This window comes from Phyllobates terribilis, unplaced genomic scaffold (assembly GCF_046119375.1).
Source record: "Phyllobates terribilis strain yellow unplaced genomic scaffold, ASM4611937v1 Scaffold_1__5_contigs__length_1240528914, whole genome shotgun sequence".
Classification (NCBI taxonomy): domain Eukaryota; kingdom Metazoa; phylum Chordata; class Amphibia; order Anura; family Dendrobatidae; genus Phyllobates; species Phyllobates terribilis.
In genome coordinates this window covers 1,230,811,487-1,230,955,665 of record NW_027362761.1, presented here as the reverse complement: position 1 = coordinate 1,230,955,665, position 144,179 = coordinate 1,230,811,487, and the positions used below count along the sequence as shown (strand labels likewise).

Genomic DNA, 144,179 nt, shown 5'->3' with positions numbered 1-144,179 from the left:
CGGTGTAGAGGATAAAGGGCTGGCTATAATCCGGGTACGCCAGGATTTCGTCCCCCGTGAGGGCCATCTTCAGCTGGCGGAAGGACTCTTCTTCCAGCTCTTCCCATTTGAAGGGCGGCTTCTGGTTCTTGGCCTTCCGGGACTGGCCTATCAGGAGGTCCTGCATAGGTGCTGCCTTTTTGGTGAAACCGGGAATAAACCTTCGGTAGTAGCCTACCAACCCGAGGAACTGCCGCACTTCTTTTACGCTGGAGGGGCTTGGCCATTCCTTAATTGCGGTGATCTTATCAGGGTCGGGAGCCACTCCGTCAGCGCTCACCACGTGTCCCAGGTACTGCACCTTTGGTTTCAGGAGGTGACACTTGGAGGGTTTCACCTTTAGGCCGTAACTTGCCAGAGCTTCGAACACTTCCGCCAGGTGTTTCAGGTGGTCCTCATACATCTTGGAATATACGATGACATCGTCCAGGTACAACAGGACCGTCTCGAAGTTTCTGTGGCCCAGACAACACTCCATTAGTCGTTGGAAGGTTCCCGGTGCGTTGCAGAGTCCGAACGTCATGCAGGTGAACTCGCTAAGTCCCATCGGGGTGGTGAATGCGGTCTTCTCCCGGTCCGCCTCTGCTACAGGAACCTGCCAGTACCCGCTAGTGAGATCCAAGGTAGAGAAGAAGTTAGCAGATCTTAAAGCAGCCAATGACTCCTCTATCCTTGGTAAGGGGTACGCATCCTTGTGTGTGATACGATTGATTTTCCGGTAATCTACACACATCCTCATGGTGTTGTCTTTCTTTCGGACTAAGACTAGTGGAGCTGCCCAGGGGCTACAGCTATCCCTGATCACCCCAGCCTCCTTCATGTCTCTAAGCATCCCCTTGGCGTGTTGGTAGTGGGCAGGGGGTACGGGTCGATACCTCTCTTTTATAGGAGGATGGTCTCCCGTGGGGATGTGGTGTTCTACCCCCTTGACTCGCCCGAAGTCTAACGGGTGTTTACTGAACACTCTCTCGTACTCCTGAACCACCCGATAGACTCCTTGTTTCTGGTGTGCGGGAGTGGAGTCAGTACCCAGATGTAGTTGCTGACACCAGTCCTCCATGTTTTTCTTAGAGCCGTTATCTTCCTCCGGGTGAGATGGAGGCAAGGGTTCCACAGATTGTATAGAATTTTGGTTAATGGTATATAATTTGGCTAGCGTGGCATACCGGGGCAGGTACACTTCCCTCTCCCCGATATTTATTATGCGAACGGGCACCCTCCCATGGCGTACATCAACCACCCCCCGTGCTGTCAAAATGGTGGGCCTACTGTCCGAGTAAACTGGTTCTACCATTGCCTGGTAATCTCTACCTCTCAGACCAATAGCTGCCCGGCACCAAATCATCATTTCACTTTTTGGGGGCATAGCAATAGGAAAAGGGTCACACATTCTTACGCTACCAATCTCACCGCCGGAGAGTTCCACCTGTTGCCGTCGCATCAGTGCCCGGATCTCTTTCTGGAGCACCCGCTGCTCGCCGGAGCTGGCGTTCTTGGCAACCTGCTGTAAAAGGAAAATCACCTCTGCAAGACAATTTTCAATTACATTAGTTCCTAGAGTTATTTTTGGGTGACTCTCATGTTTGTCAATATCTACAATGATCAGTCCCTGTGCTGCCAGTTCGACTCTACCGATTTTGATGGTCACCTCTTTAAATCCGATCTGTGGCACGGGCTGGCCATTGCTGGCGATGATACTCAAGTCGTCGTCAGGGTAGCGGGTAATATCCGAGTCATTCCAGTACTGCTTAAAGAGCACGTACGGGATGGTGGTGACCTGTGACCCGGTGTCCAGTAGGGCACTCATGGGAATGCCATCCAGTACCACAGGCAAGACTGGACGTCCTCCCACATATCTGTCGCGCCAGTTCGATGGGCCTGGTGATCTTTTTCCTGGGGGTTGGCCCTCTACCCCAGGTTGTGCCCGTTTAAAGAACAGCACCTTACCATATGTCCGGGTTGATTGCAGCGGCGGCAGATGGGTCGTCCGTCCTCGCTGTATCGGTCACTGGGTCTTCCTCTGGCCGGTGGGGTCCTCCTTGGTCGACGCCACGGGATGTCCTCCGGTCCGGATGCCAGCTGGATCTTCCCTGGGATGGAAGCCTGTAAAGACTGCACAGTTCGGGTTAACGCAGCAACGCTCTTAGCTAGCTCTTGGACCTGATGGTGTAGGTCTGGAGCCGGGTCATTGTCCAAAGCCTGCGCATCAGCTCCCACAGGACCTGCCGACAAGGGCGCCGCCTCCTGGTGGTAAGTGATAGCAGGGCGCCTGTGGGTCACAACGCCACCCGGTGCCGGTTCTCGGAGCACCCGGATGGCTCTGTCCTTGAACTGTGCAAAGCCCAGATGGGGATCCTGTAAGGCCATTGCCCGCAACTGGGTTCGGTGGGTATTACAATACAGTCCCTCTATAAACTGTTCGGTCAACAGCCTGTCCTCGTTTCCCACTCCCTGCTTGCACCCGTAGAATCTAAGCTTAATCTCGGCTGAGGTGCGGGTATCAAAGGTGTCCTTCAGCCGGGTTAGTATCCCTGCGACAGTCTTCCTCCCAGGTGGCCAGGATTTTACTTCCCTTTTGGCTGCCCCGGTTAGTTGGGCCACCAGGATGCTCACTTTTTGCTCTTCTGTGAGGGGGTACACCTGGAAGAGGCTATCCAGCTTTTCTCTAAAGTCATGCAGGGTATGTGACTCCCCTGAGTACTGGGGTAGCCAAGCTGCTCCCGGGATATAGGGCATGGTGAAGGGCATAACTGCAGCAGCGGTAGCGCTGGCGGGGGTTGAGGCAGTGAAGCTCTCCTCCGTATCCGACATCTTCCTCCCCCCTAGTGGACCGTGGCCTACCTTGCGATGATCCTCTTCCGTAGGCTCCGCAGTGGATCGTCAGGGTTGAGGACCTTCCGTCGCGCTCCTGTGACGTCGGCGTCTGCTGGGCTCCTTCCAGGACCTTACGCAACGTCCGGACGTGAGGCGGGGCTTCAGTTCTCGCGCGCTTTCGGAGTCCACGCCCCTCTTCTTCCCGCGCGGCGTCCTCAAGATGGCGTCCAATGGCGGGAAAACTCCATGGATGGCGGGAAGAAGGCAGAAGATGGCGGGAATCTTCACCACAGGTAAGTTTGAAAAGTCTCTTTTTCAGGCACGCAGTACCCGGTGGTTGCGGGCACGAAATCCTGCCGACTACGCCAAAAGTTGACGCGCCCCTGGGCCTGTGTCACGCTGCGTTGCGCACGCGGGAGCTTACCCGGAGCCGGATCTGTTGAGGGTTGTAGTCTCGTGGCGGTGATCCGGTCCGTGCCCAGGGAGTCAGACTAAGCGGCGATGTAACAGCGGTAGATGCAAGACGACTATGCCACCCGTTGAATGCAGCTATGGAGCTGCCGCTGCAGGACAGTCTGCTGAGGCCGGTGGATGGATGGTGCAGCGTAGATGGTATAACCCCCAACGGGAGGGGTATGGCCTCAGGGCAGCAGATGTGGATGATGGGGGTAGCAGGAACCACTCAGAGACGGTGCGGTGTAATTCAGGGTCTTTACTGGTAACAACGATAGACCCTCCCGGAGTACTTGCTAGTGAACGGGGCCTGGTCAGTCCTTGAGCAGATGGGATCTCCCCTGGCCAGGCGGAGTTGTAGGCCTCCCAAACTGACTGTACTCTTCTGGCTACCTTGCTAGAAGCGGATATAAGTAGCCAACGTCCCTGAGTGTACCGTGTGGTGCTCACCCGTATGGCCGGTGACTCGGGGCCTTCTAATGGCTTCCGCTCCACGATGGCGGTGCTGGTCCCACGCGTGTGACCGTGCCTTCGGGTTTCTGGGCCTGAGGACCTGAAATCCCCTGCCGGTCGGCTTCTGCTGCTGGGTAAGAGTTAGTCCCCACAGCCTCGGACGCCGGGTCCGGTAAGAAAGCTTCTCAGTCAGGGCGAGCTCTGCAGCTGCCAGCCCCTGACTCGTAGTAATATTGCTTCTGCTGTTTCTTGTCTCTACTCTCCTTGACTGCTAACCCTGCTTCAGCCCCGGGTTTATATAGGGGAAGTTCTTCCCCTCCCAAGACTGGGCAGGAGGTGTGGCATCCACAGGATCCCTGACCAAAGGACCTCCCACCTGCTCTCAGACATAACATTACATTACTGTGGAAACCAGACCCCTGGGGTGCCACAATTACACACAGAGGGATCTATTATATAGAGTCATTACACGCAGATGGATCTATTATATAAAGTCATTACACGCAGAGGGATCTATTATATTGAGTCATTACACACAGAGGGATCTATTATATAGAGTCATTACACGCAGAGGGATCTATTATATAGAGTCATTACACGCAGAGGGATCTATTATATAGAGTCATTACACGCAGAGGGATCTATTATATAGAGTCATTACACCCAGAGGGATCTATTATATAGAGTCATTACACACAGAGGGATCTATTATATAGAGTCATTACACACAGAGGGATCTATTATATAGAGTCATTACACACAGAGTGATCTATTATATTGAGTCATTACACACAGAGGGATCTATTATATAGAGTCATTACACACAGTGATCTATTATATAGAGTCATTACACACAGAGGGATCTATATATAGAGTCATTACACACAGAGGGATCTATTATATAGAGTCATTACACACAGAGGGATCTATTATATAGAGTCATTACACACAGAGGGATCTATTATATAGAGTCATTACACACAGAGGGATCTATTATATAAAGTCATTACACACAGAGGGATCTATTATATAGAGTCATTACACACAGAGGGATCTATTATAGAGTCATTACACGCAGAGGGATCTATTATATAGAGTCATTACACGCAGAGGGATCTATTATATAGAGTCATTCCACACAGAGGGATCTATTATATAGAGTCATTACACACAGAGGGATCTATTATATAGAGTCCTTACACACAGAGGGATCTATTATATAGAGTCATTACACACAGAAGGATCTATTATATAGAGTCATTAAACACAGAGGGATCTATTATATAGAGTCATTCCACACAGAAGGATCTAATATATAGAGTCATTACACACAGAAGGATCTATTATATAGAGTCATTCCACACAGAGGGATCTATTATATAGAGTCATTACACACAGAGGGATCTATTACATAGAGTCATTACACACAGAGGGATCTATTATAGAGTCATTACACACAGAGGGATCTATTATATAGAGTCATTACACGCAGAGGGATCTATTATATAGAGTCATTACACACAGAGGGATCTATTATATAGAGTCATTACACACAGTGATCTATTATATAGAGTCATTACACACAGTGATCTATTATATAGAGTCATTACACACAGAGGGATCTATTATATAGAGTCATTACACACAGAGCGATCTATCATATAGAGTCATTACACGCAGAGGGATCTATTATATAGAGTCATTACACACAGAGGGATCTATTATATAGAGTCATTACACACAGAGGGATCTATTATATAGAGTCATTGCACACAGAGGGATCTATTAGATAGAGTCATTACACACAGAGGGAACTATTATATAGAGTCATTACACACAGTGATCTATTATATAGAGTAATTACACACAGTGATCTATATATAGAGTCATTACACACAGAGTGATCTATTATATAGAGTAATTACACACAGAGGGATCTATTATATAGAGTCATTACACACAGAGGGATCTATTATATAGAGTCATTACACACAGAGGGATCTATTATATAGAGTCATTACACGCAGATGGATCTATTATATAGAGTCATTACATGCAGAGGGATCTATTATATAGAGTCATTACACCCAGAGGGATCTATTATATAGAGTCATTACACACAGAAGGATCTATTATATAGAGTCATTACACGCAGAGGGATCTATTATATAGAGTCATTACACGCAGAGGGATCTATTACATAGAGTCATTACACGCAGAGGGATCTATTATATAGAGTCACTACACACAGAGGGATCTATTATATAGAGTCATTACACCCAGAGGGATCTATTATATAGAGTCAATACACACAGAGGGATCTATTATATAGAGTCATTACACACAGAGGGATCTATTATATAGAGTCATTACACACAGAGTGATCTATTATATTGAGTCATTACACACAGAGGGATCTATTATATAGAGTCAATACACACAGTGATCTATTATATAGAGTCATTACACACAGAGTGATCTATATATAGAGTCATTACACACAGAGGGATCTATTATATAGAGTCATTACACACAGAGGGATCTATTATATAGAGTCATTACACACAGAGGGATCTATTATATAGAGTCATTACACACAGAGGGATCTATTATATAAAGTCATTACACACAGAGGGATCTATTATATAGAGTCATTACACGCAGAGGGATCTATTATATAGAGTCATTACACGCAGAGGGATCTATTATATAGAGTCATTACACGCAGAGGGATCTATTATATAGAGTCCTTACACCCAGAGGGATCTATTATATAGAGTCATTACACGCAGAGGGATCTATTATATAGAGTCATTACACCCAGAGGGATCTATTATATAGAGTCAATACACACAGAGGGATCTATTATATAGAGTCATTACACACAGAGGGATCTATTATATAGAGTCATTACACGCAGAGGGATCTATTATATAGAGTCATTACACGCAGAGGGATCTATTATATAGAGTCATTACACGCAGAGGGATCTATTATATAGAGTCATTACACGCAGAGGGATCTATTATATAGAGTCATTACACGCAGAGGGATCTATTATATAGAGTCATTACACCCAGAGGGATCTATTATATAGAGTCAATACACACAGAGGGATCTATTATATAGAGTCATTACACACAGAGGGATCTATTATATAGAGTCATTACACACAGAGGGATCTATTATATAGAGTCATTACACACAGAGGGATCTATTATATAAAGTCATTACACACAGAGGGATCTATTATATAGAGTCATTACACGCAGAGGGATCTATTATATAGAGTCATTACACGCAGAGGGATCTATTATATAGAGTCATTACACGCAGAGGGATCTATTATATAGAGTCCTTACACCCAGAGGGATCTATTATATAGAGTCATTACACGCAGAGGGATCTATTATATAGAGTCATTACACCCAGAGGGATCTATTATATAGAGTCAATACACACAGAGGGATCTATTATATAGAGTCATTACACACAGAGGGATCTATTATATAGAGTCATTACACGCAGAGGGATCTATTATATAGAGTCATTACACGCAGAGGGATCTATTATATAGAGTCATTACACGCAGAGGGATCTATTATATAGAGTCATTACACGCAGAGGGATCTATTATATAGAGTCATTACACGCAGAGGGATCTATTATATAGAGTCATTACACCCAGAGGGATCTATTATATAGAGTCAATACACACAGAGGGATCTATTATATAGAGTCATTACACACAGAGGGATCTATTATATAGAGTCATTACACACAGAGTGATCTATTATATTGAGTCATTACACACAGAGGGATCTATTATATAGAGTCAATACACACAGTGATCTATTATATAGAGTCATTACACACAGAGGGATCTATTATATAGAGTCATTACACACAGAGGGATCTATTATATAGAGTCATTACACACAGAGGGATCTATTATATAAAGTCATTACACACAGAGGGATCTATTATATAGAGTCATTACACACAGAGGGATCTATTATAGAGTCATTACACGCAGAGGGATCTATTATATAGAGTAATTACACGCAAAGGGATCTATTATATAGAGTCATTCCACACAGAGGGATCTATTATATAGAGTCATTACACACAGAGGGATCTATTATATAGAGACATTACACACAGAGGGATCTATTATATAGAGTCATTGCACACAGAGGGATCTATTATATAGAGTCATTACACACAGAGGGATCTATTATATAGAGTCATTACACACAGTGATCTATTATATAGAGTCATTACACACAGTGATCTATATATAGAGTCATTGCACACAGAGTGATCTATTATATAGAGTCATTACACAGAGGGATCTATTATATAGAGTCATTACACACAGAACGATCTATTATATAGAGTCATTACACACAGAGGGATCTATTATATAGAGTCATAACACGCAGATGGATCTATTATATAAAGTCATTACACGCAGAGGGATCTATTATATAGAGTCATTACACGCAGAGGGATCTATTATATAGAGTCATTACACGCAGAGGGATCTATTATATAGAGTCATTACACGCAGAGGGATCTATTATATAGAGTCATTACACCCAGAGGGATCTATTATATAGAGTCATTACACACAGAGGGATCTATTATATAGAGTCATTACACACAGAGGGATCTATTATATAGAGTCATTACACACAGAGTGATCTATTATATTGAGTCATTACACACAGAGGGATCTATTATATAGAGTCATTACACCCAGAGGGATCTATTATATAGAGTCATTACACACAGAAGGATCTATTATATAGAGTCATTACACGCAGAGGGATCTATTATATAGAGTCATTACACGCAGAGGGATCTATTACATAGAGTCATTACACGCAGAGGGATCTATTATATAGAGTCACTACACACAGAGGGATCTATTATATAGAGTCATTACACCCAGAGGGATCTATTATATAGAGTCAATACACACAGAGGGATCTATTATATAGAGTCATTACACACAGAGGGATCTATTATATAGAGTCATTACACACAGAGTGATCTATTATATTGAGTCATTACACACAGAGGGATCTATTATATAGAGTCAATACACACAGTGATCTATTATATAGAGTCATTACACACAGAGTGATCTATATATAGAGTCATTACACACAGAGGGATCTATTATATAGAGTCATTACACACAGAGGGATCTATTATATAGAGTCATTACACACAGAGGGATCTATTATATAGAGTCATTACACACAGAGGGATCTATTATATAAAGTCATTACACACAGAGGGATCTATTATATAGAGTCATTACACGCAGAGGGATCTATTATATAGAGTCATTACACGCAGAGGGATCTATTATATAGAGTCATTACACGCAGAGGGATCTATTATATAGAGTCCTTACACCCAGAGGGATCTATTATATAGAGTCATTACACGCAGAGGGATCTATTATATAGAGTCATTACACCCAGAGGGATCTATTATATAGAGTCAATACACACAGAGGGATCTATTATATAGAGTCATTACACACAGAGGGATCTATTATATAGAGTCATTACACGCAGAGGGATCTATTATATAGAGTCATTACACGCAGAGGGATCTATTATATAGAGTCATTACACGCAGAGGGATCTATTATATAGAGTCATTACACGCAGAGGGATCTATTATATAGAGTCATTACACGCAGAGGGATCTATTATATAGAGTCATTACACCCAGAGGGATCTATTATATAGAGTCAATACACACAGAGGGATCTATTATATAGAGTCATTACACACAGAGGGATCTATTATATAGAGTCATTACACACAGAGGGATCTATTATATAGAGTCATTACACACAGAGGGATCTATTATATAAAGTCATTACACACAGAGGGATCTATTATATAGAGTCATTACACGCAGAGGGATCTATTATATAGAGTCATTACACGCAGAGGGATCTATTATATAGAGTCATTACACGCAGAGGGATCTATTATATAGAGTCCTTACACCCAGAGGGATCTATTATATAGAGTCATTACACGCAGAGGGATCTATTATATAGAGTCATTACACCCAGAGGGATCTATTATATAGAGTCAATACACACAGAGGGATCTATTATATAGAGTCATTACACACAGAGGGATCTATTATATAGAGTCATTACACGCAGAGGGATCTATTATATAGAGTCATTACACGCAGAGGGATCTATTATATAGAGTCATTACACGCAGAGGGATCTATTATATAGAGTCATTACACGCAGAGGGATCTATTATATAGAGTCATTACACGCAGAGGGATCTATTATATAGAGTCATTACACCCAGAGGGATCTATTATATAGAGTCAATACACACAGAGGGATCTATTATATAGAGTCATTACACACAGAGGGATCTATTATATAGAGTCATTACACACAGAGTGATCTATTATATTGAGTCATTACACACAGAGGGATCTATTATATAGAGTCAATACACACAGTGATCTATTATATAGAGTCATTACACACAGAGGGATCTATTATATAGAGTCATTACACACAGAGGGATCTATTATATAGAGTCATTACACACAGAGGGATCTATTATATAAAGTCATTACACACAGAGGGATCTATTATATAGAGTCATTACACACAGAGGGATCTATTATAGAGTCATTACACGCAGAGGGATCTATTATATAGAGTAATTACACGCAAAGGGATCTATTATATAGAGTCATTCCACACAGAGGGATCTATTATATAGAGTCATTACACACAGAGGGATCTATTATATAGAGACATTACACACAGAGGGATCTATTATATAGAGTCATTGCACACAGAGGGATCTATTATATAGAGTCATTACACACAGAGGGATCTATTATATAGAGTCATTACACACAGTGATCTATTATATAGAGTCATTACACACAGTGATCTATATATAGAGTCATTGCACACAGAGTGATCTATTATATAGAGTCATTACACAGAGGGATCTATTATATAGAGTCATTACACACAGAACGATCTATTATATAGAGTCATTACACACAGAGGGATCTATTATATAGAGTCATTACACGCAGATGGATCTATTATATAAAGTCATTACACGCAGAGGGATCTATTATATAGAGTCATTACACGCAGAGGGATCTATTATATAGAGTCATTACACGCAGAGGGATCTATTATATAGAGTCATTACACGCAGAGGGATCTATTATATAGAGTCATTACACCCAGAGGGATCTATTATATAGAGTCATTACACACAGAGGGATCTATTATATAGAGTCATTACACACAGAGGGATCTATTATATAGAGTCATTACACACAGAGTGATCTATTATATTGAGTCATTACACACAGAGGGATCTATTATATAGAGTCATTACACACAGTGATCTATTATATAGAGTCATTACACACAGAGTGATCTATATATAGAGTCATTACACACAGAGGGATCTATTATATAGAGTCATTACACACAGAGGGATCTATTATATAGAGTCATTACACACAGAGGGATCTATTATATAGAGTCATTACACACAGAGGGATCTATTATATAAAGTCATTACACACAGAGGGATCTATTATATAGAGTCATTACACACAGAGGGATCTATTATAGAGTCATTACACGCAGAGGGATCTATTATATAGAGTCATTACACGCAGAGGGATCCATTATATAGAGTCATTCCACACAGAGGGATCTATTATATAGAGTCATTACACACAGAGGGATCTATTATATAGAGTCATTACACACAGAGGGATCTATTATATAGAGTCATTACACACAGAAGGATCTATTATATAGAGTCATTACACACAGAGGGATCTATTATATAGAGTCATTCCACACAGAAGGATCTATTATATAGAGTCATTACACACAGAAGGATCTATTATATAGAGTCATTCCACACAGAGGGATCTATTATATAGAGTCATTCCACACAGAGTGATCTATTATATTGAGTCATTACACACAGAGGGATCTATTATATAGAGTCATTACACACAGAGGGATCTATTATATAGAGTCATTACACACAGAGGGATCTATTATATAGAGTCATTACACACAGTGATCTATTATATAGAGTCATTACACACAGTGATCTATTATATAGAGTCATTACACACAGAGGGATCTATTATATAGAGTCATTACACACAGAGGGATCTATTACATAGAGTCATTACACACAGAGGGATCTATTATAGAGTCATTACACACAAAGGGATCTATTATATAGAGTCATTACACGCAGAGGGATCTATTATATAGAGTCATTACACGCAGAGGGATCTATTATATAGAGTCATTACACGCAGAGGGATCTATTATATAGAGTCATTCCACACAGAGGGATCTATTATACAGAGTCATTCCACACAGAGGGATCTATTATATAGAGCCATTCCACACAGAGGGATCTATTATATAGAGTCATTACACACAGAAGGATCTATTATATAGAGTCATTACACACAGAAGGATCTATTATATAGAGTCATGACACACAGAGGGATCTATTATATAGAGTCATTCCACACAGAAGGATCTATTATATAGAGTCATTAAACACAGAGGGATCTATTATATAGAGTCATTCACACAGAAGGATCTATTATATAGAGTCATTCCACACAGAGGGATCTTTTATATAGAGTCATTACACGCAGAGGGATCTATTATATAGAGTCAATACACACAGAGGGATCTATTATATAGAGTCTTTACACACAGAGGGATCTATTATATAGAGTCATTACACCCAGAGGGATCTATTATATAGAGTCATTACACACAGAGGGATCTATTATATAGAGTCATTACACACAGAGGGATCTATTATATAGAGTCATTACACACAGAGGGATCTATTATATTGAGTCATTACACACAGAGGGATCTATTATATAGAGTCATTACACACAGTGATCTATTATATAGAGTCATTACACACAGTGATCTATTATATAGAGTCATTACACACAGAGTGATCTATATATAGAGTCATTACACACAGAGGAATCTATTATATAGAGTCATTAGACACAGAGGGATCTATTATATAGAGTCATTACACACAGAGGGATCTATTATATAGAGTCATTACACACAGAGGGATCTATTATAGAGTCATTACACACAGAGGGATCTATTATATAGAGTCATTCCACACAGAAGGATCTATTATATAGAGTCATTAAACACAGAGGGATCTATTATATAGAGTCATTCCACACAGAAGGATCTATTATATAGAGTCATTCCACACAGAGGGATCTATTATATAGAGTCATTCCACACAGAGTGATCTATTATATTGAGTCATTACACACAGAGGGATCTATTATATAGAGTCATTACACACAGAGGGATCTATTATATAGAGTCATTACACACAGAGGGATCTATTATATAGAGTCATTACACACAGTGATCTATTATATAGAGTCATTACACACAGTGATCTATTATATAGAGTCATTACACACAGAGGGATCTATTATATAGAGTCATTACACACAGAGGGATCTATTACATAGAGTCATTACACACAGAGGGATCTATTATAGTCATTACACACAAAGGGATCTATTATATAGAGTCATTACACGCAGAGGGATCTATTATATAGAGTCATTACACGCAGAGGGATCTATTATATAGAGTCATTACACGCAGAGGGATCTATTATATAGAGTCATTCCACACAGAGGGATCTATTATACAGAGTCATTCCACACAGAGGGATCTATTATATAGAGCCATTCCACACAGAGGGATCTATTATATAGAGTCATTACACACAGAAGGATCTATTATATAGAGTCATTACACACAGAAGGATCTATTATATAGAGTCATTCCACACAGAGGGATCTATTATATAGAGTCATTCCACACAGAAGGATCTATTATATAGAGTCATTAAACACAGAGGGATCTATTATATAGAGTCATTGCACACAGAAGGATCTATTATATAGAGTCATTCCACACAGAGGGATGTTTTATATAGAGTCATTACACGCAGAGGGATCTATTATATAGAGTCAATACACACAGAGGGATCTATTATATAGAGTCTTTACACACAGAGGGATCTATTATATAGAGTCATTACACACAGAGGGATCTATTATATAGAGTCATTACACACAGAGGGATCTATTATATAGAGTCATTACACACAGAGGGATCTATTATATAGAGTCATTACACACAGAGGGATCTATTATATTGAGTCATTATACACAGAGGGATCTATTATATAGAGTCATTACACACAGTGATCTATTATATAGAGTCATTACACACAGTGATCTATTATATAGAGTCATTACACACAGAGTGATCTATATATAGAGTCATTACACACAGAGGAATCTATTATATAGAGTCATTACACACAGAGGGATCTATTATATAGAGTCATTACACACAGAGGGATCTATTATATAGAGTCATTACACACAGAGGGATCTATTATAGAGTCATTACACACAGAGGGATCTATTATATAGAGTCATTCCACACAGAAGGATCTATTATATGGAGTCATTAAACACAGAGGGATCTATTATATAGAGTCATTCCACACAGAAGGATCTATTATATAGAGTCATTCCACACAGAGGGATCTATTATATAGAGTCATTACACGCAGAGGGATCTATGATATAGAGTCAATACACGCAGAGGGATCTATTATATAGAGTCATTACACCCAGAGGGATCTCTTATATAGAATCATTACACACAGAGGGATCTATTATATAGAGTCATTACACACAGAGGGATCTATTATATAGAGTCATTACACACAGAGGGATCTATTATATTGAGTCATTACACACAGAGGGATCTATTATATAGAGTCTTTACACACAGTGATCTATTATATAGAGTCACTACACACAGTGATCTATTATATAGAGTCATTACACACAGAGTAATCTATATATAGAGTCATTACACACAGATGAATCTATTATAAAGAGTCATTACACACAGAGGGATCTATTATATAGAGTCATTACACACAGAGGTATCTATTATATAGAGTCATTACACACAGAGGGATCTATTATATAGAGTCATTACACACAGAGGGATCTATTATATAGAGTCATTACACACAGAGGGATCTATTATATAGAGTCATTACACACAGAGCGATCTATTATAGAGTCATTACACACAGAGGGATCTATTATATAGAGTCATTACACACAGAGGGATCTATTATATAGAGTCATTACACGCAGAGGGATCTATTATATAGAGTCATTACACGCAGAGGGATCTATTATATAGAGTTATTACATGCAGAGGGATCTATTATATAGAGTCATTACACACAGAGGGCTCTATTATATAGAGTCATTACACACAGGGATCTATTATATAGTCATTACACACAGAGTGATCTATTATATAGTCATTACACACAGAGGGATCTATTATATAGAGTCATTACACACAGAGGGATCTATTATATAGAGTCATTACACACAGAGGGATCTATTATATAGAGTCATTACACACAGAGGGATCTATTATAGAGTCATTACACACAGAGGGATCTATTATATAGAGTCATTACACGCAGAGGGATCTATTATATAGAGTCATTACACACAGAGGGATCTATTATATAGAGTCATTACACACAGAGGGATCTATTATATAGAGTCATTACACACAGAGGGATCTATTATATAGAGTCATTACACGCAGAGGGATCTATTGTATAGAGTCATTACACGCAGAGGGATCTATTATATAGAGTCATTACACGCAGAGGGATCTATTATATAGAGTCATTACACGCAGAGCGATCTATTATATAGAGTCATTACACGCAGAGGGATCTATTATATAGAGTCATTACACGCAGAGGGATCTATTATGTAGAGTCATTACACGCAGAGGGATCTATTATATAGAGTCATTACACGCAGAGGGATCTATTATATAGAGTCATTACACGCAGAGGGATCTATTATATAGAGTCATTACACGCAGAGCGATCTATTATATAGAGTCATTACACGCAGAGGGATCTATTATATAGAGTCATTACACGCAGAGGGATCTATTATGTAGAGTCATTACACGCAGAGGGATCTATTATATAGAGTCATTACACGCAGAGGGATCTATTATATAGAGTCATTACACGCAGAGGGATCTATTATATAGAGTCATTACACGCAGAGGGATCTATTATATAGAGTCATTACACGCAGAGCGATCTATTATATAGAGTCATTACACGCAAAGGGATCTATTATATAGAGTCATTACACACAGAGGGATCTATTATATAGAGTCATTACACACAGAGGGATCTATTATATAGAGTCATTACACACAGAGGGATCTATTATATAGAGTCATTACACACAGAGGGATCTATTATATAGAGTCATTACACGCACAGGGATCTATTATATAGAGTCATTACACGCAGAGGGATCTATTATATAGAGTCATTACACGCAGAGGGATCTATTATATAGAGTCATTACACGCAGAAGGATCTATTATATAGAGTCATTACACGCAGAGCAATCTATTATATAGAGTCATTACACGCAGAGGGATCTATTATATAGAGTCATTACACACAGAGGGATCTATTATATAGAGTCATTACACACAGAGGGATCTATTATATAGAGTCATTACACACAGAGGGATCTATTATATTGAGTCATTACACACAGAGGGATCTATTATATAGAGTCATTACACGCACAGGGATCTATTATATAGAGTCATTACACGCACAGGGATCTATTATATAGAGTCATTACACACAGAGGGATCTATTATATAGAGTCATTACACGCAGAGTTTTCTATTATATAGAGTCATTTCACACAGAGGGATCTATTATATAGAGTCATTACACACAGAGCGATCTATTATAGAGTCATTACACACAGAGGGATCTATTATATAGAGTTATTACACACAGAGGGATCTATTATATAGAGTTATTACACACAGAGGGATCTATTATATAGAGTCATTACACACAGAGGGATCTATTATATAGAGTCATTACACACAGAGGGATCTATTATATAGAGTCATTACACACAGAGGGATCTATTATATAGAGTCATTACACACAGAGGGATCTATTATATAGAGTCATTACACACCGAGGGATCTATTATATAGAGTCATTACACACCGAGGGATCTATTATATAGAGTCACTATACACAGAGGGATCTATTATATAGAGTCATTACACACAGAGGGATCTATTATATAGAGCCATTACACACAGAGGGATCTATTATATAGAGTCATTACACGCAGAGGGATCTATTATATAGAGTCATTACACGCAGAGGGATCTATTATATAGAGTCATTACACACAGAGGGATCTATTATATAGAGTCATTACACGCAGAGGGATCTATTATATAGAGTCATTACACACAGAGGATCTATTATATAGAGTCATTACACACAGAGGGATCTATTATATAGAGTCATTACACACAGAGGGATCTATTATATAGAGTCATTACACGCAGAGGGATCTATTATATAGAGTCATTACACACAGAGGGATCTATTATATAGAGTCATTACACACAGAGGGATCTATTATATAAAGTCATTACACACAGAGGATCTATTATATAGAGTCATTACACACAGAGGGATCTATTATATAGAGTCATTACACACAGAGGGATCTATTTCAAGTGTTTCTGGTAATGGTGATGATTATGGCTTACAGCCTATGAGAACACAAGTCATTATCTCAGTAAATTAGAATACTTTATAATAGCAGCTTGTCGTCCTCCTGAAATGTCTGTTCAGTAAATGCCTCAATACTTGGTCGGCTCCTTGTGCATCAATTACTGCATCAATGCGGCAATGTGGCATGGAGGGATCAGCCTGTGGCATGGAGGGATCAGCCTGTGGCATGGAGGGATCAGCCTGTGGCATGGAGGGATCAGCCTGTGGTATGGAGGGATCAGCCTGTGGCATGGAGGGATCAGCCTGTGGCATGGAGGCGATCAGCCTGTGGCATGGAGGGATCAGCCTGTGGCATGGAGGGGATCAGCCTGTGTCATGGAGGGATCAGCCTGTGGCATGGAGGGGATCAGCCTGTGTCATGGAGGGATCAGCCTGTGGCATGGAGGCGATCAGCCTGTGGCATGGAGGGATCAGCCTGTGGCATGGAGGGGATCAGCCTGTGTCATGGAGGGATCAGCCTGTGGCATGGAGGGGATCAGCCTGTGTCATGGAGGGATCAGCCTGTGGCATGGAGGCGATCAGCCTGTGGCATGGAGGCGATCAGCCTGTGGCATGGAGGGATCAGCCTGTGGCATGGAGGGATCAGCCTGTGGCATGGAGGGGATCAGCCTGTGTCATGGAGGGATCAGCCTGTGGCATGGAGGCGATCAGCCTGTGGCATGGAGGGATCAGCCTGTGTCATGGAGGCGATCAGCCTGTGGCATGGAGAGGATCAGCCTGTGTCATGGAGGGATCAGCCTGTGGCATGGAGGGGATCAGCCTGTGTCATGGAGGAATCAGCCTGTGGCATTGAGGGGATCAGCCTGTGTCATGGAGGGATCAGTCTGTGGCATGGAGGGGATCAGCCTGTGTCATGGAGGGATCAGCCTGCGGCATGGAGGGATCAGCCTGTGGCTGCTGAGGGGTTATGGAAGCCCAGGTGGCTTTGATAGCAGCCTTCAGCTCGTCTGCATTGTGGGGTCTGGGGTCTCATCTTCCTCTTGACAATACCCCATAGATTCTCTATAATAGATTCTCTATGGGGTTAAGGTCAGGCGAGTTTGCGGACAATCAAGCACAGTGATACTGTTGTGTATAAACCAGATGTTGGTACTTTTGGCCGTGTGGACAGGGGCCAAGTCCTGCTGGAGAATGACATTTCCATCTCCAAAAAGCTTGTCGGCAGAGGGAAGCATGAAGTGCTGTAAAATGTCCTGGTAGACGGCGGCGCTGACTTTGGTCTTGATAAAACACAGTGGACCTACACCAGCAGATGACATGGCCCCCCAAACCATCACTGATTGTGGAGACTTCACACTAGACCCCCAGCAGCTTGGATTGTGGCCTCTCCACTCTTCCTCCAGACTCTGGGACCTTGTGGAGTGTGTCAATGACTGCCTTCTGGACATCTGTCAAGTCAGCAGTCTTCCCCATGATTGTGGAGCCTACTGAAACAGACTAAGGGACGTTTTTAAACACTTAGCCTTTGCAGGTGGTTTTTGTTAATTATTTTAATTTACTGAGATAATGACTTTTGTGTTTTCATTGGCTGTAAGCCATAATCATCAACATTAACAGAAATAAACACGTGAAATAGATCCCTCTGTAATGACTCTATAATATATAACTATATAATATATGAGTTTCACTTTTTGTATTGAAGAACTGAAATAAATTAACTTTTTGATGATATTCTAATTTAGTGAGAAGCACCTGTATGTATATATATATACAGTGCTGGCCAAAAGTATTGGCACCCCTGCAATTCTGTCAGATAATACTCAGTTTCTTCCTGAAAATGGTTGCAATCACAAATTCTTTGGTCTTATTATCTTCATTTAATTTGTCTTCAATGAAAAAAACACAAAAAGAATTGTCCTAAAGCCAAATTGGATATAATTCCACACCAAACCTAAAAAAGGGGGTGGACAAAAGTATTGGCACCCTTTGAAAAATCATGTGATGCTTCTGTAATTTGTGTAATTAACAGCACCTGTAACTTACCTGTGGCACCTAACAGGTGTTGGCAATAACTAAATCACACTTGCAGCCAGTTAACATGGATTAAAGTTGACTCAACCTCTGTCCTGTGTCCTTGTGTGTACCACATTGAGCATGGAGAAAAGAAAGAAGACCAAAGAACTGTCTGAGGACTTGAGAAACCAAATTGTGAGGAAGCATGAGCAATCTCAAGGCTACAAGTCCATCTCCAAAGACCTGAATGTTCCTGTGTCTTCCGTGCGCAGTGTCATCAAGAAGTGTAAAGCCCATGGCACTGTGGCTAACCTCCCTAGATGTGGACGGAAAAGAAAAATAGCCGAGAGATTTCAACGCAAGATTGTGCGGATGGTGGATAAAGAACCTCGACTAACATCCAAACAAGTTCAAGCTGCCCTGCAGTCCGAGGGTACAACAGTGTCAACCCGTACTATCCGTCGGCGTCTGAATGAAAAGGGACTGTATGGTAGGATACCCAGGAAGACCCCACTTCTTACCCCGAGACATAAAAAAGCCAGGCTGGAGTTTGCCAAAACTTACCTGAGAAAGCCTAAAACGTTTTGGAAGAATGTTCTCTGGTCAGATGAGACAAAAGTAGAGCTTTTTAGTAAAAAGCATCAACATAGAGTGTACAGGAAAAAAAAAAGAGGCATTCAAAGAAAAGAACACGGTCCCTACAGTCAAACATGGCGGAGGTTCCCTGATGTTTTGGGGTTGCTTTGCTGCCTCTGGCACTGGACTGCTTGACCGTGTGCATGGCATTATGAAGTCTGAAGACTACCAACAAATTTTGCAGCATAATGTAGGGCCCAGTGTGAGAAAGCTGGGTCTCCCTCAGAGGTCATGGGTCTTCCAGCAGGACAATGACCCAAAACACACTTCCAAAAGCACTATAAAATGGTTTGAGAGAAAGCACTGGAGACTTCTAAGGTGGCCAGCAATGAGTCCAGACCTGAATCCCATAGAACACCTGTGGAGAGATCTCAAAATGGCAGTTTGGAGAAGGCACCCTTCAAATATCAGGGACCTGGAGCAGTTTGCCAAAGAAGAATGGTCTACAATTCCAGCAGAGCATTGTAAGAAACTCATTGATGGTTACCGGAAGCGGTTGTTCGCAGTTATTTTGGCTAAAGGTTGTGCAACCAAGTATTAGGCTGAGGGTGCCAATACTTTTGTCCGGCCCTTTTTTGGAGTTTTGTGTGAAATGATCAATGATTTGATTTTTGCTTCATTCTCTTTTGTGTTTTTTTACTTGCAAGCAAATTAAATGAAGATAATAAGACCAAAGAATTTGTGATTGCAATCATTTTCAGGAAGAAACTGAGTATTATCTGACAGAATTGCAGGGGTGCCAATACTTTTGGCCTGCACTGTATATATCCATCTGAACTAACAGTCCTTCTGAGGACTAATCCAGCTGCATATATTCAGTGATGATAGCAGGAGTTAGGCAGGCAGTGTATGTGGCAGACTGCAGAGCATGATACAGAACAAGAGGGTCCATTGAACGTCCTGTCTGCTGCTGCTGTTCTTACAGATATTTGTAGACATAGCCCCAGGTATCAGGGGCTAGGATATTTTTTTTTTATCTTAATCCTGGTTATTTGCTTAAAAAGCAATTCAGAGAACACCATTTTTCTTCTCCATTTGCTTGTTAGCACTGCAGAATAAAGCCAGATCTGTTCCATATTTAAGGGATAAAAATCCAGAAATTTGAACTGAATCTGGAAAATATTGGCCTCCTTTTCCATTTTGTTGCAGTGTGTCGGTCAAGCTATTCACACTAGGTCTCTGTGAAGAATCGTATTAGTAAACTCCAGGCCTGCTATTTAAAACCGTGGTTCTCTGTCAGACATATCACATATAACTGCGTTCCAAAATCAGACATTTCTCGTGAACGTGAAAAATTTCGTCCTCCATTTAAAATGGGCAAGGTGGGAGGGGACGGGGAAGTGGACGTGATGGTGATGGTGCATGCAGAGGCCGTGGCCGTGGGCAAGATGAAATTGTGCCACAACAAACACCCACATCTTCTCGTTCTACCTTCCTGTCCCAATTACTAGGGGACCGCAGCACACCACTATTGAACACAGAGCGGTGTCAAAAGGTTGCTGGTTGGATAGCGGATAATGCTTCCAGTCACTTTGCCACCACCACCACCCTGTCTTCCACTCAGTCAAGTCTCAGCAGCCGTGAGTCTGGACCGCATATTCCTCACCCTGATCCTCCTTCCTCCCACCATGCCCAGTGCCCGGAGACAACTGATCCCACACTTGGAAACAGAAGAGCTGTTCACTTTTCCATTTGTAGATTTAGGCCTCTTGCCCAGCCAGGTTCAAGCGAGTCAAGAGGAGAACATGTGTAGCGATGCCCAAATATTTGAGCAGCCACGGTCATACAAAGGCAACGGTGGGAAAGTGCAATTACTGTGGCAAGAGGTGGATGATGATGATGAGACACAATTGCCAGAAAGTCAGGAGGAGGACCAGGGTGCGGAAGTAAAAGATGAGGTGGAGGACAATGAAGTCACTGACCCAACCTGGCAAGGTGACATGCAGGGTGAGGACAGCAGCACACAGGGAGAAGGAGGAGTAGCACCACAACAGGCAGGAATAAGGAGTGTGGTGGCCGCAGACACAAAGCGGGAAAGCATTCCCCGTAACGCAAACACGACGGAAGTTGCCAGTAGAACTGTTAGGTCTTCCCGAGTCTGGTTATTTTTCAAAGACTCTGCAGATATCCCCAAAAAGGCCATTTGCACCACTTGCCAGGCCAGCATCAGCAGGGGTAGCAATACTAGCAGCCTGACCACCACCAGCATGATCAGGCACATGGCAGCAAAGCACCCGACCAAGTGGGCCAAACCCCCGGGTCCAGCAACAGTGTCTGCGGGTGACACCACTGCTCCTTCCGCTTTTGTGCATGCACGCCAATCCCCTGTCCATGGCGCATGCGAAGATGCCTCCCGCCCTGCACGTGTCGTTGCACTCTCAACTAGCACCATCATCTCAACTTGTCTCAGCGCAGTGTTCAATTGTCCCTACCCCAGTCCTTGGAACGTAAGCGTAAATACGCAGCCAACGCCCCACAGGCCACACTACTAAATTCACACATTTCGTGAATGCTTGCTCTCAAAATGTTGCCTTTTAGGTTCGTGAAGACGGCAGCTTTCCGCAACCTGATGGCGGTGGCCGTCCCTTGGTACTTTGTCCCCAGCCGCCATTTTTTTTCCTGGTGTGCCGTCCCCGCATTACACGAGCATGTGTCCCACAACATTAGCCATGCCCTCAACAACACTGTTACTGGGAAAGTCCACCTAACCACGGACACGTGGACAAGTGCTTGTGGGCAGGGATGTTACATCTCGCTGGCGGCACACTGGGTTAATATAGTGGAAGCCGGGACCCAGTCAGACCTTGGGACGGAACATGTCCTCCCGACGCCATGGATTGCGTGCCCTGGGTCATTCTACAGCTCCTGCTCCTCCTCTTCCTCCTCTTCAGCCTCCATCTCCGAAATGACTACATCAGTCACAAGCTGGAAGCACTGCAGCACTGCCTCGGCCAAGTGTCAAGAGGCTGTGCTGAAGCTAATATGCTTAGGTGACAAACCGCACAACACTGAAGAGTTGTGGACAGCTTTGAAAAAGCAGGCAGATCTGTGGCTGACACTGCTGACCCTACAGCCAGGTATGGCCGTGTGTGACAATGGCTGGAACCTGGGGGCGGCTCTGAAGTGAGGTGAGCTCACACAAGTACCATGCCTGGCCCATATGCTTAACCTCGATGTTCAGTGGTTTCTCAAAACCTACCTGGATCTGCTTGTCAAAGTACGCCATGTGTGTACCCATTTTAGAAAGTCAGCTACATCTTCTGCCGCCCTTGCCGTGCTTCAGCAGCGTTTGCAGCTTCCAGCTCACCGACTGGTGTGCGATGTCCCCACGCATTGGAACTCTACATTGCAGATGTTGGGAAGGATTTGTGAGCAGAAGAGGGCAGTTGTTGACTACCAGCATCAACAAGTCTGTCGGTATTCAGGTCAGACTCCAAACATAAGACCTCAGGAGTGGACATGGATGTCAGACATCTGTACCATCCTCCAAAACTTTGAGGACTCCACCAAGATGGTGAGCGGCGATGTCACCATAATTAGCGTCACCATCTAGCTTCTCTGTCTTCTGAAATGCTCTCTGCTCGCAACTAAAGAGGATGCATTGCAGGCGGAGCACGATGAAATGGAGCAAGGAACCATACAGGGTTCATCTCAGCCTCACCTCATTCCAACATGGATTGGGTGGCAATGAGGAAGAGGAGGAGGAGGATGAACAGGAGCTAGTTTCCTGCGCTATAGACAGTACTACCTATACAACAGTATATGAGTTTATGTTATGATGCCTTTCCTGTGACCCTCGCGTTGTCCAAATTTTGGGTGACAGTCATCACTGGTTGGTGACACTTCTAGACCCATGCTACAAGGAGAACTTTCTGTCTCTTATTCCCACGCAGGACAGGCCTAATAAAATGGGGCAGTACGAGAAGGAGCCTTGTTGAGAAATTATTTAAAACATTCCCATCTGAAAACGCTAGCGGCAGAGGTCACAGTTCGTTGGACAACCAAGGAGTACAGGCGAGAGAGACACAAATGCAATCCAGCAGAGACAGAGGAACACTGTAAAATTTCTGGGACAGTTTTCTCAGACCCACCCATCGCACAGGTCCTAAGGCGCGGGGTACTCTCACAAGGATCAAAATATTTCAGAAAATAGTGAGGGAATACCTTGCCGATTGTACCAACATCCTCCATGATTCCTCTGTGCCTTATAATTATTGGGTATCCAAGCTGGACACGTGGCATGGACTGGCTCTCTACGCCTTGGAGGTCCTGGCCTGCCCTGCCGCTAGCATTTTGTCAGAGCGTATTTTTAGTGCAGCTGGTAGAGTTATAACCGATAGGCGCATCCGCCTGTCAACTGAAAATGCTGAAAGGCTGAATTATAAAAATGAACAAGGGCTGGATTGCGCCAGACTTCTGAACACCACCGAATGATAGCAGTGTAATATAAACTCAAATACAGTGTCATTTTTTGGGAGGTCTATTCCCATGCACCTCTTCACACCCACACATGGGTATACGCTTTCTGATTTTGTCTATTTGCTCTTGTCCTCCTCCTTCTCCTCATCCTCCGCCACCATATCACCACCATATCTACCATATCACCATATCTACGTCTCTTCCAAGGGACATTGGAGTTCCTCCAATTTTTTGGCAGCCGTTGCATTCACTGCACAGGCAAACAGTATGGGAGACCCACTTACTAATAATGGGAACATTTTTTTCAAGAGGCCCTCCAACCTCTACGTCTCTTGCAAGGGGCATTGGAATGCCTCCAAATTGTCTTATATTCTAGGTTCTTCAAAGTAGCCACCTTTTGCTTTGATGACTGCTTTGCACACTCTTGGCATTCTCTTGATGAGCTTCAAGAGGTAGTCACCGGAAATGGTCTTCCAACAATCTTGAAGGAGTTCCCAGAGATGCTTAGCACTTGTTGGCCCTTTTGCCTTCACTCTGCGGTCCGGCTCACCCCAAACCATCTCGATTGGGTTCAGGTCTGGTGACTGTGGAGGCCAGGTCATCTGGCGTAGCACCCCATCACTCTACCTCTTGGTCAAATAGCCCTTACACAGCCTGGAGGTGTGTTTGGGGTTATTGTCCTGTTGAAAAATAAATGATGGTCCAACTAAACGCAAACCGGATGGAATAGCATGCCGCTGCAAGATGCTGTGGTAGCCATGCTGGTTCAGTATGCCTTCAATTTTTAATAAATCCCCAACAGTGTCATCAGCAAAGCCCCCCACACCATCACACCTCCTCCTCCATGCTTCACGGTGGGAACCAGGCATGTAGAGTCCATCCGTTCACCTTTTCTGCGTCGCACAAAGACACGGTGGTTGGAACCAAAGATCTCAAATTTGGACTCATCAGACCAAAGCACAGATTTCCACTGGTCTAATGTCCATTCCTTGTGTTCTTTAGCCCAAACAAGTCTCTTCTGCTTGTTGCCTGTCCTTAGCAGTGGTTTCCTAGCAGCTATTTTACCATGAAGGCATGCTGCACAAAGTCTCCTCTTAACAGTTGTTGTAGAGATGTGTCTGCTGCTAGAACTCTGTGTGGCATTGACCTGGTCTCTAATCTGAGCTGCTGTTAACCTGCGATTTCTGAGGCTGGTGACTTGGATAAACTTATCCTCAGAAGCAGAGGTGACTCTTGGTCTTCCTTTCCTGGGGCGGTCCTCATGTGAGCCAGTTTCTTTGTAGCGCTTGATGGTTTTTGCAACTGCACTTGGGGACACTTTCAAAGTTTGCCCAATTTTTCGGACTGACTGACCTTCATTTCTTAAAGTAATGATGGCCACTCGTTTTTCTTTAATTAGCTGCTTTTTCTTGCCATAATACAAATTCTAACAGTCTATTCAGTAGGACTATCAGCTGTGTATCCACCAGAGTTCTGCACAACACAACTGATGGTCCCAACCCCATTTATAAGGCAAGAAATCCCACTTATTAAACCTGACAGGGCACACCTGTGAAGTGAAGACCATTTCCAGTGACTACCTCTTGAAGCTCATCAAGAGAATGCCAAGAGTGTGCAAAGCAGTCATCAAAGCAAAAGGTGGCTACTGTGAAGAACCTAGAATATAAGACATATTTTCACTTGTTTCACACTTTTTTGTTAAGTATATAATTCCACATGTGTTAATTCATAGTTTTGATGCCTTCAGTGTGAATGTACAATATTTATAGTCATGAAAATACAGAAAAATCTTTAAATGAGAAGGTGTGTCCAAACTTTTGGTCTGTACTGTACATTGTGCTCATTGCTCGGGTCGAGCACTCGAGTATTCCAATGTGCTCGACCCGAGCAACAAGTACCCGAGCATTTTAGTGCTCGCTCATCACTATTAATGGGTAAAAGTAATTAAGCACTATATCTCACCATCCACTACTGCGTGAGACTCCCATCATCTTATAGACAGTCATCTTGGCTATCTCATACATAATTTTGACTTGCCGCTATTTAGCATATGATTAGTTATGCAGATTCTTGTCATGTCACTGCATTATTACTGTTTTGCTCCTGGTGGTGAAAAAATCTTTTTGTTCATATATATTACAAAATACAACCTGTTCTCACATTCTGCAATAGCTCAGTGTGCTATTAGGTGGATTCCCAAGTGAAAGGTCACTGGATCGAATCGAGGAGCCGCCATGAAGAAGATTCCCAAGAAAAGAGAAACAGCATCATCTAGCTCATCAATAGCGGTCTCTCGGGCAAGAACATTGCCAAACTGCATCATGCATCAACTTTTACCCTTTGTTAATAAAATGTCCAGGAATAAAAAGAAACCATTATGGATAAATAAGACAGTACAAAGTTTAATAAGACAAAAACAAAGGGCCGAGAAATCTTGAAGGCCGAGAATACAGAAATAGCATTTCAGGAGTATAAAGACCTAAATAAGAAATGTAAAAAAGAAATCAAGCTTTAAAATTATCTACAGAGAAACAAATCGCCAGCGACATTAAAATAAATCCCAACATTTTTTTATAAATACATCAATGGCAAAAAGAAAAAAACAGAAGGCATCGGCCCCTTAAAAGACAATAACAAGATTATTATAGAGGACAAAGAAAAGGCTGAGATTTTAAACAGGCACTTTTCATCCATGTTCACCAACAATGGTCTGTTCCAGGGATCTTTCAACAGGGCAAAAATCAAAGTTCACCACCTGATATAGCTAATTTAATACAAAAAGAAGTACGTCTGCGTCTGAGCAAATTAAACATTGACAAATCCCCCGGTCCAGATGGCATTCATCCACGGATACTGTGGAAACTGAGCTCAGTAATTCACAGACCAATGTATCTCATATTCTTAGGTTCTATGAGGAGGTAAGTGCAAATCTGGATGTTGGTAATGCAGCTGATGTGATTTATATGGACTTTGGCATTTGATCCTGTACCACATAGCAGCTTTACAATGAAGCTACAGAAGCCAGGACTTGGGGGAACTATATGTAGATGTGTGAGGAATTGGCTAAATGAAAAGAAACAAAGAGTCGTCATAAATGGGATGTTCTCTAAATGAGATATAGATATAAGCTGTGGGGACCACAGGAATCTGTGCCGGGAGCAGTGAGGACCGCAGGGATCTGTACTGGGAGCAGTGGGGGCTGCAGGGATCTGTACTGGGAGCAGTGGGGGCTGCAGGGATCTGTACTGGGAGCAGTGGAGACCGCAGGGATCTGTACTGGGAGCAGTGGAGACCGCAGGGATCTGTACCGAGAGCAGTGGGGGCCGCAGCGATCTGTACTGGGAGCAGTGGGGACCGCAGGGATCTGTACTGGGAGCAGTGGAGGCCGCAGGGATCTGTACCGGGAGCAGTGGGAACCGCAGGGATCTGTACTGGGAGCAGTGGGGACCGCAGGGATCTGTACTGGGAGCAGTGGAGGCCGCAGGGATCTGTACCGGGAGCAGTGGAGACCGCAGGGATCTGTACCGGGAGCAGTGGGGACCACAGGGATCTGTACCGGGAGCAGTGGAGACCGCAGGGATCTGTACCGGGAGCTGTGGGGACCGCAGGGATCTGTACCGGGAGCAGTGGGGGCCGCAGGGATCTGTACTGGGAGCAGTGGGGACCACAGGAATCTCTGCTGGGAGCGGTGGAGACCACAAGGATCTATTCTGGGAGCAGTGGAGACCGCAGGAATCTGTACCGGGAGCAGTGGGGACCGTGGGGATCTGTACCGGGAGCAGTGGGGACCGTAGAGATCTGTACTGAGACCGATTCTTTTTAACCTCTTTATTAATGACCTGGGGGATGGGATTGAGAGCAAAGTGTCAGTCTTTGCTGACGACATCAAACTAAGTAGGATATTACAATCTAATCTTGACATTACAATATTGCAGAACGGTGGCTAAGTCCCCTTCCCAGACCTCTTTCACCAGAGCCAGAGGGCCCCGCGCATGTCGGCCATACAGGAGCTCAAAGGGGGAGAACCCCGTTAAGGCCTGTGGAACCTCCCGGTAGGCAAGTAGCAGGAGTGGGAGGTACCGCTCCCAGTCGCGCCCATGGGAGTCGACCAACATCTTAAGCATCTGCTTCGGGGTGCCATTGAACCGTACGCACAGGCTGTTGGTCTGTGGGTGGTACGGGCTGATCACCAGATGTTGCACCTGTATTTGTTTACAGAGAGACTCCATCAACTGTGACATGAACTGGCTCCCCCAGTCAGTGAGCATTTCCTGGGGAAAGCCCACTCGGGAGAAAATCTCCAGTAAGGCGGTGGCCACCTTGTCGGCCCAAATGGATGACAAGGCTACCACTTCTGGATACCGGGTGGCATAGTCTACTACCGTCAGTATGAAGTATTTCCCGGAGCTGATGGGAGTGGCCATCAGGCCAACCAAATCCAAAGCCATCCTCCTGAAAGGCTCTTCAATGATGGGCAGAGTTACCAGTGTGGCTTTGGGGCTCCGCCCTGCCCCCCCCCCGTCTGACAGGTGTCGCACGAATGACAGCAGACAGTCGCCTTGGCTCCCATCCTTGGCTAGTAGAAATGCTCGGCTATCCTGGCCTTGGTTTTAGCAATCTCCAGGTGTCCGGTCATCAGAATCTCGTGCACCATCTGCAAAAACTCCGCCTTGAACGTATAGGGTGTCACTAACTGTCGGTCCCTGGGCCACACCTCCGGTGAACCTTGCTGGACCGTTAGCCGGTACAGCCATTCTTGGTCCCAGACCACCCGCTAGAGGTCTGAGTCCGAGGGCAACTGTGCTGCCTGCTCCTTAAGGCTGTCATCAGTCTCAAACGCCGCCTGAAACCCCTGACTGGACGTGGCCAGAATAGATGAAACTGCCACGTCTTCTTTCAGTTCCCCGGGACCTGTTTCCTAGCCTGTGTCTGACCCGGCAGCCACTTGGTTAAAAGGGGAAAAGCCATTGAGGCCCCGGGCCACCACTGCACGTGATAGCAGCCACTGCCGCTGCGACCGCGGGTAGCGCATGCTTTTCCTCTGCTTCTGACCAAGTCGCCAGTCCAGACAGACTAACCTGGCCCTCTGACATCACGGTTGTGGAGGAACCCTGCAATACGGCCTTACCTGGAAGTCCTACCCCTCCTGGGGCTGCTCCCCCTCAACTGCATGCTCCCCCTCCGCAGCTGTCTGCCCCCTGTCTGTCCTAGGCCTTATCACAACTGGCTTGATTGATCTCCTCCCCCCTGAGGGGAGAGGGACACAGTACCTCACCCACCCCACATCCCCATCAGTAGGCATGTTAATTACATTGACATCAACAGGGGTGGACAGGAAATTGTCTGGAGGGTCAGGCCTTAGGGGTGCAGTGGCCACATAGTGGGACACTAACCGCCACAAGTCTCTCCCAAGCAAAACACTCGCGGAAATACTCGGGGTTACTCACACCTCCCGTACTCCCTCCCCTCCCGGCGCCCCAGTCCAAATACACCTTGATGCCGGCTCGACACCTCCAATCCCAGAGAGTTTTCCCAGGTACCAAATCCTGTGGCGACACCAGCTCAGGCTGCACAAGAGTCATCTCAGCGCCAGTGTCTTGCAGTCCCATGGCCAAGGCCTGGCCTATGGTGACGGTCTCTAAAGGTTGTCAAGGGACCTCCCACCACCCCCACTCACACACAAAACAGTGTGCGTTTTCTGTGATGGGCCCTTCTGGCGCTTGGGACACATGGCTTTGAAATGTCCCTGCAGAGATGACACAGTTGGGGTTACCCTGCCATCGTGGAGAGGAAAGCATGGGTAGGTGCCCCCTTGGGCTTGGGGGAAGGGACAGCAGGTGTGGCGCCCCTGAGTGTTCAGTCGCCACAGGGGTACTGCACCTCAGCTAGAGGTGTGGTATCTCCTCTTCCAGGTAAGGATGGAGCATTTCTCAGGACCCCACTTTACCACTCAACACTACACCACTCCTGTCCTGTAGGGGGCCTAAATGCACCAGGGTGCTGCCCCGGTCTGGGATAGTGGAGATGGGGGGAACCAAAGATGGGGGGAACCAAAGATAGGGGGAACCATGAAGTGGGTGAGGGTGGAGGACACACTTTTAGGAAACACTCATTGATTCATATTTAATCTACGGCCATCTTTGGTTCAAGGTCTTTGATTGTGGTCTTCTGCCAGGGTCCAGCAAGAGTCTGCAGCTGACTGAAGATACACGGTCCTCGTTCTCTGGCCTTAAGACGAGGAGCGGGTCAGAGTTAACCACTGTCTCTACCCAGTCAGGGTCCTGTTCTAAGAAGGCCTAGGAGGGGAGCAGCGGAGATAGGCTCCACAGGCAAAAGGATCCCAGGGGGATACGGACGGAGCGGAGTCGCCACCTGTATTCTTCATTCTGGCCTAGTCAGAGGGATTCCTGCTGCAAGAGGGGTGACTGGCCCCCGATATCTGACTTTGTTACTTCACGTCTCAGTCAGAAAAGCCCGGAGGCTTAATGGATCCCAGGGGGATAAGGACGGAGCGGAGTCACCACCTGTATCTCTCACACTGCGTTTATCCAGTGGGACCCAGCCTTACACCACGTTCTAGCCACACAGAGTCAGGGGAAGACTTAGTGGGAGAACTTACCAAGGAGAGAAACACACACCAGCGGGGTCTCGACAGGTGCTCCTGATCTACCTGGGAAGTGCTGGACCCCCATCCCGCGGCCGTAGTACGCCGTGTATAGCAGAGAGAAGCTTTGCGGCTGAAAGTTCATCTGAAAGTAAGTAAAGACCCAGATGACTTCACACACCGCCTCAGCCTGTTAATTCCTGCGCGGCACTGCACCCACCATTCCTTCTCACACTGCCCTGAGGCCTGCTCCGCCTGCGGGGAGCCGTCCCATCTTAGCTGCCCATAACACCAGCCTCAGTGGACTGTTGCAGCGCTGGTGTCCATCACCGGAAACCACAGGTGGCATAGTCAAAATACCACTCATCCTAAAAGAAGCCCATTATTTTTACTGTGACAGCCCTGGGCACGGAACAGGTCCAGGCCATGACTGCATCCCCGCAACACCTACACTGACTCGGCTCCGAGTAACCCCACAGCTCAGGGAGGGCTAGAGCGTCACACAGGCACTGTGTTCAACTTACTCCCTCTCAATCCGGCAAGTTTCTTGGCCTCTGGTGTTCTGTTGTTGGAGCACTCGTTGGCAAGTGTCTCGAAGGTACTGTTGGAGGTCCTCCGGGCAGTTATTAGAACCCTCCTGTTAGTTTTTTCTATCTTGTGTTTTGCAGTCACGTGACCAGCTGCCTATATATTCCAGCTCCGCCCTTCTGGCATTGCTGTACTTCATTGTTGCTTGACTGTTTTGCTAGCCTGGTGCTTCGGAGCCTTTCTCTGTCAGTTTGCTTGGTCCTCTGGGACCTCTAGTACTTTTTGTCAGTTTGTCTTTTGTGTTCTACAACAATTTCTGTTTAGGAGGTGTCCCAGTTTTGTCCCAGTCCTTAGTTCTTTTAGGGACCCCTCCCTTAATTCTATAGGTCTTCGTTCAGACTAGCCAAGGACGAAGGCGGGTCTGTTCACTAGGAACAGGCAGCTCGCTACATCGTAGGGATTCAGCTTAGTCTTACTGTAGGGACAGCTTTCCCCTATCTTTCCTTAGTTCTTGTTGCAGATCATAATAGCAGTTCCACAAAAACTGCTCAGTCGAAATGAGCTCCTTCAGCTGCTGGACGTTGGTGAATTCCAGTTCCGTGGTCCATTGGTCAACTGCTCTCAGTAGGTCCCGCATGTGATCGGCCCTGCTGTGTGCAGGACCTCTCTGTATACTCCAGAGCTTCTTCCGCTACGTCTCAGGGGTCAAGTTGTACTGCCGCACCAGAGCCTGCTTAATTTCCTCATAGCTCTGGGTGGTCTCACTGGGCAGATACACAAAGATTTCCAGGGCCTTACCCCTGAGGCGAAGGGATAAGAACTGGACCCACTGATCCTCAGGCTGATGGTACTGATGGCAGTTTTTTTCAAATGCCAGGAAGAAAGTGTCCAAGTCACCTCCTCTGTCCAGCAGAGGGAAGTCCTCCGCCTGTAGCTTCGGGACTCAGATCTTAGGGGACTCGCGACTGGCTGGGGTCTGCAGCTGGAGCTTGAGTTGGAGCTGAAGCATTTTTTGCTGGTGCTCGCGCTCCCTCTGATGTTCTGCTGCTGCTGAGGCTGCCTCGCGACCTTCTGCTATAAGGGTCTGGTAGGTGGCCTTGTCCCCAGTCTTGAGACTGGTCGGCTAGGGCAGTTTGCATGAGGTCATCCAAGCCTGCCTGGCTGGGGGGATGGGCAGGTGGTGAGTGGCCCACTGCGAGACCGACCGCTGGCCACTGTTTCCTTGAGGAGCCTGGGCTGGACTCCCCCTCTTCTACAGCGACATCGTCTTCTATCTCCTCATCATCATCCGTAGCAATGGCCACTTCCTTGGTTCTGCCCCTGGTGCCACTTGCCATCCTTGGACTCTATGGTCACTGACTGACAGAGCTGCAACCTGTTGCACCCACACACCTTACAGTATTTGCACTCAGTGTAGTGCTGTGCTGATCTTAAGACCCCAGCAGTAAAAGCTACTGCGGGTAATCTTTAGTTTTTGTGAGTATGCGTTCCACACTCACACACTACTATCTCGATCCCACCATGCTGCCTGTGAAGAATGGCACTAGAGAGATCCCGTAGAATCCCACTACTGCTGCCACCACATGTGAAGGATCCACACAGTGCCTCCTGTCGGATGTCGCTATTACGTCAAAAGGATCACGTGATATGGATCTGCACTTTGCACCAATGTGACATTCCGCACCCCCTCGGGGATACGTAAGGTCATATTGGTTCAGTTCTACACAGACACCTGTGAAGATTGGCACCAGAGAGATCCCGCAGAATCCCACTGCTGCCATCACATGTGAAGGATCCACACCGCGCCTCCTGATGTTGCTACTACGTCAGACGGATCACGTGATATGGATCTGCACTTTGCACCAACATGACACTCCGCAACCCCTCAGGAACATGTAAGGTATGTTGGTTCCGTTCTACACAGAAAACCCCTGTACTTACGGGTTCAGGGAGTTACCAGGACTGAAGAGGCGGCCCACTCAGTCACTGACGTGGCACCACACTTGCTCACAACCCTGACAGGCTGAGAGGCCCCTTTCACTGACCCCAGTAAAACAGAATCTTATCAGCCCAGTAGAGCTGCCACCAGTTCGTATAAGACATAAGCCCCGGTCTGTAAAGGGAATTATATTGGGCCAGGAACCAGCCCCGGTAGCATGTGAGTTGAACTGAACAATGGACGTGTGGATTCGTGGATCGAGATAAAAGATCCGCCAAGGTTAAATTAATCACCTTAAGGGCACACTAGACAATACACTATATACATAAGAGTTGTACGTACACTGCTCAAAAAAATAAAGGGAACACTCAAATAACACATCCTAGATCTGAATGAATGAAATATTCTCATTGAATACTTTGTTCTGTACAAAGTTGAATGTGCTGAAAACAAAATCACACAAAAATCATCAATGGAAATCAAATTTATTAACCAATGGAGGCCTGGATTTGGAGTCACCCCCAAAATTAAAGTGGAAAAACACACTACTGGCTGTTCCAACTTTGATGTAATGTCTTTAAAACAAGTCAAAATGAGGCTCAGTATTGTGTGGCCTCCACGTGCCTGTATGAACTCCCTACAACACCTGGGCATGCTCCTGATGAGGTTGCGGATGGTCTCCTGTGGGATATCCTCCCAGACCTGGACTAAAGTATCCGCCAACTCCTGGACAGTCTGTGGTGCAACATGACGGTGGATGGAGCGAGACATGATGTCCCAGATGTGCTCAATTGGATTCAGGTCTGGGAAAAGGGCGGGCCAGTCCATAGCTTCAATGCCTTCATCTTGCAGGAACTGCTGACACACTCCAGCCACATGAGGTCTGGCATTGTCCTGCATTAGGAGAAACCAAGGGCCAACCGCACCAGCATATGGTCTCACAAGGGGTCTGAGGATCTCATTTAGGTATCTAATGGCAGTCAGGCTACCTCTGGCGAGCACATGGAGGGCTGTGCGGCTCTCCAAAGAAATGCCACCCCACACCATTACTGACCCACTGACAAACCGGTCATGCTGAAGGATGTTGCAGGCAGCAGATTGCTCTCCACAGCCTCTCCAGACTCTGTCACGTCTGTCACATGTACTCAGTGTGAACCTGCTTTCATCTGTGAAGAGCACAGGGCGTGAGCGGTGACTTTGCCAATCCTGATGTTCTGTGGCAAATACCAAGCGTCCTGTACGGTGTTGGGCTGTGAGCACAACCCCCATCTGTGGACGTCGGCCCTTCATACCACCCTTATGGAGTCGGTTTCTAACCGTTTGTGCAGACACATGCACATTTGTGGCCTGGTGGAGGTCATTTTGCAGGGCTCTGGCAGTGCTCCTCCTGTTCCTCCTTGCACAAAGGCAGAGGTAGCGGTCCTGCTGCTGGGTTGTTGCCCTCCTACTGCCCCCTCCACGTCTCCTGGTGTACTGGCCTGTCTCCTGGTAGCGCCTCCAGCCTCTGGACACTACGCTGACGGACACAGCAAACCTTCTCGCCATAGCTCGCATTGATGTGCTTCCTAAGTGGACAGTTTGATTTCACAGAAGTTTGATTTACTTGGAGCTTTATTCTGTTGTTTAAGTGTTCCCTTTATTTTTTTGAGCAGTGTACATAACGCAAACACAATAGTAGTGGTAGAAAAGTATGCATATATTAAGAGTCAGTTACCAGTCGGATGAAAGGTCTGGCTTGCGGGGGAGGGGCTGCCACATGGGAGGCCTGTCGCTCCCTCTGTTGGGTGACTTCTCCCACATGATGTGTCGTCGCGGCCTCCCAGAGAAAAAGCAATAGGCCAAGAGCTGCAGGAGCTTTTTAACCTCTCTCGATCACCCCCCTTCTGACCCCTGGACTGGACCCAAATCTCCACCCCTGGTTTCTAGAAGCTAGAAACTCCAGAAATTAAGATGGGTCATAACTCCTTAATGGACGGTCCTAGAGAGCCGGTTCTGATGTAATCAGATCCAGCTGGGCCTCTGCTATGCGTGGAGACTAAACACAGTGGCCCTAGGGGTTTTTGAATGGCTGCACTGTGTATCTCCCTATCCCTATGTTCTAGACTGGGTCAAGACCCAGGCGGACGTTCACCATGTCCTTGGGATTTAAAAAATCTATTCGGTGTATGGCTAAGACGTATAGTATTTTCATAACTCGTTATAGAATTCATATCTGTCTAACTAAAGGAAACCCAGATGGCTTTGGACCACATGGTGGCAGGCTCTTTAGTCCTGAGAGAGCTGGCGAGAGGTGTGATATTTGTCACTCACAGTATGTTGATCCCACCCTCTGCAGCTGCTAGGTGTCCTATAACAACTGCACACTGAAGGGGACTTTATAATTCTCTGCAAAATAGGATACAATGTTTGACATGGAATTATATCTCCAATATTCTTCCCACCTTACATTAAGCTTAACTCTATCTCGTATTAAAAAGTCTGTAAACTTAACTGGACCAGGTCCATCCAAACAAGGAAGATCACAAAACAAAAGTTGCTATAAACAGACCCCATCATAGGGTGGAGTGTAATACATAGAGACTCTTATGCTGCGTCTACCATAAAGTGCTGAAGCACACTGCGGGTGACAAGATATATGCAAACATTGAATGTATTAATTTTAAAACAGTTATGCAATGTGCATCACTAACACGCTTTTTTTTCATTAAAATCGGCGATGTAATCAAGTGTGAAAAACACTTTATATACTGTGGTAGATCGCTCACTCAGCTGCACACAGAGGTAGACACAGGTATGCTGTCTCTTTAAAACTTCTGGTTGGTTTATTAAAATGCAGCATAAACCAACACTGAGTTGATAAAAGAAAACACAGCCCACTGGGCAAAACAGGAAAGCAAAGCAAAATGGTAACATAAAAGCACAGTCTTTGTGGCAGCAGGGATCCGCCTGCTTAGAGTTCAGCAACTCCATGTGGTTCAGGATCGCTCCACACAAACAGATCTGGAGTTCCTCTCTCCAGACCTACTGAACACTGAATGCCTCAGCAGGCCGAGTATTTAAACCCCAGACCACACCCTGGGGTGGAGATATGGTGAATGACCTCCCACCCTTCACAATGGCTATTTACAAAAAACACTACCTTTTACAATGGAGGTTTAACCCTCTCAGCAAATAACATGTTGGCGCACACTTCAGGGTTTCAATTTACAGAAGTTAATAGCCTCAGTGAAACATATATTCCCTCTATCACCTTACCAGTGACTTTGTCACAATACTTATATTATACCTACTCGTGTAGTCATAGGGGTGTGATTCATCACATTCAGTTTGGCTTGTCACCGCCGACGCCATTTGAACTCTGTTCCCGGGTTTGCATTGACGTCACTAGTATCGGCGTTTAAATGCCGTGCCTGCGCAGTAGGTCATGCCGATCTACTTGGTTTGTTTATACTGTGGTCGTTTGGGTCATGTTGTGGTTCAATGTTTGAAATATAAAGATGAATTTCTAAAAGCGAAAGATAAAAAGACTTTACAGTGTAAAGGTACAGGATCCAAGAGTCTGAGATTATCTCTTGTACAGGCATCAGATGTTTTTCTTACAGGTATCCCTGGAGCAATTGTGGATTCAGGTTCTGCTTTAAATTTAATTGATCATGATTTTGCTGTAAACTGTGGTTATGATGTCATAGAAAAAATGTGTCACGGAGAATATGAAAATGTCTGCAGCCTCCTTCCCTCTGTTATTTGCAATCTGAGCTGACACTCTTAGAAGTAGATAGTTTTCCGATAACTGGCCAGTTAGCGCGAACCGCCTGTGGCCTACTCTGTTGATCGTCAGCCAATCGTGCAATTGTCCAGACGATAGGGGTGGTTTTGATTGACTCTCAGCCTGTGATATCTTTATGATATTGGCGGATATAATCCTTGACAATTTCTTTATACTTTGGCCTTCCCTTTCAAGTTTCGGCAATTCATAGCTGTCCACTTTGACAAAGTCACATTACTACAAAGGTCGAGAATGCACACTGGTTGAACAAAAGGGGAATAATGTTTTGAACTTTTGACTTTCCGGCGCCAGATCTCCTCATCCACTACTGCTTCGAACATGAGACCACCATCATTTTATAGACAATCATCTTGGCTTTTCATACATAAATTTGACTTGCCACTATTTAGCATATGTTTTGTTCTGCAAATTCTTGTCATGTCACTTCAGTGTTACAGTTTTGCTCCCAAAAATCAAAATTTTAATTTTTATTATTTTGTCATTCATTTGTAAATCCACCTTTGACTTTCAACACTGCCTGAATCTTTCTGGGAATGCTCTCAATCAGATTCAAGCATGTCTCCACCGAAATCTGACCCCAGGTCTCTTCTACATCTTCTTTAAGTTGGTGCAAACTCGTCGACTCACTTGGGTATGTATAGCTTTTTCTTCTTCAACTCTACCCAAAAGTGTTGGATTGGGTTGAGGTCTGGGAAATGTGGGGGCCAATCCAGCACCTCTACTTTATTGTCATTGAACCATTTCTTCGCCAATATCGACATATGATTCAGTTGTCCTGCTGGAACACTATGTTGTTCTTTTCGTACCCATAGTACTCCAGTGTACGAAGTAACTCCTCTTGTAGGATACTGACATATAGGCCAGCTTTGAGATCATCATCGATCCTGGTCAAGTATCTAACACCTTTACTTGTGAAACAATCCCATATAATCAGGCTTACTCCACCAAACTTGACAGTTCTCTCAGTTTGTTGATCCGTTAGCTCCTTTTTCCCTTTCTTATTCCAGACCCATTTGCACCCATCAGAGGCTAGTCTATTGACTTTCGTCTCATTGCTCAAAATCACCCATTTTCAATCTTCTACTGTCCACTTTTGTTGACAGGACAGGGTTTCCCAGGGTTTAGTAAATACCCTTTTGAAAATCAGGAAGCCTGTAACCACTAAGGTATATGGTAGAACATGGAAGAAGTTTCTATCTAGTTCAGGGGAGAAACTAGGTGAAGTCCCAATAAAATCTATAATAGAATTTCCCCAAAAAGGGTTAGAGCTGGGGTTGTCCACAAGCCCCCTTAAGGTTCAGCTTTCGGCATTGGGGGCGCTTTGCAATTGTAATCTGGCAGCCAATAGTTGGGTTGAGAGATTTATTAAATCCTGTCATAGATCTAGACCGATCCCTACTTCAAAGATTCCTCCTTGGGATTTGAATCTAGTTCTAGAAGCTCTGACTAAAAGCCAACTTGAGCCCTTACGGGAAGCCTACATCAAGAATTTCACCCTTAAGAGCGTATTACTAGTAGCATTGGCATCAGCTGTTAGGGTCATTGATTTTCAGGCCTTGTTGGTAAATCTCCCATACACTCAGATGCTGGAAGATAGAGTGGTCTTGAGACCTGACTCGGCCTACCTACCAAAGGTGGCTAAAAGATTCCATAGGGCTCAGGAGATTGTTTTTCCCTCTTTTTGTAGTACACCAAACAATCCCAAAGAAGAACAGTTCCATACACTAGTTGTTAGAAGAGCCCTAATAAATATATAGAAACAACAAAATATTATTTATTTACATAGTGTCAACATATTCCGCAGCGCTTTAGCTAAAGGGTTGAGGAAAACCCAATCATTGTGTGTGTCCTTTGAGGGGGTTAGGAAGGGGCTTAAAGTCTCAAAGGGCACCTTAACAAGTTGGATTAGGGAGGCTATCAGTATAGCTTATTCGGCCAGCAGTGTGTCAATACCAGAAGGCATTAAAGCTCATTTCACCCGAGATATTGTGACTTCTTGGGCAGAGAAGGAGGAACCCATCAACCAGATCTGTAAAGTAACAACTTGGTCGTCTCCTTCAACCTTCTACATACATTACAGGCTGGGCTTCTCCTCCACAATGGAACTAACTTTTGGTAGAAGGGTTCTACAAGTGGTAGTCCCTCCCTAAGGTGGAATGTTATTCTATATAAATCTCTCAGGTGGTGCGGTCATGGGTGATGGGGAAAATCTAAGTTACTTACCGGTAATGGGATTTTTCAGAGCCTATGAAAGCCCCTTATATCCTCCCACCCCCCCATCACTAGCTGTGGGTGCACTTTTTCAGGTGTAGTGAAAGAATTTTAAAGTGTGGAGATAATTTGGTGTAGGTAAGTACTAATGATTGTATGGAGGTCCTCTCATGTTCTGAAAACCAACTGATGTGGAGGAGAGGTGTCACTCTTTTACTTCAGTGGGTTTCCTGTCCTGGATGGGCATATCCTCGCTCAGGTGGTGTTGTCAAGGGCTCTGGAAAATCCTTTTACCGGTAACTAACTTAGATTTTCTTCTTGGTTGGTAGAGGCAGTAAATGCTTTTTACTGCTCTCAAGATCACTTTTTCCAAGGCTCCCTGATTCAGGGTCTTCCGTGGGGGTAAAGCTACTCAGACAACACAGGGTTAGCATAAAACATCATGCAATACTTTATTGAACAACAAAGAGGACAATAAACACACAGAACAGTCCCAGCGAATACCCAACATGGTACAACATTACACAGTCTCACCCTTCCTTCTCCGTCTGCTTGGGATAGAACAGCTGCGAATTTGGAGACTTCCAGGGCAGACTACCTCAACCAGTGGCCCCCCGCTTCTGGCGGGCCCCCACAGAGAGGAAGTAGCGGCAAGCTTAGGAAGCTAGCAGTCCATCGAGGTACAAGACCAGGAGACCAGAGGGTCCAAATCTGGCCTCTCCCAGAGTTTCCATGTGGCCAGGTGACCAGTGGGTCCCTCCTGCCAACTCCAAATGTCTCCATGGGTTCTAGGCGACTGGTGGGTCCCTCCTAGCAACCCCAAAACAACATATCCATGGGGCCAGGTGACTTCTTCATCCTCTCCTGGACTCACCAAAATGTATCCATGTCTCTCTGATGGTTAATGGAGCAGATCTGAATCTTTCCAGTCAGGGCCGGTACTCTTAGGCTAGAATCATGTAGAATACAAATCTGTGTCTCTTTGGATGCTATGCAATCCATCTGCTGTCCTTAAGGATGTCTCTCTGTAACGCCAGGTCTGGGAAAGACTTAGTGCAACACAGAGGGAAAAGGGAAAGGGAGCCCAGACACTAAGGAAAGGGGGTAGTGGAGACCTCCTAGTCTGGTCTAGCGTCACCCTGTCTCAACTACAGTCCCTATATTGCCTCTTCAGCAATCGCTGCACACATGCCTCGCCCTACTCTCCCTGGCGTATGGCTACGGCTAAGGATGGGAGGAAATGAGCACTAGTCAACCTCCGCCAAACTCTATAGAAAACAAGGGTAGACAAAACAGGGGGAAAACGGCTTTGATCTGGTAACTTATTGCTCCATGGTAGATTGTCTTGTCTGCTGACCTAGTGCCCTTTTCTTCCCTGTCTTTATGTTGACGGTTCCTATTGCCTTTATTTTTCCTTTCTGGGTTTGCTCTTCTTCAGGTGCTTCCCCTTGTCCCATTTTGGTTGCTCTATCACATTCTAGGTGAGGCTAGATATATTCTCCCTTCACTACACTTCCCTGCTGGATATTCTTCTAAGTGGATTAGTGCTAAGGAGTTCCAGCTCTTCAGCAAAGGGATTTTCCCTGCTAGTCAAACACCATTTGTGTTTCTGCTGTGTGTTTATCTGCCTTCCCAGTATCTTTCCCTTTCTTCACAGTTAGGTTGGTGGGAGATTATTCTTGTTTCATTTATTACTCTTCTTAGTTCTCCTTATTTCCCCTTCGTCCACATGCTTTACGTTACCTCACCCTGGGTTCTCGTATCCCTCTGCACACTTTCTCTCTACTGGTTAGCTGTGCACATTGGCCTCCCCTCCGGTTCCTCAGGAGGTACGAGAAACCCGTCAATGGCCTTTTAGGGAGCCAGATCCAAGGTGGGTGTTTTTAAGTTGTGCGGTTAGGGGTTGTCTAGTCTGTACAGGGACCAGTAGGGTGTTGGTGCGGCTTCTCTGTGTTAAAGGCTTTAACATTCACACAGAGATACGTGTGGAGAGAGGCTTGTATGTGAGCTCCAACCAGAAGGTGCTGGAGAAGGAGAGAGCGGCCTTGTTCCTCAAGAGTCCAGTCTTGAACATCTTTATGCACCACAACCAGTGAAGATGATTCTAGTAATGGCCACATGCAGAGAACGCCAGAGTCTACACGGTAAAACGACACCTAGAGAACAGAGAAGCTGACTGCCGAGAAAGGTAAGAGACATATACCAGAGCAGGAGGAGCCAGAGGGAATACAAAGCAGAGTACCTGGTGTACGGAGATGCTACCTGGAGATGTAGAAGAAATGGACACTGGAGTAAAGGGTCCCTGGTGTACACAGAACAGAGCACCTGGTGTATAAAGAATAAAAGGATGACATTCCATTAAATGAGTACGATTCTTGCGTTGTCATTCCTTCGAGTCGGTGGCATCACCAAACAACACTAATGTGCCTATTTGGACAGTTTTGGAGACGCTACTGACCGGAGAGCTTCCTTGTTAAACCTTAGCATCTAAGCCAGGAAACCTCGGGCCACAATATCACAGCCTTTTTGAAGACTCAGAAAAAATAATTACATTGGGATCCCTATTTTACTCTCAATTGGCAACACATCTACCAAGTACGGTAAGTTACTTGTTTGGTACCATAATATTCTACAGGGATAAGTGGTTTACGGTTGCAGTTTTAACTCTTTGTACTGCTGGTGTTTTATGAACACTTACACATTGCCATTTGGGTGTTTTCTAGTTTTGGTTTTAGCTGGCAGGAGGACAGTAATCCACATTTAGTGAGAGACGAAGAAGAGGAGAAAGGAGCACAGTGGACATCGCACAGATCGTGGCAAAATAAAATAGTATTTTGTTCTCTTTTTTTTTTATTTTTTTAAAGACTGTTCTCCAGAAGCAATATGTGCATTAACTGTAGGGTTGATTCAATATGTGCTGAAATAACCACAGATTGTGCGTAGGGATCATTATTTATTAGTGGGTCCAGTATTTCCAATACTTTGAATAATAATAAGTTGTAAAGTCTCTTCCATCAGAGGAGATCTCACCCGCGAAATGTCCCCAAGAGCTTCCTCTTATCGAGCCACTTCCACATTCTGCCCAAGAAAAGAATGTCCGTTTCTGTACAAGTCACGTCTTCCTCTTTTGTGCGGTACTCGACTCGTGTGTCACTGACGTGTGGATTCCACTGACGTTTTACTGATGTTTCACTCATCGATGATATCACGACCATCTCCTTTCCTTATCTTTACAAGGTTATCTAGAACATCTCAAAAACATTTCTCCACCTTGAAGCCAATAACTTGTGTAATGATCTCAGTAAGAAATATATTTCAACTATTTTCTGTATAAATGGCACATTAATGATGACAATCTGTGTTAACACCCTTGTGGTACATTGCGACAAGAAGATAACTAGTGTAAGAACCCCCTGTTCCTTATCAGCCTATGTAAGCATGGCACCATCAACCGAAGAGCAAACAAAACACTCATTAAATGGTTCTGTAAATCGTTTATGCCGATGTAAAAATCTGTATTTTTGGCAACATACTGTTCTGGGTCACTGGAGAACGCACCTACACGATGATGCTGTATGTGCCTCCACAATGATGCTGTATGTGAACATCTCAATCATTCTGGGCTCATCTTTTTTGTCAGGCTGCCTAATTAAATGCTGGGTGGCTTGTATATAGTCCATTAGGCCATCTAAATAGGCTGATAAGTGGTTTCTGGTGATTAGATCCTATATACAGTCTTTAGTACAAGGTGCGGGTTACGTTTAGTGTTCACGTGTCTCTAACAGGAGGTACGGATCCTCTTGACTGTGGGTAGTAGAAGATGTGGATTCTCTTTGGTGGAAGGCTCAGTACACTCTGAGGTTCTAGTGAGTGATTTGGATTTTCTTGTGGCTCTATTAAAAGATTAAGAAGGTTTGGATCAATCTTACAGTCTTGTTAAGTGTTGTGGTCCCAGTAGGTGTTTTTTATCCCCTATAGATTCTAGTATTGTCTTTAGTATAAAAGTTCAAATCATCTTCAGTTGCTCTGATACAAGACTCTTCTCGGATGGCTTGCGTAGAGTGCACATATCCCCTTTGGAGCCTCAAGTGAAAAGTTCCAAATCCTCTTTGTATGTAGAGGAATGGTTAATTTTTATGTTGGCGATAGAGGTGGAATAATTCAAACTTCTTATGATCAACTTCACATTCAGATCCCCTTGGATGACTCTGATCTGAGCTTAGACACCTTCAGCTTCTCTAAGCTCGGCTCCCATGGTTTGATTTTTCTTTTTGTCCATAGATCCTCGGGTCTTTGTGAAGTGTTAATGCTTTAATTTCTTTTCTGCCCAGCAGATTTTTTTTTTAAATTACATCATTATTATTGAATACTGCAAATACAAATTTTCCATTTCCAATTATCACATATGACATAATAATTCCATAAAACAAATACAAAACATCACAACTTAAACTCTCTAGCCTTCCCTTAACCCAAATCCCAACATTCCAGAGAGAAACATTTTCATTTTCACGACAGTTCTTGAATAAAAGGAGTATAACATTCGTCTGAGGGGGAGAAGAGGCCTGAAAGTAGGGAACAACATCGTATACAGTTAGGTCCATATATATTTGGACAGAGACAACATTTTTCTAATTTTGGTTCTAGACATTACCACAATGAATTTTAAACAAAACAATTCAGATGCAGTTGAAGTTCAGACTTTCAGCTTTCATTTGAGGGGATCCACATTAAAATTGGATGAAGGGTTTAGGAGTTTCAGCTCCTTAACATGTGACACCCTGTTTTTAAAGGGTCCAAAAGTAATTGGACAATTGACTCCAAGGCTATTTCATGGACAGGTGTGGGCAATCCCTTCATTATGTCATTCTCAATTAAGCAGATAAAAGGCCTGGAGTTGATTTGAAGTGTGGTGCTTGCATTTGGAAGGTTTTGCTGTGAAGTAAACATGCGGTCAAAGGAGCTCTCCATGCAGGTGAAACAAGCCATCCTTAAGCTGCAAAAACAGAAAAAACCCATCCGAGAAATTGCTACAATATTAGGAGTGGCAAAGCCTAGAGTTTGGTACATCCTGAGAAAGAAAGAAAGCACTGGTGAACTCATCAATGCAAAAAGACCTGGGCGCCCACGGAAGACAACAGTGGTGGATGATCGCAGAATAATCTCCATGGTGAAGAGAAACCCCTTCACAACAGCCAACCAAGTGACCACCACTCTCCAGGAGGTAGGCGTATCAATATCCAAATCTACCATAAAGAGAAGATTGCATGAAAGTAACTGCAGAGGGTTCACTGCACGGTGCAAGCCACTCATAAGCATCAAGAAGAAAAAGCCTAGACTGGACTTTGCTAAAAAACATCTAAAAAAGCCAGCACAGTTCTGGAAGAACATTCTTTGGACAGATGAAACCAAGATCAACCTCTACCAGAATGATGGAAAGAGAAAAGTATGGCGAAGGCGTGGTACAGCTCATGATCCAAAGCATACCACATCATCTGTAAAACACGGCGGAGGCAGTGTGATGGCTTGGGCATGCATGGCTGCCAGTGGCACTGGGTCACTAGTGTTTATTGATGATGTGACACAGGACAGAAGCAGCCGAATGAATTCTGATGTATTCAGAGCCATACTGTGCTCAGATCCAGCCAAATGCAGCCAAACTGATTGGTCGTCGTTTCATACTACAGATGGACAATGACCCAAAACATAAAGCCAAAGCAACCCAGGAGTTTATTAAAGCAAAGAAGTGGAATATTCTTGAATGGCCAAGTCAGTCACCTGATCTCAACCCAATTGAGCATGCATTTCACTTGTTAAAGACTAAACTTCAGACAGAAAGGCCCACAAACAAACAGCAACTGAAAACCACCGCAGTGAAGTCCTGGCAGAGCATCAAAAAGGAGGAAACACAGCGTCTGGTGATGTCCATGAGTTCAATACTTCAGGCAGTCATTGCCAACAAAGGGTTTTCAACCAAGTACTAGAAATGAACATTTACAATTATTTCATCTGTCCAATTACTTTTGGTCCCTTTAAAAACAGGGTGTCACATGTTAAGGAGCTGAAGTTCCTAAACCCTTCATCCAATTTTAATGTGGATACCCTCAAATGAAAGCTGAAAGTCTGAACTTCAACTGCATCTGAATTGTTTTGTTTAAAATTCATTGTGGTAATGTCTAGAACCAAATTAGAAAACTGTTGTCTCTGTCCAAATATATATGGACCTAACTGTATATTTTATCGCCAATTAGAAGATCTGTGGGCAAGCCTGGAGTATCAAGCCAAGGACTCCTTATCTTTTCAAATGTGCGAATCAAGTTGCGTCTAAGATAGACTCCTCTTTCCAACCAGAGTATATTGTTTATATGTCGTAGTTCTCCAATAGATGGAGGTTGTATGTCTAACCAGTGAAATGCAAGAAGCTTACTTGCTTGAAAAAGCCTTGAAAAAGCATATGAGAGCTACCTATGAATAGGGGCGAGTCGGGATCTACTCCATCTTCAAGTAATCCCAATACACATATACGTGGGGGGGGGGGTGAGTTAATAATTCCACTCCATACAGCCTTTCTATCCAGGAGATAACTTCTTTCCAGAATGGGCCCGTCTGTCGATAGATTCCCACATCATATGTGTAGCATCAGTGTCTCTCCCTCCTGCCGGGCAGAGAAGCCGTTCCCCTCACCGCCGCGGTCCTGGTCCAGTGTCTTCCGGCTCCCCTGCTGCTGTGGCGCGCACCGCACGCAGCTTCCCGGGCATTGTGCTTAGGGCGCGCGCGCTCCCCCCTCTTAAAGGGGCCGCGCCTGCCATCCTAAAGAATCCCCGGCCAATGGCCAGAGGACTTCTCCTATATAAGGCACCTCCTCCAAAATGGAGGTACCTGTGCAAGGTTTTTGTTCCGTGTGCTAACATTTGCTTCAGCCCTCAGGTCCCGCTGCCAGTCTGTCCTACCCGCCAGTCTAACAGTCCAGCCCGCCAGTCTGTCTACTTGTTCTGCCCGCCAGTCTGCCAGTTACCTGCCATGCCCGCCAGCTTGCCTACCTGGAGCACCTGCCTGCTTGCCGTGCCTGCCAGCCAGCCTACCTGGAGCACCTGCCAGTTACCTGTCGTGCCCGCCAGCCTGCCTACCTGGAGCACCTGCCAGTTACGTGCCATACACGCCAGCCTGCCTACCCGGAGCACCTGTCTGGCTATCCACCTTACCCGCCTGCTTGCCTACCCGGAGTACCTGTCTGACTATCTGCTGTAGCTGCTTGCTGATCTACCCAGACCACGAGTCTGCCTTCCGGCCGTGCTCATCCGCTATACCGGTCAGTTCCTGTCATCTGACACGTGGGAGTCACCTGCTCTCACACAAGGTCGGTCCCAGAGTGGCACCTGGTTCACCTGCCCGGTCCCTCCATGGTTCACGGAGTCGACTAAGCCGCCGTGTGACCAGTGTCAGGCGGAGTAGGCACTTAGTCACGCCCCTCTGGTCCCTCCTTGCACTGAAGCACAGAGGTTCCACCACCCGGACCCGTAACAGTTCGCACAGGCCATGGAACACGGTGGCCTCCAGGCTCCTTCGCTCTCTGACCTGTACCAGGAGGTCTCATGTCAGAGATCCCAACAGGAAACTATCCTGTCCTATTTGCGGACTGTAAACTCCCGCCTGGACACGCTGTCCACCCCATCTGTGTCCGTCTCTAGCCGAGCGGCACCTCAACTCGGTGGCGCTGTGGCACCCGGCTTTGGCCCCCGGCTCTCTGCGCCTCCACGTTTTGGTGGTGACCCCGTCTTATGTCGGGGCTTCATAAATCAGTGCACGCTGCACTTTGAACTCCTGGCACACCAGTTCACCTCCGACCGGGCCAAGGTGGCGTTCATCATGTCTCACCTCACCGGGGAGGCATTGGCATGGCTAAACCCTCTGTGGGAAAGAGGGGATCCCCTGGTGTCCGATCTTCTGGCTTTCCTCGCTGCCTTCTGGAAGGTCTTCGATGAGCCCGGACAAAAATCTTCTACTGCCTCCTCACTTCTCCATCTCCACCAAGGGAGTCTCACTGTGGGCCAGTATGCCATATGTTTCTGAACCCTCGCATCTGAACTTGCCTGGAACGAGGCCCTGGTGTCCGCCTTTTGGGAGCGTCTTTCCGGACGGATCAAGGATGAGCTAGCCAGTCGTGATATCCCTTCCACCCTGGACGACTTGGTGTCTTTAGCTACCTGGATTGACATCCGTTTTCTGGAACGTGCTAAGGAGACTACCCGGGAGAGAAGATTTCCGCGTCTCGCTCCAACATTCCAAAGGCCGGCCTCGCAACCAGCAATTCCCCGGGCATGTTCGCCTGAGCCAATGCAAACTGACCAAACCAAGAAGGTCAAGTCTCGCCTGGAGACGTGCCGAGCCGAGGGGAGTTGCTTCTACTGTGGCAGTATAGAGCATCTGATCCGTTCCTGCCCGGTGAGGCCGGGAAACTCCAGTGTCTAGGACCACTCGGAGAGGTAATCTTAGGCAAGAGTAAATCCTCTCCTTCCTTGACTCTGTCTGTTTCTATTTCCAGTGGTGAGACCCGCTTCTTCGAGATTGCCCATCTGAATACCGGAGCCTCTTGGAATCTCATTCAACAGGCTGTTGTGGAGCGGTATCAGATTCCTACCGTACATCTTGCTGAACCATTGGCGGTTGCCTCTGTGGATGGGAGGCTTCTTCCGGAAACCATCTGGCTCGTCACTGAGCCTGTAACCCTTCAGGTGGGAATGCTGCACTCGGAGAAAATCTCCTTTCATGTGCTGTCCGGTCTCTCTCACCCTCTCTTGCTTGGTCTATCCTGGTTACAAAGACATGAGCCCGTCCTGAATTGGAGATATTGTGAAGTGCTCCGTTGGGGTCAGGAATTCCATGAGTCCTGTCTGGTTAAGGTTCGTCCTGCTCAACCCCCGTCTACTCCGGCTAATCTACCTGGTCTGCCGGCACCCTACTGGTCCTATACGGATGTCTTTGACAAAAAGGAAGCGGAGACACTACCACCTCATAGGCCGTATGATTGCCCCATCGACCTGGTACCTGGTGCTTCTCCTCCCCGCGGGTGAATCTACCCTTTGTCACTGACTGAGACCCGGGCCATGTCGGAGTACATAGAAGAGAATCTTGCCAGGGGATTTATCCAGAAATCCACCTCTCCAGCTGGAGCAGGATTCTTCGTCGTCAAGAATAAAGACTGCTCTCTACGTCCCTGTATCAATTACAGGGGTCTTAACCAGATTACCATAAAAAATAAGTACCCCCTGCCTCTCATCTCGGAGCTGCTAGACTGCCTTAAAGGCGTGAAGATCTTCACCAAGCTCGATCTTCGTGGGGCGTACAACTTGGTCCGGATCCGCCAGGGAGACGAGTGGAAGACGGCATTCAACACCCGGAACGGTCACTACGAATACCCCGTGATGCCCTTTGGTCTATCTAATGCTCCAGCCATCTTCCAGGAGCTGGTTAACGACATCTTCCATGATCTCCTGTATTCTTGCGTAGTGGTGTACCTGGACGATATCTTGGTTTTCTCTCCGGATCTGCCCTCACACCGGAGGGATGTTCGCCAGGTTCTGCTAAGGCTCCGGAAGAATCGCCTATACGCTAAATTCGAGAAATGCCTCTTTGAGCAGACCTCTCTGCCGTTCCTGGGCTATATTATCTCCGAGACTGGTCTGCGGATGGATCCCGAGAAGGTGTCTGCTGTCTCAAAGTGGCCCGACCAGAGGGGTTGAAGGCGATTGAGCGATTCCTGGGCTTTGCAAACTATTACCGCCTCTTCTTTCCTCATTTCTCCTCCCGGACTGCTCCCATCTCTGCGCTCACCCGTAAAAGAGCAAATCCCTGGGAATGGACTTCCGAAGCAGAGAAGGCCTTCATCTCCCTTAAACAAGTCTTCTCTTCCGCTCCTGTGCTGCACCGTCCGGATTGCAACAAGCAGTTCTTCCTGGAGGTTGATGCATCCTCCTCCGGAGCCGGAGCGGTGTTCACCCAAAAATCCTCGTCCGGGAGAATGGTAACCTGAGGCTTCTTCTCCAAGCTCTTCTCCTTGTCTGAGCGCAACTATTCCATAGGAGATCGTGAGCTGCTGGCCATCAAATTAGCGCTGGAGGAGTGGCGCTACTTGCTGGAGGGGGCTCTGCACCCGGTGGTCATCTACACTGACCATAAAAACCTCGCTTATTTGCAGAATGCTCAAAGACTAAATCCGCGTCAAGCAAGGTGGTCTCTATTCTTTGCCCGATTCTGCTCCACTCTGCATTACCGCCCGGTGGACAAGAACATTAAAGCTGACGCTTTATCCCGCTCATTCCGGTCTTCCGACCAAGAGGAGGAGCCTCTACATATCATTGACCCCTCCAAAGTAATGACTGTTGCTCCGTTTGACCTGTCTCGTCTTCCACCCGGTAAGACCTTTGTAGCGGTTCCGGATTGAAAGAAGGTTCTACTCTGGGGCCATTTATCCAAACATGGCCATGCTGGCCAGAGGAAGACCTTTCTGCTCGTCGCCCAACATTACTGGTGGCCTTCCCTGTGCAAGGATGTAGCGGACTTTGCCGCGGCTTGTTCGTCTTTGGCTCGTAACAAGGATCCCAGGCACCTTCCATCCGGCCTTCTACTTCCTCGTCCCGTGCCTTCCGCTCCGTGCTAACACATTGCAATGGACTTCATCACAGATCTTCCTGTTTCTGCCGGTTGCACTGTCATTTGGGTGGTCGCTGACCGCTTTTCTAAGATGGCTCACTTCATCCCTCTGCCTGGTCTCCCGTCCGCATCTGTGCTGGCTAAGGACTTCATTCATCACATCTTTCGCCTCCACGGCCTACCCCTCCACATTGTGTCTGATCGCGGAGTTCAGTTCACTTCGCGCTTCTGGAGAGCTACATGCAAGCTGCTGGATGTCTCTTTGGATTTCTCTTCTGTTTATCATCCTCAGTCCAATGGTCAAGTGGAACATATCAACCAGATCCTTACCAGCTTTCTTCGGCACTTTGTCAACGCTCACCATAACGATTGGGTTGAGCTCCTGCCCTGTGCAGAGTTCTCCTATAACAAGCATGAGAGCGAGTCTTCTACTAAATCCCCGTTTTTTGTGGTCTACGGTCGACACCCCCGGATTCCGTTTCCCGTCTCCTCTTCAGTGGACAATCCTGCCACGGAGTCTCTTGTCAGCGAATTTTCAGCTATTTGGGAAGACACTAGATATGCACTTCTTCAGTCTTCCGAGCGGATGAAGAGACATGCTGATAAGAGACGTCTGGATCCGCCTCAATTCCGTCCGGGAGATAAGGTCTGGCTTTCCTCCAAATATGTCCATCTCAAGATACCTTCTTATAAGTTGGGTTAGCGGTTCATCGGTCCGTTCGAGGTTCTGAACCAAATCAATCCCGTGGTTTACAAGCTGAAACTTCCGGTCACCTTATGGATTCCCAACTCCTTTCATGTATCCCTCCTCAAACCAGTTGTCCTTAATTCCTTCTCTGACGATCCAGGTACCACTCCAGCTCCAGTCTCCGCTGAGGACGTCTTTGAGGTAGAAAACATTTTGGCCACCAAGAGGGTAAGAGGACTTTCTTTTCTGTGGATTGGAAGGGGTTTGGTCCGGAAGAGAGGTCTTGGGAACCCAGGGAGAACATTCATGCCCCTCATCTTCTTAAAGAATTTCTCGTGGACCTAAAGAGGGGGTGTAAATGGGGGGGGTACTGTAGCATCGGCGTCTCTGCCTCCTGCCAGGCAGAGACACCGTTCCCCTCACCGCCGCGGTCCTGGTCCGGTGTCTTCTGGCTCCCCTGCTGCTGTGGTGCGCACCGCGTACAGCTTCCCGGGCACTGTGCTTAGGGCGCGCGCCGTCCTAAAGAGTCCCCGGCCAATGGCCGGAGGACTTCTTCTATATAAGGCACCTCCATTTTGGAGGAGGTGCCTGTGCAAGGTTGTAGTTCCGTGTGCTAACACTTGGTTCAGCCCTCAGGTCCCATTGCGAGTCTGTCCACAGTCCAGCCGGCCAGTCTATCTACTTGTTCTGCCCGCCAGCTTGCCTACCTGGAGCACCTGCCTGCTGTGCCCGCCAGCCTGTCTGGCTATCCACCGTACCCGCCAGCTTGCCTACCCGGAGTACCTGTCTGACTATCTGCCATACCTATCTGCTGATCTATCTGCTGATCTACCTGGACCACCCGTCTGCCTTCTTGCCGTGCTCATCATCTGACCCGTGGGAGTCACCTGCTTTCACACAAGGTCGGTCCCAGAGTGGCACCTGGTTCACCTGTCCGGTCCCTCCTTGGTTCACGGAGTCGACTAAGCCGCAGTGTGACCTGGGTCAGGCGGAGTAGGCACTTAGTCATGCCCCTCTGGTCCCTCCTTGCACCGAAGCACAGAGGTTCCACCACCCGGACCCGTAACAATATGCACCTCATCCATCCACACCTCGGCTATTTTTCCATCGTGGTGATACCCTATTTTGTGTAGAAAGTTAGGTGTTTTCTATGAATACACTTGAGAGAGCCTTTGGGCCTCACAGGGAAATAGTTTCTATAATCTCTCTCCATTGCTCCTCCGATATGGGGTCTACATCAGCCTGCCATTTAGCTTGAACTGTCGGAGCAACTAGACACAAAGTACAGATTAAACCCTTTGTATGGTTTGTAGATGCAATACTACCCATTAAGAGATGATGTTGTATGCGAAGGTATATCAGGCCTGTAGGATTTGTATCCTGGTCATGTAAACATTGTCAATTACAAAAAAAATAAGGGTAAACCTTAAGTTGGTTGTAGCCTTTTTAAGTATTTGGCTTTTTTTTGGGCCAGACTTAGAAAATGGCTACAGCAATTTTTCAGAGATCCTGTCCTTCTTTTGGGACCTGCACTGCTCCATCTCTTGGATCTAGCCGTGTGACCTTCTCCACGGCTGACTGGTCAGCTTCATCCACTGATACAAACTAGCCAGTCATGTATTCCAAAGTTCTAATCAATAGAGAAACTGACCAGCACATCCTAGCTAGTGTGTACAGATGCCAACTAAGACAATCGTTATAAGAAAATGTGGAGGTGCTGGTCGGTAATTTCTACTTGTAGCAACCTCCTGTGACATGTGCATTCCTACTCCCATCAGCCATAGGTGGTTTTAATTAGCTGGTTCCTTCTTGCCCCATATAGTGTAGGCTTTTTAATCCAAGAGAGGTTTCTTATCAGGACAGGGACCCAACGATAAGGTACTCTTTGACATTAGCTGTTGGGCTCATATACATTGGCCAATTTATGTGCTGAGTACCTTCCTTCTATTGTAAAATTTTCTAGAGCAATATTGCGGTTCCATTTTTCCAAAATTCCATGTGTAGATAATGTAGATAATGTAGATAATGTAGCATTTATCTATTTTTCATGGCAGTAATGTAGTTCCAATTTTCTAAAAATCTTATTCCCCAAGTCTTCAAACTGGGTTGCTGTACTCAATCTCTCGTCATCCATTCCTACCATTCATTTTTCTTCTTCAGTGCCCCTAAATGTTATGGTAATTTACAGTAATATTAGATCATCTGCCATTCACATGAAGAAGCCAAAAATGCTCAGCTATTATTCCTGTAGCAAGGCGTAACCCACCCGATGCGGTTCAGGCAGCCCCTGATAGAAGCCCTTTTCCTGCCACCAATATTTTTTTTTTCAACCCTTTTTTCTGGCTGTTGGGAAAATAGCAGCAGCGGTAGTCTCCCGCACTGCCCGGTCTACAATACACACCTTCAGACAATGAGGCGAGATCTCCACTTGCCACTTTAATTTTATCATTTGTGTCAAGGTTTTTTGTTCCATTAACCAAAATCTGGCCATTTTATATCCAATGTAAAACTGATTAGAACATGACATCACATTATACAAGTTATACCTATGAATCCGAGGCCTGAGCGTCAGTGTTCACCACAGATTTATGGTGATGTGGTGACACTACATGCAGCGCCACCACCGTACATTAATAGTCACAGCATACATGATGGATACAGACTTGAGGGAAGAAATCATTGCACAAACCCTTTCACCAGAAGAAGCCCCCCAGAGCAGTGGAAATGTTATTCTTAGCATCCCAACCAAGAATCAGCAATAACAGAATGTACCGTCCTATAATGTCTACTGTACCAACGGTTGCAATGATCTGCAGCAGACCGCATGTTACCAGGATCCCACACATTTCTGTAAGAGCCAGGTTGCTTCTTGTCTGGTCACTTCCGAATAAGACTGGTCAGCAAAATTCATCAAAAAATAGGTCCAGTAGTGAAAACGTGAAGACCCCCAACATCTGTTATATGGCACCCCAGGAGGTAGACCCACCATTACTGTAGAACGATAAGACCCCCTACATCTACAGGATGGCACCCCAGGAGGTAGACCCACCATTACTGTAGAACGATTAGACCCCCTACATCTATAGGATGGCACCCCAGGAGGTAGACCCACCATTACTGTAGAACGATTAGACCCCATACATCTGCAAGACAGCACCCCGGGAAGTAGACCCACCATTACTGTAGAACGATTAGACCCCCTACATCTACAGGATGGCACCCAAGGAGGTAGACCCACCATTACTGTAGAACGATTAGTCCCCCTACATCTACAGGATGGCACCCAAGGAGGTAGACCCACCATTACTGTAGAACGATTAGACCCCCTACATCTACAGGATGGCACCCAAGGAGGTAGACCCACCATTACTGTAGAACGATTAGACCCCCTACATCTACTGGACGGCACCCCAGGAGGTAGACCCACCATTACTGTAGAACGATTAGACCCCCTACATCTGCAGGATGGCACCCCAGGAGGTAGACCCACCATTACTGTAGAACAATTAGACTCCCTACATCTACAGGATGGCACCCCAGGAGGTAGACCCACCATTACTGTAGAACGATTAGACCCCCTACATCTACATGACGGCACCCCAGGAGGTAGACCCACCATTATTGTAGAAAGATTAGACCTCCTTGAACTCATTTATGTTAGCTAAATATTCCCTCACAATCTTTCTGTTTACAGATAACTTGGATTCCTCTATTCCTCTTCACTGTCCTTTTAAAGGAATAGAGGAATCCAAGTTATCTGTAAACAGAAAGATTGTGAGGGAATATTTAGCTAACATAAATGAGTTCAAGTCTCCAGGTCCAGATGAATTACACCCCAGAGTACTGAAGGAGATCGTAGAAGAAATTTTAGAGCCACTCTCCATAATCTTTGAAAATTCTTGGAGAACAGGAGAAGTCCCAGAAGACTGGAGAAGAGCAAATGTTGTTCCTATCTTCAAAAAGGGGAAGAAGATGGACCCAGGGAACTATAGGCCGGTGAGTCTGACTTCTATACCAGGAAAGATCTTTGAACAAATTATTAAACAACATGTATGTAAGTACATGGATAAGAATGAAGTGATTAACCAGAGTCAGCATGGGTTTGTAACTAACAAGTCATGTCAGACTAACTTAATTTCCTTCTATGACAGAATCACTGACTGGGTGGATCAGGGAAATGCTGTAGATATAGTATATCTTGACTTCAGCAAAGCATTTGACAAAGTATCTCACACCATCCTTATTGAAAAAATGACCAAGTATGCAATGGACCAGGCAACTGTTAGGTGGATTCATAACTGGCTTAGTGATCGGACTCAAAGGGTGGTTGTAAATGGCTTCACATCCAGCTGGATGAATGTCTCAAGTGGGGTACCACAGGGCTCCGTCCTGGGACCTGTATTGTTCAACATCTTTATCAATGATTTAGATGAAGGAATTGAGGGTAAACTGATTAAATTTGCTGATGACACAAAGCTAGGAGGGATAGCTAATACTAGAGAAGAGAGAGAGAGGATTCAAAAAGACCTAAATAAACTGGAGCAGTGGGCAGCAACCAACAGAATGGTTTTTAACAGGGAAAAATGCAAAGTACTACATCTGGGCAATAAAAATGAAAAAAGCATATACAGAATGGGAGGAATAGAGCTAAGCAACAGTACATGTGAAAAAGACTTAGGTATACTAATAGATCATAGACTGAACATGAGTCAACAGTGTGATGCAGCAGCAAAAAAGGCAAATACAATTCTGGGATGTATTAACAGAAGCATACAGTCTAGATCACGTGAAGTCATTATCGGTCTTTACTCCTCTTTGGTCAGACCTCATCTGGAATACTGTGTACAGTTTTGGGCACCACATTTTAAAAAAGACATAGACAAACTGGAGCAAGTTCAGAGAAGAGCGACCAGAATGGTGACTGGTCTGCAAACCATGTCCTATGAGGAACGGTTGCAGGATTTGGGAATGTTTAGCTTGCAAAAAAGAAGACTGAGAGGAGACTTAATAGCTGTCTACAAATATGTCAAGGGCTGTCACATTGTAGAAGGATCATCTTTATTCTTATTTGCACAAGGAAAGACTAGAAGCAATGGGATGAAACTAAATGGGAGGAGACACAGATTAGATATTAGAAAAAACTTTTTGACAGTTAGGGTGATTAATGAGTGGAACAGGCTGCCACGAGAGGTGGTGAGTTCCCCTTCAATGGACGTCTTCAAACAGAGGCTGGACAGACATCTGTCTGAGATGATCTAGTGAATCCTGCTTTGAGCAGGGGGTTGGACCAGATGACCCAGGAGGTCCCTTCCAACTCTACCATTCTATGATTCTATGATTCTATGATTCCTACATCTGCAGGACGGTACTCCAGGAGGTAGACCCACCATTACTGTAGAACGATTAGACTCCCTACATCTGCAGGATGGAACCCCAGGAGGTAGACCCACCATTACTGTAGAATGATTAGACCCCCTACATCTACAGGACGGCACCCCAGGAGGTAGACCCACCATTACTGTAGAAAGATTAGACCCCCTACATCTACTGGACGGCACCCCAGGAGGTAGACCCACCATTACTGTAGAACGATTAGACCCCCTACATCTATAGGATGGCACCCCAGGAGGTAGACCCACCATTACTGTAGAACGATTAGACCCCATACATCTGCAAGACAGCACCCCGGGAAGTAGACCCACCATTACTGTAGAACGACTAGACCCCCTACATCTACAGGATGGCACCCAAGGAGGTAGACGCACCATTACTGTAGAACGATTAGTCCCCCTACATCTACAGGATGGCACCCAAGGAGGTAGACCCACCATTACTGTAGAACGATTAGACCCCCTACATCTACAGGATGGCACCCAAGGAGGTAGACCCACCATTACTGTAGAACGATTAGACCCCCTACATCTACTGGACGGCACCCCAGGAGGTAGACCCACCATTACTGTAGAACGATTAGACCCCCTACATGTGCAGGACAGCACCCCAGGAGGTAGACCCACCATTACTGAAGAACAATTAGACCCCCTACATCTACAGGATGGCACCCCAGGAGGTAGACCCACCATTACTGTAGAACGATTAGACCCCCTACATCTGCAGGACGGCACCCCAGGAGGTAGACCCACCATTACTGTAGAACAATTAGACCCCCTACATCTACAGGATGGCACCCCAGGAGGTAGACCCACCATTACTGTAGAACGATTAGACCCCCTACATCTGCAGGACGGCACCCCAGGAGGTAGACCCACCATTACTGTAGAACAATTAGACCCCCTACATCTACAGGATGGCACCCCAGGAGGTAGACCCACCATTACTGTAGAACGATTAGACCCCCTACATCTACATGACGGCACCCCAGGAGGTAGACCCACCATTATTGTAGAAAGATTAGACCTCCTACATCTGCAGGACGGTACTCCAGGAGGTAGACCCACCATTACTGTAGAACGATTAGACCCCCTACATCTGCAGGATGGAACCCCAGGAGGTAGACCCACCATTACTGTAGAACGATTAGACCCCCTACATCTACAGGACGGCACCCCAGGAGGTAGACCCACCATTACTGTAGAACGATTAGACCCCATACATCTACATGACGGCACCCCAGGAGGTAGACCCACCATTACTGTAGAACGATTAGACCCCCTACATCTGCAGGATGGAACCCCAGGAGGTAGACCCACCATTACTGTAGAACGATTAGACCCCCTACATCTATAGGATGGCACCCCAGGAGGTAGACCCACCATTACTGTAGAACGATTAGACCCCATACATCTGCAAGACAGCACCCCGGGAAGTAGACCCACCATTACTGTAGAACGACTAGACCCCCTACATCTACAGGATGTCACCCAAGGAGGTAGACGCACCATTACTGTAGAACGATTAGTCCCCCTACATCTACAGGATGGCACCCAAGGAGGTAGACCCACCATTACTGTAAAACGATTAGACCCCCTACATCTACAGGATGGCACCCAAGGAGGTAGACCCACCATTACTGTAGAATGATTAGACCCCCTACATCTACTGGACGGCACCCCAGGAGGTAGACCCACCATTACTGTAGAACGATTAGACCCCCTACATGTGCAGGACAGCACCCCAGGAGGTAGACCCACCATTACTGTAGAACAATTAGACCCCCTACATCTACAGGATGGCACCCCAGGAGGTAGACCCACCATTACTGTAGAACGATTAGACCCCCTACATCTGCAGGACGGCACCCCAGGAGGTAGACCCACCATTACTGTAGAACAATTAGACCCCCTACATCTACAGGATGGCACCCCAGGAGGTAGACCCACCATTATTGTAGAACGATTAGACCTCCTACATCTACATGACGGCACCCCAGGAGGTAGACCCACCATTACTGTAGAACAATTAGACCCCCTACATCTACAGGATGGCACCCCAGGAGGTAGACCCACCATTACTGTAGAACGATTAGACCCCCTACATCTGCAGGACGGCACCCCAGGAGGTAGACCCACCATTACTGTAGAAAGATTAGACCCCCTACATCTACATGACGGCACCCCAGGAGGTAGACCCACCATTACTGTAGAACGATTAGACCTCCTACATCTGCAGGACGGCACCCCAGGAGGTAGACCCACCATTACTGTAGAACAATTAGACCCCCTACATCTACAGGATGGCACCCCAGGAGGTAGACCCACCATTACTGTAGAACGATAAGACCCCCTACATCTACAGGATGGCACCCCAGGAGGTAGACCCACCATTACTGTAGAACGATTAGACCCCCTACATCTGCAGGACGGCACCCCAGGAGGTAGACCCACCATTACTGTAGAACGATTAGACCCCCTACATCTGAAGGACGGCACCCCAGGAGGTAGACCCACCATTACTGTAGAACAATTAGACCCCCTACATCTGCAGGACGGCACCCCAGGAGGTAGACCCACCATTACTGTAGAACAATTAGACCCCCTACATCTACAGGATGGCACCCCAGGAGGTAGACCCACCATTACTGTAGAACGATTAGACCCCCTACATCTACATGACGGCACCCCAGGAGGTAGACCCACCATTACTGTAGAAAGATTAGACCTCCTACATCTGCAGGACGGTACTCCAGGAGGTAGACCCACCATTATTGTAGAACGATTAGATCCCCTACATCTGCAGGATGGAACCCCAGGAGGTAGACCCACCATTACTGTAGAAAGATTAGACCCCCTACATCTACTGGACGGCACCCCAGGAGGTAGACCCACCATTACTGTAGAACGATTAGACCCCCTACATCTGCAGGACGGCACCCCAGGAGGTAGACCCACCATTACTGTAGAACGATTAGACCCCCTACATCTGCAGGACGGCACCCCAGGAGGTAGACCCACCATTACTGTAGAACGATTAGAACCCATACATCTACATGACGGCACCCCAGGAGGTAGACCCACCATTACTGTAGAACGATTAGACCCCCTACATCTGCAGGACGGCACCCCAGGAGGTAGACCCACCATTACTGTAGAACGATTAGACCCCCTACATCTGCAGGACGGCACCCCAGGAGGTAGACCCACCATTACTGTAGAACGATTAGAACCCTTACATCTACAGGACAGCACCCTGGGAAGTAGTCTTATAATCACTATACATTGGGAAATCCATTATTACTGTATATGGAATAGATGTCCTTTAGCTGCTGGACGGAAACCTGAGATGCAGACCTACCATTACTGTGCACAGATCAGTGGTCCCACCATCACTGTGCACAGATCAGTGGTCCCACCATCACTGTACGTAGACCTACCATTACTGTGCACAGATCAGTGGTCCCACCATCACTGTACGTAGACCTACCATTACTGTGCACAGATCAGTGGTCCCACCATCACTGTACGTAGACCTACCATTACTGTGCACAGATCAGTGGTCCCACCATCACTGTACGTAGACCTACCATTACTGTGCACAGATCAGTGGTCCCACCATCACTGTACGTAGACCCACCATTACTGTGCACAGATCAGTGGTCCCACCATCACTGTACGTAGGCCCTGTGCAGAGATCGGTGGTCCCACCATCACTGTACGTAGGGCCCTGTGCACACAGCTGTCATTATTGTACATTTCTGAACAATTGGTTGTTAAATATGAAGGCGACAAACACAAGGATAATGATAAACACGATCAAGATCAAAAGGATCTTAAAATCATTTCTAGGTTTTTAGAAATTTAAAATACTTTATCATTGTTTCATAATTCAAGTGAAATTCAACGTCTCCTAAAAACATCAGGATGGAAGTCCGATGAGAAGCCGAGCCGGAATCCATCACACCGATTCCTGCCGAGGGCCAAATCATACAGAACATCGAAGCCTTTATGTTACATTATCAAGCGCGGATTAATAAATTATAGCATCACAGAATCTTATGTACAACTACTTTACATACTGAACCCCACAGGATCAGAGCCGGCACCCGGGGATTCGCAGGGTCGCATCAGTCTCAATCCTCACTCCCGAGAAAATTGGGACGGTGGCCTGTAGTGTCCGGAGCCTGCAGTTCTCTGAGGCTCAGTGGTGAGAAAAGTGCACACAGCATTTCAGTAAACCTTCCTCACTGCACGCAACTCGAGGTCTTCTCCTCCTCATCCGTCTCCTCACTGCACAAGGCCTTCTCCTCCTCATCCATCTCCTCACTGAACAAGGCCTTCTCCTCCTCATCCATCTCCTCACTGCACAAGGCCTTCTCCTCCTCATCCATCTCCTCACTGCACAAGGCCTTCTCCTCCTCATCCATCTCCTCACTGAACAAGGCCTTCTCCTCCTCATCCGTCTCGTCACTGCACAAGGCCTTCTCATCATCCGTCTCCTCACTGCACAAGGCCTTCTCCTCCTCATCCATCTCCTCACAGCACGCAACTCGAGGTCTTCTCCTCCTTATCCGTCTCCTCACTGCACAAGGCCTTCTCCTCCTCATCCATCTCCTCACTGCACAAGGCCTTCTCCTCCTCAGTGCACAAGGCCTTCTCCTCCTCATCCATCTCCTCACTGCACAAGGCCTTGTCCTCCTCATCCATCTCCTCACTGCACAAGGCCTTGTCCTCCTCATCCATCTCCTCACTGCACAAGGCCTTCTCCTCCTCATCCATCTCCTCACTGCACAAGGCCTTCTCCTCCTCATCCATCTCCTCCCTGCACAAGGTCTTCTCCTCCTCATCCATCTCCTCACTGCACAAGGTCGTCTGTTCCTCCTCACCCATCTCCTCACTGCACAAGGCCTTCTCCTCCTCATCCATCTCCTCACTGCACAAGGCCTTCTCCTCCTCATCCATCTCCTCACTGCACAAGGCCTTCTCCTCCACATCCATCTCCTCACTGCACAAGGCCTTCTCCTCCTCATCCATCTCCTCACTGCACAAGGCCTTCTCCTCCTCATCCATCTCCTCACTGCACAAGGCCTTCTCCTCCTCATCCATCTCCTCACTGCACAAGGCCTTCTCCTCCTCATCCATCTCCTCCCTGCACAAGGTCTTCTCCTCCTCATCCATCTCCTCATTGCACAAGGTCGTCTGTTCCTCCTCATCCATCTCCTCACTGCACAAGGCCTTCTCCTCCTCATCCATCTCCTCACTGCACAAGGCCTTCTCGTCCTCATCCATCTTCTCACTGAACAAGGCCTTCTCCTCCTCAGTGCACAAGGCCTTCTCCTCCTCATCCATCTCCTCACTGCACAAGGCCTTCTCCTCCTCATCAATCTCCTCACTGAACAAGGCCTTTTCCTCCTCATCCATCTCCTCACTGCACAAGGCCTTCTCTTCCTCAGTGCACAAGGCTTTCTCCTCCTCAGTGCACAAGGCCTTCTCCTCCTCAGTGCACAAGGCCTTCTCCTCCTCATCCATCTCCTCACTGCACAAGGTCGTCTGTTCCTCCTCATCCATCTCCTCACTGCACAAGGTCGTCTGTTCCTCCTCATCCATCTCCTCACTGCACAAGGTCTTCTCCTCCTCATCCATCTCCTCAATGCACAAGGTCGTCTGTTCCTCCTCATCCATCTCCTCACTGCACAAGGTCTTCTCCTCCTCATCCATCTCCTCACTGCACAAGGTCTTCTCCTCATCCATCTCCTCACTGCACAAGGTCGTCTGTTCCTCCTCATCCATCTCCTCACTGCACAAGGTCTTCTCCTCCTCATCCTTCTCCTCACTGCACAAGGTCTTCTCCTCATCCATCTCCTCACTGCACAAGGTCGTCTGTTCCTCCTCATCCATCTCCTCACTGCACAAGGTCTTCTCCTCCTCATCCTTCTCCTCACTGCACAAGGTCGTCTGTTCCTCCTCATCCATCTCATCACTGCACAAGGTCTTTCCTCCTCATCCTTCTCCTCACCACACCACGAGTTCTTCTCTCCCTCCTCCTCTTTCTCACTGCAGACAGCACGATTCCTTCTCCTCCTCCTCCTCCTCTTCCTCTCTCTGTGCAGTAAACAGACTTTGGTCTTGCAGCTGATGTCGCAGATCCATCAATAGATCACGGCTCTCGCTTCGTGGGAGATTACTCAAGTAATACTGTGGGGCAAACTCCACCAACCTGCAAGAAGAAACATAGATGAGGGTCCATATTCATACATGAGATGTAGGAGCTCTCACACTGTAGACCTTGGCGTCTGTCGTCCGCCTCCCATCGTGGCACAGACCCCGGCATCCATCGTTTGCATCCCATTGGACCCCATTGTCTTTTCTCCGCTTCATGTCAGTAAAAATTTAGCTAATAATGCCATTGCAGCTGGATTGAAGGATTGGGAATTGGGGGCAGGGGGGTCACAAACTTCTAGATAATGAACACTGTCTGGAGGGCAGGCAGGTCAGGCTTAATCAGCTGGTCATTTGGCACTGGAAGCTCAATGACCGACCCTCCAGGACAAGTGGCCAGTGAAGCCATAACTTCGGTAACAAGAGGGTGGAGGATAAGATCAGGAGACTGGACCCCATTTACGGGCAGAGGAATTCGGTGGCACTCACATCTCGGGCAGTACTTCTGTGGCTACACTGATGCAGTTGTCCTGAGAGATGCTGAAGTCATGGAACAAGACCCAGGCTGGTGGGGGGCTCCGGCCATGATATACAGATGAGGGGTGCAAAGTGGCCACATGCTTGTGAGACAGCATCACATAGTTTCCCTGTCCGTCCACGTCCCGGGCCACCTGGTGGAATCACAGGAGTTAACAAGAGGCCTCATTGATGACTTCTCCTCGAGGACAAGACAGGAGAAGTTATGCAAAGTCTCACCTTCAGGAAACCTCCGGACAGCAGGGCCCTGGTGACATTCAGAATACAGTCCTCATCAGGGAAGGCGGGGGCAGAGACCGGGAGTTCAATCCTCTGCATCAGGTCCAGGAGTTCTGCCCGCAGCAGGTCAGCCTGGTGCAAGGAGTGTGGGCAAAGGGCAGCATCGGTGCAGCCATCGTCCCCATCTGCGAGCACAAGAGGGGGCTCTGCTCCAGTGTAGGCACATAATAATGGGCAAATAATAACGGGCCCAACCAGCGGTCAGTGGAGACCGTCAGTAAGCGGGAGGACTGCTCCAATACATGCGGAGACTCCTCTGGATCGACAGGTCCGGCAATAGGCTGAACTCGATGGACTCAGCTCTACCTTCAACCTTAAAGACTATGACAACATGAGGGCACTCACGCTCTTTGTAGTGGTTATAGACCGCGATCAGCGTCATGTGATCACCCTCAGGTCGCTGCAGATCACGGCGAGAAGTCAGCACAGATGCATTGTGGGGCGGGGGCAGGTAACAGCGGGGGGCAGCTGGGACAGAAATGGAGACAAAAAGGTGGAAGCAAGATAAAAAAGCAGAGAAGTGTACCATCCCCACTCTCTCCATACCACAACGCCCATCAGGTCCGCGGCCCCCTCAATCCAAATATACCAAGTATATCCCGCATCTCCACAACCTACACAGTCTGACTCCTCCCAATTTATAACCCCTCCCACTATCCGTGACACACCCACTAGATATAAACCCATCCCACTTCTCCACCCAGTATATCCCCTCCCTCACTGACACCCCTACTGATCTACACCAATCCCCTCCAACTAACACTATGGCAGCTCCACTGTTTCACACGCACTCTACAAGCCCATCTACACACACACGTACGCTCTCTACAACCCCCCCAACACATGCACGCTTTCTAAAAGACCCCCAACACTCGCACACTCTCTACAACCCCCCCAACACATGCACGCTTTCTACAAGACCCCCAACACTCGCACACTCTCTACAACCCCCCCAACACAGGCACGCTTTCTACAAGACCCCCAACACACGCACGCTCTCTACAACCCCCCCAACACAGGCACGCTTTCTACAAGACCCCCAACACTCGCACACTCTCTACAACACCCCCAACACACGCACAGTCTCTACAACCCCCCAACACACTCTCTACAACCCCCCCAACACACACACTCTCTACAACCCCCCAACACACACACACTCTCTAATACCCCCCCAACACAAGCACGCTTTCTACAACCCCCCCAACACACGCACACTCTCTACAACCCCCCCAACACACGCACACTCTCTACAACCCCCCCAACACACGCACACTCTCTACAACCCCCCCAACACACGCACACTCTCTACAACACCCCCAACACACTCTCTACAACCCCCCCAACACACACACACTCTCTACAACCCCCCAACACACACACACTCTCTAATACCCCCCCAACACAAGCACGCTTTCTACAACCCCCCTAACACACGCACGCTTTCTACAACACCCCCAACACACGCACACTCTCTACAACACCCCCAACACACGCACACTCTACAAAACCCCCACACTCTCTACAACACCCCCAACACACGTACGCTTTCTACAACCCCCCAACACACGCACACTCTCTACAACACCCCCAACACACACACACTCTCTACAACCCCCCCAACACAAGCACGCTTTCTACAACCCCCCCAACACACGCACACTCTCTACAACCCCCCCAACACAAGCACGCTTTCTACAACCCCCCCAACACAAGCACACTCTCTACAACACCCCCAACACACGCACACTCTCTACAAACCCCCCAACACAAGCACGCTTTCTACAACCCCCCCAACACACGCACACTCTCTACAACCCCCCCAACACACGCACGCTTTCTACAACACCCCCAACACACGCACACTCTCTACAACCCCCCCAACACACGCACGCTTTCTACAACACCCCCAACACACGCACTCTCTCTACAACCCCAACACAAGCACGCTTTCTACAACCCCCCCAACACACGCACGCTTTCTACAACCCCCCCAACACACGCACACTCTCTACAACACCCCCAACACACACACACTCTCTACAACCCCCCCAACACAAGCACGCTTTCTACAACCCCCCCAACACACGCACACTCTCTACAACCCCCCCAACACAAGCACGCTTTCTACAACCCCCCCAACACACGCACACTCTCTACAACACCCCCAACACACACACACTCTCTACAACCCCCCAACACAAGCACGCTTTCTACAACCCCAACACACGCACACTCTCTACAACCCCCCCAACACACGCACGCTTTCTACAACACCCCCAACACACGCACACTCTCTACAACCCCCCCAACACACGCACGCTTTCTACAACACCCCCAACACACGCACTCTCTCTACAACACCCCCAACACACACACACTCTCTACAACCCCAACACAAGCACGCTTTCTACAACCCCCCCAACACACGCACACTCTCTACAACCCCCCCAACACAAGCAAGCTTTCTACAACCCCCCCAACACACGCACACTCTCTACAACACCCCCAACACACACACACTCTCTACAACCCCCCCAACACAAGCACGCTTTCTACAACCCCCCCAACACACGCACACTCTCTACAACCCCCCCAACACAAGCACGCTTTCTACAACCCCCCCAACACACGCACACTCTCTACAACACCCCCAACACACACACACTCTCTACAACCCCCCAACACAAGCACGCTTTCTACAACCCCAACACACGCACACTCTCTACAACCCCCCCAACACAAGCACGCTTTCTACAACCCCCCAACACACGCACACTCTCTACAACACCCCCAACACACACACACTCTCTACAACCCCCCCAACACAAGCACGCTTTCTACAACCCCCCCAACACATGCACACTCTTTACAACCCCCCCAACACAAGCAACCTTTCTACAACCCCCCCAACACACGCACACTCTCTACAACACCCCCAACACACACACACTCTCTACAACCCCCCCAACACAAGCACGCTTTCTACAACCCCCCCAACACACGCACACTCTCTAATACCCCCCCAACACAAGCACGCTTTCTACAACCCCCCAACACACGCACACTCTCTACAACCCCCCCAACACACGCACACTCTCTACAACCCCCCCAACACACGCACACTCTCTACAACCCCCCCAACACACGCACACTCTCTACAACCCCCCCAACACATGCACGCTTTCTACAAGACCCCCAACACTCGCACACTCTCTACAACCCCCCCAACACACGCACACTCTCTACAACACCCCCAACACACGCACACTCTCTACAACCCCCCCAACACAAGCACGCTTTCTACAACCCCCCCAACACACGCACACTCTCTACAACCCCCCCAACACACGCACACTCTCTACAACCCCCCCAACACAAGCACGCTTTCTACAACCCCCCAACACACGCACGCTTTCTACAACCCCCCAACACACGCACACTCTCTACAAAACCCCCAACACACGCACGCTTTCTACAACACCCCCAACACACGCATGCTTTATACAACCCCCCCAACACACGCACGCTCTCTACAACCCCAACACACGCACACTCTCTACAACCCAACCAACACACGCACGCTTTCTACAAGACCCCCAACACTCGCACACTCTCTACAACCCCCCCAACACACGCACACTCTCTACAACCCCCCCAACACACGCACACTCTCTACAACACCCCCAACACACTCTCTACAACCCCCCCAACACACACACACTCTCTACAACCCCCCAACACACACACACTCTCTAATACCCCCCCAACACAAGCACGCTTTCTACAACCCCCCTAACACACGCACGCTTTCTACAACACCCCCAACACACGCACACTCTCTACAACACCCCCAACACACGCACACTCTCTACAAAACCCCCACACTCTCTACAACACCCCCAACACACGTACGCTTTCTACAACCCCAACACACGCACACTCTCTACAACACCCCCAACACACACACACTCTCTACAACCCCCCCAACACAAGCACGCTTTCTACAACCCCCCCAACACACGCACACTCTCTACAACCCCCCCCAACACAAGCACGCTTTCTACAACCCCCCCAACACACGCACACTCTCTACAACACCCCCAACACACGCACACTCTCTACAAACCCCCCAACACAAGCACGCTTTCTACAACCCCCCCAACACACGCACACTCTCTACAACCCCCCCAACACACGCACGCTTTCTACAACACCCCCAACACACGCACACTCTCTACAACACCCCCAACACACGCACACTCTCTACAACCCCCCCAACACAAGCACGCTTTCTACAACCCCAACACACGCACACTCTCTACAACCCCCCCAACACAAGCACGCTTTCTACAACCCCCCAACACACGCACACTCTCTACAACACCCCCAACACACACACACTCTCTACAACCCCCCCAACACAAGCACGCTTTCTACAACCCCCCCAACACATGCACACTCTATACAACCCCCCCAACACAAGCAACCTTTCTACAACCCCCCAACACACGCACACTCTCTACAACACCCCCAACACACACACACTCTCTACAACCCCCCCAACACAAGCACGCTTTCTACAACCCCCCCCAACACACGCACACTCTCTAATACCCCCCAACACAAGCACGCTTTCTACAACCCCCCCAACACACGCACACTCTCTACAACCCCCCCAACACACGCACACTCTCTACAACCCCCCCAACACACGCACACTCTCTACAACCCCCCCAACACATGCACGCTTTCTACAAGACCCCCAACACTCGCACACTCTCTACAACCCCCCCAACACACGCACACTCTCTACAACACCCCCAACACACGCACACTCTCTACAACCCCCCCAACACAAGCACGCTTTCTACAACCCCCCCAACACACGCACACTCTCAACAACCCCCCCAACACACGCACACTCTCTACAACCCCCCCAACACAAGCACGCTTTCTACAACCCCCCAACACACGCACACTCTCTACAAAACCCCCAACACACGCACGCTTTCTACAACCCCCCCAACACACGCACGCTCTCTACAACCCCAACACACGCACACTCTCTACAACCCCCCCAACACACGCACGCTTTCTACAAGACCCCCAACACACGCACACTCTCTACAACCCCCCCAACACACGCACACTCTCTACAACCCCCCCAACACACGCACACTCTCTACAACCCCCCCAACACACGCACGCTTTCTACAACAGCCCCAACACACGCACGCTTTCTACAACACCCCCGACACACGCACGCTCTCTACAACCCCAACACACGCACGCTTTCTACAACCCCCCAACACACGCACGCTCTCTACAACACCCCCAACACACGTACGCTCTCTACAACCCCCCCAACACATGCACGCTCTCTACAACCCCCCCAACACATGCACGCTTTCTACAAGACCCCCAACACTCGCACACTCTCTACAACCCTCCAACACACGCACACTCTCTAATACCCCCCCAACACAAGCACGCTTTCTACAACCCCCCCAACACACGCACGCTTTCTACAACACCCCCAACACACGCACGCTCTCTACAACACCCCCGACACACGCACGCTCTCTACAATCCCAACACACGCACACTCTCTACAACCCCCCCAACACACGCACACTCTCTACAACCCCCCCAACACAAGCACGCTTTCTACAACCCCCCAACACACGCACACTCTCTACAAAACCCCCAACACACGCACGCTTTCTACAACACCCCCAACACACGCATGCTTTATACAACCCCCCAACACACGCACGCTCTTTACAACCCCAACACACGCACACTCTCTACAACCCCCCCAACACACGCACGCTTTCTACAAGACCCCCAACACACGCACACTCTCTACAACCCCCCCAACACACGCACACTCTCTACAACCCCCCCAACACACGCACACTCTCTACAACCCCCCCAACACACGCACACTCTCTACAACCCCCCCAACACACGCACGCTTTCTACAACAGCACCAACACACGCACGCTTTCTACAACACCCCCACACGTACACTCTCTACAACACCCCCGACACACGCACGCTCTCTACAACCCCCCCAACACACGCACGCTTTCTACAACCCCCCAACACACGCACGCTCTCTACAACACCCCCAACACACGTACGCTCTCTACAACCCCCCCAACACATGCACGCTTTCTACAAGACCCCCAACACTCGCACACTCTCTACAACCCCCCAACACACGCACACTCTCTAATACCCCCCCAACACAAGCACGCTTTCTACAACCCCCCCAACACACGCACGCTTTCTACAACACCCCCAACACACGCACGCTCTCTACAACACCCCCGACATACGCACGCTCTCTACAACCCCAACACACGCACACTCTCTACAACCCCCCCAACACACGCACACTTTCTACAACCCCCCAACACACGCACGCTCTCTACAACACCCCCAAAACACGTACGCTCTCTACAACCCCCCAACACATGCACGCTTTCTACAAGACCCCCAACACTCGCACACTCTCTACAACACCCCCAACACACGCACACTCTCTACAACCCCCCCAACACACTCACGCTTTCTACAACCCCCCCAACACAAGCACGCTTTCTACAACCCCCCCAACACACTCACACTCTCTACAACACCCCCAACACACGCACACTCTCTAATACCACCCCAACACACGCACGCTTTCTACAACCCCCCCAACACACACACGCTTTCTACAACACCCCCAACACACGCACGCTTTCTACAAGACCCCCAACACTCGCACACTCTCTACAACCCCCCCAACACACGCACACTCTCTACAACACCCCCAACACACACACACTCTCTACAACCACCCCAACACACGCACACTCTCTACAACCCCCCAACACACACACACTCTACAACCCCCCAAACACACGCACACTTTCTACAACACCCCCAACACACGCACGCTTTCTACAACACCCCCAACACACGCACGCTTTCTACAACCCCAACACACGCACGCTTTCTACAACACTCCCAACACACGCACGCTCTCTACAACCCCCCCAACACACGCACGCTTTCTACAACCCCCCCTAACACACACACACTCTCTACAACCCCCCCAACACATGCACGCTTTCTACAAGACCCCCAACACTCGCACACTCTCTACAACCCCCCCAACACAAGCATGCTTTCTACAACCCCCTCAACACACGCACACTCTCTACAACACCCCCAACACACACACACTCTCTACAACCCCCCCAACACAAGCACGCTTTCTACAACCCCCCCAACACACGCACACTCTCTAATACCCCCCCAACACAAGCACGCTTTCTACAACCCCCCCAACACACGCACACTCTCTACAACCCCCCCAACACACGCACACTCTCTACAACCCCCCCAACACATGCACGCTTTCTACAAGACCCCCAACACTCGCACACTCTCTACAGCCCCAACACACGCACAATCTCTACAACACCCCCAACACACGCACTCTCTACAACCCCCCCAACACAAGCACGCTTCCTACAACCCCCCCAAAACAAGCACACTCTCTACAACCCCCCCAACACACGCACACTCTCTAATACCCCCCCAACACAAGCACGCTTTCTACAACCCCCCAACACACGCACACTCTCTAATACCCCCCAACACATGCACGCTTTCTACAAGACCCCCAACACTCGCACACTCTCTACAACCCCCCCAACACACGCACACTCTTTACAACCCCTCCAACACACGCACACTCTCTACAACCCCCCCAACACACGCACACTCTACAACACCCCCAACACACGCACGCTTTCTACAACACCCCCAACACACGCATGCTTTATACAACCCCCCCAACACACGCACACTCTCTACAACCCCAACACACGCACACTCTCTACAACCATCCCAACACACGCACGCTTTCTACAAGACCCCCAACACTCGCACACTCTCTACAACCCCCCCAACACACGCACACTCTCTACAACCCCCCCAACACACGCACACTCTCTACAATCCCCCAACACACGCACACTCTCTACAACCCCCCCAACACACGCACGCTTTCTACAACACCCCCAACACACGCACGCTTTCTACAACACCCCCAACACACGCACACTCTCTACAACACCCCCGACACACGCACGCTCTCTACAACCCCCCCAACACACGCATGCTCTCTACAACCCCCCCAACACACGTACGCTCTCTACAACCCCCCCAACACATGCACGCTTTCTACAAGACCCCCAACACTCGCACACTCTCTACAACCCCCCCAACACACGCACACTCTCTAATACCCCCCCAACACAAGCACGCTTTCTACAACCCCCCCAACACACGCACGCTTTCTACAACACCCCCAACACACGCACGCTTTCTACAACACCCCCAACACACGCACACTCTCTACAACACCCCCGACACACGCACGCTCTCTACAACCCCCCCAACACACGCACACTTTCTACAACACCCCAACACACGCACACTCTCTACAACACCCCCAACACACGCACGCTCTCTACAACCCCCCCAACACATGCACGCTTTCTACACGACCCCAACACTCGCACACTCTCTACAACACCCCCAACACACGCACACTCTCTACAACCCCCCCAACACACTCACGCTTTCTACAACCCCCCCAACACACGCACACTCTCTACAACACCCCCAACACACGCACACTCTCTAATACCCCCCCAACACAAGCACGCTTTCTACAACCCCCCCAACACACACACGCTTTCTACAACACCCCCAACACACGCACGCTTTCTACAAGAGCCCCAACACTCGCACACTCTCTACAACCCCCCCAACACACGCACACTCTCTACAACACCCCCAACACACGCACACTCTCTACAACCCCCCCAACACAAGCACGCTTTCTACAACCCCCCAACACACGCACACTCTCTACAACCCCCCCAACACACACACACTCTCTACAACCCCCCAACACACACACACTCTCTACAACCCCCCAACACACACACACACTCTCTACAACCACCCCAACACACGCACACTCTCTACAACCCCATCTACGCACACACTCTCTACAACCCCCCAACACACACACACACTCTCTACAACCCCCCCAACACACGCACACTCTCTACAACCCCCCAACACACACACACTCTCTACAACCCCCCAACACACACACACTCTACAACCCCCCCAAACACACGCACACTTTCTACAACACCCCCAACACACGCACGCTTTCTACAACACCCCCAACACACGCACGCTTTCTACAACACCCCCAACACACGCACACTCTCGCTCTCTACAACCCCAACACACGCATGCTTTCTACAACACTCCCAACACACGCACGCTCTCTACAACCCCCCCAACACACGCACGCTTTCTACAACCCCCCCAACACACACACACTCTCTACAACCCCCCCAACACATGCACGCTTTCTACAAGACCCCCAACACTCGCACACTCTCTACAACCCCCCCAACACACGCACACTCTCTACAACCCCCCCAACACAAGCACGCTTTCTACAACCCCCCCAACACACGCACGCTTTCTACAACACCCCCAACACACGCACGCTTTCTACAACTCCCCCAACACACGCACACTCTCTACAACACCCCCGACACACGCACGCTTTCTACAACCCCCCAACACACACACACTCTCTACAATCCCCCAAACACAAGCACGCTTTCTACAACCCCCCAACACACGCACGCTTTGTACAACCCCCCCAACGCACGCACACTCTCTACAACCCCCCAACACACGCACGCTTTCTACAACCCCCCCAACACACGCACGCTTTCTACAACCACCCCAACACACGCACACTCTCTACAACCCCCCCAACACACGCACGCTCTCTACAACCCACCCAACACACGCACACTCTCTACAACCCCCCCAACACACGCACGCTTTCTACAACACCCCCAACACACGCACGCTCTCTACAACCCCCCCAACACACGCACGCTTTCTACAACACCCCCAACACACGCACGCTCTCTACAACCCCAACACACGCAAGCTTTCTACAACACCCCCAACACACGCACACTCTCTACAACCCCCCCAACACACGCACGCTTTCTACAACACCCCCAACACACGCACGCTCTACAACCCTCCCAACACATGCACACTCTCTACAACCCCATCTACGCACACTCTACAACACCCCCAACACATGCACACTCTCTACAACCCCCCAACACACGCACGCTTTCTACAACACCCCCAACACACGCACGCTCTCTACAACCCCCCCAACACACGCACGCTTTCTACAACACCCCCAACACACGCACGCTTTCTACAACACCCCCAACACACGCACACTCTCTACAACCCCCCCAACACACGCATGCTTTATACAACCCCCCCAACACACGCACGCTTTCTACAACACCCCCAACACACGCACACTCTCTAAATCCCCCCCAACACATGCACACTCTCTACAACCCCATCTACGCACACTCTACAACACCCCCAACACACGCACGCTTTCTACAACACCCCCAACACATGCACACTCTCTACATCCCCCCCATCACACGCACGCTTTCTACAACCCCCCCCAACACACGCACGCTTTCTACAACACCCCCAACACACGCACACTCTCTACAACCCCATCTACGCACATGCTCTCTACAAGCCCCCCTACACGCAAGCTCTCTACAACCCCCCACACACACGCTTTACAACCCCTCCACACACACACATGCTCTCTACAACCCCCCAGTCTCTACAACCCCCCACACGCACACACTCTCTACAACCCCACACAGTCTCTACAACCCCACTTACACGCAAGCCCTCTATAACCCCGCACACACGCTCTCTACAACCCCCCACACGCTCTCTACAACCCCCCCACACGCTCTCACAACCCCCTGCACACGCGCTCTCTACAACCCCCTACACACACCCTCACACGCTCTCTACAACCCCCCACACGCTCTCTACAACCCCCAACACACACCCCCACACGCTCTCTACAACCCCCCACACGCATATGCTCTACAACCCCCCACATGCTCTCTACAATCCCCCCACACGCTCTCTACAACCCCCCAGTCTCTACAAACCCCACACGCACACGCTCTACAACCCCCCCCACACGTACACGCTCTACAACCCCTCCACACATTCACATGCTCTACAACCCCCCCACACGCTCTCTACAACCCCCTACACACACCCTCACACGCTCTCTACAACCCCCCAACACGCTCTCTATAACCCCCCTACACACATCCCCACACGCTCTACAACCCCCCACACGCACATGCTCTACAACCCACCCACACGCTCTCTACAACCCCCCACACGCTCTCTACAACCCCCCTCACGCTCTCTACAACCCCCCTACACACACATGCTCTACAACCCACCCACACGCTCTTTACAACCCCCCTACACAAACCCCCACACGCTCTCTACGACCCCCCACACGCACATGCTCTACAACCCCCCCATGCTCTCTACAACCCCCCTACAAACACCCCCACACGCTCTCTACAAATCCCCACACGCACATGCTCTACAACCCCCCCATGCTCTCTACGACCCCCCTACACACACACCCACACGCTCTCTACAAACCCCCACACGCACATGCTCTACAACCCCCCCACACGCTCTCTACAACCCCCCACATGCTCTCTACAACCCCCTACACACACCCTCACACGCTCTCTACAACCCCCCACACGCTCCCTACAACCCCACACATGCTCTCTACAACACCCCCGACACATGCACGCTCTCTACAACCCCAACACACGCACGCTTTCTACAACCCCCCCAACACACGCACGCTTTCTACAACACCCCCAACACACGCACACTCTCTACAACCCCCCCAACACACGCACGCTTTCTACAACCCCCCCAACACACGCACGCTTTCTACAACACCCCCAACACACGCACAGTCTCTACAACCCCCCCAACACACGCACGCTTTCTACAACACCCCCAACACACGCACAGTCTCTACAACCCCATCTACGCACATGCTCTCTACAAGCCCCCCTACACGCAAGCTCTCTACAACCCCCCCACACACGCTTTACAACCCCTCCACACGCACACATGCTCTCTACAACCCCCCAGTCTCTACAACCCCCCACACGCACACACTCTCTACAACCCCACACAGTCTCTACAACCCCCCTTACACGCAAGCCCTCTATAACCCCGCACACACGCTCTCTACAAACCCCCCCACGCTCTCACAACCCCCTGCACACAAGCTCTCTACAACCCCCTACACACACCCTCACACGCTCTCTACAACCCCCCACACGCTCTCTACAACCACCTACACCCCCCCACACGCTCTCTACAACCCCCCACACGCAAATGCTCTACAACCCCCCACATGCTCTCTACAACCCCCCCACATGCTCTCTACAACCCCCCAGTCTCTACAAACCCCACACGCACACGCTCTACAACCCCCCCCACACGTACACGCTCTACAACCCCTCCACACATTCACACGCTCTACAACCCCCCCACACGCTCTCTACAATCCCCCAGTCTCTACAAACCCCACATGCACACGCTCTACAACCTCCCTTACACGCAAGTTCTCTACAACCCCCCACACGCTCTCTACAACCCCCTATACACACCCTCACATGCTCTCTACAACCCCCCACACGCTCTCTACAACCCCCTAAACACCCCCCCACACGCTCTCTACAACCCCCCACACGCTCTCTATAACCCCCTGCACACACGCTCTCTACAACCCCCTACACACACGCTCCCATACGCTCTCTACAACCCCCCACACGCACATGCTCTACAACCCCGACACACGTTCTCTACAACACCCCCACATGCTCTCTACAACCCCACACATGCTCTCTACAACACCCCCGACACATGCACGCTCTCTACAACCCCAACACACGCACGCTTTCTACAACCCCCCCAACACACGCACGCTTTCTACAACACCCCCAACACACGCACAGTCTCTACAACCCCATCTAAGCACATGCTCTCTACAAGCCCCCCTACACGCAAGCTCTCTACAACCCCCCACACACGCTTTACAACCCCTCCACACGCATACATGCTCTCTACAACCCCCCAGTCTCTACAACCCCCCACACGCACACACTCTCTACAACCCCACACAGTCTCTACAACCCCCCTTACACGCAAGCCCTCTATAACCCCGCACACACGTTCTCTACAACACCCCCACATGCTCTCTACAACCCCACACATGCTCTCTACAACACCCCCGACACATGCACGCTCTCTACAACCCCAACACACGCACGCTTTCTACAACCCCCCCAACACACGCACGCTTTCTACAACACCCCCAACACACGCACGCTTTCTACAACACCCCCAACACACGCACAGTCTCTACAACCCCATCTACGCACATGCTCTCTACAAGCCCCCCTACACGCAAGCTCTCTACAACCCCCCCACACACGCTTTACAACCCCTCCACACGCACATGCTCTCTACAACCCCCCAGTCTCTACAACCCCCCACACGCACACACTCTCTACAACCCCACACAGTCTCTACAACCCCCCTTACACGCAAGCCCTCTATAACCCCGCACACACGCTCTCTACAACCCCCCCCACGCTCACAACCCCCTGCACACAAGCTCTCTACAACCCCCTACACACACCCTCACACGCTCTCTACAACCCCCCACACGCTCTCTACAACCACCTACACCCCCCCACACGCTCTCTACAACCCCCCACACGCAAATGCTCTACAACCCCCCCACATGCTCTCTACAACCCCCCAGTCTCTACAAACCCCACACGCACACGCTCTACAACCCCCCCACACGTACACGCTCTACAACCCCTCCACACATTCACACGCTCTACAACCCCCCCACACGCTCTCTACAATCCCCCAGTCTCTACAAACCCCACATGCACACGCTCTACAACCTCCCTTACACGCAAGTTCTCTACAACCCCCCCACACGCTCTCACAACCCCCTGCACACGAGCTCTCTACAACCCCCTACACACACCCTCACACGCTCTCTACAACCCCCCACACGCTCTCTACAACCACCTACACCCCCCCACACGCTCTCTACAACCCCCCACACGCATATGCACTACAACCCCCCACATGCTCTCTACAACCCCCCTACACACACCCCCACACGCACACGCTCTACAACCCCCCCCACACGTACACGCTCTACAACCCCTCCACACATTCACACGCTCTACAACCCCCCCACACGCTCTCTACAACCCCCCAGTCTCTACAAACCCCACATGCACACGCTCTACAACCTCCCTTACACGCAAGTTCTCTACAACCCCCCACACGCTCTCTACAACCCCCTATACACACCCTCACATGCTCTCTACAACCCCCCACACGCTCTCTACAACCCCTTAAACACCCCCCACACGCTCTCTACAACCCCCCACACGCTCTCTACAACCCCCTACACACACGCTCCCATACGCTCTCTACAACCCCCCACACGCACATGCTCTACAACCCCGACACACGTTCTCTACAACACCCCCACATGCTCTCTACAACCCCCCACACGCTCTCTACAACCCCCTACACACCCTCACACGCTCTCTACAACCCCCTACACACACCCTCACACGCTCTCTACAACCCCCTACACACACCCTCACACGCTCTCTACAACCCCCCCACATGCTATCTACAACCCCCCCACACGCTCTCTACAACCCCCCCCACACGCTCTACAACCCTCAGCACACACGCTCTCGACAACCCCCTACACACACCCTCACACGCTCTCTACAACCCCCCCACATGTGCTCTACAACCCCCAACACGCTCTCTACAATCCCCACACACGCTCTCTACAACCCCCTACACACACCCCACACGCTCTCTACAACCCCCCTCACGCTCTCTACAACCCCCTGCACACACGCTCTCTATAACCCTCTGCACACACGCTCTCTACAACCCCCCCACACGCTCTCTACAACCCTCAGCACACACGCTCTCTACAACCCCCCACACGCTCTCTACAACCCTCAGCACACACGCTCTCCACAACCCCCTACACACACCCTCACACGCTCTCTACAACCCCCCCACATGTGCTCTACAATCCCCCCACACGCTCTCTACAATCCCCCCACACGCTCTCTACAACCCCCTACACACACCCCACACGCTCTCTACAACCCCCCACACGCTCTCTACAACCCCCTGCACACACGCTCTCTACAACCCCCTACACACACCCTCACACGCTCTCTACAAACCCCCCACACACACCCCCATACGCTCTCTACAACCCCCCACAAGCACATGCTCTACAACCCCCCCACACGCTCTCTACAACCCCCCCCACATGCTCTCTACAACCCCCTACACACACTCACACGCTCTCTACAACCCCCCCCACGCCCTCTACAACCCCCCACGCTCTCTACAACCCCCCACACGCTCTCTACAACCCCCTACCCACACCCTCACACGCTCTCTACAACCCCCCCACATGCTCTCTACAACCCACCCACACGCTCTCTACAACCCCCTAAACACCCCCCCACACGCTCTCTACAACCCCCCCACACGCTCTCTATAACCCCCTACACACACTCCCATACGCTCTCTACAACCCCCCACACGCACATGCTCTACAACCCCGACACACGTTCTCTACAACCCCCCCACATGCTCTCTACACCCCCCCACATGCTCTCTACAACCCCCCCACATGCTCTCTACAACCCCCCTACACACACCCCCACACGCTCTCTACAACCCCCCCACACGCTCTCTACAACCCCCCTACACACACCCCCACACGCTCTCTACAACCCCCCACACGCTCTCTACAACCCCCTACACACACCCTCACACGCTCTCTACAACCCCCCCACACGCTCTCTACAACCCCCCCCACACGCTCTCTCCAACCCCAACACGCTCTCTACAACCCCCCACATGCTCTCTACAACCCCCTACACTCACCCTCACACGCTCTCTACAACCCCCCACACGCTCTCTACAACCCCCCCCACACGCTCTCTACGACCCCCCCCACACGCTCTCTCCAACCCCAACACGCTCTCTACAATCCCCCCACACGCTCTCTACAACCCCCCACATGCTCTCTACAACCCCCTACACTCACCCTCACACGCTCTCTACACCCCCCCACACGCTCTCTACAACCCCCCTACACACACCCCCACACGCTCTCTACAACCCCCCCACACGCTCTCTCCAACCCCAACACACGCTCTCTACAACCCCCCACATGCTCTCTACAACCCCCCCACACGCTCTCTACAACCCCACACACACGCTCTCTACAACCCCCCACACGCTCTCTACAACCCCCTGCACACACGCTCTCTACAACCCCCCCCACGCTCTCTACAACCCCCCCCACAAGCTCTCTACAACCCCCTGCACACACGCTCTCTACAACCCCCCCACGCTCTCTACAACCCCTCTACACGCTCTCTACAACCCCTACACACACCCTCACACGCTCTCTACAACCCCCCCACATGCTCTCTACAACCCCCCCACACACGCTCTCTACAACCCCCCCACACGCTCTCTACAACCACCTAAACACACCCCACACGCTCTCTACAACCCCCTGCACACACGCTCTCTACAACCCCCCCACGCTCTCTACAACCCCCCCTACACGCTCTCTACAACCCCCCACACGCTCTCTACAACCCCTACACACACCCTCACACGCTCTCTACAACCCCCCCACATGCTCTCTACAACCCCCCACACACGCTCTCTACAACCCCCCACACACGCTCTCTACAACCCCCCACACACGCTCTCTACAACCCCCCCACACGCTCTCTACAACCCCCCCACACGCTCTCTACAACCCCCCCACACACTCTCTACAACCCCCCCACACGCTCTCTACAACCCCCCCACACGCTCTCTACAACCCCCCACACACGCTCTCTACAACCCCCCCACACGCTCTCTATACCCCCCTGCACACACGGTCTCTACAACCCCCTACACACACTCCCATACGCACTCTACAACCCCCCACACGCACACTCTCTACAACCCCCCCAAACACACGCACGCTTTCTACAACACCCCCAACACACGCACACTCTCTACAACCCCCCCAACACACGCACACTCTCTACAACCCCCCCAACATACGCACACTCTCTACAACCCCCCCAACACACGCACGCTTTCTACAACACCCCCAACACACTCACGCTTTCTACAACACCCCCAACACAAGCACACTCTCTACAACACCCCCAACACACGCACACTCTCTACAACACCCCCAACACACGCACACTCTCTACAAGCGCATCTACACACACGCACACTCTCTACAACCTCCCCAACACACGCACGCTTTCTACAACACCCCCAACACACGCACACTCTCTACAACCCCCCCAACACAGGCACGCTTTCTACAACACCCCCAACACACGCACGCTTTCTACAACACCCCCAACACAAGCACACTCTCTACAACACCCCCAACACACGCACACTCTCTACAAGAGCATCTACACACACACACACTCTCTACAACCCCCCAACACACGCACGCTTTCTACAACACCCCCAACACACGCACACTCTCTACAACCCCCCCAACACACGCACGCTTTCTACAACACCCCCAACACACGCACACTCTCTTCAACACCCCCAACACACGCACGCTTTCTACAACACCCCCAACACACGCACACTCTCTACAAGCGCATCTACACACACGCACACTCTCTACAAACCCCAACACACGCACACTCTCTACAACCCCCCAACACACGCACTCTCTACAACTCACCCAACACACACACACACACACTCTACAACCCCCCCAACACACGCACACTCTCTCTACAACCCCCCAACACACGCACGCTTTCTACAACACCCCCAACACACGCACACTCTCTACAACACCCCCAACACACGCACACTCTCTACAACCCCCCAACACACGCACGCTTTCTACAACACCCCCAACACACACACATTCTTTACAACCCCCCCAACACACGCACACTCTCTACAACCCCTCCAACACACGCACACTCACTACAACCCCCTACACACACCCTCACATACTCTCTACAACCCCTCCACACATGCACACGCTCTACAACCCCCCCACACGCTCTCTACAACCCCCCACGCACACGCTCTACAACCCCCCCTTACACGCAAGCTCTCTACAACCCCCTACACACCCTCACACGCTCTCTACAACCCCCCCACACGCTCTCTACAACCCCCTACACACACCCCCATACGCTCTCTACAACCCCCCACACGCACATGCTCTACAACCCCCCCACACGCTCTCTACAACCCCCATACACACATGCTCTACAACCCACCCACACGCTCTCTACAACCCCCCTACACACACCCCCACACGTTCTCTACAACCCCCCACACGCACATGCTGTACAACCCCACCATGCTCTCTACAACCCCCCTACACACACCCCCACACGCTCTCTACAACCCCCCACACGCACATGCTCTACAACCCCCCCACATGCTCTCTACAACCCCCTACACACACCCTCACACGCTGTCTACAACCCCCCCACACGCTCTCTACAACCCCCCCACACGCTCTCTACAACCCCCCACATGCTCTCTACAACCCCCTACACTCACCCTCACACGCTCTCTACAACCCCACACACGCGCTCTACAACCCCACACACGCTCTCTACAACCCCCCCCGCACACACGCTCTCTACAACCCCCACACGCGCTCTCTACAACCCCCACACACGCTCTCTACAACCCCCACACGCGCTCTCTACAACCCCTCACACGCTCTCTACAACCCCCTGCACACACGCTCTCTACAACCCCCTGCACACACGCTCTCTACAACCCCCTGCACACACGCTCTCTACAACCCCCCCACGCTCTCTACAACCCCCCCACAAGCTCTCTACAACCCCCATCAGATTACCGTACCGGTGAGCATCGCTGCCAGTGTGAGCATCTCACTGACACACTGGAACTCACACGCTGCAAGGAGAGACTTGGAGATCTGAGGATCGATCGAAAACTCCGACATGACAATGCCGACCTCTGACAGATTCCCATCATCATCCAGGGCGGCCAGATAGTCCAGATCCTCTAGGGCCTGCATGAGGGTCTCTGGAGCTAAAAAGAAACAGGAGCAGGCTGTACAAGTGGGGTCTCAGGTGATCAGCAAAATAGTGGACGTTCCTAGATGATGGGGCTCTGGACTTCTGGGATTGGGGATGCACACAGACCCATCACTGTCGGTATCAGAAGAATGACTACTCCATTACTGCCTACAGGGGGCGCACACGCCTGAATCTCTTTACCAGGTCGATCCAAGAAGTGGCACTGTCCAAGGTCAGCGATGTCCAGTCTCTTCAATAGCAAGACCATGCGACTCAGGTTCTCCTGCAGAATTCGAGGAGGAGATATGTCCGGCATCTGTGTCTCAAAGGTGATTTCGGGGTACATCCGATAACAAACCCCTAAGACACAAAGATATCAGAAAAAGAAAAACTTTCAGAATGGAGAGCAGAAAGAAACTCAAAACAAAAGGGGTTCAGCTAAAGGCACAACCCATTAGACATCGGCACCACACGACCACCACTTATTGCCCGGCACATTGAGCGGTCAGCTACTTGACTCACCGTCAGGAGCCTTGACTCTCATCCTGCGGACCTCTGCTCGGCTTTTACTGATCACATGGAGAACCCGAGAATCTGCCCGAATCCGAGGATTGTAAACCTGCACAACAGACCGCAGAGTGATACACCCATTATCCAGCTAGCACCTGACAACTATAACCAGTCAGAAAGACCACGCCCCGCCCCAGAGAGACCATCACCCCTTGACTACAATCACCCCCTGGCAGACCACCTCACACCCATCAAATAGATGATCACGCACCTCCAGAGAAATGCTCACCCTCTGCCAGACAACCACCCTCAGCAACCCCTCTGCCAACTATACCAAGCCAGAGATACAATCCCACCCCCACTACAATCACCTGCTGCCAGACCACCATATACCCAACAATCAACCCCCCACTACAGTCACCCCACACCAGATCACTACATACCCAACAATCCCACCCCCCCACTACAATCACCCCCGCCAGACCACCATACACCCAATCACTCCCCCCACCAGATCACCATACACCCAACAATCACCCTTGCAAGACAACCATATACCCAACAATCTCCCCCCACCAGACCACCACAAAGCCAACAATCCTACCCCCTCGACTACAATCACCCCCCCATCAGACCATCACATACCCAACAATCCCACCCCCGACTACAATCACCCCCCGCCAGACCACCACATAGCCAACAATCACACCCCTACTCCTATCAGATACCGACGATGGAGGGAACGAGCTGTCACCAGATACCGATGATGGAAGGGACGGGAGGTCACCAGATACCGATATGGAAGGGACGGGCGGTCACCAGATACCAATTATGCAAGGGACGGGCAGTCACCAGATACCAATTATGGAAGGGACGGGCAGTTACCAGATACCAATTATGGAAGGGACGGGCGGTCACCAGATACCGATAATGGTAGGGACGGGCGGTCACCAGATACCAATTATGGAAGGGATGGGCAGTCACCAGATACCGATAATGGTAGGGACGGGCAGTCACCAGATACCAATTATGGAAGGAACGGGCGGTCACCAGATACCAATTATGGAAGGGACGGGCGGTCACCAGATACCAATTATGGAAGGGACGGGGGGTCACCAGATACCGATAATGGAAGGGACGGGCGGTCACCAGATACTAATTATGGAAGGGACGGGCGGTCACCAGATACCGATAATGGAAGGGACGGGCGGTCACCAGATACCGATGATGGAAGGGATGGGCGGTCACCAGATACCGATGATGAAAGGGACGGGCGGTCACCAGATACCGATGATGGAAGGGATGGGCGGTCACCAGATACCGATGATGGAAGGGATGGGCGGTCACCAGATACCAATTATGGAAGGGACGGGGGGTCACCAGATACCGATAATGGAAGGGACGGGCGGTCACCAGATACTAATTATGGAAGGGACGGGCGGTCACCAGATACCGATAATGGAAGGGATGGGCGGTCACCAGATACCGATGATGGAAGGGATGGGCGGTCCCCAGATACCAATGATGGAAGGGATGGGCGGTCAGCAGATACCGATGATGGAATTTACATTTCTCTTCAGTCATTTTGTATCTTGTTCATTGATAATAAATAATCTATACACTTCTCTGTGTGAAGCTTCTGAATCTGCAGCACTTTTTTCACACCTGCCTAACACTTTTGCACCGTTCATATATATGTGGCGTCTCAGCTCTCATACTCACACACTGCAGCTCGTGCCCTGCATCGATGACGTAACGAATTCCGGGGAGCGAGAAGGAAAGTTCCGCTAGTGAGCTGGAGAGGAACACTCGACGTTCATCGCCGGACTCAGCCTCGTACACTGACTGCATCCCACTGCCAGCACTGGCCATCAGAGACATTGGCAAGAGAGACCCAAGACTGGGACTCAGAGACACGGCCTCGGTGAGAAGCGTAGAGCAGCACCGGAGAACTTCCTGAGGAGCACAATAAACCAGTAACTGCGCCAGCTCTGCAGCTACACAAAATGCAACATCTAGCATAGCCTTACCTCCTCACTGCCCAAAAACACCAACACATCCCCAGCCTCATTCCTACGGTGAACATCCAGGACCATGTGACATGCCGCCATGACGCGGTCATGTGACACCGATGGGCGGTACACAACAGTTGGAAGGTGTTCTCGCACTGGAACATTCACCACAGAGACGTCTGCTCCCAAGAAATCCACCATACGTTGCTGAAATGCCGGTGATGTCATAACCACCAATCGAAGAAAGGGTCTCTGTATTATTAGGTCCTTCAGCAGGCCCAGAAGCAGGTCGGTGGCCACTGTACGCTCATCTACTTCATCCAGTATGACCACCCCAGCCGCTTGAATCAGAGGGTCCGAGGTCAACTCCTGGAGCAGGAGGGAATCCCAGCTGAACCTGGCGGACAGCAGACCTGGTAAATGAACGGCCCTACCAAGCTCTATCCCAATCCTCGAGTGGTCCCCACTGACACCAAATACGATACACTGATCTCTCCTAACCTTCACCTGAGTCTCCACACCTGACACGAACACCTACTCAGTCTCTCCATAGATCCAAGACTCCATCACCTCTAATTCCACAAACATTACTCATCCCCGACACTGGCCTTAACCTTCTAGCAGTCGCAGTGACGGCTGATCACACTGTCACTCCTGTAGATTCACATACATACACTATGATTATGATGATACTGTATAGATGGTATGCCTACAGTCATGGCCGAAAGTGTTGGCACCCTTGAAATTGTTCCAGAAAATGAAGTATTTCTCCCAGACAATTATTACAATTACACACTGTCAGGAACGACACCGGCAGGACCATACAATATCCCACCGCTGCTGTCACTTTGTCAGGATTGTCAGGGATTCGGCACACGCACGATCCCAATTACTCACTATGTAGCTATCGGCAAGCAAGCAGTGAGCGTATGGCGTACACACCTCCGAATTCCTACGCATGGAATATTTGTATATGCCCTCGTACTATCACTGATAGCCTCATGATAGCCCAATTAATATTATTCACTGCCACCACCGATCAGTTTTAACATACAATACAGGCCTGATCGGAGGCCTGCTTTCTGGTAGCGTATATGGCTTCGGGGGAGGAACGATTACAGGACAAAAGAAACAGAACTATTACATTTTATATTTAATCCAAAAGGGAGGCAGTATTTATGAAAAATATACAAAGATTTTACAAAGGGGGACAATACAATACATATGCAGTTACACAAAATAAAATGGGATTAAAGAAGAACATTACTACACAGATCGCAGAGACAATCCAGTCTAGCTGGAGGGAAGCACTCCAATTCTGGCCGTTATCGAACGGGACCTGTGCTACAAAATATGTAACTTCCAACATGAGTATGAAGCCATCTTCAGTTGGATCTTTTATGCCAAAGGGGGACCTGCCCACACACTCCCCTGTGATGACCTCACGTGGGCGTGGCTCCACCCTTCATGTTTTTAATAAAAACTCTAACTTCTGTGATAACTCCTCGCTGGTTGATCGCAGAAGCTCGCACGTGATACCATATTTTTCATTACGAATTTACCTTTCTTTAGAGACTACACCTGGCATTGCTGCGGTCTGTTATTTTTGTACTTTTGCATTATAGCTCACCGGAAGGGCGTACAGATCCGGAAAAATATGCATATTGTTCCTTAGCTGACCCTGCCGCTAAAAATGTGTCCCATTATTATCGGAAGTATAGAACTTCCAATATTCCATATTTCGTGTCGGTGCCAGCGAGACTGGTGATTGAACACATATGCAAATGGACATGTCTAAGGTGGGCGGCAGAACTTCTTTGAAGCCTAGGAGCTGCATCCTTCTCGCCCAGGTATTTAGCACAGGCCTCTGCTACTACAAGCTCCATTCGTATGGTAATGAATTTGCCACCTCTGGCCTGTACTGATATTTGCATAGAAGCAACTGGTTAAAGTGTCAGCTCTTCTACTCTGACAAATGGTAGATAGGGGAGGAGGGAAGAGTGATTTCAGAGGGAGAGAGAAATTCTTAATATTTTCTATGACACATACGCCAGCACCCGGGCAAGTGCCAGGTCCCTGAGCAGGCGGGGGGGCCTACTCGCCGTCAGACACCCCGCCGCGCTATGGGACCCATGAGTGGAGGAGAGCGGTTTCAGCGCCCGCTTCCCCGCTTGCTCAGGGCCCCGGCAGCTGGCACAATACTTACCCCTCCTCGTGCCTCTGCAGCAGCTCCGGTCTCTTCCGCGTCCTCTGACTGTGACGTCTCAGGTCAGAGGGTGCGGTGAGGTCTTTCCACGGCGCTCTCTCCTGAGCCGCCACAGTGCAGAGCGGGAAGACGCCGGCGAAGCTGGAGTCCAGAGCTGAGAAGCGGCAGCTGGTGAGGAGAAGTGAGGTGAGTATTTGATTTTTTTTTAATGTATGGAGGCATGGGGCATTAAAAGAGGGGAGGGGACATCCTGCATGGGGCATTATAAGGGGGGGGTGACATCCTGCATGGGGCATTAGAAGGCGGGGGGGTGACATCCTGCATGGGGCATTATCCAGGGGGAACAGCCTGCATGGAGAGTTATAAAGGGGGCCAGTATCCGGTATGGAGCATTGTATGGGGACCAGTATCCTGTATGGAGCGTTATAAGGGGGTCAGTATCCTGTATGGAGCGTTATAAGGGGGTCAGTATCCTGTATGTAGAGTTATATGGGGGTCAGTATCCTGCACAAAGGAAAATGAGAATATCACCGGCGACTCCCTGAAGCAGACACAGTTTATAAACACCAAGACCAGGGTTTGTCAATCAGAGAAGGAGGGAGGTTGCCACTGGGTCCAAAGGTAAGAAGGATTAAGAAGGAATCTGCAATGTCAAACGCAGTGACCTTCTGCAGCCAGATTCAGAGGGAATGTCTATTACACCTGACACACCCGTGACAGTACCCTCCCTCTACGAGTGGCCTCTGGACATTAAGGACCAGTTTTCTCAGGATAAGAGGTGTGTAATGAATGAACCAGCCTGGGGGCATTCACCTCTGACGCTGAAACCCACATCCTTTCCTCTGTACTATTACCCTTCCAGTGCACCAAGTATTGTAGAGAACGACGTTGGGGATGAGAATATACAATCCTCGAAACCTGAAACTCCAAATTACCATCATCCATTACTGGGGGCTGCGGTAGGGATGAGGACTCAAGAGGTTCTACATATTTCTTGTGTGGAGACCCGTGAAAGACATTGAGCGTCTTAAGGGCCTGAGGTAGCTCAAGACAAAACACTGTTGGGTTAATGACAGCGGTTATTTTATAAGGACCAATAAACCTAGGTCCCAGCATTCAAGAAGGAACCTTCAACTTGATATTCCTGGTAGACAACCACACAAAGTCATTCACATTCAGGTCTGGATCTGGCAAGCGTTTCCTGTCAGTCATAAGTTTCTACCCGTCTCCCATGAACTTCAGATTATTCAGAACCCCCCGCCACATTGAGGAGAGCGACGAAGCCCCTCCCCCAGTAAAAGTACCAAACTGTGGATGGAAACCGCATGCACCAAAGAACAGTGACCTGCCGGTAGATTCTTGACGATGATTATTAATGGCAAATTCTGCCAGCAGTAAGTAGGATGCCCAATTCTCATGGTTTTCGGAGACAAAACACCTGAGGTAGGTCTCCAAATTCTTATTAACGCGCTCGGTCTGTCCATTCGTCTGAAAATAGAAGGCAGAGGAAAAGGACAGCTGCACTCCCAGTTGAGAACAGAACGCTTTCCAGAACTTGGAAACAAACTGGGTTCCCTGACATGACACCACATCGGAGGGAACCCCGTGAAGCTTCACAATCTCATTTATGAACACCTGAGCAAGTGTCTTGGCATTCGGAAGTGTGATGAAGTGAACCATTTTACTGAACTTATCTACAACCACCAAAACCACAGTTTTGCCTGCAGATACCGATAGGTCTGTAATAAAATCCATAGACAAGAGTATCCCTGGCCTGCTAGGAATAGGTACCGGAAGAAGAATACCAGACGGACGGGTATGCGATACTTTAGAAAGCGTGCAAATACTACAAGTGGACACATGCTCAATCACATCCTGATGCAACCCCGGCCATCAAAACCGATGAGAGAGGAGGTCCGCGGTTGCCTTACCACCTGGATGCGCAGCAAGCACAGAGTTGTGATGTTCCCTAATTACTTTACAGCGCAGATCAGATGGTACAAATAACCTTCCTGAAGGGCAGGAGGCAGGGGCGTCCCCCTGAGCCTCCAACACCTCACCCTCCAGTTCAGGGTAAAATGCCGAAATGACTACCCCTTTCTGTAATATCGGGGCAGGGTTCTCATGGTCACCACCACCAGGGAAGCTCCGGGACAAAGCATCAGCCTTGACATTTTTAACCCCTGGACGGAAAGTGACAACAAAATTGAACCTAGTAAAAAACAGGGACCATCTGTCTTGCCTAGGGTTGAGACGTTTAGCCGATTGAAGATATGACAGGTTCTTATAGTCTGATAACAGTAATAGGTTGGACAGCCCCCTCCAACCAATGTTGCCATTCTTCGAATATCAATTTAAATCGCCAAAAGCTCCCTACTACCCAAGTCAATTTTTCTCAGCCGAAGATAATTTCTTAGAAAAGAAAGCACATGGACGCCATTTACCAGGGGTTGGACCCTGAGACAACACAGCCCCAACATCCGAAGCATCAAATTCCACAATAAAGGATTGGGAAACATCGGGTTGACTGAGTATAGGTGTAGTGGCAAAACAGCTCTTTAGGAAGGAAAAAGCCTGCAGGGTGGCATCAGACCATTTCGAAAAATCAGACCCCTTCCTTGTCATGTCAGCGAGGGGTTTCACAATTACTGAATAATTTTGGATGAATTTTGGGTAAAAATTAGTAAAGTCCAGAAAAAGCTGTAAAGCCTTCAGGTTCTGGGGACGGTCCCAATCAAGGACTGCACGGATCTTCTCCGGATCCATCAGAAAACCCGATGACAACAGGTACCCCAAAAACTGCACCTCCTGGACGGCGAAAACACACTTTTCTAGTTTGGCATATAGTTTGTTATCCCTTAATATCAGAAGCATCTGTTTAACATGACCCCGATGTGTCTCAAAATCAGGTGAGTAAACAAAAACATCATCCAGATAGACCACCGCAACCTCCCCACCAAATAATGGAAAATATCATTAATGAAATGCTGGAACACCGCAGGTGCATTGGTCAAACCGAAATGCATAACCAGACTCTAGAAATGCCCTTCATGGGTATTGAATGCCGTCTTCCATTCATCTCCCTCTCTGATTGTAACCAGATTGTAGGCTCCTCTTAAATCCAACTTGGAGAATGTTACGGGTCCGGGTGGTGGAACCTCTGTGCTGGGATGCAAGGAGGGACCAGAGGGGCGTAACTAAGTGCCTACTCGGACCGACCCTGGCCATACGGTGGCTTAGTTGACTCCGTGAACCAAGGAGGGACTGGGCAGGGGAACCAGGTGCCACTCTGTGACTGACCTTGTGTGAGAGAAGGCAACTCCCACGGGTCAGGTGGCTGAGGCTGACAGGTACAGCGGCAGGTAGCTTTGACAGGTGATCCGGGTAGGCAAGCCGGCGGGCACGGCAGGTAGACAGGCTGGCGGGCACGGCTGATAGGCAGGCAAGCATGGCTGATAGGCAGGCGGGCAGAGCTGACAGACTGGCGGGCACTGGAACCTGAGGGCTGAGGAGAGTGTTAGCACACAAACAACAACCTTGCACAGGCACCTCCATTTTGGAGGAGGTGCTTTAAATAGGGGTGGTCCTCCGGCCATTGGCCGGGGACTCTTTACAACGGCGCACGCGGCCCCTTTAAGAGGGAGGGGCAACAGCAGCTGAGGAGCTGGAGGACGCCGGACCAGGACCGCGGCGGTGAGGGGAGCAGTGTAACTACACGGCAGGAGGCAGAGACGCCGGCGCTACAGTACCCCCCTCTTTACGCCCCCTCTTCTTTAGGCCCGCAAGAAATTTTTCTAGAAGACGAGGGACATGAATGTTCTCCCTGGGCTCCCAAGATCTCTTCTCAGGACCAAACCCCTTCCAAACCACAAGAAAGAAAGTCTTTCTTCTTACCCTCTTGATGGCCAAAATGTTTTCTACCTCAAAGACGTCCTCAGCAGGGACTGGAGCTGGAGTGGTACCTGGATCGTCAGAGAAAGAATTAAGGACAACCGGTTTGAGGAGAGACACGTGAAAGGAGTTGGGGATTCGTAAGGAGGCCGGGGAGTTTCAGCTTGCATGCCAATGGATTTATTTGGTTCAGAATCTCGAAAGGACCGATGAACCGCGGACCCAACTTGTAAGATGGTATCTTGAGGCAGACATATTTGGAGGAAAGCCAGACCTAGTCTCCTGGACGGAATTGAGGAGGATCCAGGCGTCTCTTATCAGCATGCTTCTTCATCCGCTGAGAGAACTGAAGGAGAGCAGATCTAGTGTCTTCCCAAATTGCAGAAAATTCACAGACGAGAGACTCCGCGGCAGGGTTGTCCACTGAAGAGGAGACGGGAAACGGAATCCGGGGGTGTCGACCGTAGACCACAAAAAACGGAGACTTAGCAGAAGACTCACTCACATGGTTGCTATAGGAAAACTCGGCCCAGGGCAGGAGCTTAACCCAATCGCTATGGTGAACGTTGACAAAGTGCGGAAGAAAACTGGTAAGGATTTGATTGATACGTTCCACTTGACCATTGGACTGAGGATGATAGGCCGAAGAAAAATCCAAAGAGACATCCAACAGTTTGCACGTGGCTCTCCAAAAGCGAGAAGTGAACTGAACTCCTCGGTCCGAGACAATGTGGAGGGGTAAGCCGTGGAGACGGAAGATGTGACGGATGAAGTCCTTAGCCAGCACAGGTGCAGACGAAAGACCAGGCAGAGGGATGAAGTGAGCCATCTTGGAGAAGCGGTCGGCGACCACCCAAATGACAGTACAAACGACCGATACAGGAAGATCCGTGATGAAATCCATTGCAATATGTTGCCACGGAGTGGAAGGCACGGGAAGAGGAAGGAGGCGACCGGCTGGAAGGTGCCTAGGTATCTTGTTACGGGCACAAGAGGAACAAGCCGCGATAAAATCCGCAAAATCCTTGAGCAGGGTGGGCCACCAATAGTGCCAAGCAATGAGCAGAAGTGTCTTCTTCTGGCCGGAATGGCCAGCAAGTTTGTACGAATGGCCCCAGAGTAAGACCTTCCTCCGGTCCTGAGTCACTATAAAGGTCTTACCAGGAGGTAGATGAGACAGGTCAAATGGAGCAACAGTCATAATTCTGGAGGGATCAATAATGTCTAGAGGCTCCTCCTCCAGGTCGGAAGACAGAAAAGAGCGGGATAGAGCGTCGCCTTTAATGTTCTTGTCTGCCGGGCGGTAATGGAGATTGAAGCAGAATCGAGCAAAGAACAAAGACCATCTGGGCTCACGCGGGTTTAGTCTTTGGGCGGTCTGCAAATAAGTGAGGTTTTTATGGTCAGTGTAGATGACCACCGGGTGCAGAGCCCCCTCAAGCAAGTAGCGCCACTCCTCCAGCGCTAATTTGATGGCCAGCAGTTCTCGATTTTCTATGGAGTAATTGCGCTCGGACGGAGAGAAGAGTTTGGAAAAGAAGCCGCAGGTCACCATTCATCCGGATGAAGATTTCTGGGTGAGCACCGCTCCAGCTCCGGAGGAAGAGGCATCAACCTCCAGGAAGAACTGTTTATTGCAATCCGGACGGTGTAGCACAGGAGAGGAGGAGAAGGCTTCTTTAAGAGAGATAAAGGCATTCTCTGCCTCGGAAGACCACTCCCTGGGATTTGTTCCCTTACGGGTAAGAGCAGAGATGGGAGCAGTCCGGGAGGAGAAATCAGGAATGAAGAGGCGCTAATAGTTAGCGAATCCCAGAATCCGCTGAATAGCCTTCAACCCCTCCGATCAGGGCCACTTCAAGATGGCAGACACCTTCTCGGGATCCATCCGCAGTCCGGTCTCAGAGATGATATACCCCAGAGACGGCAGAGAGGTCTGCTCAAAGAGGCATTTCTCGAACTTAGCATACAGGCGATTCTTCCGGAGCCTCAGCAGGACCTGACGAACATCCCTCCGGTGAGATGGCAGATCAGGGGAGAACACCAAGATATCGCGTCCAGGTACACCACCACACAGGAATACAGGAGATCTCAAAAGATATCGTTTACTAACTCCTGGAAGACGGCTGGAGCATTACAGAGACCGAAGGGCATCACGTGGTACTCGTAGTGACCATCCCGAGTGTTGAATGCAGTCTTCCACTCGTCTCTTTGGCGAATCCGGACCAGATTGTACACTCCACGCAGGTCCAGCTTAGTGAAAATCCTTGCACCTTTTAGGCAATCAAACAGCTTCGAGATGAGAGGCAGAGGGTACTTATTCTTGATGGTAATCTGGTTTAGGCCCCTATAGTCGATACAAGGGCGAAGAGAGCAGTCTTTCTTTTTGACAAAGGAGAATCCTGCTCCAGCCGGAGAGGTGGATTTCTGGATAAATCCCCTAACAAGATTTTCTCCAATGTATTCAGACATGGCACGGGTCTAGGCCAGCGACAAGGGGTAGATTCGCCCACGAGGAGGTGAAGCACCAGGTATTAGGTCGATGGGGCAATCATACTGCCTATGAGGTGGTAGTGTCTCTGCTTCCTTTTTATGGAAGACATCTGCGTAGTTAGCCGGAGTAGACGGGAGTCGAGCAGGACGAACCGGAACCATATGGCATTCCTGACCCCAACGGAGCACCTCACCCGAGCTCCAATTCAGGAAGGGCTCATGTCTCTGTAACCAAGGCAGGCCAAGCAAGCGGGGCTGAGAGAGACCGGACAGTACGTAAAAGGCTCAGTGACCAACAAGATGGTTTCAAGAAGAAGCTTTCCATCCACAGAGGAAACCGCTAAAGGATCCGCCAGATGTATCGTAGGAATCTGAAAACGCTCCACAACGGCCTGTTGGATGAGACTCCCAGCGGCTCCGGAATCCAAATGGGCAGTCTCGAAGAAGCGGGTCTCACCACTGGTAACAAGGGCGGAGTCAAGGGCGGAGAGGAAGAACTTTTGCCTAGGACGACCTCTCCGAGCGGTCCTAGACACTGGAGTTTCCCGGTCTCACCAGGCAAGAGTGGATCTGATGCTCTACATTGCCACAATAGAAGCAACTCCCCTCAGCACGACGCGTCTCCAGGCGAGACTTGACCATCTTTACTTGGTCAATTTGCATAGGCTATGAAGGAGACACCCAGGGGAGTGCAGGTTGCGAGACTGGACTTTGGAAGACGGGAGCAAGGCGCAGAGGTTTCCTCTCACGGGTCATCTCCTTGGCGCGTTCCAGAAAACGGATGTCAATCCGGGTAGCTAATGACACCAGGTCGTCCAGGAAGGAGGGTATGTCACGACCGGCTAGCTCATCCTTGATCCGTCTGGAAAGGCCCTCCCAAAAGGTGGACACCAGAGCCTCATTGTTCCAGGCAAGTTCAGATGCGAGGGTTCGGAAACGCATGGCATACTGGCCCACAGAGAGACTCCCTTGGTGGAGTTGGAGAAGTGAGGAGGTAGTAGAAGATTTTCGTCCAGGTTCATCGAACACCTTCTGGAAAGCCGCGAGGAAAGCCTGGAGATCGGACACCAGAGTATCCTCTCTCTCCCACAGAGGGTTAAGCCACGCCAACATGATGAATGCCACATTGGCCCGGTCGGAGGTGAACTGGTGTGCCAGGAGTTCAAAGTGCAGTGTGCACTGATTTAAGAAGCCCCTACATAGGGTCGGGTCACCACCATAATGTGGAGGAGCAGATAGCCGGGGTCCAAAGCGAGATGCCACAGCGCCACTGGGTTGAGGTGCCACCGGAGCGGGTGCCGCTCAGTTAGAGGCGGGCACAGTTGGGGTGGACAGTACGTCCAGGCAGGAGTTGACTGTCCGCAGGTAGGGCAGGATAGGGCTGTTGGGCTCTCTGGGGAGAGACCTCTTGGTACAGGTCTGAGAGCAAAGGAGCCTGGGAGCCACCGGGTTCCATGGCCTGTGCAAACTGTTACGGTTCCAGGTGGTGGAACCTCTGTGCTGGGATGCAAGGAGGGACCAGAGGAGCGTAACCAAGCGCCTACACGGACCGACCCTGGCCACACGGTGACTTAGTCGACTCCTTGAACCAAGGAGGGACCGAGAAGGTGAACCAGGTACAACTCTGGGACTGACCTTGTGTGAGAGCAGGTGACTCCCACGGGTCAGGTGGCTGAGGCTGACAGGTACAGTGGCAGGTGATCTGGGTAGGCAAGCCGGTGGGCACGGCAGGTAGACAGGCTGGCGGGCACTGGAACCTGAGGGCGGAGGAAAGTGTTAGCACACAAACAACAACCTTGCACAGGCACCTCCATTTTGGAGGAGGTGCTTTAAATAGGGGTGGTCCTCCGGCCATTGGCCGAGGACTCTTTAGGACGGCGCGCGCCCCTTTAAGAGGGAGGGAGCACACGCGCACCAAGCATAGTGCCCGGAAAGCTGCGCGTGGTGCGCACAACAGCAGCAGGGGAGCTGGAGGACACCGGACCAGGACTGCGGCGGTGAGGAGAGCGGCGTCTCTGTCCGGCAGGAGTCAGAGACGCCGGCGCTACAGAGAACACCTTAGCTCCCACAACCTGGCTGAACAAATCTGGAATCAGAGGAAGAGTATGGATCACGGATGGTAATTTGATTTCATTCCCGGAAATCAAAACAGGGATGTAGACTGCCATCTTTTTTCTTCACAAAGAAGAACCCTGCCGCTACGGGAGAAGATGAGGGTCTGATATGTCCGTTCTCCAGACTTTCCGCAATGAAATCCTTCATGGCTTGTCTCTCAGGGCCAGAAAGATTATACAGTCTGGACTTCGGTAGTTTAGCTCCGGGGGTCAGGTTAATAGGACAGTCATAAGCACAATGAGGAGGTAAATCCTGACACCCCTCAGAAAAAACATCCTCAAAACCAGACAGAAAAGTAGGTAATATTTCCGTAGACACAGTAGCAAGGGAAATATCAAAACAGTTCTCATGGCAGTAATCTCCCCATTCAATAATCTCCCTGGATTGCCAATCCACTAACGGATTATGTTTCACCAACCAGGGTAGACCCGAAACAATTGGGGTGGGAAGACCGTCCAGGACATAGCAAGGGAGCTAAACTACCGAAGTCCAGACTGTATAATCTTTCTGGCCCTGAGAGACAAGCCATGAAGGATTTCATTGCGGAAAGTCGGGAGAAGGAACATCTCACAATGAACCGATCCCACCCTCAGTCTTACATTATGTACAATCTGAGTAAAATGCTTTCTGTGCAAGTGGCGCTGAGTCGATGGCGAAAATGGGAATGGGCTTATCTAAAGTACAGCAAGCAAGACATGAGTTCTCAAAAACTCAGCATCAACCATGGTAACTCCACCTCCACTGTCTACAAACACAGAAATTTTCTCAGTTCTGCAGTCAGGACAAACGGGGAACTGCAGGTTGACTATAAATGCACCCCTTGCTTATCCAACTCCAGACTACCAAGTGTTAATAGAGTTTCCTTTTGCTTAGGAATCGAAGTACAGGCCCCAATAAAATGCCCCTTTTTTCCACAAAAAAAAAAAAAAATACGCCTTTTTTCTTGCAAATCTCCGGGGAAATGTATGATGCAGAGGCAACCCCTAACTGCAGGGGTTCTTCCACCACCCCCATACTGGTTCACCGTCTGACCGCCCCCCAGCAAAGGAGCATTACCTCAAAAAGAAGGCTTCGGAGAAGATGGTCTTACCCACCTATCCCAAAGGCGTCTATCAAGACATATGGCCAATGACATGGCAGCCGCCAAGGACTGAGGGGTTTCATGTACTGCCAAAGCATCTTTCAACCTTTCACAAAATTGGCTTCTGAGAGCCGGGTCCTTCCATTTTGTATCAGTTGCCCATCTACGGAATTCAGAAACTGTACATCTCCACTGACCGATTCCCCTGATGAAGGCAACACAACCTGGACTCAGCCAAGGAGATTCGGTCAGGGTCATCATAGATGCGGACCAGAGCCCCCAAAAACCCCTCCACAGACTCGAGACAAACCGAACCCTGTGACAAAAAGAAAGCCCAGGATTGAGGATCTCCCTGCAGCAGTGAGATCACAATTCCGAATCATTGCTCCTCATTTCAGGAGGAATAAGGACGAAGTTTAAAATTCAGTTTGCAGGCCTCCTTGAATGCAAAAAAAAATTGTCCCTACCTCCTGAAAACCTGTCCGGGAGGGCAATCTTGGGTTCAAGCTGGACCGCTCTACCTCCAGAGACCCCAATATTAAGAGCCCAGGAGCCACTGTTGCTGGTGCTGAACCTCATAGCGGAGGTCAGTCACCTCCAGAGACAAACTGCGCACCTTACTGTCCCTATATTGGTTCCACACCTATTGCCGAGCAGGAAACCTAAGCCCTGTATATCCCTAGAGCTTGGCCCTAGATAGGGAGGTTGGGTGAACACTGGTCTATAAGCTAAAGACAACAAGAGAGACAAACAAAGGGGGGAAAAATTTGCTTGAGCAGACGCCAGAAAGATAACACCAAACGTAATGACGATGCGTTCATGTACTGACTGCAGAAAAGCTGCCAAATGTTCCACAGATTACTCTTCAAAATATATTAACTTCTCCCATTTACTGCAGTTTTCTTAGCTCTTGGGCATCACTGCACACAAGATCGTGACACTAGCGATGCTGTGGAGCATAAAGGAGTCCCAGTACCTTGGTGCGTGGAGTCTCGGCCCATGTAGGTTCAGGTCTGTGTTGCGTGGAGTCTCTGCCCATGAAGGTTCAGGTCTGTGTTGCGTGGAGTCTCTGCTCATGTAGGTTCAGGTCTGTGTTGCGTGGAGTCTCTGCTCATGTAGGTTCTGGTCTGTGTTGCGTGGAGTCTCAGCCCATGTAGGTTCAGGTCTGTGTTGCGTGGAGTCTCTGCCCATGTAGGTTCAGGTCTGTGTTGCGTGGAGTCTCTGCCCATGTAGGTTCAGGTCTGTGTTGCGTGGAGTCTCTGCCCATGTAGGTTCAGGTCTGTGTTGCGTGGAGTCTCGGCCCATGTAGGTTCAGGTCTGTGTTGCGTGGAGTCTCGGCCCATGAAGGTTCAGGTCTGTGTTGCGTGGAGTCTCGGCCCATGAAGGTTCAGGTCTGTGTTGCGTGGAGTCTCTGCCCATGAAGGTTCAGGTCTGTGTTGCGTGGAGTCTCTGCCCATGAAGGTTCAGGTCTGTGTTGCGTGGAGTCTCTGCCCATGAAGGTTCAGGTCTGTGTTGCGTGGAGTCTCTGCCCATGTAGGTTCAGGTCTGTGTTGCGTGGAGTCTCTGCCCATGTAGGTTCAGGTCTGTGTTGCGTGGAGTCTCTGCCCATGTAGGTTCATGTCTGTGTTGCGTGGAGTCTCTGCCCATGTAGGTTCATGTCTGTGTTGCGTGGAGTCTCTGCCCATGTAGGTTCATGTCTGTGTTGCGTGGAGTCTCTGCCCATGTAGGTTCATGTCTGTGTTGCGTGGAGTCTCTGCCCATGTTGGTTCAGGTCTGTGATGCGTGGAGTCTCTGCTCATGTAGATTCAGGTCCGTGTTGCGTGGAGTCTCTGCCCATGTAGGTTCAGGTCTGTGTTGCGTGGAGTCTCTGCCCATGTAGGTTCAGGTCTGTGTTGCGTGAAGTCTCTGCCCATGAAGGTTCAGGTCTGTGTTGCGTGAAGTCTCTGCCCATGAAGGTTCAGGTCTGTGTTGCGTGAAGTCTCTGCCCATGAAGGTTCAGGTCCGTGTTGCGTGGAGTCTCAGCCCATGTAGGTTCATGTCTGTGTTGCGTGGAGTCTCTGCCCATGAAGGTTCAGGTCTGTGTTGCGTGGAGTCTCTGCCCATGAAGGTTCAGCTCTGTGTTGCGTGGAGTCTCTGCCCATGAAGGTTCAGCTCTGTGTTGCGTGGAGTCTCTGCCCATGAAGGTTCAGCTCTGTGCTGCGTGAAGTCTCTGCTCATGAAGGTTCAGGTCTGTGTTGCGTGAAGTCTCTGCCCATGAAGGTTCAGGTCTGTGTTGCGTGGAGTCTCTGCCCATGAAGGTTCAGGTCTGTGTTGCGTGGAGTCTCTGCCCATGAAGGTTCAGGTCTGTGTTGCGTGAAGTCTCTGCCCATGAAGGTTCAGGTCTGTGTTGCGTGGAGTCTCTGCTCATGTAGGTTCAGGTCTGTGTTGCGTGGAGTCTCTGCTCATGTAGGTTCTGGTCTGTGTTGCGTGGAGTCTCAGCCCATGTAGGTTCAGGTCTGTGTTGCGTGGAGTCTCTGCCCATGTAGGTTCAGGTCTGTGTTGCGTGGAGTCTCTGCCCATGTAGGTTCAGGTCTGTGTTGCGTGGAGTCTCTGCCCATGTAGGTTCAGGTCTGTGTTGCGTGGAGTCTCGGCCCATGTAGGTTCAGGTCTGTGTTGCGTGGAGTCTCGGCCCATGAAGGTTCAGGTCTGTGTTGCGTGGAGTCTCTGCCCATGAAGGTTCAGGTCTGTGTTGCGTGGAGTCTCTGCCCATGAAGGTTCAGGTCTGTGTTGCGTGGAGTCTCTGCCCATGAAGGTTCAGGTCTGTGTTGCGTGGAGTCTCTGCCCATGTAGGTTCAGGTCTGTGTTGCGTGGAGTCTCTGCCCATGTAGGTTCAGGTCTGTGTTGCGTGGAGTCTCTGCCCATGTAGGTTCATGTCTGTGTTGCGTGGAGTCTCTGCCCATGTAGGTTCATGTCTGTGTTGCGTGGAGTCTCTGCCCATGTAGGTTCATGTCTGTGTTGCGTGGAGTCTCTGCCCATGTAGGTTCATGTCTGTGTTGCGTGGAGTCTCTGCCCATGTTGGTTCAGGTCTGTGATGCGTGGAGTCTCTGCTCATGTAGATTCAGGTCCGTGTTGCGTGGAGTCTCTGCCCATGTAGGTTCAGGTCTGTGTTGCGTGGAGTCTCTGCCCATGTAGGTTCAGGTCTGTGTTGCGTGAAGTCTCTGCCCATGAAGGTTCAGGTCTGTGTTGCGTGAAGTCTCTGCCCATGAAGGTTCAGGTCTGTGTTGCGTGAAGTCTCTGCCCATGAAGGTTCAGGTCCGTGTTGCGTGGAGTCTCAGCCCATGTAGGTTCATGTCTGTGTTGCGTGGAGTCTCTGCCCATGAAGGTTCAGGTCTGTGTTGCGTGGAGTCTCTGCCCATGAAGGTTCAGCTCTGTGTTGCGTGGAGTCTCTGCCCATGAAGGTTCAGCTCTGTGTTGCGTGGAGTCTCTGCCCATGAAGGTTCAGCTCTGTGCTGCGTGAAGTCTCTGCTCATGAAGGTTCAGGTCTGTGTTGCGTGAAGTCTCTGCCCATGAAGGTTCAGGTCTGTGTTGCGTGGAGTCTCTGCCCATGAAGGTTCAGGTCTGTGTTGCGTGGAGTCTCTGCCCATGAAGGTTCAGGTCTGTGTTGCGTGAAGTCTCTGCCCATGAAGGTTCAGGTCTGTGTTGCGTGAAGTCTCTGCCCATGAAGGTTCAGGTCTGTGTTGCGTGAAGTCTCTGCCCATGAAGGTTCAGGTCTGTGTTGCGTGGAGTCTCTGCCCATGAAGGTTCAGGTCTGTGTTGCGTGGAGTCTCAGCCCATGTAGGTTCATGTCTGTGTTGCGTGGAGTCTCTGCCCATGAAGGTTCAGCTCTGTGTTGCGTGGAGTCTCTGCCCATGAAGGTTCAGCTCTGTGTTGCGTGGAGTCTCTGCCCATGAAGGTTCAGCTCTGTGTTGCGTGGAGTCTCTGCCCATGAAGGTTCAGGTCTGTGCTGCGTGAAGTCTCTGCTCATGAAGGTTCAGGTCTGTGTTGCGTGAAGTCTCTGCCCATGAAGGTTCAGGTCTGTGTTGCGTGGAGTCTCTGCCCATGAAGGTTCAGGTCTGTGTTGCGTGGAGTCTCTGCCCATGAAGGTTCAGGTCTGTGTTGCGTGGAGTCTCTGCCCATGAAGGTTCAGCTCTGTGTTGCGTGGAGTCTCTGCCCATGAAGGTTCAGCTCTGTGTTGCGTGGAGTCTCTGCCCATGAAGGTTCAGCTCTGTGCTGCGTGAAGTCTCTGCTCATGAAGGTTCAGGTCTGTGTTGCGTGGAGTCTCTGCCCATGAAGGTTCAGGTCTGTGTTGCGTGGAGTCTCTGCCCATGAAGGTTCAGGTCTGTGTTGCGTGGAGTCTCTGCCCATGAAGGTTCAGGTCTGTGTTGCGTGGAGTCTCTGCCCATGAAGGTTCAGGTCTGTGTTGCGTGGAGTCTCTGCCCATGAAGGTTCAGGTCTGTGTTGCGTGGAGTCTCTGCCCATGAAGGTTCAGGTCTGTGTTGCGTGGAGTCTCTGCCCATGAAGGTTCAGGTCTGTGTTGCGTGGAGTCTCTGCCCATGAAGGTTCAGGTCTGTGTTGCGTGGAGTCTCTGCCCATGTAGGTTCAGGTCTGTGTTGCGTGGAGTCTCTGCCCATGAAGGTTCAGCTCTGTGCTGCGTGAAGTCTCTGCTCATGAAGGTTCAGGTCTGTGTTGCGTGGAGTCTCTGCCCATGAAGGTTCAGGTCTGTGTTGCGTGGAGTCTCTGCCCATGAAGGTTCAGGTCTGTGTTGTTGGTTAAGGTGCATCAGGAATGAACATCGTGCATTGAAAACAGACAGCTAATCACCCCGTAAACAAGTTAAGCGCTTGATCTTCTGGTGAAAAATTGTTTGATTTTTTTAAAAGATCATCATTTTTTGCAGCACAAAGTCCTGTGTAAACAAGACGTGCTGCCGAGAACAATGGCCGCCTATTCACACTGGATGATGTATTACTGATCATACTGTCGGCATATTAAATGACCGCTGATTGGAAATTAATTGCTGCAAGTCAGGGATGTAAACAGGACTGTGAAGTCAGTAAACCAAACCACAGACTCCGACATTTCCCTGACTCTGCACTACTGAGCGTGTACATAAAGTGCAGCCCCGGTCACTGCTGAGCGTGTACATAAAGTGCAGCCCCGGTCACTACTGAGCGTGTACATAAAGTGCAGCCCCGGCCACTACTGAGCGTGTACATAAAGTGCAGCCCCGGTCACTGCTGAGCGTGTACATAAAGTGCAGCCCCGGTCACTACTGAGCGTGTACATAAAGTGCAGCCCCGGCCACTACTGAGCGTGTACATAAAGAGCAGCCCCGGTCACTACTGAGCGTGTACATAAAGTGCAGCCCTGGTCACTGCTGAGCGTGTACATAAAGTGCAGCCCCGGTTACTACTGAGCGTGTACATAAAGTGCAGCACAGATTCATCTCCACTAAAAGCCGAGATCCTGAGATCAGGAACAGAACAGACATTTATAGGACATTTCATCACTTTCCAAAATTCTTCTGAAAAAAAAATTACAGCACTTCCTGCATTGCACTACTGCACCCAATTTATTATATAATTTAGGAGTCGGAGTTGGTCCATATTTTACCAACTCCACCAAAAATGAGCACCAACTCCGACTCCACAGCCCTGTATCCCACATTTACTTTGGTCTGCGGTCTGTAGGAAAGGGGAAATCAGACTCCAAACCAGATTCTGGGGCATAGACTGTGTCTAGGGCAGTATGACCTATAAATACAGCCCTCTTTTCTCTTCTTAGTGAGCACTTGGCATGGACTGGGGTAAAGGTGCCCATTACCACTCATGGAGACTCCACAGCAGATTTGGTCTTTAGCCCTGCCATGTAGCACCTCCCCACAAAAAACAAAACAAAAACAACTGCATGCACCCTTGAGATGGGGCTTCTGTACAGCAGGGGTTGATGAAGGTCCGGACTACAATGTCAGAAGTGATGTGCAGCAGATGTGGACCCAGGGTTTACGCTACATCATCGGTGATCCTTGCCTCCTTCTACATCCACACTGCACAGACAGACAGGACGGAACTAAGTTCCCACGGGTGGATGGAAGGGGTTTTTTGTAACCTTGCCAGTATTCAACACAAAGTCATAATCTTGCTCTGCGCTATAAGGTTTACGCCGTACTATAATAAAACATTACTAGAATATAAAAATGTGAAAACTGACAATTACTCTTTATTTTATTCAAAAAATTGTAACAAATATTTGATTCAACTATTACTCCAAATTCAGGTCGAAACATAATCCTACTCCTAAGGTGAACCTCAACACTAGCCCTAAACATAACCCAAAGCTTAAATCAAGCCCAAGCGCTAAAAATAACCTTAGGCCAAGCCCCAATCCTAACCAATGGCCTAGCTCCAACGCTAGCTGTAACCAAAAGCCTAGGTCCAACACTAGCCGTAACCAATAGCCTAGGCCCAACCCTAGCTGTAACCAATAGCCTAGCTCCAACCCTAGCCGTCACCAATAGCCTAGCTCCAACCCTAGCCGTCACCAATAGCCTAGCTCCAACCCTAGCCGTCACCAATAGCCTAGCTCCAACCCTAGCCGTCACCAATAGCCTAGCTCCAAGCCAAGCTGTCACCAATAGCCTAGCTCCACCCCAAGCTGTCACCAATAGCCTAGCTCCAACCCAAGCCGTCACCAATAGTCTAGCTCCAACCCAAGCCGTCACCAATAGCCTAGCTCCAACCCTAGCCCTAACCAATAGCCTAGCTCCAACCCTAGCCCTAACCAATAACCTAGCTCCAACCCTAGCCCTAACAAATAGCCTAGCTCCAACTGTAGCCGTAACCAATAGCCTAGCCCCAACCCTAACTCCAACCCTAACCCTCACTGTAGGACAGCACCATTTTCCAATCTGAGTTCTTCCATCCGCTAAGCTCTGAGCCATTTTAATGACATCTAGGAGTAGTAATTTTCTTCTGTTTATCCTTTTTTTAATTTTAAGTAATTGTATAAACTGACAAGCAGAAGAGGAACAATGTTTTGAGCTTTTGACTTTCAGGCTTCACATCTCACCATCTACTGCTGCTTTGAACGTGAGACTACCATCATTTTATAGACAATCATCTTGGCTATCTCATATATAAATTTGACTTGCAGCTATTTAGCATATGATTAGTTATGCAGATTCTTCTCATGTCACTGCAGTGTTACTGTTTGCTCTGAAAAATCGAACCTTTGGCTTTCACCACGGCCTGAATCTTTCTTGCTCACAATCAGACTCGAGCAGGTCTCCACCAAAATCTGATCCCAGGTCTCTTCTACACGTTCCCACAGTTGGGGCTTACTGGTCTCCTCACTTGGGTCTGTATACAGCTTTTTCCTTCACCTCTACCCACAAGTGTTGGATTGGGTTGAGGTCTCGGGACTGTGGGGCCGATCCAGCACCTCTACTTCATTGTCAGTTAACTATTTCTTCCCCAATATCCATGTATGCTTCATATCGTTATCCTGCTGGAACACTATGTCGTCCTTTTCATACCCATAGTCCTCGAGTGTATCTTGTAGGATAATCATATATAGCTCAGAATTGAGACCACCATCGATCCTGGCCAAGTATCCAACACCTTTGGCTGTGAAACAACCCCATATTATCAGGCTTCCTCAACAGAACATGACAGTTCCTTCAATTTCTCGATCTGTTAGCCCCTTTTCCCGGATTTCTTCCAGACCCATTTGCAGCCATCAGAGCCTAGTCTATTGTCCATCTCTCCAAATCACCCATTTCCAATCTTCTAGTGTCCACTTTACATACTTTTTTGCAAACTCAAGCCAACGCTTCTTCTTAGGACGATATGGAAGTCGAGGATTTTCACCTTTTCTTGGGCCACCATTCCAGACTTGTGTAACGCGCGTAGCACGGATCTAGGATCTCACTATTACGAAGCTTACGAGCCTCCTCCACTGCCGTGTTTGTCGCCACAGAACTTATAGACCTTGTTATGAGACGACTTGTTGATTCTGATATTTTTCCCGGACATCCACCTCTTGGCTTTTGATTAGCTGGACGTACTTCATTTTGTTATTCTTCCAGCTGTCATGGCGCTCACATGATGCAGTTTGGCAATTTTCTTGGCGGAGAGACGGCTATCGATGAGCTGGATGATGCGGTTTCTGTTTTCTTGGGAAATCTTCTTCTTGGCTGCTTTTCGATTCGAACCAGTGACCTTTCGCTTGGAAATCAACCTAAAAACACGCTGAGCTACTAGGGAATGTGAGAACAGGGTGTAATTTGTGGTAAACAGGAAGAAAAAGATTTTTCCACCACCAGGAGCAAAACAGTAACAATGCAGTGACATGACGAGAATCTGCAGAACTAATCATCTGCTAAATAGCTGCAAGTCACATTTATGTATGAGATAGCCAAGATGACTGTCTATAAGATGATGGGAGTCTCACGCAGTAGTGGATGGTGAGATATAGAGCCGGAAAGTTAAAAGTTCAAACCATTGTTCCCCTTTTGCTGGTCTGTGTATATCGTATTGTTTTGTCCCCTTTTATAACATCTTTGTATATTTTTATAAACACTGACTATTTTCTGGATTTAATATATAAAAGTTTAATAGCTCGGTTCGTCTTGTTCTGTAAACCGCACCCCTGAAGCCATACGCTACTTGTAATGAGTGTCTAATTGGCCTCTATAAACGATTGGTGGTGGCAGCGAGCAGTTCTTGGGTTACTGTGGAGTGACCGTACTGAAGTATATATGTATATTCCATGCGTTGGAATTGGATGTGTATATAAACTATACGTTCATTGGGAAGCTCACAATGATCGGTCTAATAGTGAAAGCAACCGTGCCCTCGTCCATCAATTGTCAGTCAATCGCATGATTGTACTGACGATTGGAGGCAGCGGCGTGCAGGTTCATGACAAATTGGTGGCAGCAATGGGATATCTGCGTGATCCCCTGGCTGGTTCAGGACATCCAACCTTAGCCCTAAACCTAAACAAAAGCCTTAGCTCCAACAATAGCCCTCTACCTAACCAAAAGCTTAGCTTCAACCCTAGCCCTCTACCTAACCAAAAGCTTAGCTTCAACCCTAGTCCTCTACCTAACCAAAAGCTTAGCTCCAACCCTAGCCCTCTACCTAACCAAAAGCTTAGCTCCAACCCTAGCCCTCTACCTAACCAAAAGCTTAGCTTCAACCCTAGCCATCTACCTAACCAAAAGCTTAGCTTCAACCCTAGCCCTCTACCTAACCAAAAGCTTAGCTTCAACCCTAGCCCTCTACCTAACCAAAAGCTTAGCTCCAACCCTAGCCCCCTACCTAACCAAAAGCTTAGCTCCAACCCTAGCCCTCTACCTAACCAAAAGCTTAGCTTCAACCCTAGCCCTCTACCTAACCAAAAGCTTAGCTTCAACCCTAGCCCTCTACCTAACCAAAAGCTTAGCTTCAACCCTAGCCCCCTACCTAACCAAAAGCTTAGCTCCAACCCTAGCCCTCTACCTAACCAAAAGCTTAGCTTCAACCCTAGCCCTCTACCTAACCAAAAGCTTAGCTTCAACCCTAGCCCTCTACCTAACCAAAAGCTTAGCTTCAACCCTAGCCCTCTACCTAACCAAAAGCTTAGCTTCAACCCTAGCCCTCTACCTAACCAAAAGCTTAGCTCCAACCCTAGCCCTCTACCTAACCAAAAGCTTAGCTTCAACCCTAGCCCTCTACCTAACCAAAAGCTTAGCTTCAACCCTAGCCCTCTACCTAACCAAAAGCTTAGCTCCAACCCTAGCCCCCTACCTAACCAAAAGCTTAGCTTCAACCCTAGCCCTCTACCTAACCAAAAGCTTAGCTTCAACCCTAGCCCTCTACATAACCAAAAGCTTAGCTTCAACCGTAGCCCTCTACCTAACCAAAAGCTTAACTTCAACCCTAGCCCTCTACCTAACCAAAAGCTTAGCTTCAACCCTAGCCCTCTACCTAACCAAAAGCTTAGCTTCAACCCTAGCCCTCTACCTAACCAAAAGCTTAGCTTCAACCCTAGCCCTCTACCTAACCAAAAGCTTAGCTTCAACACTAGCCATCTACCTAACCAAAAGCTTAGCTTCAACCCTAGCCCTCTACCTAACCAAAAGCTTAGCTACAACCCTAGCACACTACCTAATGAAAAGCTTAGCTTCAACCCTAGCCCTCTACCTAACCAAAAGCTTAGCTTCAACCCTAGCCCCAAGCCTAAACAAAAGCCCATCTCCAAGCCGAACAATAAACATAACCAAAGGCCTAGCTCCACCCTCAACCTACCTTGCTCAGCCTCTAACCCTAGCACTGACCCCATCCTCAAACCTCTATGTGCCCCCTCTGACCCCACAGGCTTGTAGACTGGCCTCAACCCTAGACATACCATACCTCTCTCATCGCCCTGCCAAGGCCTTCGGTTACCTCTACACTACATTGACCTTCCCTTACCACAAATACCCTGTATATGCTGCAGTCCAGCGGACAAATTTTCTGACCACCAGTGAGCGGTCCTTGTGACCTGCCTGTGCTCTAGAAGATCCTCCATACCTGAGGACGGTATTGGCAGAAGAGCAGTCCTCATATGGAATGGAGAAGCCGACCTCGTGGCCCACATTCAGGTCCATCTCGTCTGCCACCCTGAGGGCCAGGCTGAAGGCGGCAGCTGGGTAAGGCTGGGAGCAGATGACACAGCCCTCACGGAACTGCACAGATAGGGCGTACTCTGCGCACCACTGCGGCACCTGCAGGGTACAAACCACACCACATTACACAATAGGACAGTGACCTGAGAGAGCCAGGCGCCAGACCACCCACAGGCTCCTCAGTATGGAGACACAGCAGCTCCATTCACATCCAGAGCTGCATTCACAGTGCTGAAAGATACTGGGCAGCTCCAGTCACAGCCAGAGCTGCAATGACAGTGCTGAAGGAGAAGGGCAGCTCCAGTCACAGCCAGAGCTGGAATGATGGTGCTGAAGGAGACGGGCAGCTCCAGTCACAGCCGGAGCTGCGTGGTAAGTAATGCTTTCTCCCCATCCTCCATGAAGCATTTCAGCGTGCCTGCTCCACACCAGCTCTGCTGGAGGCAACAGGGAGATGAGGCTCTGTATTTGCAGCTTTGGATGTAATTAGAGGAGATGACTTACCTGTGTACTTTTGCCGGTGCCGGGTTCGGCACACACCAAGACGATGTGACTGCCCTGAAGACTCTCCATGAACTGGTACTTCACGCTCCATATGGACAAGGAGCGGCGCCCAGCGAGCAGCTGGTAATACCGAGAGGAGAACGGGAGACCATCAAACGGGTTCTGCTCCAGCTCGTCCCGATCCGTCTCATCCAAAAGAACATCGTCCTCCTCTACTGGCGGCCGATCCTGTGACGAGACGTCTGCAGACTCCATGCAGTCCAAGATACGTCCTACATAGAAGCTGCAGACATGGAGAGCATGAGAGAGTGAACGATGAAACTAACATCCACCCCCCCCCCCCCGATCCGGAGAACATATTCACTGCCCAGCCCCCAGGGAAAACAACCCCCACCATGGGGACCCAGGGAGCATACCCACTGCCGGCCCCCAGGGATAAGAACTCCCACCACGGGGACCCAGAGAGAATACCCACTGCCGGCCCCCAGGGATAAGAACCCCCACCACGGGGACCCAGAGAGAATACCCACTGCCGGCCCCCAGGGATAAGAACTCCCACCACGGGGACCCAGAGAGAATACCCACTGCCGGCCCCCAGGGATAAGAACCCCCACCACGGGGACCCAGAGAGAATACCCACTGCCGGCCCCCAGGGATAACAACCCCCACCACAGGGACTCAGAGAGAATACCCACAGCCGGCCCCCAGGGATAACAACCCCCACCACAGGGACCCAGAGAGAATATCCACTGTCAGCCCCCAGGGATAACAACCCCCACCACGGTGACCCAGAGAGAATACCCACTGCCGGCCCCCAGGGATAAAAAACCCCACCAAGGGGACCCAGAGAGAATACCCACTGCCGGCCCCCAGGAATAAGAACCCCCACCACGGGGACCCAGAGAGAATACCCACTGCCGGCCCCCAGGGATAACAACCCCCACCACGGGGACCCAGAGAGAATACCCATTGACAGCCCCCAGGGATAACAACCCCCACCACGGGGACCCAGAGAGAATACCCACTGCCGGCCCCCAGGGATAAAAACCCCCACCATGGGGACCCAGACAGCATACCCACTGCCGGCCCCCAGGGAAAACAACCCCCACCACGGGGACCCTGAGAACATATTCCCTGCCGGCCCCCAGGGATAACGATCCCCACCACGCCGACCCAGAGAGCATACCCACTGCCGGCCCTCAGGGATCACAACCCCCACCAACCACGGGGACCCTGAGAACATATCCCCTGCTGGCCCCCAGGGATAACGATCCCCACCACGAGGACCCAGAGAGCATACCCACTGCCGACCCTCAGGGATAACAACCTCCACCAACCACGGGGACCCTGAGAACATATCCCCTGCTGGCCCCCAGGGATAACGATCCCCACCACGAGGACCCAGAGAGCATACCCACTGCCGGCCCCCAGGGATAACGACCTCCACCACAGGGACCTGGAGAGCATATCCCCTGCTAGCCCCCAGGGACAATGGCCGACCACCGCCAGGCCCTGGAGAGCATATCAACTGCCGGCCCACATGGATAACAACCCCCACCACGGGGACCCAGAGAGCATATTCACTGCCAGTCCTCAGGGATAACACTACTGGCAATTAGGAACAACAATCCCCACACCAGGGACCTGGGGAGCATATCCAGCGTCAGACCTCAGGGATAACAGACCCCACCACCGGGACCCAGAGAGCATATCCAACACCAGTCCCACCACTAGAACTCAGGGCGCAAATTCACTGCCGGCCCCACCATCAGGCCCTGGATAAGATATCAACCACCACCGGAACCCATGGTTTAGAATGCAGAGAGCATATCCACCAGTCACCAGGGATAACAATCCCCACCAACAGAACTCAGGGAGAATATTCACCACAAGCTCCCCAGGAATGATAACCTTCATCACTGGAACCTAGAGAACATATCTATGAGCGGCCCTCAGGCATAACACCTCCACCACTGGAACTTTGGGAGTATATCCATGGTCCGTAAACAGCTGACAACACAACAAAGGCTCTTATTGCGGAAAGTTGTCAGTCAGGAGAAGATACATCTATCATGGACACTGTGAGGACGTCATAAAGAAGAGTGTGAAATATGTCAGGACAGTGACATGACCGAGAACTGGACATCCCTCAAACATTGATGAAAAGACAAGAAGAAAATCAGTAGGCTGCCAAGAAGCCGACAGCGACATTAAAGGAGCTGCAGGAATTTCTGACTAGTCCTGGCTGTGTCCTGTATGTGATAACAATCTCCTGTATTCTTCAGATCTGCAGCATGTGGGGTCGGGAGGGGATCTCTTCCTCCATCCTACAGATTTGGAGAGATCTGTAGGATGGTAGTGGGACGGATCTCTCCCTCCAGTCTGAGTCTCACAAGTGGCTCATGGCCACGGTTTTCATTTAAACCTGCAGTTAAGGTTTGGGTGTGCCAGTCTGTGTTGAATTAGTGTGTGACGCCAAGACAGACCAGAGCCAGCGACGTGGGCATTCACGATAGCACCCGGGGGTGCAAGTGTCAGCGGTCCTGGACTTTACTTCTCTATTCACGGCTGCGATCCGGAGGTGAGCAATTCTTTGCCTGAGTCACTGTCTCACTAAATTTGCTGGCGGAAGTAAGCACTTCCGGCCAGCACCGATAACAGCTGATCGGCGGAGGGGGGGTAGTGCTCTACACTAAGGATGGGGCATCAATGAAACGTAGTGCTCTGTTTTTTCATTGTATAAAATACTTATTTCATGTAATGAAATGCTCATTAATTATGTAACAATCACACAATGTGATTTTCTGGATTTTTTTTTAGATTCAGTCTCTCACAGGTGAAGTGACCGACGATAACAATTACCGACCTCTCCATTATCTGTAGGTGGGAAAACGGCAAAATCAGCAGAAAACCAAATACTTATTTTCCCCCTGTATATGAGTGTGGGGTGTGTGTATATTAGCTATTGAACCCGTTCTACGCCCGGGTGGCGAGTATTTTTATTGGTATATGGTCTCCCATCCTGGTATCTGTGCTGCCCCCTGTAGCATCGGCGTTTCTGCCTCCTGCCCAGCAGAGATGCCGTCCCCCTTATCGCTGCGGTCCTGCTCCGGTGTCTTCTGGCCTCCCTGCAGCTGCTGCTGGTGCACGCAGCTTCTCTGGCTCTTTGCCGCGCCGTCCTAAAAAGTCCCCGGCCACTGGCCTTCCCCTATATAAGGCACCTCCTCCAATATGGAGGTGCCCGTGCAAGGTTGTTGCTTTGTGATTATTACTTTGCTTCAGCCCCCAGGTCCTCTGCAAGTCAGTCCTGTCCGCCAGTCTGATCTTCTGTTCAGTCCGCCAGCCTGACTACTCTTCAGCCCGACAGTCTGTCTATAGTCCAGTCCGCCAGTCTGTCTATGGGCTCTGCCTGCCTGCTCACCTGGAAGCACCTGCTTGTTACCTGTCGTGCCTGCCAGCCCGCTTACCTGGAAGCACCTACCTGTTAACTGCCGTACCTGCCAGCCTGCTTACCTGGAAGCACCTACCTGTTACCTGCCGTACCTGCCTGCCCGCTTACCTGGAAGCACCTGCCAGTTACCTGCCGTGCCTGCCAGTCCACTTACCTAAAGTACCTGCCAGTTACCTGCCGCGCCTGCCAGCCCGCTTACCTAAAGTACCTGCCAGTTACCTGCCGTGCCTGCCAGCCCGCTTACCTAAAGTACCTGCCAGTTACTTGTCGTGCCTGCCAGCCCGCTTACCTGGAAGCACCTACCTGTTACCTGCAGTGCCTGCCAGCCCGCTTATCTGGAAGCACCTGCCTGTCACTTACCGTACCTGCCTGCCCGCTTACCTGGAAGCACATGCCTGTTACCTGCCGTGCCAGCCTGCCCGCTTACCTGGAAGCACCTACCTGTTACCTGCCGTGCCTGCCTGCCCGCTTACCTGGAAGCACCTGCCTGTTACCTGCCGTGCCTGCCGGCCCGCTTAACTGGAAGCACCAGCCAGCTACCTGTTGTGCCGCCAGCTTGCCTACCCGGAACACTCGCCTGACTATCTGCCTAATCAGCCTGCTTGTCTACCCGGACCACCCGTCAGCCGAAGCTCGGTTCCTCCCTGGTTCACAGAGTCGACTGAGCCGCCGTGCGACCTTGGTCGGACCGAGTTGATTAGTCACGCCCCTCTGGCCCCTCCTTGCACCACAGCACAGAGGTTCTAGCACCCGGATCCATAACACCCCCATCCTGGTATTTGTGCTGCCCCCATCCTATCCTGGTATGCATGGCACCCCTCACCCCCAATCCTGGTATGCATGGCACCCTTCATCCTTATATGCATGGTGACCCCTCATCCGGAACCTGGTATGCATGGCACCCCCTCATCCCCAATCCTGGTATGCATGGCACCCCTCATCCTTATCCTGGTATGCATGGTACCCCTCATCCCTATCCTGGTATACATGGCACCCCCTCATCCCCATCCTGGTATGCATGGCACCCCCTCATCCCCAATCCTGGTATGCATGGTACCCCATCCCTCACCCCGATACTGGTATGCATGGCACTCCTCATCCCCATCCTGGTATGCATGGTCCCCTCACCCCCATCCTGGCATGCATGGTACCCCATCCCTCATCCCTATCCTGGTATGTATAGTACCCCTCATCCTGATATGCATGGCACCCCTCATCCCTATCCTGATATGCATGGCACCCCTCATCCCTATCCTGATACGCATGGCACCCCCACATCCCTATCCTGGTGTGCATGGTACCCATCCCTCATCCCCAATCCTGGTACGTATGGCACCCCCTCATCCCCAATCCTGGTACGCATGGCACCCCCTCATCCCCAATCCTGGTATGCATGGCACCTCCTCATCCCGGATCCTGGTGCGCATGGCACCCCCTCATCCCCAATCCTGGTACGTATGGCACCCCCTCATCCCCAATCCTGGTAGGCATGGCACCTCCTCATCCCCAATCCTGGTAAGCATGGCACCCCCTCATCCCCAATCCTGGTAAGCATGGCACCCCCTCATCCCCAATCTTGGTACGCATGGCAGCCCCTCATCCCCAATCCTGGTACACATGGCAGCCCCTCATCCCCAATCCTGGTACACATGGCAGCCCCTCATCCCCAATCCTGGTACACATGGCAGCCCCTCATCCCCAATCCTGGTACGCATGGCAGCCCCTCATCCATATCCTGGTACGCATGGCACCCCCACATCCCTATCCTGGTGTGCATGGTACCCATCCCTCATCCCCAATCCTGGTACGTATGACACCCCCTCATCCCCAATCTTGGTACGCATGGCACCCCCTCATCCTCAACCCTGGTGCGCATGGCACCCCCTCATCCCCGATCCTGGTACGTATGGCACCCCCTCATCCCCAATCCTGGTACGCATGGCACCCCCTCATCCCCAATCCTGGTATGCATGGCACCCCCTCAGCCTCAATCCTGGTAGGCATGGCACCCCCTCATCCCCGATCCTGGTGCGCATGGCAGCCCCTCATCCCCAATCCTGGTACACATGGCAGCCCCTCATCCCCAATCCTGGTGCGCATTGCAGCCCCTCATCCCCAATTCCGGTACGCATGGCACCCCTCATCCCCAATCCTGGTATGTATGGTCCCCTCACCCCCCAATCCTGGTATGCATGGTCCTCCCCCTCACCCCCCAATCCTGATATGTATGGTCCCCTCACCCCCCAATAGAGGTATGCATGGTCCTCCCCCTCATCCCCCAATCCTGGTATGCATGGTCCCCTCACCCCCCCAACCCTGGTATGCATGGTACCCCTCATCCCTACATTGCACAATCCTGTACTGGATTGGTCTACCAATGAAATTAAGTCCTGGAGCCCTAAGTGTTATGACAAGTGTTGTAACGGGAGCATTGCTGCGGTGGAAAAAGGGGAATTACCTGTTCCTATTCAGGATTTTTGGAGAGTTTTTTCTGAGGAGGAGTCACAAGTTTTGCCTCCCCATAGAGACTATGATTGTACCATTGAATTTGTCCCTGGAGCGACTCTTCCTAAAAGTCATTTATTTAATCTTACTATTCCTGAGAGAAAGGCTTTGGAGGAATACATACAGACAAGTTTGGCCGCCGGTCACATTAGGCCCTCTAAGTCTCCTGTGGCGGTTGGATTTTTTTTTGTAAAAAAAAAAAGACGGCGGTTTACGTCCTTGTCTGGACTTTCGTGAGATTAATAAAATTACTGTACGCAATCCTTACTCACTGCCATTGATTCCTGATTTGTTTAACCAGTTAGTGGGGGCCAAGTGGTTCTCTAAGATTGATCTCCGGGGGCATACAATTTGTTGCGCATGAAGGAGGGTGATGAATGGAAGACTGCTTTTAACACTCCTGTGGGTCATTTTGAGAATCTGGTTATGCCTTTTGGTCTTACTAATGCTCCTGCATTTTTTCAGAATCTTATTAATGACATCCTTAGACCTTTGATCGGTAAAAATGTGGTTGTGTATTTGGATGACATTTTGATTTATTCGCCAGATCTGGAGTCTCATTGGCGGAGCGTACGTGAGGTATTACAGTTATTAATGGACAATTCGCTTTTTGCTAAGCTGGAGAAATGTGAGTTCGCTGTACAGAGAATTAGTTTTTTGGGCTACATTATCTCCAGCAAAGGTTTTGAGATGGATCCGGTTAAGGTTCAGGCTGTGCAGGAATGGCCTAGGCCTATTGGTTTGAAATCGATACAGAGGTTTTTGGGTTTCGCCAATTACTATAGAAAATTCATAAAAATTTTTTCTAGTATTGTCAAACCTCTGACTGATCTCACCAGGAAAGGTGCTGATGCGGTTCAGTGGTCTTCTGAGGCCATTGAAGCTTTTGTGTATCTCAAGGAGAGGTTCACCTCTGCTCCCATCCTTATGCAGCCTGATGTGACTAAGCCGTTTTTGGTTGAGGTTGATGCTTCCTCTGTGGGGGTTGGCGCAGTATTGTCTCAGGATAACGGGGATGGAGTACATCCCTGTGCCTTTTTTTCAAAAAAATTTTCTGAGACTGAACTTAATTACGATATTGGTAATCGGGAATTGCTGGCGATTAAACTCGCATTTGAACACTGGCATCACCTCTTGGAAGGTGCGGAATTTCCCATTCAGGTTTTCACTGATCATAAAAATCTGATCTATCTTGATGCTGCCAAGCGCCTGAATGCCCGTCAGGCTAGGTGGGCACTTTTTTTCTCGCGGTTTAATTTTTCCGTTACTTACATCCCGGGTACCAAGAATGTTAAGGCGGATGCCTTGTCTCGCAGTTTTTCTCCCATGGTCGGTGTTGAGGAGGAGGAGAACATTTTACAAGAAGGTGTTGTGATTGCTGCTTTGGACTCCGTTTTGGAGGATGAGATTCTTAAAGCTCAGGAGAATGCTCCATCTAACACTCCCCATGGGAGGTTGTTTGTGCCTAGGACCTTTAGGAGAGATTTGTTTGTTGAGTGTCATGAGTCTCGGTTGGCAGGTCATCCAGGAATTTCTGAGACCAAGAGACTTGTGGGTCGCAGTTTTTGGTGGCCTGGATGGCAGAAGGAAGTCATTAAGTGGGTGCGTCAATGTACTGTGTGTGCTAGATCCAAGTCTTCACATGCTCCTGCTGCGGGGTTGCTTTGCCCTCTGGAGGTTCCTAGTGCACCTTGGACACATCTGGCTATGGACTTTATTAATGACCTTCCCCCCTCTGAAGGTTTCAAGGTCATCTGGGTGGTCGTGGACCGTTTTAGCAAGATGTGTCACTTGGTTCCCTTCCTCAAACTGCCTTGTGCTAAGACACTCGCTAAGGCCTTTGTCAAGGAAATTGTCAGACTACATGGTGTTCCTACTGACATTGTTTCTGATAGGGGACCTCGGTTCGTGGCTCGTTTTTGGCGTGCCTTTTGTGACAGGTTGGGAGTTCATTTGTCGTTTTCATCCGGATATCATCCTGAGTCTAATGGCCAGACAGAAAGGAAGAACCAGGATGTTGAGCAGTTCTTGCGTTGTTTTGTGGCAGACAATCAAGAGGGGTGGTCTGAGTTTCTGCCACTTGCTGAATTTGCTCTTAACAACCATACATCCTCTTCTGCTGGGTGTTCGCCTTTTTTTTGTTGTTCTGGGAGACATCCGTCTTTTGGGTCATTCTCCAAATTGGTATCGGCTGTGCCTGAGGAGGAGAGTTTTTCCGGTGATTTGGAGAGAGTTTGGACGGATGTGCGTGGTAATCTTCAGGAGGCTAACAAAAAATCTAAGAGGTACTTTGATAGGAAACGGCAAGAGGTTTCGTTTGCTATTGGTGACATGGTTTGGTTGTCCTCTAAGAATCTGCGATTGAGGATTCCTTCTAAAAAATTGGGTCCCAAGTTCGTAGGGCCCTTTAACCCCTTAATAACATCTGACGTACTAATAAGCGTCTGTGCCCTGGGACTTAACACCCAGACCTGTATAAGTACGTCATCGCGATCGCGCGCGCACACAGGCTGTGCGGGCACGATCGCCGCCAGGTGTCAGCTGATAGTACCGGGTGTCAGCTGTGACAATGTGCAGGGAGCGGTCCTGCACCGCTCCCAGCACATTAACCCCCGCTATGCTGCGATCGAAGTCGATCGAAATCGATCGCGGCATTGCGGGGACAAGGGGAGGTGATCGGCGATACTCACCTCCTCTTCCGGCTTCCAGCGCAGTCTGCAGCGGTTTCCCGGGTGTTGCCATGATGACCCGATGTCGTCATGACAACATCCGGGTCACCAGAGAGCAGGAAGATTGCTTGGACATGCGCAGTGCATCTCCAAGCAATCTTCACACTGTGCACTTCTGACAGCCTTCATGGCATAGGGATGGTGCTCCATTCCTGTGCCATGCAGGCGATCAGAAAAAAAAAAGTGAAAGTCCCAGAGTGGGACAAAGTAATAAAGTGTAAAAACTCCCTGAAAGTGGAAAAAAAAAAAAAAGTGCAAAAATATTATAAAAAAATAAAAAAAATAATACACCAAAAATAAAAATATAATGTACCCATCAATAAATATTATTATAAAAAAAAATAAAAAAAAAACAATAGAAGTACACATATTTGGTATCGCCGCGTCCGGAACAACCTGACCTATAAAACTGTCCCACTAGTTAACCCCTTCAGTGAACACGGTAAAAAAAAAAAAAAAAAACGAAGCAAAAAACAATGCTTTATCACCATACCGCCAAACAAAAAGTGGAATAACACGCGATCAAAAAGACGCATATAAATAAAAATGATACCGCTAAAAACGTCATCTCGTCCCGCAAAAAACAAGCCACCATACAGCTCCATCAGCCGAAAAATAAAAAAGTTATAGCTCTCAGAATAAAGCAATGCTAAAAAATATTTTTTTCTATAAAATAGCTTTTATTGTGTATAAGCGCCAAAACATAGAAAAATGATACAAATGTGGTACCGCTGTAAACGTACTGACCCGAAGAATAAAGCTACCAATTTTACCACACGCGGAACAGAATAAAAAAAAAAAAAAAAAACAATTCCTGAATTGTTGGTTTTTGTTTATTCTGCCTCCCAAAAATCGGAATAGAAAGCGATCAAAAAATGTCACGTGCCTGAAAATGGCACCAATAACAACGTCAAGTCATCCCGCAAAAAACGAGCTGTCACATGACTGTCTGCCAAAATCTGGAAAAATTATAGCTCTCAAAATATGGCGATGCAAAAACTAGATTTTACAAAAAAAGCGTCTTTTAGTGTGTGACAGCTGTCAGTCATAAAAACCCCATATGATTCTGGCATTGCTGTAATCGCACCGACCCGAAGAATAAAGTCATCTCATCACTTATACCGCACTAGGAACAGCGTAAAAAATAAACTCTTGGGTTAGGATTGGGCTAGGGTTAGGGCTGGGTTTGGGGCTAGGGTTGTGCTGGGGCTAGGGTTGTGCTAGGGTTAGGGTTGTGCTGGGGCTAGGGTTGTGCTGGGGCTAGGGTTGTGCTGGGGCTAGGGTTGTGCTGGGGCAAGGGTTGTGCTGGGGCTAGGGTTGTGCTGGGGCTAGGGTTGTGCTGGGGCTAGGGTTGTGCTGGGGCTAGGGTTGTGCTGGGGCTGGGGTTGTGCTGGGGCTGGGGTTGGGATTTTTTTCAAAAGTAAGAAAAAAAGATGACGATATGGCGACTAGTGTGGAGAGCAAGTGCTCGCTACTTGAGTTTGCATCGGGTGCTCTGGTATGCATTGAGTATCGTGGGTATTTGAGTGACATGCTCGAGTCTCTGCCCCATATGCTTCGCGGCCAAAAAACTTTACGGGGATTGCCTGCCATGCACGAGCGATCCCCGCATGTTTTTTTTTGGGTGTCTAATAACCGTGAAACATGCGGAGCAGGGACTCGAGCATGTCACTCAAGCACACGCTGTACATGGTGCATACCTGAGTACCCGATGCAAACTCAAGTAGCGAGCACTTGCGCTCAAGAATAATGACAACTTATTCAATATGATGACCTAATGTTATCAAATTCTGTGCCGTACCTCTGGGTTCAAAATGTTCACTATACACCTTAATAAAATCCTTGAGGGGTATAGTTTCCAAAATGGGGACACTTGTGGGGGAGCTCCACTGTTTAGGCACATCACGGGCTCTCCAAACACGACATGGTGTCCGCTAACGAATTGAATGGAAAATCGGCTCAAATTGTTAGCGGATATCATGTTGCATTTGGAGAGTCCCTGTGTGCCCAAACATTGGAGCTCCCCCACAAGTGACCCCATTTTGGAAACTAGACCCCCCAAGGAACCTATCTAGATTCATAGTGAGTACTTTGAACCCCAGGTGCTTCACAAATTGATTCATAAAAATTAAAAAGTGTTTTTTTTTTTTCACTTTTTCATTTTTATGAATCAATTTGTGAAGCACCTGGGGGTTCCAAGTGCTCACTATGCATCTAGAAAGGTGCCTTGGGGGGTCTAGTTTCCAAAATGGGGTCAATTGTGGGGGAGCTCCAATGTTTGGGCACACAGGGACTCTCTAAATGCAACATGGTATCCGCTAACAAATTGAATGGAAAATCGGCTCAAATTGTTAGCGGACACCACATTGCGTTTGGAGAGCCCCTCTGTGCCCAAACTTTGGAGCTCCCCCACAAGTGACCCCATTTTGGAAACTAGACCCCCCAAGGCACCTTTCTAGATGCATAGTGAGCACTTGGAACCCCCAGGTGCTTCACAAATTGATTCGTAATAATGAAAAAGTGAAAAAAAAAACACTGTTAGGCTGAAGGTTCCTACGTCCTGGAAGATTAACCCGGTGTTTCATGTTTCTCTGTTGAAAAAAGCTAATGTGTCGGATGGTGACGCCTCTGCCACTGTTCCTCCGGTGGTGGAGGACGGGGAATATGAAATTTCCCGCATCCTAAATTCTAGACGGTATAGAGGGAGTTTGCAGTATCTCGTCGCTTGGAAGGGTTTCGGACCTGAGGATAACTCATGGGTGAGGGCGGATGATGTTTCTGCTTCCAGACTTGTCAGAGCGTTTCACAGGAGGTTTCCTGGTAAGCCTGGGCCTAGGGGATTCGGAGGATCCTCTTAGAAGAGGGGGTACTGTTAGAACTCTCCTGTTAGTTTTTTTTTAGTTTGCTGGTCACATGATCATTTTTGCCTATTTATGCTTTTTGTTGTGTGTTTGTCTTTGACTGCTACTATTTCTGCTAGGAGGTGTCCAACTTATCCCAGTCCCTAGTTCTTGTAGGGATCCCTCCCTCACATCTATAGGTCTTCGTACAGACTAGCCGAGGACTTTAGCGGGTCTGATCGCAGGATCAGGTTCCCCGTTACATCGTAGGGATCTAGTTTAGTTCTATTGTAGGGACAGATCTCCTGTCTTTCCTTAGTCCCTGTAGCAGATCATAACACCTATCTCTATGGCTCTGTATATATATATCCCTATCTCTATGGCGTGTGTATATATATATATATATATATATATATATATATATATATATATATATATATATATATATATATATCCCTATCTCTATGGCTCTGTATATATATATCCCTATCTCTATGAGATAGGGATATATATATATATATATATATATATATATATCCCTATCTCTATGGATGTGTATATATATATATATATATATCCCTATCTCTATGGCGTGTGTATATATATATATATATATATATATATATCCCTATCTCTATGGCTCTGTATATATATATATATATATATATCCCTATCTCTATGGATGTGTATATATATATATATATATATCCCTATCTCTATGGCTCTGTATATATATATCCCTATCTCTATGGCTCTGTATATATATCCCTATCTCTATGGCTGTGTATATATATATCCCTATCTCTATGGCTGTGTATATATATATATCAAATCTCTATGGCTGTGTATATATATATCCCTATCTCTATGGCTGTGTATATATATATATATATATCCCTATCTCTATGGCTGTGTATATATATATATATATATATATATATATATATATATATATATATATATATATATATATATATATCCCAATCTCTATGGCTGTGTATATCTCTATGGATGTGTATATATATATATATCCCTATCTCTATGGCTGTGTGTATATATATATATATATATATATATATATATCCCTATCTCTATGGCTGTGTATATATATATATATATATATATATATATATATCCCTATCTCTAAGGCTGTATATATATATATATATATATATATATATATATATATATATATATATCCCTTATCTCTATGGCTGTGTGTATATATATATATCCCTATCTCTATGGCTGTGTATATATATATATCCCTATCTCTATGGCTGTGTATATATATATCCCTATCTCCATGGCTGTGTATATATATATCTCTATCTCCATGGCTGTGTATATATATATATCTATATATATCTCTCTATCTCTATGGATGTGTATATATAAATATATATCCCTATCTCTATGGATGTGTATATATATATATCCCTATCTCTATGGCTGTGTGTATATATATATCCCTATCTCTATGGCTGTGTATATATATATATCCCTATCTCTATGGCTGTGTATATATATATCCCTATCTCTATGGCTGTGTATATATATATATATATATATATATATATATATCCCTATCTCTATGGCTGTGTATATATATATATATATATATATATATCTCCCTATCTCTATGGCTGTGTGTATATATATCCCTATCTCTATGGCTGTGTGTATATATATATATATCCCTATCTCTATGGCTGTGTGTATATATATATCCCTATCTCTATGGCTGTGTGTATATATATATCCCTATCTCTATGGCTGTGTATATATATATATATATATCCCTATCTCTATGGCTGTGTATATATATATATCCCTATCTCTATGGCTGTGTGTATATATATATCCCTATCTCTATGGCTGTGTGTATATATATATCCCTATCTCTATGGCTGTGTGTATATATATATCCCTATCTCTATGGCTGTGTGTATATATATATCCCTATCTCTATGGCTGTGTATATATATATATCCCTATCTCTATGGCTGTGTGTATATATATATCCCTATCTCTATGGCTGTGTATATATATATATATATATATATATATATATCCCTATCTCTATGGCTGTATATATATATATATATATCCCTATCTCTATGGCTGTGTATATATATATATATATATATATATATCCCTATCTCTATGGCTGTATATATATATCCCTATCTCTATGGCTGTGTATATATATGGCTGTGTATATATATCCCTATCTCTATGGCTGTATATATATATATATCCCTATCTCTATGGCTGTGTATATATATATATATATATCCCTATCTCTATGGCTGTGTATATATATATCCCTATCTCTATGGCTGTATATATATATCCCTATCTCTATGGCTGTGTATATATATATATATATATATATTCCTATCTCTATGGCTGTATATATATATTGTTAGAACCTTGCTCTTAGGTTTTTTCCTTTGCTGGTCACATGACCTTGTTGGCCTATTTAATCCTGCTCCGCCCTTCTGGCTTTGCTGGACTTCATTGTATATCTACTTTCTAGCTAGCCTGTGCTCTGTATCTAACTCTGTTAGTTTGCTTGGTCTACGGACCTCTATGTTCTATCTATTTTGTTTGTTCGTCTGTCTGCTACTATTTCTGTTAGGAGGTGTCCCATATTCCTCCCAGTCCTTAGTACTTGTAGGGATTCCCTCCTCACATCTATAGGTCTCCGTACAGACTAGCTTAGGACTTTAGCAGGTCTGATCGCAGGATCAGGTTCCCTGTTACATCGTAGGGATTCAGCTGAGTCCTATAGTAGGGACAGATCTCCTCTCTTTCCTTAGCTTTGGTAGCAGAACATAACAGTAAGTCCAGCCTGCAAATTCTCTAAGGAAAGATTTTTTTTTTTTTTTTTTGTTCCATCATGGTGTCGGTTCAGGATTTGGCTAAACACCTGCAGGGACTCTCTCTGGAAGTGGCCGAGCTCCGTCAGCACGTGAGTAACTGTCCTGGAGCATATTTCTTGGAGCCTAAGGTATGTTTGCCGGATTTATTTTTTGGTGAACATCAAGAATTTTTTTCATTTAAAAATGCTTGCTTATTGTATTTTCGTTTGAAACCCAAGTCCTCTGGGGATGAATCCCAGCGCGTAGGGTTCATAATGTCACTTTTGCGCAAAGAGCCTCAGGAGTGGGCCTTTTCTTTGCAACCTAGTGATACATGCTTCAGATCAGTGGATAGTTTTTTTTCTGCTTTGGGACTATTATATGATGATCCTGACCGTGTCGCATCAGCTGAGACTGAGTTGAGACGTTTAAAACAAGGATCAGGTAATGTCGAAAAATATTGTACTCATTTTCGTCGTTGGTCCACTCAAACAGGGTGGAACGATTCTGCTCTGAAAAGTCTATTTCTTGCTGGGCTCAGTGAAAGGGTTAAAGACCTGCTAATTGCTTATCCTACACCTGAGGATTTGCAACAGGCTATGCAATTAGCTATACGGGTGGATAGAAGACTGCGTGCTAGGGTTAATGAGAGCAAATCCTCTGCTATGTCAGTTTCTGGTTATGATAATGTGTGTACTAACAGTGGTGAACCGATGGAGATTGGATCGGTGGCACCTCGCTCTCAAGAAAAAGACCGTCGTTTTTCGGAAGGCTTGTGTTTCTATTGCGGAAAATCTGGTCATTTGATTAAAGGCTGTGAGCTTCGTATGAAGAAAGAAAAAAAAATGGTCAGTCACGCCCGTATTGCCTGTTTAAATTCCAAGGGTATATTTTTAGCTGCTTCCACGATTGCTCAGGAAAAATTAATGGAATTTCGGGTGTTTGTTGATTGCGGGTCTACACTGAATGTAATTGATGGGGGATTCGTGGAAAAACTCAATTTAAAACCCGAACCTTTATCATCCCCCATTGCTGTGGTTTCTGTGGATGGCTCCCCTTTGAAGAATATTACTCTCAAGGTCTGTGAATTTCCTCTCACTATTAATGGTGTTCACCATGAGAAATTGGATTTGGTAGTGTTGAATAACTTGCCTTCTCCAGTAATATTGGGTTTGCCCTGGTTAAAATTTCACAATCCTGTACTGGATTGGTCTACCAGTGAAATTAAATCCTGGAGCCATAAATGTTATGACAAGTGTTGTAACGGGCGTATTGCAGCTTTGGATAGGGGAGAATTGCCTGTTCCTATTCAGGATTTTTGGAGAGTTTTTTCTGAGAAGGAATCGCAGGTTTTGCCTCCCCATAGAGACTATGATTGTTCTATTGAATTTGTCCCTGGAGCGACTCTTCCTAAAAGTCGTTTATTTAACCTTACTATTCCTGAGAGGAAGGCTTTGGAGGAATACATACAGACAAGTTTGGCCGCCGGTCACATTAGGCCCTCTAAGTCTCCTGTGGCGGTTGGATTTTTTTTTGTAAAAAAAAAGGACGGCGGTTTACGTCCTTGTCTGGATTTTCGTGAGATTAACAAAATTACTGTACGCAATCCTTACCCACTGCCATTGATTCCTGATCTGTTTAACCAGTTAATGGGGGCCAAGTGGTTCTCTAAAATTGACCTTAAGGGGGCATACAATCTGTTGCGCATGAAGGAGGGTGATGAATGGAAGACTGCTTTTAACACTCCTGTGGGTCATTTTGAGAATCTGGTTATGCCTTTTGGTCTTACTAATGCACCAGCGTTTTTTCAGAATCTGATTAATGACATCCTTAGACCTTTGATCGGTAAAAATGTGGTTGTGTATTTGGATGACATTTTGATTTATTCGCCAGATCTGGAGTCTCATTGGCGGAGCGTGCGTGAGGTATTACAGTTATTAATGGACAATTCGCTTTTTGCTAAGCTGGAGAAATGTGAGTTCGCTGTACAGAGAATTAGTTTTTTGGGCTACATTATCTCCAGCAAAGGTTTTGAGATGGATCCGGTTAAGGTTCAGGCTGTGCAGGAATGGCCTAGGCCTATTGGTTTGAAATCGATACAGAGGTTTTTGGGTTTCGCCAATTACTATAGAAAGTTCATAAAAAATTTTCTAGTATTGTCAAACCTCTGACTGATCTCACCAGGAAAGGTGCTGATGCGGTTCAGTGGTCTTCTGAGGCCATTGAAGCTTTTGTGTATCTCAAGGAGAGGTTCACCTCTGCTCCCATCCTTATGCAGCCTGATGTTACTAGGCCGTTTTTGGTTGAGGTTGATGCTTCCTCTGTGGGGGTTGGCGCAGTATTGTCTCAGGATAACGGGGATGGATTACATCCCTGTGCCTTTTTTTCAAAAAAATTTTCGGAGACTGAACTGAATTACGATATTGGTAATCGGGAATTATTGGCTATTAAACTCGCATTTGAACACTGGCGCCACTTCTTGGAAGGTGCGGAATTTCCCGTTCAGGTTCTTACGGATCATAAAAATCTGATCTATCTTGATGCTGCCAAGCGCCTGAATGCCCGTCAGGCTAGGTGGGCACTGTTTTTCTCGCGGTTTAATTTCTCCGTTACTTACATCCCTGGTACTAAGAATGTTAAGGCGGATGCCTTGTCTCGCAGTTTTTCTCCCATAGTCGGTGCTGAGAAAGAGGAAAACATTTTACAAGAAGGTGTTGTGATAGCTGCTTTGGACTCCGTTTTGGAAGATGAGATTCTTAAAGCTCAGGAGAATGCCCCATCTAACACTCCTCATGGGAGGTTGTTTGTGCCTGAGACCTTTAGGAGAGATTTGTTTGTTGAGTGTCACGAATCTCGGTTGGCAGGTCATCCCGGAATCTCTGAGACCAAGAGACTGGTGGGTCGCAGTTTTTGGTGGCCTGGATGGCAGAAGGAAGTCATTAAGTGGGTGCGCCAATGTACTATATGTGCTAGATCTAAGTCCTCACATACTCCTGCTGCGGGGTTGCTTTGTCCTTTGGAGGTCCCCAGTGCTCCTTGGACACATTTGGCTATGGACTTTATAACTGACCTTCCCCCCTCTGAGGGTTTTACTGTCATCTGGGTGGTCGTGGACCGTTTTAGCAAGATGTGTCACTTGGTTCCCTTCGTCAAACTGCCCTGCGCTAAAACTCTCGCTAAGGCCTTTGTCAAGGAAATTGTCAGACTTCATGGCGTTCCTACTGACATTGTTTCTGATAGGGGTCCTCAGTTCGTGGCTCGTTTTTGGCGTGCCTTTTGTGACAGGTTGGGAATTCATTTGTCGTTTTCGTCCGGATATCATCCTGAATCTAATGGCCAGACAGAAAGGAAAAACCAGGATGTTGAGCAGTTCTTGCGTTGTTTTGTGGCAGACAATCAAGAGGGGTGGTCTGAGTTTCTGCCACTTGCCGAATTTGCTCTTAACAATCATACATCTTCTTCTGCTGGTTGTTCGCCTTTTTTTTGTTGTTCTGGGAGACATCCGTCGTTTGGGTCGTTCTCCAAGTTGGGATCTGCCGTGCCTGAGGAGGAGAATTTTTCCGGTGATTTGGAAAGAGTTTGGACGGATGTGCGTGGTAATCTTCAGGAGGCCAACAGAAAATCTAAAGACTACTTTGATAGGAAACGACAGGAGGTTTTGTTCGCTGTTGGTGACACGGTTTGGTTGTCCTCTAGGAATCTGTGGTTGAGGATTCCTTCTAAGAAATTGGGTCCCAAGTTTGTAGGGCCCTTTAAGGTGCTTCAGGTTGTCAACCAATCTGCTGTTAGGTTGGAGGTTCCTACCTCCTGGAGAATTAATCCGGTATTTCATGTCTCTCTGTTAAAAAAAGCTGTTGTGTCGGATGGTGACGCCTCTGCCTCTGTTCCTCCGGTGGTGGAGGACGGGGAATATGAAATTTCTCGCATCCTTGACTCTAGACGGTATAGAGGTAGTTTGCAGTATCTTGTGGCCTGGAAAGGTTTCGGACCCGAGGATAACTCTTGGGTGAGGTCAGATGATGTTTCCGCGTCCAGACTTATCAGAGCGTTTCACAGGAGATTTCCTGATAAGCCTGGTCCTAGGGGATCCGGAGGATCCTCTTAGAAGGGGGGGTACTGTTAGAACCTTGCTGTTAGGTTTTTTTTCCTTTGCTGGTCACATGACCTTGTTGGCCTATTTAATCCTGCTCCGCCCTTCTGGCTTTGCTGGACTTCATTGTATATCTACTTTCTAGCTAGCCTGTGCTCTGTATCTAACTCTGTTAGTTTGCTTGGTCTACGGACCTCTATGTTCTATCTATTTTGTTTGTTCGTCTGTCTGCTACTATTTCTGTTAGGAGGTGTCCCATATTCCTCCCAGTCCTTAGTACTTGTAGGGATTCCCTCCTCACATCTATAGGTCTCCGTACAGACTAGATTAGGACTTTAGCAGGTCTGATCGCAGGATCAGGTTCCCTGTTACATCGTAGGGATTCAGCTGAGTCTTATAGTAGGGACAGATCTCCTCTCTTTCCTTAGCTTTGGTAGCAGAACATAACATATATATATATATATATCCCTATCTCTATGGCTGTGTGTATATATATATATCCCTATCTCTATGGCTGTGTGTATAATATATATCCCTATCTCTATGGCTGTGTATATATATATATCCCTATCTCTATGGCTGTGTATATATATATATATATATATATCCCTATCTCTATGGCTGTGTATATATATATATATATATATATATATATATATATATATATATATATATATATATATATATATATATATATATATATATATATCCCTATCTCTATGGCTGTGTATATATATATATATATATATCCCTATCTCTATGGCTGTGTGTATATATATATATATATCCTTATCTCTATGGCTGTGTATATATATATATATATATATATATATATATATATATATATATCCCTATCTCTATGGCTGTGTGTATATATATATATCCCTATCTCTATGGCTGTGTGTATATATATATCCCTATCTCTATGGCTGTGTGTATATATATATATCCCTATCTCTATGGCTGTGTGTATATATATATATATATATCCCTATCTCTATGGCTGTGTGTATATATATATATATCCCTATCTCTATGGCTGTGTGTATATATATATATATCCCTATCTCTATGGCTGTATATATATATATCACTATCTCTATGGCTGTGTATATATATATCCCTATCTCTATGGCTGTGTGTATATATATATATATATATATATATATCCCTATCTCTATGGCGGTGTGTATATATATATCCCTATCTCTATGGCTGTGTGTATATATATATATATCCCTATCTCTATGGCTGTGTATATATATATATCCCTATCTCTATGGCTGTGCATATATATATATATATCCCTATCTCTATGGCTGTGCATATATATCCCTATCTCTATGGCTGTGTGTATATATTTATCCCTATCTCTATGGCTGTATATATATATCCCTATCTCTATGGCTGTGTATATATATATATATATATATATATCCCTATCTCTACGGCTGTGTATATATATATATATATATATATATCCCTATCTCTATGGCTGTATATATATATCCCTATCTCTATGGCTCTGTATATATATATCCCTATCTCTATGGCTGTGTGTATATATATATCCCTATCTCTATGGCTGTGTATATATATATATCCCTATCTCTATGGCTGTGTATATATATATATATATATATATATATATATATATATATATATATATATCCCTATCTCAATGGCTGTGTATATATATATATATCCCTATCTCTATGGCTGTGTATATATATATATATATATCCCTATCTCTATGGCTGTGTGTATATATATATATATCCCTATCTCTATGGCTGTGTATATATATATATATATATATATATATATATATCCCTATCTCTATGGCTGTGTGTATATATATATATCCCTATCTCTATGGCTGTGTGTATATATATATATCCCTATCTCTATGGCTGTGTATATATATATATCCCTATCTCTATGGCTGTGTATATATATATATATATCCCTATCTCTATGGCTGTGTATATATATATATATATATCCCTATCTCTATGGCTCTGTATATATATATCCCTATCTCTATGGCTGTGTATATATATATCCCTATCTCTATGGCTGTGTATATATATATATATATATATATATATATATATATATATATATATATATATATATATATATATATATATATATATATATATATATATATATATATATATATATATCCCTATCTCTATGGCTCTGTATATATATATCCCTATCTCTATGGCTGTGTATATATATATCCCTATCTCTATGGCTGTGTGTATATATATATATCCCTATCTCTATGGCTGTGTGTATATATATATCCCTATCTCTATGGCTGTGTGTATATATATATCCCTATCTCTATGGCTGTATATATATATATATCCCTATCTCTATGGCTGTGTGTATATATATATCCCTATCTCTATGGCTGTGTGTATATATATATCCCTATCTCTATGGCTGTGTGTATATATATATATCCCTATCTCTATGGCTGTGTATATATATATATATATATATATATATATATATATATATATATATATATCCCTATCTCTATGGCTGTGTATATATATATATATATATCCCTATCTCTATGGTTGTGTGTATATATATATATCCCTATCTCTATGGCTGTGTATATATATATATATATATATATATATATATATATATATCCCTATCTCTATGGCTGTGTATATATATATATATATATCCCTATCTCTATGGTTGTGTGTATATATATATATCCCTATCTCTATGGCTGTGTATATATATATATATCCCTATCTCTATGGCTGTGTATATATATATATATATATATATATATATCCCTATCTCTATGGCTGTGTGTATATATATATCCCTATCTCTATGGTTGTGTGTATATATATATCCCTATCTCTATGGCTGTGTATATATATATATATCCCTATCTCTATGGCTGTGTATATATATATATCCCTATCTCTATGGCTGTGTATATATATATATATATATATCCCTATCTCTATGGCTGTGTATATATATATATATCCCTATCTCTATGGCTGTGTATATATATATATATCCCTATCTCTATGGCTGTGTATATATATATATCCCTATCTCTATGGCTGTGTATATATATATATATCCCTTTCTCTATGGCTGTGTATATATATATATATATATATATATATATATATATCCCTATCTCTATGGCTGTGTATATATATATATATATCCCTATCTCTATGGCTGTGTATATATATATATATATATATATATATATATATATATCCCTATCTCTATGGCTGTATATATATATCCCTATCTCTATGGCTGTATATATATATATATCCCTATCTCTATGGCTGTGTGTATATATATATCCCTATCTCTATGGCTGTGTATATAAATATATATCCCTATCTCTATGGCTGTGTATATATATATATATATCCCTATCTCTATGGCTGTGTATATAAATATATATCCCTATCTCTATGGCTGTGTATATATATATATATATCCCTATCTCTATGGCTGTGTATATATATATATATATCCCTATCTCTATGGCTGTATATATATATCCCTATCTCTATGGCTGTGTGTATATATATATCCCTATCTCTATGGCTGTGTGTATATATATATCCCTATCTCTATGGCTGTGTATATATCTATATCCCTATCTCTATGGCTGTATATATATATATCCCTATCTCTATGGCTGTATATATATATATCCCTATCTCTATGGCTGTGTGTATATATATATCCCTATCTCTATGGCTGTGTATATATATATATATCCCTATCTCTATGGCTGTGTATATATATATATCCCTATCTCTATGGCTGTGTATATATATATATATATCCCTATCTCTATGGCTGTGTATATATATATATATCCCTATCTCTATGGCTGTGTATATATATATATATCCCTATCTCTATGGCTGTGTATATATATATATCCCTATCTCTATGGCTGTGTATATATATATATATCCCTTTCTCTATGGCTGTGTATATATATATATATATATATATATATATATATATATATATATCCCTATCTCTATGGCTGTGTATATATATATATATATATCCCTATCTCTATGGCTGTGTATATATATATATATATATATATATATATATCCCTATCTCTATGGCTGTATATATATATCCCTATCTCTATGGCTGTATATATATATATATCCCTATCTCTATGGCTGTGTGTATATATATATCCCTATCTCTATGGCTGTGTATATAAATATATATCCCTATCTCTATGGCTGTGTATATATATATATATATATATCCCTATCTCTATGGCTGTGTATATAAATATATATCCCTATCTCTATGGCTGTGTATATATATATATATATCCCTATCTCTATGGCTGTGTATATAAATATATATCCCTATCTCTATGGCTGTGTATATATATATATATATCCCTATCTCTATGGCTGTGTATATATATATATATATCCCTATCTCTATGGCTGTATATATATATCCCTATCTCTATGGCTGTGTGTATATATATATCCCTATCTCTATGGCTGTGTGTATATATATATCCCTATCTCTATGGCTGTGTATATATATATATATCCCTATCTCTATGGCTGTGTATATATCTATATCCCTATCTCTATGGCTGTATACATATATCCGTATCCCTATGGCTGTGTGTATATATATATCCCTATCTCTATGGTTGTGTGTATATATATATATCCCTATCTCTATGGCTGTGTATATATCTATATCCCTATCTCTATGGCTGTATACATATATCCGTATCCCTATGGCTGTGTGTATATATATATCCCTATCTCTATGGTTGTGTGTATATATATATCCCTATCTCTATGGCTGTGTGTGTATATATATATCCCTATCTCTATGGCTGTGTGTATATATATATCCCTATCTCTATGGTTGTGTATATATATATCCCTATCTCTATGGCTGTGTATATATCTATATCCCTATCTCTATGGCTGTGTATATATATATATATATATATCCCTATCTCTATGGCTGTGTGTATATATCTATATCCCTATCTCTATGGCTGTGTGTATATATATATATCCCTATCTCTATGGCTGTGTGTATATATATATCCCTATCTCTATGGCTGTGTATATATATATCCCTATCTCTATGGCTGTGTATATATCTATATCCCTATCTCTATGGCTGTGTATATATATGGCTGTGTACACGCTCCATGATGGGCTCCGCTCTCCCCTCCGCAGACTGTCAGCACTGAGCGGTGAACACTGCGCCTGTGCGGAGCGGGGACCGGAGCCCCTCCGCCGCTTCTCCGCCATCTCTGGGGTCTCACCTGTCAGATGCACTTCATCTTCCGCCAGTCTCTCCTCTTATTTCTGCCCACACATCGCCACTTCCGGTCGTGTGACATCACGGACATGGAGCGTGAACTACTCGACTTCATATCCGCCAGCACTTCCCAGCATCCTCCACTGGCACAATCACTTCCTGTAATTAAATTATCATGACCACGCCCACAATATACCCGACCCTGCACGCAAGTGTGAATGTGAATCCTGGAGCTTGCGACCACCGGCTGCTCCTCACTGTACAGGACCCCCGACTGCTCCTCACCGTACAGATCCCCCGGCTGCTCCTCACCGTACAGGGTCCCTGGCTGCTCCTCACTGTACAGATCCCCCGGCTGCTCCTCACTGTACAGATCCCCCGGCTGCTCCTCACTGTACAGATCCCCCGGCTGCTCCTCACTGTACAGATCCCCCGGCTGCTCCTCACCGTACAGGGTCCCTGGCTGCTCCTCACCGTACAGATCCCCCTGCTGCTCCTCACTGTACAGATCCCCCGGCTGCTCCTCACTGTACAGATCCCCCAGCTGCTCCTCACTTTTACAGGTCCCCCGGCTGCTCCTCACTGTACAGATCCCCCGGCTGCTCCTCACTGTACAGATCCCCCTGCTGCTCCTCACTGTACAGATCCCCTGGCTGCTCCTCACTGTACAGGTCCAGGTCCCCCGGCTGCTCCTCACTGTACAGATCCCCCAGCTGCTCCTCACTGTACAGATCCCCCTGCTGCTCCTCACTGTACAGATCCCCCGGCTGCTCTTCACTGTACAGATCCCCCAGCTGCTCCTCACTTTTACAGGTCCCCCGGCTGCTCCTCACTGTACAGATCCCCCGGCTGCTCCTCACTGTACAGATCCCCCTGCTGCTCCTCACTGTACAGATCCCCTGGCTGCTCCTCACTGTACAGGTCCAGGTCCCCCGGCTGCTCCTCACTGTACAGGACCCCAGCTGCTCCTCACTGTACAGATCCCCCGACTGCTCCTCACTGTACAGATCCCCAGATTGCTCCTCACTGTACAGATCCCACGGCTGCTTCTCACTGTACAGATCCCCCGGCTGCTCCTCACTGTACAGGACCCCCGACTACTCCTCACTGTACAGGACCCCCAATTTCTCCTCACTGTACAGGTCCCCCGGCTGCTCCTCACCGTACAGGACCCCTGGCTGCTCCTCACCGTACAGGACCCACGGCTGCTCCTCACTGTACAGATCCCCCGGCTGCTCCTCACTGTACAGATCCCTCGGCTGCTTCTCACTGTACAGATCCCCCGACTACTCCTCACTGTACAGGACCCCCGGCTGCTCCTCACTGTACAGGACCCCCGACTGCTCCTCACTGTACAGGTCCCTCGGCTGCTCCTCACTACAGGACCCCGGCTGCTCCTCACTGTACAGGTCCCCCGGCGGCTCCTCACTACAAGACCCCGGCTGCTCCTCACTGTACAAGACCCCAAGCTGGTCATCACTATACAGGACCCCCGGCTGCTCCTCACTGTACAGGACCCCCGGCTGCTCCTCACTGTACAGATCCCCCAGCTGTCCTCACTGTACAGATCCCCCAGCTGTCCTCACTGTACAGGTCCCCCAGCTGCTCCTCACTATACAGGTCCCCGACTGCTCTTCACTGTACAGGATCCTCGGCTGCTCCTCACTGTACAGGTCCCCCGGCTGCTCCTCACTGTACAGGACCCCGGCTGCTCATCACTGTACAGGTGCCTGGCTGCTCTTCACTACAGGACCCCGGCTGCTCCTCACTGTACGGATCCGTCAGCTGCTCCTTACTGTATGGGTTACCCTGCTGCTTCTCACTGTACAGAACCCCGGCTGCTTCTCACTGTACAGATACCCCGGCTGCTCTTCACCACAGGACCCCGGCTGTTCCTCACTGTACAGGTCCCCCGCTGCTCCTCACTGTACACGTCCCCGGCTGCTCTTCACTGTACAGGACTCCTCACTGTACCGGTCGCCTGGCTGCTCTTCACTGTACAGGCCCCGGCTGCTCCTCACTGTGCATGTCCCTAACTGATCCTCACTTTACAGGTCCCCGGCTTCTCACTGTACAAGTCCCCGGCTGCTCCTCACTGTAGAGATCCCCGGCTGCTCCTCACTGTAGAGATCCACAGCTGCTCCTCACTGTACAGATACTCGGCTGCTCCTCACTGTACAGGTCCCCGGCTGCTCCTCACTGTACAGTTCCCCGGCTGCTCCTTAGTGTACAGATCACCGGCTGCTCCTCACTGTACAGGACCCCCAGCTGCTCCTCTATGTACAGGACCCCGGCTGCTCCTCAGTGTACAGGACCCCGGCTGCTCCTCAGTGTACAGGATCCCCGGCTGCTCCTCACTGTACAGGTTTCTCTGCTGCTCCTCACTGTACAGGTCCCCCGGCTGCTCCTCACTGTACAGGATCCCAGCTGCTTCTCACTGTACAGCACCCCGGCTGCTCCTCACTGTACAGGACCCCGGCTGCTCCTCACTGTACAGGTCCCCCGGCTGTTCGTCACTGTGCAGTACCCCAGCTGCTCCTCACTATACAGCTCCCCCAGCTGCTCTTCACTGTACAGGTTCCCCGGCTGCTCCTCACTGTACAGGGCTCCTCACTGTTCAGGTACCACGGCGGCTCCTCACTGTACAGGTCCTCAGGCTGCTCCTCACTGTTCAGATCCCCTGACTGTCCTCATTGCACAGGTCCCCCAACTGATCCTCACTGTACAGATCCCCCCGTCTCCTCCTCATTGTACAGGTCCCTGGCTGCTTCTCACTATACAGGACCTCGGCTTCTCCTCACTTTACAGGACCCTCGGCTGCTCCTCACTGTACAGAACCCCGGCTGCTCCTCACTGTACAGGTCCCCCGGCTGCTCCTCACTGTACAGGTCCCCCGGCTGCTCCTCACTGTCCAGGTTCCCCGTCTGCTCCTCACTGTATGGGTCCCCTGGCTGCTTCTCACTGTACGGGGTTCTTGACTCTACAGGTCTTTCGGCTGCCCCTGACAATACGGGTCCCTCCGCTGCTCCTCACTGTATGGGGCTCCTGACTGTACAGGTCCCCTGCTGCTCCTCACTGTACGGAGCTCCTCTCTGTATGGGTCCCGTGGCAACTCCTCACTGTACAGGTCCCCCAGCAGCTTCTCACTGTATGGGGTTCCTCAATGTATAGGTCCCCTGGCAGCTCCTGACTGTATGGGGCTCCTCACTGTATGGGTCCCTCGGCAGCTCCTGACTGTACGGGGCTCCTCACTGTACGGGTCCTCCGGTGGCTCCTCACTGTACAGGGCACCTCACTGTATGGGTCCCCCGACGGCTCCTGACTGTACGGAGCTCCTCAGTGTATGGGGCTCCTCAATGTAAGGGGCCCCCGGCTGCTCCTGACTGTACGGGACTTGTCACTGTGCCGGTCCCCCAGTGGTTCCTGACTGTACAGGGCTCCGGATTGTGTAGGGCCCCCGGCGGCTCCTCACTGTACTTGCCCTTTCAGATCCACACTGTATGGGGCTTTTCACTGTATGGGTCCCCTCGCTGCTCCTCAGTGTACGGGGCTCCTCGCTGTACAGGTCCCTGGCTTCTCCTCACTGTACGGGGCTCCTCACTGTACGGGTCCCTGGCTCCTCCTCACTGTACGGGGCTCCTCACTCTACGGAGCCCCAGTGGCTCCTGACTGAACGGGGCTCCTCAAATTAAACCCTGCACCACTGTCCAGAAAGGCAGAAATGATCACCTTCTCTTTGCCGGGATGGATCTTGGGTGGTGGAAAAATTGAGATCTACCAAGGGAAGAAATAAGTACAACCGGATTGCCAACCTCCCCGCAACCCGGTCTCCTCAGTTTTCCGGCAGTTTTTTACAGTGGGAGTATGGAAGGACACATACTCACAAAATGACCCCTTCCACCACAGAAAAAGCACTCTCCCTCTTTACTCCAAAGTACCATTGCACCCACAAAATGTGCCGACCCACCCAACTGCATGGGTTCTATAGTAGCCTCATGCCCAATTCCCGTGACACCGGGCCCCCCGGAAATAGGGGTGTCTCCTTATGTCTCTGACAAAGACTGTGGTCCATGCAGATGGCCAAAGACATGGTCGTCTCCAGGGAGATCGGGGACTCATGTAGGGCAAAAGCATCCTTTACTGATAACCCTTGAATGAACTGGCTACAGAGTGCAGGGTCATTCCACTTAGTGTCTGTGGACCACCTCCGAAACTCGGGAGCAATACTTCTCCGCCAGCCGGTCTCCCTGCCGAAGCTGACGTAGTGTGGATTCCACCAGGGAGACATGGTCGGGGTCATTTATATGTGACCTAACGCCTAGAAGAGAAAATGCCCAGGCTTGAGGGTCACTCTGGAGGAGGGAGATTACGATCCCCACCCATTGCTCCTCAGTACCAGAGGAGTGAGGCCGCAGCTTATAGTATAATTTACAGGTTTATCTGAAGACAAAAAACTTGTCACGCCGGTAAATGACGTCAGTGCATGCGCAGTGAGAACTTTCCCACGCTTGCGCTGACGTCACTGAGGTGAACCGAGTTCATATGACATCAACTCCTCTCAAGTTGATGATGGCACCGCGAGTCACTGAGGATTGCAAGCATGCGCTCCTCAGTGTCTCTCCAGGATGGCAGGGTGGATAGTCGCATCAAGCTACTATGCAGCCTGCCATCTAGATGTAGAAGAGCTGGACATGTCGCGGGACAAAAGGATTATGTTCTTCACACGGGAAAGGCGAGGATGAGGTTGGTTTATTATTTTATTTTTATTTCAGGTGACAATGGCTTCAGGTGGAATGGGCATAATGGTAAGTAGAGTTTAATTTAGAATATTAAAGGTGTCTGTGTGATTATTTCAAATAAAATATTTTATTCATGGTGTGGGTGTTTTCATTTCACATTTGACTTTCACTATGGGGTTAGTAATGGAGGCGTCTTATAGACGCCTCTCCATTACTAACCTGGGCTTGATGTCAGCTGGCATTATAAGCTGACATCAACCCCAACCCTATAACCCCACTGCCATCGCTACATGGCAATGGGCAGAGCGAGTCTAAGGGCCAGAATTGGCGCATCTTATGGATGCACCATTTCTAGGGCGACTGAGGGCTGGTGTTTGTAGTCTGGGAGGGGGCCAATATTCATGGCCCCTTCCTAGGCTATTATTATCAGCCCTTAGCTGTCTGCCTAGCCTTTGCTGGCTGTTAAAATAGGGGGACCCCACGTCGATTTTTTTGGTGGTCCCCCATTTTAATAGCCAGTTAAGGCTAAGAATACAGCTGGGGGCTGATATTAGTAGCGTGGGAAGCTCCATGGGTCTTACCCCCTTCCCAGGCTACAAACATCTGCCCACATCTGTCTACTTACCCTCTGATAGAGAATAAAATTACGGGGGGCCCCACTCCATTTATTTTTTTTTCTAATTCTTTCATTTAACAATAAATTACATGTACAGGAAGCAACACATGCAAAACACAGTATATCTCACTCACATAATTATATGTATATATATATATTTCTGAATTTGTGTATGTATCAATCTGTCTGTATATATTTAACATAGACAGTTGTGCTCAAAAGTTTACATACCCCGGCAGAATTTTTCCTTTCTTGGCCTTGTTTCAGAGAATATGAATGATAACAAAAAAAACTTTTTCTCCACTCATGGCTTAACCCAACCAATAACCATTTATTGTCAAACTACTGTGTTTTCTCTTTTTAAATCTTAATGACAACCAAAAACATCCAAATGTCCCTGATCAGAAGTTCCCATACCCTGGTGATTTTGGCCTGATAACATGCACAGAATTTGACATAAATGGGTTTGAATGGCTACTAAAGGTAACATCCTCACCTGTGACCTGTTTGCTTGTAATCAGTGTGTGTGCATAAAAGCTGAGTGAGGTTCTGGGATCCAGACAAACTCTTGCATCTTTCATCCAGCCACTGACATTTCTGGATTGTGAGTCATGGGGAAAGTAAAAGAATTGTCAACGGATCTACGGGAAAAGGTAGTAGAACTGTATAACACAGGAAAGGGATACAGAAAATATCCAAGGAATTGATAATGCCAGTCAGCAGCATTCAAACTATGATTAACAAATGGAAAATACGCCAAACAGCACAGAGACAAACCTCAAAACTTCTGGAACAGGGTAATTTGGAGTGATGAGACCAAAATTGAACTTTTTGGCCACAACCATAAACGTTACATTTGGAGAGAGGTCAACAAGGGCTATGATGAAAGGAACACAATTCCTACAGTAAAGCATGGAGGTGGATCGCTGATGTTTTGGGGATGTGTGAGCTACAAAGGCACAGGAAACTTGGTAAAAGTTGAAGGAAAGATGAAGGCAGCTCGTTATCAGCAAATACTGGAGGCAAATTTGCACTCGTCAGCCCGGAAGATACGCATGAGACGTACTTGGACGTTCCAACATGACAATGATCCAAAACACAAGGCCAAGTCGACCTGTCATTGGCTACAGCAGAACAAACTGAAGGTTCTGGAGTGGCCATCTCAGTCTCCTGACCTCAATGTCATTGAGCCACTCTGGGGAGATCTCAAGCGCGCAGTTCATGTAGACAGCCCAGGAATTTACAGGAACTGGAGGCTTTTTTGCCAAAAAGAATGGGCAGCTTTACCATCTGAGAAAATAAAGAACCTCATCCACAACTACCACAAAGGACTTCAAGCTGTCATTGATGTTAGAGGGGGCAATACACGGTATTAGGAACTGGGGCATGTGAACTTTTGATCAGGGCCATTTGGATATTTTTGGTTGTCATTAAGAAGATTTAAAAAGAGAAAACACAGTAGTTTGACAATAAATGGCTTCACCCAACCAATAACCATGAGTGGAGAAAAAGTTTTTTGTTATCATTCATATTCTGTGAAACAAGGCCAAGAAAGGAAAAATCCTGCCGGGGTATGTAAACTTTTGAGCACAACTGTATATATATGTAGTGAAGAATATTTCCATAGAAAACTATGTGTAAATAACCTAGACAATTCCCCTATATAAAAACCCATGTTAAAATTGCATTGAAATCGGATTGCATATGGATGGCAATCAGATGTAAATCAGATGCTAGGTGCCAATGTGAAGACCCGGGGCCTTCTGTGGGCATAATACTACTCAGACAACACAGGGTGAGGGTAAAACAGCGTGGCAATACTTTACTGACCCACAAAGCGGACAATAAACACATAGAACAGTCCCAGCAAATACCAAAAATGGTACAATATTACACAGTCTCGCCCTACCACTGGCCCGCCTGTGATAGAACTGCTGCGACTTTGGGACTTCCAGGGCCAACTACCTCAACCAGTGGCCCCCCGCTTCTGGCAGGCCCCCACAGAGAGACAGTAGTGGCAAGCTTAAGAAGCTAACAGTCCATTGAGGTACAAGACCAGGAGACCCGAGAGTCCCACCCTGGCCTCTCAAAGAGTTTCCATGGGGCCAGATGGCTGGCTGGTCCCAATCTGGCTTCTCCGAATGCCACCATGGGTTCCCACTTGGCAACCCCAAACCATATATCAATGGGGCCAGGTGACTTGATCGTCCCAACCTGGTCTCCCCAAATGTATCCATGGGCTCTCTGATGGTCAATGGAACAGATCCGTATCTTTCCAATCAGGGCCATATACCCTTAGGCTTGAATCATGTAGAATCAAAATCTGTGTCTCTTTGGTTAAAGCCACGCTTCCAAGCTGATGATCTCAGAGTCTGTGTGTCCTTTTGCTTTTCCTTGATTCTCTGTTTTAAGTCTCTTTCCAATTTCCGTTTCAAGTCTGACTGCTACAGAGGCACATGTCCCTTAAAATAGTTACAGTTATCCTTGCAAGTACACATTCACAGGTAAGGGGTTAGGGAGGGCATTACTCACAGTGCTCAGGTCACATTGTTTGATCTAATGTATTTACATTGTTGGTATAGTAGGGGGTTCTTTAAATCAACATCATTGTTTCAGAATCAAAGAGGAGACAACAATCAGGGTTATGGCAGGGACACACTGCCATATTTCTCGTCCAAGGATTGCATGGTAAACCTTGTACTGGCCGGCACCTCTCCTGACCTGATGTCACGGGTGTGTCAGATGTCACAGTCGTCCTCCAGTTGGTTGCAGATTTCCTCATTTGGCATCATCCTATGACCCAGCGGCTATCTCCCTCCTGCTCTAATTGACACCCTTGCCTGGGTGTTTAAATAGTTTCACTTTGCTGCAGGGCAGAGCTGGTGATATTCACATGTTTCCTTGTGAAAACTTGGAGCAACTGCAGTCTGTTTACTTCCTCTCTGGTGCTAAGAGGACGTGTGTGTTATCTCTCTGAAGTCGGATCAAGCTTATTTTTCCCCTCTGTCTGTCTACCTTGTTGTCTGTAGTTGTTAGTGGGGATCGACTAGTGCTCATCCCCCTCCTTCACTGTCCAGGGCCAAGCGCTAGGGAAATACATGCATAGGTTCCTATGTGGCGATTGATGAAGAACCAATATAGGGACAGTAGGGGAGACAGGGTGATATCAGATCAGCCTAGGAGGTCTCCATTCCCCCCTTTCCCTAGAGTCAGGGTTTCCTTCCCCTTATCCCTTTGTGTTGCTGCGGCACCACTGCGGGTCCAGTTGCCACAGAGGTACTGCATCTCTGCCAGAGGTGTGGTACCCCACTCTCAGGTAAGGAGGAAGCACTACCCAGGACCCAACCACTCACATCCAACACTACACCACCCCATAAGGGAAGGTCCAGATAGCTCCTAAGGGAGAGCACAGGCCTGGTCCCTGTTAGGAAGGTGGAACTAAGTAGAGGAGGTGGGTGGAAGAAGTAGTTTAGGGGAGCACTGACAGTAGAGTATAAAAGGAAGGGTAGAAACATCTAGAAGGGTTGATTCCTGCTTCCAGTCCTTGGCGAGGGGCTCAGTAAAAGGGGCCCAGGAGGAGAGTGAGGAGAGAACACCGGAGCAGTGAGAAAGGCTTCAGAGATAGAAGAGATCCTAGGGGCACGGGAAGTGCGGGTTGCCACCCGTGCGTCCGAGTTCGCGCTGACCTTGGAGGGATCAGGCCGCAGTAGGGGACCGGCCCCAGACTAATGGAAGACTGCAAGACTCAGCTAGCAAACCGGAGGTTGCGGTATCTTCATGCGCCGTAGCCAAAAACCACACACAATTGCTGAAAAGGTGGCCATATAGAACAAAGGGGACAGACAAGACGTTGCCCAACAAGGCCCGCGGCCACTGGCTCGGGACACTGTGTGTGAGGCGCAGGGCAGGAGGGTGAGAGCCAGCGCAGAGAGAGACGACCTGAAAAGGTACACAAGAAAGGGTTCCCGTTCAAATGCACCCCAGTTATGAGAGTTGGCTGGATAACTTCCCCGGAGGACACAGGTCGACGTGGGTGGTTATAATTCGGCGGTTGTAACCTGGAGCATCTTGACAACTGTGAGTAAATACTTGAAGACTGCACCCTGCTGTGTCCTTGACTTAATTGCTGCGCCACCTGCCTTGCACTACACCAACATCTACCTCATCAAGCACGATAAACTGCCCTTAGGCCTAGCTCTGCCCGTGGAGAGCTGAACCAACTCTGCTGTGTCACCAATGGCCCCAGTGGATCTGAATAGCAGCGGCGGCCACATATAGCTGCATACACAAACTTTATCCCAAAGCACTTTATTCCCCAATTCACTTTTGCTTTATTTGACCGCCCTGGGCCACAGACTGGGTCACTGCCACCGTGACTACCCCGAAAAGGACCGGCCCGGCTACCGAGTACCCCACGGGGCGCATCATTGCACTTAGTCTTTCCCACACCTTGCATGACATTTGACCTTGACAGCTGCATAGAAATCCATCATACTGTCATGCTCAAGTCAGGAGAGGTGCCGGCCTGTCCGTTCAGTGCGATGCGATCATCACACGAATTATACGGCCATATGTCCCTGCCCTTATACAAATACTGGTCTGTCCTTCTTGACCAGCCACAGACATACAAATACATTTACAAGTCAACACAAAGATAATAGTGTATTTCTCTTGGATTAACAAATCGAGACGACTGGTTGATTAAGATAAGCTGTATCGTCACAGATGCTAAGTGAGAAGATGGCATAGCATTCGCATGAAAATGTCATGCCACTCGTCCATCTTTTCGATCCAGATATCAGAACGTTTTTTTTCTCACATATGGATAGGAGTCCTAACACTGGAAATCTCAGCTAGCCAGAGGAGAAACTATATAGGACAGGGAAATGGCTGATACTGCACAGCTGAGAACTTACAAGGAAGCTAGAGACTCAATGCTGAGCAGATTAACTCCTGCACTGCTGAAAGAGACCAGCACCAATTAATAAGAGGGAGAAGAGCTTCTATTCAATGCAGGAGTACAAGAACTCCGACGTTGCGGTCTTCTGACTCCTGTATGTCGCGGTAAACCCATGACACGCCTCCCCCCTCCACTGACCCTCACTCGCTGACGTCTCCCCCCTCCACAGACCCTCACTCGCTGACGTCTCCCCCCTCCATAGAACCTCACTCGCTGACGTCTCCCCCCTCCACAGACCCTCACTCGCTGACGTCTCCTCCCCCACAGACCCTTACTTGCTGACGTCTCCTCCCCTCCACAGACCCTCACTAGCTGAAGTCTCCTCCGCCACAGACCCTCACTCGCTGACGTCTCCTCCCCCCACAGACCCTCACTAGCTGAAGTCTCCTCCCCCACAGTCCCTCACTCGCTGACGTCTCCCTCCACAGACCCTCACTCGCTGACGTCTCCCCTCTCCACAGACCCTCACTCGCTGACGTCACCCCCCTCCACAGACCCTCCCTCGCTGACGTCTCCCCCCACTGACCCTCATTCGCTGACGTCTCCTCCTCCACAGACCCTCACTCGCTGACGTCTCCTCCTCCACAGACCCTCACTCGCTGACGTCTCCTCCCCTCCACAGACCCTCACTCGCTAACGTCTCCCCTCTCCACAGACCCTCACTCGCTGACGTCTCCCCTCTCCACAGACCCTCACTCGCTGAAGTCTCCCCCCTCCACAGACCCTCACTCGCTGACGTCTCCTCCCCTCACAGACCCTCAATCGCTGACGTCTCCTCCCCTCCACAGACCCTCACTCGCTGACGTCTGTTCCCCCCACAGACCCTCACTCGTTGACGTCTCCTCTACCACAGACCCTCACTCGCTGACGTCTCCTCCCCCACAGCCCCTCACTCGCTGACGTCTACTCCCCTCCACAGACCATCACTCGCTGACGTCTCCCCTCTCCACAGACCTTCACTCGCTGAAGTCTCCCCTCTCCACAGACCCTCACTCGCAAAAGTCTCCCCCCCTCCAGAGACCCTCACTCGTTGACGTCTCCTCCCCCACAGACACTCACATGCTGACGTCTCCTCCCCCACAGACCCTCACTTGCTGACGTCGCCTCCCTCCACAGACCCTCACTCGCTGACGTCTCCTCACCTCCACAGACCCTCACTCGCTGACGTCTCCCCTCTCCACAGACCCTCACTCGCTGACGTCTCCCCTCTCCACAGACCCTCACTCGCTGACGTCTCCTCCCCTCCACAGACCCTCACTCGCTGACGTCTCCTCCCTCCACAGACCCTCACTCGCTGACGTCTCCCCCCTCCACAGACCCTCACTCGCTAACGTCTCCTCCCCTCCACAGACCCTCACTCGCTGACGTCTCCCCCCCTCCACAGACCCTCACTCGCTGACGTCTCCCCCCCACAGACCCTCACTCGCTGACGTCTCCTCCCCTCCACAGACCCTCACTCGCTGACGTCTCCCCTCTCCACAGACCTTCACTCGCTGACGTCTCCCCCCCACAGACCCTCACTCGCTGACGTCTCCCCCCCTCCACAGACCCTCACTCGCTGACGTCTCCCCCCCTCCACAGCCCCTCACTCGCTGACGTCTACTCCCCTCCACAGACCATCACTCGCTGACGTCTCCCCTCTCCACAGACCTTCACTCGCTGAAGTCTCCCCTCTCCACAGACCCTCACTCGCAAAAGTCTCCCCCCCTCCAGAGACCCTCACTCGTTGACGTCTCCTCCCCCACAGACACTCACATGCTGACGTCTCCTCCCCCACAGACCCTCACTTGCTGACGTCGCCTCCCTCCACAGACCCTCACTCGCTGACGTCTCCTCACCTCCACAGACCCTCACTCGCTGACGTCTCCCCTCTCCACAGACCCTCACTCGCTGACGTCTCCCCTCTCCACAGACCCTCACTCGCT

The 144,179-nt window shown here is 48.3% G+C and overlaps 2 protein-coding genes across 3 annotated transcripts; both read right to left on the bottom strand.

Moving 5' to 3' along the window:
• Positions 1 to 60,268: 60,268 nt before the first annotated feature.
• Positions 60,269 to 62,405, bottom strand: LOC141164606 (uncharacterized). Of its 2 annotated transcripts, none has more exons than XM_073650047.1 (2): positions 62,302 to 62,405; positions 60,269 to 62,232 (listed from the first exon to the last, which is right to left on the bottom strand). In XM_073650047.1, exons 1-2 carry the CDS (start codon positions 62,397 to 62,399, stop codon positions 60,963 to 60,965), a joined length of 1,368 nt encoding a protein of 455 aa, XP_073506148.1. In that variant the 5' UTR covers positions 62,400 to 62,405; the 3' UTR covers positions 60,269 to 60,962. The 2 variants fall into 2 exon arrangements, with proteins under 2 accessions (XP_073506148.1, XP_073506138.1); XM_073650037.1 differs by having other exon boundaries at positions 60,269 to 62,268; positions 62,302 to 62,403.
• Positions 62,406 to 62,477: 72 nt separating this feature from the next.
• On the bottom strand, positions 62,478 to 132,065 carry DQX1 (DEAQ-box RNA dependent ATPase 1). Its single transcript, XM_073650024.1, has 12 exons — positions 131,944 to 132,065; positions 108,103 to 108,385; positions 107,504 to 107,697; positions 85,162 to 85,540; positions 84,854 to 85,087; positions 83,144 to 83,240; positions 82,823 to 82,981; positions 82,443 to 82,634; positions 63,747 to 63,869; positions 63,342 to 63,526; positions 63,075 to 63,256; positions 62,478 to 62,643 (listed from the first exon to the last, which is right to left on the bottom strand). The coding sequence occupies exons 2-12, from the start codon at positions 108,355 to 108,357 to the stop codon at positions 62,478 to 62,480; spliced, it is 2,166 nt and encodes a 721-aa protein (XP_073506125.1). The 5' UTR covers positions 108,358 to 108,385; positions 131,944 to 132,065.
• Between the last annotated feature and the right edge of the window lie 12,114 nt (positions 132,066 to 144,179).

Coding starts and splice junctions, on each gene's coding strand:
- DQX1 (XM_073650024.1), bottom strand. CDS start 108,357: ATGGAGTCTGCAGACGTCTCGTCACAGGATCGGCCGCCAGTAGAGGAG. Junction 82,982..83,143: donor GAGAGTCAAGGCTCCTGACG/GTGAGTCAAGTA, acceptor TTTGTGTCTTAG/GGGTTTGTTATCGGATGTAC. Junction 63,257..63,341: donor TGTCCGGAGGTTTCCTGAAG/GTGAGACTTTGC, acceptor TGATTCCACCAG/GTGGCCCGGGACGTGGACGG.
- LOC141164606 (XM_073650037.1), bottom strand. CDS start 62,399: ATGGATGAGGAGGAACAGACGACCTTGTGCAGTGAGGAGAAGGATGAG. Junction 62,269..62,301: donor GATGAGGAGGAACAGACGAC/CTTGTGCAGTGA, acceptor TGAGGAGAAGAC/CTTGTGCAGTGAGGAGAAGG.